A 139,009-nucleotide genomic window follows, 5' to 3' on the forward strand; every position below is an offset into this window, starting at 1 on the left:
ATGTAAGAACGAAATTAACCAAACAAAACTACTAATAAAGAAATGGAGTAGAAATTAGAAAGAAAAAAAAGGTCATACAAGTAACATCCGTGTTGGGTTCAATAGGTTGGTCAGCCTTCGTGAGCCAGAGTTTCGCGTGCTCGATGCAACGCTCCAACGCATTCTTATGAGGCAAATTCGAATCCACAGGACGAGAGACCAGTAGGCCGCTCATCATCGATATCAAATCCAAATCCCTCTCAACGAGAAGATCGGTAGCATCGTCAGTGACATAATCGTAGGTGATGCAACAACTTCTCTCGTGCGTTCTCGTAAGCATCGTCGAAGTGAAATCGCTTTGAGACTTAACATCAAACAAAGAGCCAAAATAGAGAAGGTTTAAAAGGTCCTCAACCACAGCGTGTTCGGACTGGTCTTTCACATCACTGGTATCTTCATCTCTAACCTCCGTATGCGAATCATCGGTTGAAACAGGTAGAGAGGAAACACTGGCCTGTTGACGTTGTACAGCCAAGTTGATTTCCTCAGAGACAGCCGATGCTAAAGGCTGTCGAAGCTTTTCAAGCTCATCGATGAGGGCAGTAACAGAAGGCTTAGAGCGAAGGACTTCTTCTTGCTCCTTGTTGATAGGCTTTCCTAGAGAAATAGCCTCTTCCATCTGAAGGATACGATTGTGTTTCTTGCGAAGGGCGCGGAGACGCTTGTTGATGAGGCTGAGGACTGGTCCATCAATGACATCAGAGGGAGAGGGAGCCGCCATTGTTAAGTCCAGTGAAAGAGGGGGTGGAAGAGAAATGGGATGGTCGGAGCACCACCAAGAAAGGGTGGTGAAGGAAGGGCGGGGGCAGTTGAGCGAGGGTTTTGAAAGGTTTCTTGTCAGGGGGGAAGTGGATGCGATGCGATTGGGGGAAGAGAAGGAGGCGCTTTGGAATGGAGAATCAATTTAAGAGACCCATCACATAAAAGAGGGTTATAAGGCCAATCGATGGGCTCTTTAATTCCATTTCTCAACTCAACTGGGCCTTTTCTTTTTCCTTTCTCCTTTTTCCTTTTTCTTTTTTCTTTTTTCTTTTTTTTAATAATCGAAATTCATTTGTTAAATACAAAATTAAATAAACCCACTTTTTCTTTCTCTTTTTCTTTTTCTATTGAAGGAAGATAAACCCTTCTCGGATCTTATTTCTATATATCTAATTCTAAACATTCTTACCTCAATCCAAACTCTACATTAATCAATTATTCTAATTTTCAACTTTTTCATTTAATATATCTTAATTAAACTATTACCTATTAAAGAGAAGTGTTAGTTTCGTTTAAATTTTATAAAAATCTTTCACTTATATCAATCATAACAACTCTTACAAGTAAAATTGTAAAAGAGACTAGATAATATCTAATAGGATTGTCCAATGTGCTTGACGGTTGGTCTAACAAAATGTATGCTAAGGCATGTCTACACATCCATGCTCCAACCTAAGAACATTATTTTAACAACAAGTTGGCCCAAGGGAGGTTTTCAGCTCAGCCTTCAAAAGTGGCTAATGGAGATGCTCCAACTTGAGCATAAAGCTTATCTTATCGTAGCCATGAAGCTCTAGGATGATAAGTTAATTTATAGATTTCTACAAATACATCATTATACTCAATAACAAAGAAATTTGTTCTCAAATTCTCAACCTTTTACGCTCTTTATTTTTTTTACTCCAATTTATTGTTACATCACATCAAAATTATACATTTTACCCGTTTAATTTTTCTTGATGAGAATAGTATCGAGATTTCAAATGATTGAGTGTGAATGGTATACAGTTAACAAATAATTTTTAAAAATATTAAATTACTTATATATAGAAATTGGATCTCTATAATTTCCTACGTGGAATGTATTGGCAAATACCAAAACTTTGATTGCTTCTGTACTCTCACTCATATTCAAGGAAGTGTTAAATAAATTTCTTAAAGTTTAACACCAAAAGTCATGGTTTTTTTCTACACTCCAAAATAGATATTATCCAAAAGGTCACATCTTTCAAATTCATTGACTCTTCTTTAATAATAATAATAATGTGATAAGCCAAAAACTATTACTTTTAGGCTAATTTTGAGTTAAATTTATTGCTATTTTTGAATTTGAATCTCCACAACCTCGGATAAATTAGTATATATCAAGTATTATTAAACTATAATAATATTGGCAAGTAATAAATTCAAGAGGAAACAAATGAAATCAACACATATGAACTCTACAACTAATACATTTTGACTTCACCTAATTAAGTCTTACTACACAGGGTTGCATGTGTGTCTTGTGTTGATGTGGAGACAATTTATTTGTTATATTAGAAGCACGAAAAATGTTTCACATCTCAAGAAAATGAAAGGATATTTGTAATTTATCATTGTAAATGTGACATATTATGTGATATTGTTATTGAAGTCAACGTAAAAATAACCTTGAAGATAGATGCTAGGAACGGGAAGAATATTAAAACAACAATTGGAACATAACTTAGAGGATTCCAAAGATCACATCTACACAACTTAACTCTTGGTGCACTCAACAAAAGTTAACGTGTTTAGTAAGCATAACATCAATGCCCAATTTGCTATTTTACACGCAGAGATTCATTCCTTTCTTCAATCAAATGGTACGAACAATAGTCGATGACGCAACAAAGAGACGAAAAAGGCCTGAGTCCAACTGCGAGATACTAGCCCACAAACAATAGTCAGTGAGGCCCAATATCCGGACTTCTGTGGAATGAAGCCCAATTAAAATTCTCTATTGGGCTCAAATTTATATCAAATTGGTTTACGTGCTGGGCCACACTGCGTGGGGATGATGGCGATGAAATATGGCATTGATGTCTAGTAGTTCATAACAATTCACTTGTAAAATTATATTTTAAATTTAATTTCAACCGGGATAAAAATAATAATAAAATTTAATTAGTTATAATTCTTTTAGGATCCGTTTGGTAACGTTTTTGTTATCCGTTTCTTGATTTTATTTGAAATTCATTTTTTATTTTATTCACATTTAATTCAATTAAACATCAAACAAAATTATGTCCTCCATTAAACATAAAAAACAAAATGATCAAATATGGATAAGAAAGTCTTATTGTAATCTTATGGAAAATAAGATGAAGATTGGGATATGAAGGACAAAAGCTGCGAGAGGAAGACGAAAACCCACAACAAATAGAAGGATCGAAACCCACGGCAAAGAGGAAGACAAAAACTCACGGCTAAAACAAAAATCTAGGAGAAACCCATAAATTCGGTTAAATCCACAGCAAAAACACAATCCACGCAAAAAGGAAGAGAAAAACCAAAATCCAATAAAGAGAAAGGCGTCGTGTAAAGGAAGACGATGTAAGGCGAAGAGGAAGACAACAAAAACGATGAAAGAGAGGAAGAGGATGGTTATTTGGAAAAGACGATGGAGATAAGAGGAAGAAAAAGGAAACCACGTGGAGAGTGGTTATTTGGGAAAGAAGATGAAAATAAGAGGAAGAAAAATGAATTCACGAGAGGAAAATGGAAAAAATGAAAATTGATAAGGCAACCCTAATCCTCAATTCAAAGACTCAAGCTATTAGCATAGCAAGAACATTTGAAATAAGAAACTAACACCTCTTTATACAAATTTAGATTAACCAATGGAAAGTTAGGATTAAATTACCTCTTAGATCGAAGAGTTAGAAGCAAGATTTGGAAATCTTGTTATAAATTGAGTCACTGCACAATCAAACTTGATCAAGGTTAGATTGAATGGCTCACATGCATTCTATCACAAAAATTGCAAATTAAGGAAAAACTCTCAAATTGAGATCCAAATTGCATTCATCAAAAGTCTTGTCCTTACAAATGAAAAGATAAGGCATTATATAGCCTTGTAAAAGTTCTACTATAATTGATGAAAATATCAAAAGTCAAAAGATAAACGTTAACTATGTTTTTCTAACTTCTAACAACCAACTTTCGACCACCATTTTTAATACTAACATATCAATGGTAGCTACCATACTTGTCAAATTAAAACAAATGAAAATATAATAAAAATTTGATATTAAGTGAATCACGAGGCCTTCAAATTGTTGGTTTCATGGAAACTTAATGTCTACCCTATAGTCCACATCATGATCCTTATAAAAAATGAAATAAAAAAAGAATTGAAAAAAATGAAAAAGAAAACCAATAAAAAGAATTGAGGAAAAGAAAATCAATAAAAATAATTAAGAAAAAGAAAAAAGAAACCAATAGAAATAATTGAGAAAAAGAAAAAAAGAAACCAATAGAAACAATTGAGAAAAAGAAAAAAAGAAACCAATAGAAATAATTGAGAAACGGGAACGGGAGAAATTACTTTTTTTTTGTTCTCAATAATTTCTTATAAAAGGATAAACATTTATACTTATTTTTAGAACGAAAAATAGAAAACATTATCAAACACCTCCGTTTCTTAAAAAATGAAAACAGAAACAGGAAACAGTGAACATGAACATTACCAAACGGACCCTTAATGTACAATTGAAAATATAACAATTAGATTCAAATTATTAACATACATTTTAAAAAAAATTATAAATATAATAAAATATTTTAGAATCTATATCATTGATAGAAGTCTAAAACTAATAAACTATATTACCAATATTAGATTATGATTGATTGACCATAAAGAGTCTATATATATATATAGAAGTCTATCATCCATAGGTTTTGTTATATTTCTAACACATTTTATTATTATCCCTAAAATTGACATCTATTATACTAACATTCTTTTTAAAATTATTAAATTAACAGTAAAATAAGTAATCAGTAAAAAAAATTCAAATTAAAAGTATAAACATGGTCCAATAAAAACAAAAACAAAACTTTGAGTATAGGAATGGAGAGGGTCCAAACTCCAAGTTGGATGATATGTTGATGCTGTCCTCAACTCAAGAGGCCATCTCATTTTACTTGGTATGCTATCTTTAATCATTTAAAAGAAAACACTCAACCTAGTTGGTTTGTTAAATCACTTTTTCACTTCCCCCTCACTTTATTGTACATTTCGAAAAATCTTTTTCAAACCATATAATGATTTGCATATGTGAATTTTATAAATGGTTGAAAATAAAAATATGTTTTCCACTAACTTTGTGGAATCTAATATGCAAAGTAACCATATTGTCTCTCTTTTCTTAACAATATATATATATACACACCCATATCAACTGTGTAGATAAATTAGTGAAAAATTGTGTAGGGACAATATAAGATAAAAGCAAAGTTGTGTTTAATAGTTAAGGATGAAGTGAAAGTGGTTGATATAATAGCAAATATAATCCAATTGTATACGTATGCAAATTTCAATTATTGTTTTAAAAGGTTTTCAAAATTCAATATATAAAGCAAAAGAAAAATAATTATATTATATAATACAAAACTTTCAATATAGGATAGAATTTAAGTCAAACAGATTCATACAATTTTATTGAGTTCAGTATCATAATTTTATGAGTGATTTTCTCATAAAGATAGTTATCTACCCATCTTATGATAATCTACAAGATTGAATGAACTGATCTACTTTGAAATGTAAACTGATGTTGTGAGAGAGTAAAGTGTTGAAAAAAAAAGTTAAATATATTGTTCAATTATTTGGAGGTAAGACGTATTTATAGACTAATTTTTTATTATCTAAATGCGTTTGCTCTTTTATTTTTTCAAGATAGTTCTAAAATCAAAAGACGCATTCGTTCGTGTTGGAAAACGACTAAAATAGGCCAAAACCTAGATTTGCATGTATCTCATTATTCAATTTCAAGATTTAATTAGTCATTATATTAGAATTGCGATGACGGGGATGAATGACGTATTAATCAATTAATAAATTTCAATACCACATGCATATAGTTTTTTTTAAGCTAGTCATATGCTCTCAAAGAAATATGTTAAAATAAGTTTAGTTCAACGATAATTAATTATAGGTTTCATCTCTAGAAGTTAGAGGTTCAATCTTCCATCCTCTTATACAAAAAAAGTGAAAGCAATATCAATAGGTCATATAACACAATCAATAACCAATTGACATATAATAACAATTTCAACTACAATAATGTACGATAGAAATAGTCAACTCTACTAACATTTTAGTACATTTATTTGTGAATTAACCAATCATGCTTGTTATATACTATACCCACCAAAATAGTTCTCACCACAACTACATCGACAGTATGATGCAAGCGGGTTCAGACAAATGCATTTAGCAAATATTGTTCTCAAGTGCATTGAATATTTATCTGACGATATTTTCACGTGCGTTCATTTAAGTCTACATATCAATAAAACTTATATTGTATTGCAAAAATAAATAGGACATAAAAAATAAGAAGTTATAAAACATCATTAGAATTATTGAGCAACGTCAACATTTCATCTGTATTTTTAATCAAAAGTTTGTGTGTTTTGTAAAATTAAAATCTTTCATATCTTTGTTTATTAACATCAAGATTTCAAAATATCTTAGATTAATAAAATTCCACTTTGCTACAAATTTTATAGTTTAATAAATATATCACTCTTAAAACATGTGAAACTAATAGGTTTGATCGAGTAAATTCATACATGACAACAAATTAAAGTCAAATCTTATCAATTTAATTATGAAACCTTCTAATTTTAAGTGCTTGTTGTTTTCATCTCCAATAACTTTACAAAAAAGTTGAAAATAATGTAAATAACGACATAATAGTTGAATTTCATATATTTTTTAATCAACTACAATATCATCATCATCAAGAATAGTTTATGTCATTTTCCTATTTACTTTTCACATTTTCAAAAAAATAAAGGAATTGTGTGTACACATAGAGATTGAGAAAGTAATGACACTAAAACTATAAAATTGAGACCGAGAATGAATCGATACTAACTAAATTTGAGACAAACACAACCACACATTGTACACTAAATGATATCTCCATTTATTTGATAGATATGAAATTTTATCATGTGTTTAATTGAGTAGCGAGTATATATTGAGTTATTGATTCATTACATTTTGAGATACATTGGAAAAGGCACTTCAAAGTCCTTAGCTCTACTAAATTTACGTTGAAATCTCTTGTTATCAAACGTGAAGTTTAACTTTTTAATTATTTTTAATTTAAAAGTATTTTCAAAATATTGTTCACCAAAATTAATTATAGAGAATCTTCTTACTTATATAGAAGAAAATGATAATATTTTAATTGGATTTACAACCAACTTAATTGAACAATAATATAAAGTTGTAATGTGTCATCGTCAAAAATATTATTATAATTCATTTAGAAACCTACCCCAAACGATAACATAGTTCTTATGGTCATTTGAGTTGGCATCCACTTTTTCTCCTTTTTCCCTCTATTGGAAGCAAAATTTTAAAAATGATAAATAATAAAAAAATGATGAATGTGAAACAATCAAAATTGGTAACAAATAGATATATGGTTTTTATAATCTTCAATAATTCTAAACGTTATTTCAATATACATTATTCTTGCTAAAGTAAAAAGTTTCAACTACTAATGTTAAAAAAAAAAAAAGATTTGTTATGTTAATTTTGATATTGCAAACACGTGAAACATGAAATTGGAAAGCTACAAATTAATTAAATTATTTTAATACAAATTTAAATATAAAAATTAAGAGGCTACCCACATTGAATCTGTATATTATTGAGAACAAAAAGGTTTTAAATTTAAATGTCCTGAATATAATACAATCTTTTCAATAAAAATTTCATCCCTAAATCTCTTACTTTGATATGTATTTTCGAATCAAAATATAAAAATAAAATTACTATAAAATAAAACTTTACACTATTGACTTAGAGAATATCAACTGCGATTTTTCCTCACCAAATATCAATAAATAAAAGAGAATAATAATCGTCAACTATATAATGGGAAAATGGTATGAATAAATGAAGTTTGGACCCATTACTGACTACCATACCCACCTAGAGATATTATGGAGAAGATTTCCTAATTAATTTCTTCAGTCAAGATTATTTTGATAACTTTTGTCTCCTCTTTTTCCATTGTAATATAGTCTAAAATATATGATAATGTTTATATTATTTGAGCAAATTATGCTAATGCTTTTATATCCTTATCCTATACATCCATGGGCCAATATATATGATTGATGAAATGTTGCAAATTCTACTTCATTCTCAATACATCTCAACACTTTTTTCTTTCTTGAAAAAAAAAAATAGTCTATATATCCTTCAAAATGTTTATTTTCTTTTTCAATTTGTTCTAAACTCTTGATCTTAAACTCTTTAATTTATATCATCATACGTTAAATGATTGATTTTGTAAAATTAAATGCACACATATTTTTCTATTTACTTTTAAAAAATTATTATTTTAAAAATATTTATAAATATAGCAAAATATCATGATCTATCATAACGAAATTATTCACGGGACAATATAAGAAATTAAACTAGAAACTTATGAAATTAGTTTATAAAATTTGAAGAATAGAACAAATTATATTATAATTTTTGCATTTTATGGGTTTTAAATTATCTTAACGTTGACTAAATTATATAGACTTGATTTAGACTTTAGACCATTTTTATCTTCGTATATATTACCCATGCAATTATTCTTTAGGATTATCAAACTATTAATAATATATCGAGTTATTTACAATATATTATTTCATAAATTAAAAATGAAAAGGGATTAATTATAAATCTCTTAATGATCATTATTCAAACATTAATACTAATCCTACTAAACTAAACACTTTTTTGACAAATGATACCAATGAAAAATAGAGTTTGATAAAAAAGTTTACAGTCTATACAAAATGATATATTGTCCGATTACATTATTTATGAAAAAACAATCACCATAAGAAAAGAATACCGAATTTCTGTTTCACATTTATGATGTAAAAATTAATTAAAAGGATAACAAATCAAAGATGGATTTTGCATATACTTTTTTAGAATTTGTTAGTGTTCACACTGAATTCCATGTGAAAGAAGGAAGGGCACGATATGATGTTTTTGGATGCTACTGTCTATTTCCCATCAAAATCACCATCTGCCCCGTTTTTATCCTCGACTAAAAGACTAGAAATTTGAATATTTTATTATGTTATTGTTGAACGAAACGTATTACCATATCATGTGTTTTTTATCTACATTAATTAATTCTTTCTTATTTTACTTTATACTAATTTTAAATTTGATTGAAAGCGTGTGAATTAAAGTTAGATATCTGAAATTAGTGAAATTAAAATGGAACGAAATCCAAAATAAGTGGAGGAAAGTTGTTTCTACAAAAATAATAACTATTTTTAATATTTGAATTGAAATTCAAATACTAAAGAAAAGTGAAAAGGCATTGAAAAATGGAAAGAAATTAAATGAGTATAAGGGTAATTATTATTAATGACTATTTTAGTAATAATAATTAAGGATATAACAATATTTTTAAAAAATTATAAATATAGTATAACTATCGCTGATACACTTATATTACTGATAAATATGTATGATCTATCAATGATAGACCAATATTTACAACATGGTCTATCGGTGATAGACTTCTATCATTGATAGAATTTAACAAATTTTGCTATATTTGTAATTTTTAAAAAATGTTGTTTTGCATCTAAGGGCTAAATTTACAACTATCCCTAAATTCAATATCAAATTAACTAAAAATAAAATATCAAATTAACTAAAAATAAAATATCAAATTAGTTTGAGTGTAACTTAATTGATATAGTCTATGTAGTATACCAATCAAAATCAAAGGTTGGATTACCCATCCATACTTTAATTCAATACATTTTCAAAATAAACTAAAATCAAAATCGTTATTATAGTAGATATATGAAGCACCGACAAATTTAGTATAAGTCGAAGAGTCCCTTCAAATTTATCGTATTTATATAATATGTATAAAAAAAACTAATTAATATTTAATATATGTAGGTAACTTAGTGATAATAGTGTTTGTTAGCTTCTTTTCAATTTGGGTTCAAGTCTTATCTATAACTTTTTTGGATTCGCCACTAATATGAAGTGTATATTTGATGTGAAACTAAGGATTATATTATAGAGAGTATAAGTATAAGAAATTAATTATTAAGCAAATGATGATATTCAAACATCCAACACTTTGTCCGAGCTAATAACAAGTTTCAAATCTTGCTCGTCGTCAGACACATGACCTTTGTAACGGTAATTTTTAGCACAATAAAGAAAAAAGAAAAAATTAAAAAACGCTGTTGCAGCTACTACATAATAAAAGTAATCTAGTCTCCCTTTATTGAGATCATCTATCAACCAATCGGGCTTGCCATGAGCGCCGCCACGTCCGGTGGTTCGATGCACAATCAAAACCATAGCCGTATTAATATAGCTAGATAAAGCGATAGAGCATGACGAAAAAGCATTTCCCATAGTCCTCATATGCTCTGGAAATTCCTTATTGAAAAACTCTATTTGCCCAATTATATTAAACGCTTCACAGAGCCCCATTAGGAAGAATTGTGGAGTGAGCCAAAAAACTGACATTATAGACCCGTTATTGTTGGCTTGATTCCTTCTCTGCATTTCGATTAGGCCAGCGACGACCATGGAAAGGACTGCGAAGACTATGCCGATGGCCATGCGTTGGAGCTCGGTTATGCCGTTCGGGTGTCCAGTGAATTTACGGAGAGTCGGGACGAGGAATTGATCGTAGAAAGGGATGAAGAAAGTGATGGTGAGGAAAGAGATGACGATTATGGAAGCAGGAGGGATTTGGAAATTGGACCCCATGTGACGGTTCATTTTAAGAGCTTGAGAAATTGAGAAGGTGGATTGTTGAATAATTGGAGTTAGGCTAAGGATTCCTGTTACCCAAATTGGGAAAACTCTAAACAAGCATTTTAATTCTTCTACTTGTTGTATGCTGCTTAAATTCCATTTGTTTACTCTCCTTCCGTCCGGGTTTATATCATTCTCTGTCTTGATTGCTGCTTTGTTTAGAAAACTGCAAATTATCACAGAAATCAAACACAAGTTTAACTAAATGAAAAGTAAAGAAACCAAAAATTAAAAGCAAATAACGTCTAAATTCTTACAAGAGATTTGAGAGTGAACATAGTAGAAGCGCCAAACTAACCATAAAATATATTTTTAGTTCAATATTAAAGTATACAAATTCTACTTCTAATATTCTCAAATTTTAGTAAGGTTTTCTAAAATTCAACTTTAAAAGCTCGTATAAGAAAGATGAATAATTATTTTGAAAAGATGTGTGAGAAAACAAATAAAAATTCATAATAAAAACAATAGAGTTATAAAATGAGTTATGAATAGTTGCATGTCATTTCCTTAAAGGTGGTCAATCAAGAAGAATTCCATCAACTCTCCAGGGGACATCAGTTTTTGTTTTATTTTATGAAATGTGTCAATTTGTTTTGTTTTTCATTCCCTACAAGTGTATATTGTGAATAATTAGCATATACTATTCTTTTAAAAGAAATCGATAGACTAGAGAAATTATTTCTTTCACACTACAAAGTTAGAACATAGTGTATTTTACTTTAACTTTAGTACTACAATAAATACATCTCAATTCGAAAGTTTAAATTAGTAACCATTAACATAACTTCTACGCTTACCTTCCTCCCTCCATAGCTAACTTAAAATAAACTAAGTTAAAAGAATGAGAGAGAGAGGAATGAACCTGAATTGGTTAGTGAGAGGAAGCTTTGAGAGGACAACAGAGGCAGGGTCCAACGGGGGGTCATAAAAACCCTTCCTATCATCAGGGAGTTTAAGATGACGCTTTTTGTAAGCAGCAACAGCCACTTGAGCTAAGCCAGTAAATATGCTTCCTTCAGGCTTTATGAACACATAAACATGAGTTCCCATGAAGAACAGAATTATAGAACAAAACATCAGCACCGTCGGAATTCCATATCCCAAAACCCAGCTAACTGAGTCTTGAATATACACAACAATTGTCAATGTAATCACCAAAACCACCATGAATGTTGCGTAATACCAATTATAAAAACTCGCTATCCCTTTCCGCCCTTTCTCCGTCGTCGGATCAAATTGATCCACCCCGAATGGAATACTACACGGTCGTATTCCGCCGCTTCCGATTGATACTAAACAAAGACTCATTATTAAGAATCCCAATTGAGAAGCCGTCGGCGTCAAGCATTTCACTGATCCACCACACCCCGGTGGATGTAGCTGCGGCAACCATGCCGTTAGTGTCATTGAAGCCATCCCCTGTGTTGTGGTTACATAATTGGTTCAGTAAATTAAGTAAATTTTTTTTTTTGAGAAATTTCAAAAGAATTAAATTAGAGAGAATTGATTAAAGAAAACCCAATTTTCAGGCCCAAATGATTTTTTGCTTTTTAAAATTTAAGAATTTTGACCTCACCCAAAACAATTATATTAAACTGTCCTCATTTCACTTTTAGAAAAAAAGACAATTAGGTGTAATTGGGCTACATTCAGTCGTTTATTTGTGTAGCCCTTGCTACACCCAATTTAAAGCTGCCACAAATTGCTTTTAACTCTTTTCCAACAATGGACTTAAGTGCTTTTGCTTTTGTCTCTTCTTAACGAGTAATACTGCATCACTTCTCAAAATATATTTATCTTTTATATAAAAAGCTTAGGTGCTTTCTACTACTCCTCATCTCTTCATCACATACAAATAAAATTATCAAAATAGGGTAATTTTATTTGTGTACTTAATCTTGTGTAATGAAAAGCACCTAATCATTGTCATTTTTCTCTTAATTCTTCTCTTTTTATGTGGTGTTTTTCTTCTGGACGAAACCACATAACCTGCTCTAGCAAGTTCACACAAGCAACTCCGGACGACTTGTTCTTCAGTTCTCTTCTTCACTCTCCCTCTTTTTAATTTGTGTTGCAGAACGAGAACGAGTAGAGAGAGAAAAAGGACGCAAGAACACGAGAAATCTCAATAATCTGTTTAATTTAACGGCTAAAAATCCACGTGAACCCGTTTCTAGAATTTGCTGTGTTAGTATACGAAGAAGAAGAGCCATTAAAAAAGGGGGGGAGTGATTTAGTTCAGGTACCAGAAAGGAAAAAATGGAAGCAATAGCGATAGTCCAGTAGCGGCCAATATAAGCGTCGGAGAGAAATGCGCCGAGAAGAGGCAAGAAACTGGTGACTCCCGTCCATAACCCCATTAAGCTGGTCGCCGAAACTTGATCCATATGATACATTTTTTTTAGATACACCATGAAATTTGCTAGTAATCCCATTGCAGCTAGTCTTTCAAATGTTTCATTTCCTGCATCCCCAACAATAATAGTATTAGATATACATAACATAACCTCTCAAAAACAAACAAGAATTTAGAAAGAGAAGAAGAATATCAGAAATTAAATTACCAAGAATGTAAGGCATGCTCTTCCATCCTCCAGGCTCTCTTTTAGATTTGTTGGATATTATTGAAAGCTTGGGATTATTATTAGCATCTTTGGAGTTGTTAGGACTACGAGAATTGCTCGAAGCTTTTCTTTCACTCTCACTCTCCATTATCTCTACCCCTCTCTCTCTCGTTTCTGCCTCTTTGTCATTATTGGGTGTGTTTGTATTTATAGAAAAAGTAATCACTTTAAAACACAACTCAAAATGCAATATGCATCTTTCTCATCACATACATACCAAACAAAAACAAATTAATATTCTAATCCTCAACATACACCGTATGTATGTTGATGTCATGAGCTACACTTTTGTTGACATTAAAATATTTTAAACTTTGTATTGTTATATATATATAATTGATGTGATTAAGAGAAATTGGACATAGATGAAACCATGAATAATGCAATGTCCCATAATAGTACATGTGGTATAATTAATAATGTAGGAACAATTTATAGCTAGGTAGAAGATGTTGAATAAGGGTAAGAAGGTAAAATACTATTAACTCTTATTCTAGAAAGGAATATGAACAATTAAAAAAACCGTATGAACTAGAACATTAAAACCAAACTCAAAACGTAACATTTTTAAACGTAGAAAACAAAAGAAATTTATACTAAAATCTAAAAACAAAAAAGATAATGCATATATATCTTCTAAATTTTGAATTATATTTTTATAACCGACCTTGAACATCATTCTTTTCTAATTAGAAATGGGTGGATAATAGAAAGAAAATGAGAGAGAGATTGTGGTATACGTTTGAGAGAGGAGAAGGCAACGGCGTATGGAAGAAGAAGCCTATCATCTCCTCTTCTTCTTATCACATGCAAACGCTCTATCAAATCCCGGATTCCTTTCTTTCAAACCGAAAAATCAAAATTAAATGCTTTTTTTTATACACAAAATAATATTATCAATATAATTATGATATATTTTTGGATTTGTTGCTCATCAAATTTGACCAACTAAGTAACGTATAATGCATATTTAAAAATTAGGAATTCATTTTAAAATTTAAATAGCCAACTAAATGTGTGTATGTGTATTGTTGGATAATTGTTTAGAGAGATGTATGCAATTAAATTTGGATTCATCAATAATCAAAAGACTCCATGAATGGTATAAAACTTTTATTTAATTCATATGAATTAAATCTTAACTTATTTTTCAACTCTAATTGATTGTCAAACGGCCCAAAAAGGGAATGGGATAAGCTTAGGGTTAGACTTGATGTAATTTAAGTACATATTTATTTGGAGAAGAAAATTGTACTAATGTTAAAGTAATGATTTTTTTTATAAAATATTATTGATAAATATTGTTATTATTATTGTATATGAACAATTTTGAAAGAGAAAAAAGAAACAAAAAACAATAAATATACATATTTTTATTTGTTTTTTGTTTGCTTCCGTTTGAGTGGGTATTCAATCTTTAGCCGTCGACAAGTGAGTGGTTCAAATTGAAGTCTTTATTATTTATTTATTTAATGATAAATATAATTTCAATGAAAATAATAATAATAATAATAATTCTCCTAAAACAAAACATTAAAACAATTTTCACATAATTTTATAAAGCACCAAAGCTCAAAACCTAGCTTAAAATAGTTTTAAATTTTGTTTTCTTCTTTACATCATCATCATTTTCCTTTTTCCTTTTTCTTTGTCTATAAGTTTCTTCTTTCTGTATTTCTGTATTTGTGTTTTCTTCTTTGTGAATTTTGATCTCCATGGTCTTATGTCATCAGACGTAGAGGAGAGACCAATTTGCATGGGAGAGCAATAAGAGCAAAGTGTCCAATCATGATTCATGAGGTTCCATTTTCGTACAATACAAAAACTCAATTTAAAATAATATATCTGACATATTTAATTACGATATTATATTTCTAGCTACTTCCATCACTTCAATAGCTTTTTCATAATTAAAATTCTCTTGTTTTTTCTTTTTTTTTTTAAAGAAAAAGTCATTATTGTCTATAAATTCTAATACAATTATGTGTTAAATTAGTAGAAAATGGTAGCTTTTATATATACCATCCACTCAAGTCCTTTTTTTTAAAAAAAAAGTATTCACACACACGAGTTAAAGGGTTTACAATTGTGATTACTTGAAATCAGAATCGTCTGATTCTTTTATTACACTTTGAACTCATCACTTTTTTAAAATTATTTTCGATGTACATTTCTATCCCTAGCTAGGGAATATTATTTGAATCTATTCTAAAGATTATAATAGAATCTAGGATAAAATTCTAGAATCAAAATAATAAAAAAATGTCACTATAGAATTTCTAATTTTTAGTTTCTAACTATAATTACTATTATATGTAAGTATTACTTTATTCATATACATAATAATTTTGACACTTATTAGACCTCATGAATGCATTTACTCTCCTATCTTCAAAACTCAAGTACTTAATTCCTATACAGTGAATATGTGGCTTAATTTACTTATTTATTTGAGGCAACAGATCCAAAATTACCTCAGGTTTTGGTTTTGACCAAATGTATGAAGAGTAAATATCTCACAAATGAAAGATTTTGGGTTTTTTTTTTAATGATCGATTTTATTGCTTTCTCTTAATACTTATGAACCATAATTTAGTGGCTAAAAACTTTATTGATCTTCGTATTTTTTTTTGTATTATTTCAATTTTATATACATGTATATATATTATATGAAAAGTAGTAAGAAAAAGCTTTTTCTAATACCTCCAACATTATTTCAATCGGTAGTATATGTCTCAATAAGTAAGTATAGGTGGGGTGTTGGGTCTAGTTTTATAAATTGTTTAAATATAGATCAATGCATTAGTTGGTGAATTGTGCCCATTTAGAGATGCCAATAATAAATTAGTAAATTGACAAGGATATTAGAATGGAAATTTAATGGGCCAAATTGCTCATTAAAGAGAAACAAATAATAAACATATCATCTGGGATTTGTTTAAGAAATAAAATAAAAGACCATTAAAAAGATATCTCCATTAATGTTTTTTTTTTAATTCGTTCATCAAATGTCACTTCAACCATTAATTGGAATTTTTTTACCTAATTCAGTAAAATTTTGCACCATAGCCATGAGGCACTACCTAAAGATAATCTCAAATCCATTCTCTAATTTTGTCAAAAAAAAGTTAAGCCAAAGTTCAATTAATTTATTAATCGCACACTTACCTAATGTGGTTAAGTGATGGTATCTCTTCCACATTTCCATTAACAACAATGATTCCACCAGAAGGATTGTTTATAATCCCATTATGATACATATTAAAATTGTGGTAGAATATTTTTCAAAGAAGGAAAGGTCATGAAGAATTATTTGAAGATAAAAAAGTGCTTCACTTAAAGCTTGGTTTTGAAAATTTTAAAAATCTTACTTTTTTTTTTATTCAAAATTAGTGTGTAAACATGCAATTAATAGTTCTAAATTTTAGATAACTTCATAAGAATGGTGTAGAAAATAGAATTTAAAGGTAGAGTTCGCCATAATAATCTACAAATTAGTGTCATGTTCATAGACAAAGAAGGAAACAATATTAGTTCTTATTGTACTCTCTCAATAAGCAAAAAATTATCAACAAAATACAAGCTTTTTAGTAATGAAATTTGAACTTTTTCATCGATGAGACATTGTTTTAAGTTTTTCTTCGAATCCATGATGCTATAATTCTATTGCTGATGAGAATATAGTGTATAATTCATGGAAAACCACAAATTTAGCATCTTGACTTGAAGGCCCATCCTTCGTTATGGATGTTGCTGTGTTTAGTGATTTGATAACTCACTAGTCGTTAATTTCTTGTTATTCTATGTATTACTTATTGAGACAAATTGAAAAAGAAAAAGGGTAACGTACAAAACCTTTTAAACCAAGTATAAACACCACCATAACTATAGCCTAAAGACAACCATGCTTTAGCCCTCCCTCCCTCACATCCCATTCCCAATTGTTTAACATACGTTAACAACAAAACTAGAATAAAGTGTAACACTGCCAAAAGTATATTTATTAATTTATAATGATGTAATCATGATTTAATTGCTTATCTAATTTTATCCATGAGTTTTCAAAATAATAATAATATAAATGGTTAAATTACGATAATTTAGGTGATTAGAAGTATTTTCAAATATAACATAATAAATTGATATAATCTAAATAAATATTTTAGTTTATTGTATGGTGTTAGTTTGATTGATTATAAATTTAGATTTGTTTTATAAATGTATGTGTATATGCAAATTATAATAGTTAATTTTGCTTTTGTTTAGCTTAAATTGATTGTACTAATTAAAGCTAAGCTATAAGCCATTCAGATTATTGATTATTAATTGTTAATTATTAATATTAATAAGGGGGGTTTTAGTTATGAATAAAAAAAAGTACTGTATAATGAGGATGTGATGTGACTCTAAACCCAAAAAGGTCCTAAATCCAATTTCACCTATGTCAATTTCAAAAGGGAAAATATTGTTTTAAATGATTGGGATTTTCTTTTTGTAAAAAGAAACATACCTGCACCCAACAACAATCATAAAAAGATAATTTGTAGTATTATATTGATCAAGTTTTCATACTAAATGAGTTTATTATTTGTTTCAATAGTAACTTTTGGAAAGAATATAAATATATAGTCTAAAAAATGAACCAATTATGATAACTTTTTGCGCCATTTATCTTAGTCACATTATAGAAAGAAGTAACTCTTTTATATATATATATTATAAATATCAAGTTGTTAGATAAACTTTGAGTGAGTGGTGTTCAAAAAAATTGTAGTCGGACTCACCCGATTTATCCAACGAAAACATAAAGATTAAGTTGGATTAGAAAATTAGATAAAAAAACAAGTTGAAACAACCGGTTATCGGATTGTGCAAGTAAGGGGTCTGGTTGACCCGACCCAATTTATAAGATATATATATAAACCTAAAATCTAAAAGTAAACTTTATACGTCGGTTTGTATTTTGAATGATAATTTTGTTTATTTTGCACCATGAAAAACAATGCAAAAAGTTATATAACTTACTAGAGAAGATGAAAATAAAACCTTACTCAAATTTTTTAAATTGAAATTAAGTTAACTCTTACATACTAAACCGACATATTTATCTTTTTGATACATCCATACTATTCATCAACCTAGGTGGAAGAGCAAGGTAGGATAAATGAAAGGCATGGAAAAGTCCACGTGGCAATATATTTTTAATATCGGGTCTTACCAGCCTTAAACAATCCACGTGTCTATGGGTGGTTCGCTTTCCCACACCACCGCCCCATTAATATTTGTGAAAAAGCTTCGAAAATGGTAGATGTCAGAGATTCTATTCCATGTAAATGTCAATTCCTTCCTTTTGATGTTACTTTTGTGAAAACCAGAAAGAAAATATCAGTTTCTTAGACTTCACCATTTTTTTATTTTCTTCTCAAGTGTTTAAAGGGTGAAGGTGAAAGAATGGCAGTCCCCGGCGGTGGCGGAGAGATGGAGAAGGAAGGATAATCATATAATATTTTGATTTGTTTGGTTATATATCAAAACAACCTGACAAAATCATAACACGTTTTTAAATATATATATTTCTTAAATAAAATTCGATGTTATGTCAACTTCATATATCACTAAAGACAAAATGAATAATAATAATAATAATAAATAATGCAAACATTGTTTTGAGGTAAAGTTGTATTAAAAGATTAAAAGTTTACTGTGTTTGTTAACCATTTTTTTTTTCAGTTTTTGATCTTTTAGAGAACCAAGTGTAATTTTGTTTTTCAACTGAGTATTCATCTGTTAAGATTTGAAAGTTTGTAAGGTTTTGAAAAAGAAAAGAGAAATCATGTAAGTATTAGAGAATTCAAGAAATTACAAAGCCAGAGCGTTGTAAACTCTAAGATATTGAACTATCTAATATCTGAACATGCATGTGTCAAAAATAAACTTTTTGAAAATAGGACGCAATAATAACTCTAATATTAGTATTAGTCATACATGATAAATAGTTAACAAACAAGACTTTAGTTATTCATCAATTATTCGTTTATTCAACGATGGAATAATGAGAAGCGATTAAAACAATTGCTAATAATTATAAAAGAGACATTAATTTACTTGTTCAATTAACATTTTGTAGGTTTGATTAAAAACTTAGAGTAACTGCTAAATAATTTATTTGGTTTAGATGAATATAGTTTTTATTAATGACAATAAATTTTGTTGTTACATATACGAGAGTTTATTGTTTACGTATGTTAAATAATTGGGTAATGGGATATGGAGGCTAAAGCATGGTTGTCTCCAAGCCATTGTCATGTGGGTTTTTTTGAAACGATTTAGAGTCGTGTACGTTAGTTAATTACTTGGTTTTGGGAAAACAAAAGGTGTGTATTATAATATCTACCAATTAATTGTTTTGAAATTTCCTTTATCATCATAAATGTTAAAGTGAAAATGGAGGATTAAAGATGGTTCTAATTTGCCTTTTATTATCCTTTTTTATTTACTCCAAGTTGTTTTCATTCTGCAATCATTTTTTGTTTAATGAATTTATGTTGTGTGGATGTTGAGGTTAAGTTTATGTTCATTTACCATACGTTTAGTATAATTATACTATATTTGATCTTTTAATTCTTTCTTATTAGAAGTTATATTAGTGTTGTTAAAGTTGAATATACAAAACTCTTTTTAATGAATGAGATTAGCTAGTATGGTGTCTTAGACTAACTAATTAAATTTAATTGGGTCTTACTAAGTGAACTAATATATATATATATATATATATTTTATACCATAAATGTAGAGTGAGAGATTAAACCTTCATTGTGGAGCGATTTTATTGATCTTGATCTAAACCCGTTTGAACTAAGAGTTTGTAGGTCACTGTGAAAATATCATATCAATTAATTTGAAATAAGAGGAATTGTGAGATCGGACGTATCAAATTATAGACATTAGTCTATCAAATTGAATGATGTGTAATTTAATCATGGATTGAAAAAAACAAGTTGATATAAGTACAAGAAGAGTTTATGACTGAAGCATTTGGAGAGAAGAGAACAAGAACATCACATGAAACATGGAAGCCCAATAATAATATATATACAATTGGTAATATGAGTGTCATCTTCCAATTTCACGGACGTTGGAGAAGAGAGAGGCAAATGCTTGATGATGATTTTGGCTCTTTTTATTTATGGTTTTTGGAATTTGTCCATTTTGTCGCTTCCTTTTTTAAAAATAAATAAGAAAACAACAACAAAAATAATAATAATAAAAAAGTATATAGCACTTCTAAAAGTAGAACAAATCTTCTAATACTTTTTAAAAGGAAAATCATGAATTAAATACTCTTTTATTTATGTAGCATAACAAAAAACGAGCCAATTTAATTATAAATATATTAAAATATTATTGATACTACATTTTAAAAAAATATACAATTTCCTAAATTAAAACAATTGTCATTTCAATATTTATAGTATGTACGAATCACTAATAGGTCTAAAAGTTTTATTGACGAGAAATAATATAGATTAATTAATTTCACATAGTTGTGAATTTGATAGGTATGAAATTCAACTTATTATTCGTATATAATTGACAAAAAGCAAACAAAAGGAAAGTACTATATACAGGGTGTAGGACATATATAAATTGGATTATATTCATATAGGTAGCTAGAAAGAAACTTCCTAGGAATAAATTGGAGTTTGTGGCCTAAAAGAGTGTTGTTTGATTCCTTTATTAGTTTGGTATTTGGAATATTTCAAATACATATTTATATACTTTTCAACATTTAATTATATGTCATTATCTGTGTTAGATTCGACTCTTTTTTAGACTACTGAACATCCATTTCGTCTTTTGTTTCTAATACCAAACTAAATTAGATTTGAAATTTCAATTCAAAGTCAATAAAAAGATAAAAGAAGTATCTTACGTGTCTTATAAATACTGTGACGTCTATCGTTTTCGATTATAGAATTTTTAAATAAAATAGAAAACAAGTAGCTAGAGATCCATAATTTCTTTATGAAAAAGAAAAATAAAGTTGTTATATTAATATATATATAGACAGAGAAGATGATTGAATAAAAGCTGGAAAGAAAAAGACCCTAAAGAGTGGGTGTGTGTAAAATGCAAGTTGGCTAATTTTGACTTTGCATGTGTTCAAATTTGAAAGTATCACCCACGATGCTTACAGCCATTCCTAAAAAAGTTTCGATATATACTTCATCCTCAATTTGTTGTATATCATGTCGACCATTTTTTAAAATTAAGAACTCGAAAGAAAGTAGGATATAGTTATGTAATCTTCCACAACTTCTCTTTATTTTTAACATAGTAAAGATAGAAATTCAAATTTTTAAATAGTTATAATTTCTTTTTTATGTCATGATTTTTAATTAAACAAATAGGTGCAATTTTCTTTTAATGAGTTTTGTTATATGTATTGTAAAGCCTAAGTTTTTTCTTAAAAAAAAATTAAATTGAGGCTTGACCCCTTTGATTTGTTGATCAAATTCAATTTGATATTACATGCGTTTATTTTGGTTGACCAAAAAGTTGGAATCTATTACAAGATTTTTATTTTTTAGATAATGTAAAATATCAATGTGGAAAATTTGTCACTATACCTGCCATTCAATTAAAAAATTTAATCAAACATTTTTTAAAATAACAAAATAAATTAAAATATTTATAATCTATAACAAAATTTTAGTAATAGAATTTGCTATAGGGGTAAATATTTTGTAAAACCTACTATTAAATTAAATTAAAATAAATTAAACGTTGAAGTAATCATTTATACATCCAACAGTGAGGATCATATTTATGATATTAATTAAAATTTCATCGACATGTTTGACATTTTTATCAACATTTTTATGGGTTCACTATAAATTTATAAAGTGATTTGATGTTTCAATTATATAGTAAAAAAAATCAATGAATCATCAACACAAGTTATAATATAAATAGCATATTCAATTTTTTGAGATGCCTCAAATGGTTATTAATTAATTTAAATATTTTGTTTTCTTAAATATTTAATTTATTTTATAAATGTTCATATAGATCATATTTGAAAGAGGGGTTACCTAAAATATAATATAACTTATTAGATGGAATGTCACAACAATTCAAAGAATAAACTCATTAGGTTAAAAAACAAAACATAAAGTTTGGTAATTCGTTTTGGTACAATACCACATATGTTTGAGGTAGTGTGTCATGAAAGATATATTCACTGATATAAAGTTAAGTGATTACAACTTTGTATTTATATGTAAAAAAACAACAATCACAATAACACAAGAATGAACTTAGTATATGATCACTTGGGCTCCCCTAGGTGTGATACTCCCTATCAATGTAACTTAGACTCACCCAAGGGTAAGACTCCCTCTAGAGCAATACCAAGCTCTAGAACCATACTTACAAATATCAACAATAATACGAGTTTCGTAATCACAATTATGTTTTTTGGCATAAAGGCTTATTCGAAGTAGCAACCCTAACTGAAGAGAACTAAGTACGCACACCAATAATAAGAAGAAACAAATTCAAACCTAAAGATGGTGATTAAATTGTAAAGTAGAAATACATAAAAAGAATTTCAAAGAAAGAGATTATATTCTATTAGAATTTTCATATCGGGAGACATATAAGTGATCATAACACGCTTGAAAATTTTAATAGCCAATATCAAATCTCGAACATTCTCATATAATTGGGCCTAAACTCCTAAGTCCGAGATTTACATGTAGACTTCTTAAAGCCCACTATCTAACTTTTTTGAAGGGGCCCAACCTACTGTCGTTCTAAGCCCAAAATAGAAATAGTCATGTACAATCTAGTGGCGCCAAACCGCGGACTCTAACACTCGAGTTAGTTTTCAATTAAACCCTAAACCCCATCACCTTTTTTCTCTTTCTCTTTAGCCCATCGACAACTCTCCTCCGCCAATCTCTTCGCCGGCGACTTTTCATACGATCTGCAGCTGACAATCTCGACGACCAGTCCTACCCATCAGTTTGACGTGATCTTGTGCGTTTCCTTGATTCACGAGCGACACATTCACCCATTAATCTGACTTGCTTTGTGAGCACGATTCCGACGACTTTGGTTGGGGTTTTGAGGTACCATTTCTTCTCCGCTTTAGGGTCCAACATAAACAATAAGTTCAGTGTCACGTTTTCGGCAACGTGGAGTTTGGCAGCAGCGATTTTGATTTTGGGATAAGGTTTCGACGAGTTCCGGCATTGACCCACGCTTTGGTTGGCTTCAAATTGGGTTACCCATAGCGTTTGAGGACTAATTTTGTAAGTTCCGACGATTTCAGATACCAACCGGTAAGGATTGAAGCTTTTTCGATAAGATTGGGTAAGGTTTATTTTGTTAATTCTTATAACGAATTGGTTTCAAGTGTTGGGATATTATCACGAACTCTTGGAATTTGTTTGTTGTTGGGTTTGGGTAGATTTCTAAGTGTTTGATTCATGTTCAACAAGTGTGAAAACACTTTGGTCTAGTTTGGACTCGAGTAAAGTATGTCAGGGTAATGTCTGGTTTGTGAAAGGTTGGTGGTGGAAGTTCTGGACTAATTTGGAGTGTTTTATTAAGGTATATGGTGGATTTTGGATAAGAATGTTCATCTTTTGTATTTTAAAGTTTTGAATGACAGAGCTATTTGATTTGAAATGTATGGACTAATCAAGATGAAGATTTTGAAGGTTTTTCATTTATTCATACATTCATAGGTTGGTTTTTGTTATATAAAAGTTCGCACAGTTAAAAAAGATATACTAGATGACTCTGATTGCTGAATTTGGACTTCTGTTTCTACATGATTAGTACTTATGAGCACCTTAAGAAATATCGCAAAGCACCCAACAATTGCTTTGATTGATTCCTTCATCACGCTGAAAGAGCTCAAACAAATCCACACCCAACTGGTCATTAATGGCCTTTTAAATAATCGCGAACTTTTAGGCCAATTTGTTGCGTCCATTGCCGTAAGAAACCCTACCAATTTATTGTATTCTAATCAAATTTTAGACCAATGTGCCAAACCAACCTTATTTGCCTTAAACTCCATGATCAGAGCCTATTCCAAAAGCTTGACCCCACATAAAAGCTTCCAGTTTTACAACAAAATTCTCCAATCCAATGATGTTATGTCACCAGACAATTACACTTTCAATTTTCTGGTTCGGACTTGTGCGCAATCTGCCTGTGAAGCAGGACCAGCTGTTCATGGTGCACTCATCAAACATGGTTTTGAATATGACCCACATGTTGAAAGTGGGTTAATCTTTATGTATGCTGAAATGAGTTGTTTGAGTTCATGTCATCGCGTGTTTGAGTCAGTTCAGAAACCAGATTTAGTCTGTCAAACGACCATGGTCAGTGCATGTGCAAAATGTGGTGATATTGGTTTTGCACGGAACCTGTTTGACTCAATGCCTCAGAGGGATTTTGTGTCATGGAATGCTATGATTGCTGGTTATGCTCAAAGGGGACAATCAAGGGAAGCTTTGAATCTTTTTAAGCTTATGCAAATGGATGGTGTCAAGGTTAATGAGGTGTCTATGATTTCTGTTGTAACAGCTTGCACTCACTTGGGTGCACTAGACCAAGGGAAATGGGCCCATGCTTATATAGAAAAAAACAAGATTCAGATGACTGTCAATTTGGGTACTGCACTTGTTGATATGTATTTCAAATGTGGAAATGTTGATAGGGCATTGAAGGTTTTTTGGGAAATGAATGAAAAGAATGTATATACTTGGAGTACTGCCATAGGTGGGCTTGCCATGAATGGTTATGGCCAGAAGTGCCTTGAACTGTTTTCATTTATGAAACATGAAGGAATTGCCCCTAATGAAATCACATTCATTTCTGTTCTAAAAGGTTGTAGTGTGGTCGGATTCGTTGATGAAGGTCGTTCACATTTCGACTCAATGAAGAGAGATCATGGTATTGAACCACGGCTTGAGCACTATGGTTGTATGGTGGATTTATATGGTCGAGCGGGACGATTAGAAGAGGCTCTAAACTTCATCAACACCATGCCTCTTAAGCCACATGCAGGTGCTTGGGGAGCTTTGCTTAATGCCTGTAGAATGTACAAGAATATGGAGTTGGGCGAGTTCGCCTCAAGAAAACTGATTGAGGTTGAAGGCAAGAATCACGGTGCCTATGTCTCGTTATCGAACATATACGCTGACACGGGAAACTGGGATAGAGTAAGTAATGTACGCCAATCAATGAAAGCTGAAGGCATAAGCAAACTCCCTGGTTGCAGTGTTATGGAGGTCAACGGAGAAGTTCATGAATTCTTTTCTGGTGACAAGTCTCACCCGAGTTACGATGTGATTGAAACAATGTGGGGAGAGATCTCTAAACGGTTGAAGTTAGCAGGTTATGTAGCAAGTACTAACTCTGTGCTATTTGATATAGAGGAAGAAGAAAAAGAAGATGCGTTGTGTAAACACAGTGAGAAGATGGCCATTGCATTTGGATTGTTTAGTTTGAAGGAGGGGTTGCCCATTAGAATTGTGAAGAATCTCAGAATTTGTTGGGATTGCCATGATGTATCAAAGATGATATCCAAAATTTTTGAGAGGGAGATTATTGTCAGAGATAGGAACAGGTTTCATCATTTCAAAGATGGTGAGTGTTCTTGTAAGGATTTTTGGTGAAATTAGTCACACCATGACTTTTTTTCCCTCAAATCACCAATCCTTTTGCTTTCTTTCATTTTTTTTCTTTTTAGAAAAAGAGACAAATGACTAAAGACATAACAATAATGACAAAAATAAAATCACAAACTATAAACACAAGTAAACATTAATTTGTGTTCTTGTGTTGAACTCTAAAAAAAACATTTTCAACAATCATAATTACAAACTTTATCCAAGAAATTGCATAAAGTAAAAAAAAACTCCAAACCTTTTACAGTGATTTTTCTTTTGTTTCTTCTTTGACGATTTGAATAATATACTAATAACAACTAATACTAATTTAAAGTTTCATTGAAACTATATAATTGAGAGATTATAATGATGAAAAATATAATAAAACTCAAAGTAACTTTTGTGGAACATCTCTAAGAAATTTTGATCCTATATGATACTCCTTATCATAAAACTATAATGAAAGTCTTTTTTCTGCACTCATCAACCAAAACAAGATACTATTTAAGTTCACATGATATATATTTATTGTTTGCAAAAATAAAGTTAAACTCATGTCTATATATATAAAAGTTAAAATGTCAAAATTGTAAAATGACAAAAATGACCAATTGTAATCTTTTCAATGGTGAAGAACAAATTGTTTTTTCCCTAAAAACAGAACTATTAGAATCTTAAAAAGTGCAAAAAAAAAAAAAAAGGAACTATTAAAGCATTAAAAGGTGAAAACAAACCATTATTAAAAAATAATAACAAATTTAAGATGATTATTCTAAAAAGTGTGAAATGGCTTTTATTATATCATATTTTCGAAAACTATCCATGAGTTAGAGCAAGAATGAGAGAAAACAACAAAAATGCAATAAAAACGTCAAATATGTATTTATTGTTTCTATAATTTTACAAAAATATCCAACAATGTCTACATTTTATCCATATATTGAGGGATATTTTGGTAAATTTGAAAGCTAACATTTGTATAGATGTAAACAAAAAAAAGGAGTGTCATTCGTATAAATTATCCGTTAGCCATTTTAGTCAGTACATTTCGGTCGGTTTTCTTTCCTTTCCATCTTCATATCGTATCTGAGTTCACCGGTGAAGGGGACGGCCACAATTTGTTGAACCAACCACCGTTCTTGATTCTTCTCCATTACTTCCTAACTGCCAAGTGCCATCCAACCGTCAATTCACAAGCAAATGAAGCCTCCAATTATCTCCTCTGCCCAAGCCAACACTGTCCCTTTACCGCCGGGTTATCTCATTGCTATACTTAATTAATGCGCCTTGCATTTCCCACTAGTTCTGTTCCGTTGCATTGGTAACTGTGTCTTTCTTTCTCCTTTGCTATACCCTTTTACCCTTTTCTGGGTATTTCTTTTTCTCTGAACACCAGGTGTTCGACGAAATGCCTGAACCATGCTCGTCTTCACCAACGTATTTACCACTTCTTGTTTCTTCTTCCCAACCGAGTTCAGATTTTTGAGCTCTTCCGTGTTACCTTCGGCTTCCATTGCTTTTGTTCCTAACTCGAGATGGGGATGGAGTTCGCATCATATGGTTGCCACGGAAAGGAGGTGTGCGCTTTTGTCTTCCAAAGGTATGTTCTTTGGTTGTTCTGGGTTTGTGACGAGGTGTAAAGATTTGGATAGAGAAGGGGATTTCTCATTGGAGGAGGAGATATTGGAGTTTATGAAAAGTTCAAGAGACCCAGAAGCGTTTCCGAGTAAGAAAGACTTGATTGAGGCCGGCAGGGAGGATTTGGTGGATGCTATTGTCAAGAAAGGTGGTTGGCTTTGTCTTGGATGGAATTTGGACGAAGAAGAATATGGGGGTATTGGACAATTCTGTCTCGATGAACAGAAGCCTATCTTGGCTACTGATTGGGATAGTTTTAAGTGTGACGAAAGACAGAGATATACGACGCCTCTTTCTTCTATTGCCTCTTCATCTTCATCATCTTCATTCACCGGTAGATCACTGTGAGGATTCCATTATGACATCTTAGTTTCTTTCTTCTTCATTTGAATTAATACTTACAAAATTAACTATTTGCGTCAAAATGCTATTATCTTGAAATTTATTACCATCTATCTTCAGGGTGTGTTATAGCATGCCATTGAAAGGAAACCTAAATGATTACAAGGACAAAGAATTGTGTTACGTGGCGAAAGATAATTTTTCTCCGGCTCCCCCTGCCCTATCTGCCCCTGATTTTATTAAAAGATTCATTTAACGTGGTTTCTAACGAGTTTTCAACCTTAAAAGACATTTTCTCATAAAGAAATTATAAGATGATTTCTTCTTGTTTGAGAAATTGAAACAAAATAACATAAATCTGAGTATTGAGTTTTCCTTGTTGTGTCTAGTTTTGTCTACTATTAACAATATTTGTAAGGGTGATAAGTCTTGCATGCTTTCCTTTTCACAGAGAAACTGATGCTGAGCATGAGTCTGGGATTGAGGGTATGCTGAATCGATTAGAAAAAGAAAGAAATGCGACCTTTGGAGCTGGAAAAAATGATTTGCATCCTGAATCAACAGCAATGGAGGTAAGCTTGCTGTAGTGATTCAACAGAATGATGTGCCTAATCTGAGCAAGGTTGTTCGTAGTTAAAGGTGTAACAGAGATCATCTGGTTTTTTTTTGCCATATTAAGAACTTCCCGAAAGATATATATAGAATTTGATGCAGGATATCTTCCCCATTGCTTGTCAGCATTGGCCGTGCTCGTGCCATGGCTTTATTTTTTGCTTTTTGAACTTTGAAATCAGTATTGGAAAAGGCTGAAACTTAACTTGTGATGCTTTTTGCATGGCAAAAGACAGTTGCCGACCTACGAGGAAGCACTATCAGCACGCCACTGAGCGCCAACCAAGGCAAGTGGAGCGACTTCGGGGGCTATCTTACTCATGGTTCTTCTTGTGTGAAAGTTAACGATTTCGGAGGTTCTGTTAGTCCTGAGGTGCAGAGAAGTTGGAACACAGTCAAGACAGACCTTGAAGATGAAGAGTTTGAAGGTTTTTCATTTATTCATATATATTCATCTGTTGGTTTCTGTGATATAAAAGTTCATGTCCATTGATTTTTTATATGTACAGCTTCTGAAATTGCTCTGAGCGGGGAGGTGTCGGATGTTCTGAGGTATGAAACACTAGGATACAGTGGGGATCCTACCAATTCAAACTCTGAGAAAGAAATGAATCATGATCAACTACGACGTCAACTTCAGAACATGGAGTTGGAGCTCTCGTCCGTAATTGGATCATTGAAATCTAATGCATCTTTGTCTGAGAAGGTTTATTCTGCAACTAGATTTTGTTATCAAAGGGACATTCTACATATGCTTGATTTTAATGGATGGTACTTGATTCTATCATTTCCTCTTCTGGAACTGGATAAGGATCTGAATAAAGTAAAAGATGCCTACTAGTCTAATAATATTGGTAAAACGTTAGAAAGAAATGAATCTCTTGTTGAGCAATAATGTAAATACAATAAAATATTGACCTGCCTGTTTATTACTATCATGATCATTAGGGTCAAAATAAATCTTCTGATGATTTGCTGGAGCTTTCGGACGCTTTTGAATTTCAAGAAAATGAGATTCTAACTGCCAAGGACAAGCTACGGTCTATACGAGCAAAGATAGCCGTGATAGAAGGCAAGATGGCATTGACAATTATGTACGGGAAACTTGTGTTTTACATAGTGTTTTGTTTTAACCATGGAAGTATCAATGACTTTAAGTCTTTTCAGTGATGCACAAAAGGTGATAGAGGAGAAACAGAAGAGGATCAATTGTGCTCGCAGAGCTTTGCAACTTCTTCGTACTGCTTGCGTGGTCTGGCCTAATTCTGCATCAGAGGTTCTCTTAGTAGGATCATTTGATGGTTGGTCAACCCAGGTTAAAACTCATTCCTATTTGATTATACGCTTTAATTTAACAGTTGAAATAACATAGGGAGCACATTTAAAAATTTAAACTAACATTGGTTACATTTTTTGACGTTGGTTTCCTTTAGATCAAATTGTATGAAAGATGACTGTTGTCAGATGACTATTGCTCAGGCACATGATTTTCTACGGGTGTCCTATATATATGGAAATTTCATAAACTGAAGAAAAAACTGCACAGTTTTATGTTGGTTTGATTCGTTCATCTCATATAATCTTACTCCGTTGCTCATTCTGCAGAGGAAGATGGAAAGGTCTAGCACGGGGGTTTTCTCCTTGTTCCTAAAGCTGTATCCTGGAAAATACGAGGTTGGTTATTCTTTAGAATCTCTAGTCACTTAGTTTATGCTTTTTGAACAAACATAACACAATTTTTTGCTATATGCAGATTAAATTCATTGTTGATGGCCAATGGAAGATTGATCCGTTACGCCCAATTGTTAACACCAGTGGATATGAAAACAACCTACTGATTATCACTTAACAGTTTACACCAGGCTGTTTATATTCTTTTATTCCGGGTGCTTTCCCATTTTGTAGCATATTCGTTCAAATTACATTGCTTCTCTCAACTTCTAGTTAAGTTTTCTTCTAGTTTCCATCCACGAGTTCTGATGTAAAAATATAGGTAGATAAATAGAACAATTTTGCCACAAGACTTGATTAGCTCAATAAAAATTGTTGAAGATTCATTTCAGCCTGTGATGGCTAATGCAATATTACTTTTCTTGCTTACCCCACCCCCCCAAAACCTAAATCATACAATGGAGTTTTCTCCAAAGGGCAATGCAGTTTCAATTAGGGAGATTGGATGTTGCAACGGCAACTGTAAAGCCACTGCCACAATAGACTTTGACGTCATAAGCAGTACTCTCAAGTTTGAGGTTTAGATTCACCGTTTGTGGATTGGTGTGGTCACATGTATCTCCCAAACCAAGCTGACCGTGCTCCCCCCAACCCCAAGTCTTTACACCTCCATCCTCTGCACAATCAATTAGAACAATGTAAGGACGGCAAAAAAAATGGTTTCTTATCAACCAACAACTTCGCAAACCATGCCTGTAACGATTACAGAATGCTCGGCCCCAGCTGCAATGTCCAAAACTTTTATTCCACTAAGAGCAGGGACTGCTTGGAAATTGTCTTCCCTGGAATCGCCTGCTATGCAATGAAAATCCCATATCAAGTGGTAATCAGCAAGCAACCCGAATGGTTTTGGTTTGCTTGTTACAATGGCAAATAGTGAAGTTAATTCCTTTACCAGGCAGAGACTTCATCGAATTTAGCATTTCAGAATCACTCAGCGCTCCGTGATGTTTGCCGCCAAGCATATAAAGTTCCCCTTCATCTGTTCAAGATAGGGAGGGTTGCCACTTAACATGAAGAAGATCATCATCACATGTATATAATCCTGGTAAAACTGAAAGCCACCGGTGGAATTACTATTCAATTAAATAATAAGTGAACTGAATGTTAATACCAGTTAACACTAGTGCATGATTCCATCCAAGAGCAACTTTACTGAACGATGAAGGCGAAGGTAGATGTTGAGGAGAATATACATCTGAAGTGCTCTTGAATCCCCTTCCCCAAGTGTAGAGATGCCCTTCAGCTGAAGTAATGCAGCCAACATATAACAACGGTTTGATTGAATGCCCTTAATAGATCTTAAAAACACTTTCTTAAGCACCTAGAAGATCATTCTTGATATGGGTTTTCATGTCCGATAGAAGTTGTGGCAAGGCTTGTATACAGAACGTCTCAAAATAATACCACGAGTGTGATGTCAAAGTACAAATTTACTGGAGGAATTAATATATACAAAGAAAGTTTGATGCTCACCGGATAAAGCAGCACTATGATCTCCGCCAGCAGCTATGCCAACTATTTCAGCAGCTTCCAAATTGGAAGAAAGTATGGGGAGATTAACAGTCTGAATCTTCTTGGAGATACCCAATTGACCCCGTTTCCCAGCTCCAAATCCGTAAACTTGCTCACCAGAAGAGCCTGCATCATCATCATCATCATCATCATTGTCAAAATTTGAGATGAACTACATTGAAATAGCCATAGACTTAAAAAGCTACCAATGGCAATGGAGGTTGAAGTTATTCATCAAAAGATTTGCCGTCTACAACTTGGATAACTAATTTCAGTTGATTCATTAAAAGGAGAGAAGGCAGAACATACAAAATTATTGACAACCCCAGATATAGATATAGAGAAGGTAGAACAACGGCAGTTACATTAGCAATCAATAAACTAAAGAAAACATGGATAATGATTCAAGTAATTTGATCTTCACACTGAAACATTACATTACAAGGATTATACGCATCCAAACTCTTATATACCTTTCACCAATGCAAGCGAGTGGCGCATCCCACACGCAATCTTATCAACATGTTTATCGGAGAAAAACAGGACCTCCTCAGGGAAGCAACGTAACTGGTAATCACCATGCCCTAACTGCCCAAATGAGCCATCCCCACAAGTATAAAGCTTTCCCTCATCTAAAACAATAAACCATAAGAAAGGAAAGAGGGATCTACTGAAAGACGTACTGCAAAACTTCATATGGAAGAAAAACCAATAATTAAGGTCCCTTCTAACAACCATTTCGTTCTAAAAAATTATGCCTACAAACACTTATCCCACCTCTAAATTTCATGCTTTGTTATCTATCAACATTGTCTAAAACCAAGCCAAATTGTTGTAAGAAATGAAAAGAAAATAGACTTAATTTTCAAAAAACCCAAAACAACTAAGGAGATTGTAATCAAACGAGCCTAATATACTGACCTGAAACAAAACCAGAATGGCTCCATCCAGCAGAAACATGGGTTATGAAGTAGCTCCCCAGCCTCATCACTGGCTTAGGGTGTAAGCTGCTTATCATGTCTCCTAGCCCCAACTGCCCTGAATTGCCTCTTCCCCAAGTAAGTACCCCGCCACCTTCAAAAGCATTAGTACTAAATCAAAAACTTGAACTCTTCAGTTCATACGTTACAGAATATTGATTACTTTGTTTTGTATTCTTTTACACTCCCAGGATATAGAAATCAGTATGCAGACCAAACTATTGATATTAATTAGAGAGTAAATGATGAGTAGTATGGGAATTGGAATCTGGGTGTTAAATCACTATCAAATCCATAAAACTTAAACTGAAATTTCACAACATATTTTATTAATTTGTTCTTATACTATTAGCACAAATAATGCTAAACGGAAAACAAAAGGACTCAAAGAGCAAGGCAGAGGCGTTAGATGAACCATTTTATGGTGGAGGATCGGATACCGGCAGTCAAAGCGATGACATGAGCGCCACCGCAGGAGAGGAATGAGATGGCGGGGGCGGAGGAGAGTGACGGAGTTCGAACGAGTTGAGGGAGATTGTTGTCCTCGAGCCGGCCGGTGCCGAGCTGGGCGTCGGTTCCTGCCCCCCAACTCCATAGCTCTTGCTCTACGTCGTCTTCCATTAGTTGGGGATCATTCATCGATCAATTCTGCAAGCAACGAAGAGCCAGTCTTGATTTAGAGCTGTCGTTTTCTTTATAAAAGTAATTGGCTAAGCTTGAATTTTCCGGCGGTGGACAGAGGAGAGAAGCAGTGTGAGCAGCGCCGAGATGAAGGACGAAAATTTACCACCCGAGTTTGGCACCGAGTTGTAGAGATGTTGGGCCAGGGAGGAAAAATATGGAGGATTGGATCAACCCAAAGTGATTTAGGTAATCTTTGAACACAGCTTTGGAAATGAACCTCCATCAACTCCATCTTATAGTTTATATAACAATTTTGTAATTTTAAGTAAGTACGGTTAAAATTAATTTGGTTACATTTGCAATGCAATCTTATTATGATTGATCAATCCTATAACAGCTACACCAATTCTAGACTTGAGTCTTGTTCATTTTAATTGTTTTGTTTGAAGATTTTACTGAAGATGAACTAAAACTCTCTCTATAGACTCACATTCAACTAATTCATTATAAAAGTTCTTTACTCTTCGTGCTTGCCGCTCTAAACTAACACTAATGGTACTTGAGGAATACCATTAAGTGGTGGTTGAGGAATAGTGTGAATAATTAGCATATGATTAAGTAGTATCATAATGATAAAGAGTCAACCTTCATTATTTTCCTTTTACAATTTGAAATTTTTACATTTATTCAATTTTCACTAATTCACCCAATACTTTTAAGAGAGAAATTAAAAATCTCCACAAACATTGATCGTTACAAAAATCCAATACGTTATGTTTGTCCACGCAAATCAACCATAAAGAGTTCCATTTTGTACATAAAAATTGAAATTTTATATTTTGTTACAAAATTGTCCAGAAGAAGCCAGAAACAGTTCCTGCTTAGTCCCAAGGAAGTTCAAGAACACAATTCATTAATAAAAAACTATACAGTGTATATGAAAATCATACACTTGAGCACTCCTTTGAAGTTCTTACATAATGTTAGTCAAGTTCTCATACCTACAACAACTTCTCGCAATCCGACCATAGACATGGTCTCCTTAGAGGAAGCTCTATACTCTTGAAGAAGCTCATATAGCAAGGGGCAAAGATCAAAGCATGACTAGAAGAACAGAGTAATTAAGTAAGCAACTAAGCCTTGATGAAAAGCTTAAGTTTCCTTCTACTAATGGTGGATATACATTAACACAAACTTGGATTTAGGATCATAAAGAAGTTTGAATCAAGAAAAATTAATGGGGGAATATGAGACAACTGACATAAAATACTTGTACACTTAAGAACTCGATCTATACTACACTATACCACACTAAATGAAAAGGAGAAAACAATTGAAGCAATCTGTGAACTTAGAGAATATCGTCATAAGCAACAACTTCCCTGCCCCTGAAAGGCACATCTGACCTTGAAGAACTGTTGCTTCTTCTGGGGTTGACAATGGCTGAAGCAAGCTTATTGCTTCTTCCATGTCTGCTTAGTGGCACCTCTGCCCGCAAGAGCTTTGAAGATAATTCCTTATTCTTGTTAACACCAACGTTAATCCCTTGTCGCCATTGGACTTGAGGATCATTAGCCCATAGTACCTGAACCTGTGGAATTGTACTCAATTTCATCATTCAGAATGATAAGTATCATAGCAGCATATCCAAATTCAGTCTTAAGCCCTAGATAATTATAGATATTTGCACGCAAAATCAGGACCTAAATTCAGATGGGCGTTGAGAATTTTTGCGAGATTTATAGATAACAGTAGAAATTAGACTAAATTTGGAACATATGTCTCTACTGAACAAGAATGATCACAGCAATAGCTTCAATATACTACTTCACAAGGGCAGAGAGAAGAAGGTACCTTTTTGGAATCAATAGTGAAGGCGAAGGAGGGATCAAGCGCAGCGGTCATGGCAGCATCGGCGGAGTCTTTAGTGCGATAAGTGATGTAACCAACACAATCACGGTCGATTCGGATGCGGGAAATGGATCCGTAGATCTCAAAACGGGACTTCAAGTCAAGGACCGAACAGTGTGAAGGAAGGTCAACGACGACTAGGGCAAGGGGTGGCGCAGGTTTTGACACGGGCTTTTCCAAATCATCGTTCTCCGTAGACGGCGGAGGGCGACGCCTCTTAGGGGCAGAGGTAGGAAGGTGGGAGGAAGGGTAGGGTTTATCTCTCTTCCGACCCATGGCTTGTGGGTGGAGCGGGGGCGGAGAATGGGTGGCGCTAAAAAGATAATGCTTTATGCCCCCAATGTATACAAAATTTTCACAACATGAAAAAGAAAAGGAAACATACACATTTTTAATTTTGAAATTTTTTTATGCATTCACAACTTCCTCACTAATTTCTTCTTCTTTTTTTAAGAAATATATTTTGATTTTTTGTTGACGTTGTTCATGAGAGTGATGCACAAAATAAAGACACTTTTAAATGGTTTTTTATATTTATTTTTTAGATATTTTTTTAAAAATAGTAAAATAAATTTAAATATTTACATTATTATATACCACGTGAATGACTATTCGTGATCGAATTTCTTATAAGTTGTAAATATTTTGTAAAATTTACTATTTTTAAACAAAGTTTTTTATTTTGTGTGTTTGATATATATTTTTTAGTACAACAACGTGAATATTCAACTTCTAGCTTTTGTAACACGGGTGATGTGGATCAAATTTTAGTTCTTTTTATATTTAAAAAATAGAAAAAATATATTAGATACTAAATTGTAATAATTTAGTTTATATATTACTTAGGAAATATTGTTAATTTCTCGAAGAAATTCTTGATGCAAGAATGACAAAAAAAAAAAAAAGAGAGAGAGTATAAAAATGGTAAATTTAGCAACAATTTTTAAATTTACAAATAATACCAACAAAAGTAAAATATTATTTTGTGATGTCTATAGATAAAAAGTTGCCGTACACCAATATTGATTTATCGTAAAAACAAACTCATTATTTAGATAGATCGTAATTCAGTTTAACACGATAGGATAAAGTATATGAAAGTCCATAAACATTTCAAAAACTAACCTATGTATTATATGTGTTTCTTATCTCCAAATAAGAGAGCAGACTAAAGTTTGATTATGATAAATATAATGATCGATAAGTTGGGTAAGTAATATAGAAGAGGTATAACTTTCCTTTATCGTAGTATATATAGTATTGAGCATTTTCTTCTATATACCTTGTTGTCACATTATTGCTAAAATATAATATATGATATACTATAACAACTATCCCTTTCGTTAATTAATTCTTTTTAAGATCAAATTAATTAAGGAACCTAATAATTAATTGTATTATTATGCCTAATTAATTTGAAATACTTTAAGAGTTGATTGAATTCCAAACAAAAGAAATCCCTGAAATATTAAAATGAATTCCTTTCAATTGAGCAAGAATGACTCACAATAAGTCCTAATCTTTTACATTAATATAAAGTTTCCATACAAATTTGAAAGGTAGCTAGCCATGGATGTTGCCAATCAAAGGGCTAAGGTGTTAGGGTTTTTAATTTGAGACATCACGACTAATCCATAATTAAGGCCTCTTTGCATGAAGAGATTTAATTTGGGAATGAAAATTAGAAAAATAAGTTGATGAAGATGAAAAATACATTAATTATTACTAAAGAAAAGGGTAAGACTTGGAGAATGGTTGATGATGAAACCAAATGTATGAATTCCCCATCTGCTGGGTCTTCCATTCCTGGAGGAGTGCTTATTGTTTCATTTGTTGTTCCTTTTGATCTGCATTCATTATCCAATTAATTCCATCATTTCTTAGTATAAAACACTTGCACCATTATATGCCCTTAAACTAAACTAAATTTACACGTCGAGTACTATCAAATGAACATAGATTTAATCTCAAAATCACCTATCTTATAAGTTAATAATGCATCTTATTAATTAATAAAGATGTTAGACTAACTTCTTTCTTTTTTTTTTCAACGTGAAATTGTAAGAAAGAGTAAAAACTATGATAAAATTATTAACTATTTACCTTTCTACATAGATTAGGGTTTTTATCAATTGATTAATTAAATATTGAACTTTTGAAAGTGCATCGATCAACTTACATCCTTTATATCAAACATGTAATTTTACTAACGAACAAACTCTAAAATTTTCTTACTAACCCTTAAAGCTTTTAAATCAACTTAAAGAGTCATTTTAGACGAAATTTAAGGAGATATATATTTAAGTGATCTAAAAATATTATTATGTACGAGTACGTCGTGGATAACACAAAAATGAGTAAATGTTAAGTAACACGGGGAGACATACCCGTTAGGGTCGGGGCAGAAAACAATAGTATAATCGTAAGCTTTGCAAGTGAAAGTGCTGGTGCCATCATCATAAGCATAACTGTAAGCCTTTGGACAAGCATGTTTGAAAATGGAAGAGTAGATGGATGGATGGCATGTATTAGGGTTTGAGAATTGTCCACTGCAGCAATATTGATCAAGCCCAAATGCCTCACAAGCGCTTTTGCATGCGATCACTCCTCCTTGTACTCCACCATTCTCTCCCCCCACTACTTGCAGCTCTTTTGGGCAACCTACAAACATATATATACATATATATGTTTTATTCAATTTCAACTTTAATCATATTTAAGCCCTAAATTTCTATATATATGTCTTTCTGTTCTTTAAATTTTCAGCGGGGTTTCAGAGATGACCACAAAAAGAATGATACAGTTTATCAAAGATAAATATAAATTTAATCCATCATGTTATGATCAGAATTTGTTAGAAGAGTCATTAGATAATAAACTATTTGATATAATCATATCGTTTGTTTGTAAACTATATCTTAGGAATTGCTAAAATCCTAGCCAAGTTTCTAAAATTTAAAGATGTAGTTCTTTTTTCTAAAAAGAGAAACTCTTTCTTGTCTAATTATTTTTTAATTTGACTTAGAATTCAAATATTATACTAAAGGAAGAAGAAAAATCCATGAAATTAAAGAGAGAGAAAAAAAAACAAAGGTTATGTTTTCATAACGATTTTCCTTTTATAGATTTTGAGATTTATATTTGTTTATCCTCGACTTGAAAACAATAAACTCATTACATGTATATAACGAAAAAATTAGATAAACAAATGTTAATACATTGATTTCAAAAAACAAAATATTTATTGAAAGAATCGAGCAAAACCATTTAAATACGCACCTAAATTGAGATCGTAAGAACATCCAGTGGCATTACAAGGCCCATAAACACCTCTGGGCACAACAACGAGCGGCAAATTATAGCCATCAACAATACTAACATCATAGAAATCTTTGTCATCTCCAATACCCACAGTGATCTCAAACAAGGAAGCTGGAGGAGCAGCACCATTCCCATCACATTCCAGCCTTCCCCCACAATCTCCCGTTTGACATTTCCCAATTCCCGACTCGTCGAAGTTGCATCCCGTCCTAGCCCATATTCGTCCCGACCATCCTGGAGTCGATGGGATTCTAATGCTTTGTCCCGACTCCAAACGAAACCCCGTCGTGGGAAGTGGCGGCGTGCCCGCACCGGAAAGCGTGCCGGGCCATATGGGATGAGGGCAATTGTTTGTGACGGTGAAGATGGAAGCATGAGAAGAAGAGAAGGAAGCAATTAGAATGGGGATTATAAGAAAGAAGAAATTGGCAACATTCATTTTGTTGAGTTTTTTGTGTTGAGTTTTTTTTCTCTTTTTTCTTTTGGTTTTTGGTTTTTGGTTTTTGGAGGAAGAGAAAATGGAAGCTAAGTTATATATCTATTTATATATGTGTGTGTGTGAAGGTATTATTTTTGAAATGTGTTTGTTTGAATAATTTTCAAATATTACTATACTTTAAGAGGGGATATTGTGGAATATGAATTATTATTCTCAGCCGTAAGATGAGTTGTTGAGGTTTAGTATTTTGTTTTATATTAAAGTCCTTTTGCATAAGTAATTCCTTCCTTTTGCCAATTACACAAGACACCAAAACTACAAGAAATTATAGCATTTGTGTCATTTAATTATAAGAATAAAAATTTAAAAACCCAGAAATATGAGATTTTAATAGCTTTTGTTTGAAGCAAAAAAAACGCTATTTAAAGTTTAGTGAAGAAAATCATTGCAATTTTGACCATATTGATTCAAACTTTGGCCAACTATCCCATCAATTCTAACAACAACAAAAAAAAGCTATAGATCTTCCTAAATTTGTTGTTGAATAAAATAAAGTTCTGCATAAAGATAATTTTAAGCAAGTACATGATTATTGAAAAAGGAAAATTTGTCAAATATCATTATTTTCTTAAACTTGGATTAATTTCATCTCATGCCTACAATGTATGTTTGATAGTTTATTGAATATACTAAAAAAAAAAAACTTTAATGAATTTTAAAATTTAAAGTAAATTTACGAGTTTAGAGATTAATTTCTTTTAGAAAAAGTTTTAGAGATATATTATTGAGCTCCACCTTAAAACCAAAAAATAGTTTCTCTTGTATTATTTTATTACTTACTTTTTGAATTAATGTTTGTAAAAGGTGTTTTGTAGTTTAATTTCAACCAAATCATATATTCTCTTCTCTTCCATCTAATATATCCTTTACTTTTCTCTCACTCTTTGTGTGTTCTGTCAAACTGATATTTCCTCTATTCTTTCTTTTTTCTGTCCAAAATGTGTTGTAATAATGGAAGTTTCCCATAATAATTAGTTTATTTTATTTTAACATTTGGTCATTGAAAGGGCTTCCTATTCTCAATGAGATCAGTTTCAACCTTATTATTATTCCTCCAGCCTTCTTTGGTTTTAGGAGCTGTGATTTAAGGGTAAGGATTTGCTTGATTCCATTCTCTCTCTATCATCATAAGGATTTGCTAAAATCTTTCTGTTTTAATCATTTTCATGTTCTTTGTCATTCAACTTCTCTACTTCTTTTTGCAGATTATTATGGTTTGTTTAATTTCTAATCTAAAATCAAGTAGGGTTGCAAATGGGGGAGATAAACAACAATGGTCACAATTTTAGTTTTGGATCCTAATTTTTGTTCATCTAAATAATTAAACCTTTACTTCCAAATCTTTATAAAAGTTTTTTTTTTTCTTTTTGTTTTTATGGTAATAATGTTACTTTGAAAGGAATATAATATGGTTGTTTTTAAAATATATATATTTTTCCTTTTTCTTTATTATTATAAATTTATAATTGGTGGTGTGTGTTAAACATTTTTATTTTTGATTCTTTTCGGATGTGATTGGAGGAAGTATAGAACTTCACCCAAATATTTTACTCAAAGTTTTAAACTAAATAAAAGTGGTCTTTCAAGTCAATTTGTTAGAAAGTGATCTTTAATTCTATTTTGGCCGTGATTTAAATCTCTCACATCAAAATCTAAACATTAACGATTAACGATGAAGAGTTAGTTTGTATTGTATTAAGAAAAGAATGTTTTTAAAAAAGCTTATCTTTCTACCATTAGTTTAAAATGCATTTAAAAATGTATTGTCGGTGACTTCCAAACTATTTAGTTTTTTTTCTTTTCAAGATAACTTATTTTCTAAATTAAACACTTAAAAATGTAATCCAAATACACCATAAATTTATAACTTAACAATATATTTTGATATCATAATTTCTAACTTAGAATGTAGTTTAGTTGTAAAAAAAAATTGAGTTTAAGGTTTAGGGTTTTAGAATGATTGTGACACTGTCATAAATAGTAAATATGAGAAAAGTAATATTTTGTAATTTTTAAGAAATATGAGTATTTAAATGATAGATAAAACTTTATTATAGATTTTTTATAGAAAAAATTAAACAAAGGTATCATTATAATTATAATTACGTGTTGCCATCCAATGTGGTATTTCTTAGGGATAATTTGGGACAAAAGTGTATAATTGACGAGAAATGATAAAGTAAAAAAAAAAAAACATGATACGTGCCAAAAGTAACTATGCTAGGAAAAGGGGACTAGCTTAGACCAAGCTCAAATCATAACCCAACATGAGACTCGCCCTAGCCAAATACAAAATTGAGCTCATAATTCTCTGGCTCAATTTGTTATACTAACATAAACAACTTGAAAACCAAGGAGAACACTCTACGTCAGTTTTTTCTACAAATACATCATTCTGATTATATACGAGGTAACATGAGTTTGACTCTCAAACTCTTTCTAACTTCCATCTTTTTGGTACAACTTGAAGATCATGTACGTTTATCCTTATCTAAAATTGAACATGATAATCATAGGAGTTGTCACCAAAAGTGGTTGCTAGAGTTGGACACACAATGGTATTTACTAGATTGAGTTGTTAGGTGATAGTTGCAAGGTATGTAAACTCGTTTAAAATATTAAATGAGTTTGATAAAGAATACATACTATATTTTATGTTTTCATGTGTTGAACAAATATGTTTTTGCTAATAACTTAGTTATATTTTAAAAAGTGATTTTGTATGTTGATTTTGGAAATTGAGGAGGAAGTAGGAAGTTTGTAACTTCCACAACTAAACCTAACTCACGTTCGTCAGCCCAACATTGGTGACCTGAGTATGTAGTTTGATTATCATTATTGCATCACATCTTCTTCTTCTTTGTCTCTTAATCTTATCCAAATTAAGCCAAACCAAAAACCTCGATAAATCCTTCCTCTTGTTGCTTATGCCGTTTCTTCCCACTTTCCTCTCTAACAAATTCCCAGTGACCCTCATCATACTCTTCCTACCCTAAAATCAGCAATGCCCTTTCCAGTTCATCACAATTTGCAAAGATTCAACATCTCCGCTCCAACCCCTTCGATTGACATTGGACGAATCTCCTCTAAACCCTCTTCTATTATCATCCCCTGAATCAGTTTCCAATGCCATAATCCCACTCCCCCCAAATGTCTCAGCTAAATCCCTCTGGTGCTGAAGACGATTTTTCTTGAACAATTCGACCCCCACTCGTATTCTTTAGCTTCCGGTAACCGATGACTACTTCTTTGCCATTAACTTCACCGTTGTTCTCTGCATTTTCGCCGAGAAAGACCCTTTTTTCGCTCAAGCTTAATCGGCCCTCCATCACTCGGAGTACACAGTCTCTCCACTTCTCGAGTCCATTTGTAAATGTTCCTCATTTCAACTGTTTTGATCCTGTTTCCAGGACTTCTCGGATCATTCGTACTGTCCCTCGAAGTTCTTCAAATGGGTTTCTCGAAGATGACGAGATTATCCCTTCATTTGAGGAGAAGCCGGTTAAAGTTCTGTTGTTGGTTCTGTTTTGGGCATCTTTATCCCTTGCTTGGTTTGCTGCTTCTGGGGATGCTAAAGCTGCTGTTGATTCTATCAGAGCTTCGAATTTTGGGCTAAAGATCGCCAGCGCATTGCAAAACTCAGGCTGGCCTGCTGAGGCTGTAGTGTTTGCCCTTGCTACGCTTCCTGTAATTGAGCTCCGTGGGGCCATTCCTGTTGGTTACTGGATGCAGCTTAAGCCTGTTGCTCTAACCGTTCTATCAGTACTTGGGTGAGTTCTCACGTTTTAATTTCTGAAAACTCCATTTTTTATTCTACGTGTTCTCCCAATCTGTTACTTATCTCTAGAAATTAACAAATCGTCAGTGCTATGATCAACTAGTTCCTCTTCAATCTGCCCTTTGGAGAGAAAGGCCGTTTGCTTTGGCTTGCTGGTGTGTCCACAGTATTATGGGTTTTGTGAGTGAGTGCAACTGAAGGGTGTTTAGAGGTGTGGAAGGAAACTAGGGAGTTATTGTCCCTTTTGGCTTCCATTTCAAAACCTTTTTGTAATTATTCCGTAGGAATATATTCGTATAATTGACGTCTCTTCTTGCAAAGGGAGTCCCTCTTGTTTTTGTGTGTCCGTGTATTCCTTTATTTTTTTTCAATGAAAAAAAGATATTATATTTCTCCTCAACTGCCGCTGGCTTTTGTGTTTGTGTACTTTTCATTCACATACACATCGATGTAAAGACAAGGTGAAAATTTCAGTTCAAATAAACTAGATATGGAGTAGATTGCTACAAGCTCATGCTTTATTGGTGTTACAAATGTAAGTGGATCTTTATGTTTATTGAGGAATAGATGGTATGTTCCGTCAAACAAGATGTGGAGATTTCAAACCTCAACGTGTTTTCATGGAGACACAATCTTCCTATGAATCATTGAGGGCCTAAATCTTGAAGAATTAGCCAAGTCCTTTAAACATTGATGAATGTTTGAAGTGAACTTTGAAATGGTTCATAAGTTTTTTGGAGAAGTGAGTGATGCATTTTTTTTCCATTTTCTATGTTAACTTAAATAACCAACACCTCTTCTGCACAAGTGATTTTTAAAGTCTGATTAGATGAAATAAATGAACTGCAGGAACATGGTTCCTGTACCCTTTATCATACTCTATTTGAAGAAATTTGCAACTTTTCTAGCGGGAAGGAATGCATCTGCCTCTCAATTCCTCGATATGTTATTCAAGAGGGCCAAAGAGAAAGCTGCACCTGTTGAAGAGTTTCAGTGGCTTGGTCTAATGCTATTTGTGGCCGTGCCTTTCCCCGGAACAGGAGCTTGGACTGGTGCCATAATAGCTTCCATCTTAGACATGCCATTCTGGTCAGGTGTCTCTGCAAATTTCTTTGGTGTTGTAGTGGCAGGGCTTCTAGTCAACTTGTTGGTGAATCTTGGTCTGAAGGAGGCCATTGTCACTGGAGTGATTCTTTTCATTATATCAACATTCATGTGGAGCATTCTTCGAATGATAAAGAAAAGCTTTGAGAAAATGAACTAATCCAAAAGGTTGTATTTCTATGTCTACTGACAATGAACCACTTTGGTCTGATCTTAGTCTGATATATCTTGACTTAGATTTGTTACTTGTTAGTTTAAGTTGTAAGTTTGGAACTCTGATCAATTGATTCCTTACTCTTTTCTTGGTGGCATAGATTTTTTTTTCTCATATCATATTAAGAATAGAGTAATTGACAGTGTGGAGATACTTAACAGTAGATAGAAAGCTTGTCTTGCGAACACTGTTCAGAAGAGAACATCCACAAACAACTTTCATTTGCCATACTAAGCCGAGAAATGTTGTGTAAATTCCGGTATTCCGATTGCTCTTTGCACGTGTAGAATTGTGAATCTTGTTCTTTAGATGTCAGCAGGAGCAAATATAGTTGTGCTTCGAACGTTGAAAATTCGTGCTCGAATGTTGTGGTCTGGTTTGATTTACAGGCAAGCATCCTTAGTTGGGGTGCAAAAATGGCAAGAAACTGAACCACCCAAAAACCATGGATTTGCCTTTAATTGCAATAATATATGAACCTGATGATTACTTCTTTAATGATTGACGTGGGTTCACAAATCTGAACATAATTCAACGGTTGATATGGGATCTCGAGTTGACTCTTTGGTATCTATACTATGCGGCTCTCATCTTGTTCTTAGGTTTGTCTGCCATTTTGTTGCATGTGTTTTTTTGCTGCTGCACATCCTGAGATTGATTGTACATTTGTACTACAAATGAAAGATCCTTCATGAATCTGATTTTTTTCATGGTTTGTTCCCCAAATTAAAATTTTTTAGTGTTGATCCTTTAAGCTCGGTATTGCTTTCTACAGAAATCCTCCTCTTAAATATCTTGTTGCGCTCTTCTAATGTTGCGTTCGTCACTCTTTGATGACAGGTTTATGGCCACCCTTTCAAGTTGGGTATTTTTCTATAGCCATTCTTCATCATTTTCAAGGGGATTTTCCATGACCAAGCCTCAAAAGTTTTTATGACAAAGACTTTAGATTTGCAGTGACATTCTTCAAATTCAAGTTCCAATTTATCTTAAAAGTTCTGAATTCCTCATCTCTTGAATTTAGCTTTATTCTTTATGACACCTAAAAACTTTCTCAAGAATTAATGCGAATCAATATAATTATGAAAATAGCTGTACCTTAGTTTAATGACAGTTCAAGTTGTTACATATTCTATTGTCTTCCTTCAAGTTGCTATACATTATTAAATTTAATAACACTCCCAGTCATGGAACATTTCATTTAATTAAAAAAATATCTCCCAACTCATTTCATTCTTTTAAGCATCGATCTATAATTTCGAGAAGAAAGTCTCGTGCATGTTTCAAAATTGTCTAATCATTATTTGTCACATAGTAAAATCATCTTATTCTTTAAAAAATTATTTTCATTCAATTTTGTATGTATCTTATTCTTTAAAAAATTATTTTCATTCAATTTTGTATGTATGTAATATGTCCAAGGTGCATAGAGATATGTGCATCTTTTCATAAATTAAAAACAAAACCGACACACTCATTATCAACTGATTGCGATGGACAAAACCGCCAAAACACATGTGCGAAATTCTAATGCCTCCATTCCAACAGTTCAAAGATATTGAAATCCCATTCTTGCCAGGTGTCACCAATAATCACTCGCACGTGCACAATTTCTTAATCAAATGATAACTCAATTTCTTTAAACACATAAAATTGAGAAACTTTCAGTTCATTTGTTACTGTTTCTTTAGCAGAAAAAAAAAACCACCAATCATTTTCTCTCATAAAGAAACACCCAATTGACTGGCTCAAAAAATTGATACGTCATTGAAATTACTTCTACAGAACGATTTTTAATGTAAGAGAAGGACGTGACAGAATATAAACCATAAGAGTTTGAGCTAACATAGTCCACAAAAAGAAGAGATTTTGATTTTTTTTTAACCTTTTTTGTTTTGCTTTCATGGATGGTGATGGTTCATTCAATCAGATTAAGGGACTGTTATTGGAGGTTCATTGCTGAGACAAAAAGGTTAATATCAAACTCAAAACTTATATCAATAATGGAAGGTGGGAGGTGTCAATGTCCATGAAACAAGAACAAGCAATGGAGGGATGTGGCCCAAAAGTCATTTTGGCTTGTTCAAAAGCTTTTGACATCTGGGGCCATTCACAATTTGGACTTTCTACCTGCAAATTTTGACATTTTTACACTATCAACGTGATGCATTAAGCTTATTAATTAGTGTTAACGTTTGCGTAAGGTCTTGATTGTATGATTGCCTTTTGAAATTTGTGGATTTTTCTACCTCATTTGACAAATGGCTTCAACCTGAGATGGTGCTCAGAAACAAACAATTATAGGATTTGTTAAGAACAGTAAAGCTATAGAGAGAGCCATTTATAACTGGAGAGAATAATTTAAATTATAGAGTTATAGATCTCTTTTAAGATAGATTTTATATAACACTCTTCTAAACTTCAGGTTAAAAACTTAAAGTAACGTAATACAACAAATACAAAAACAAATTCAAGTCATTCTAAACATTTCAACGAGATCTTATTTATGTTATTTATGATTTTGGTTCTATTGTTCAAAGAAGTACACTTTGTCCAACCTTTGAGTTTGTTGGAGATTTTTATTCGTTATATGATGTTTTCTATCTAATAAAAGAACCACTATATTTCTGGCGGTGGACGTAAATTTCTATATCAATTCCTTATTGTTTACATTTTTTTGTTTTTCTTTGATTGTCGAACTAATTTGTAACTTTTTGTATCGAAAATATAACTGTTCATATATTTCATTCTAATCAGAAAGTTGAGTTCTTTTTACTGTTTATCAACCTTGGGTTTTGCCAAAGTATTCACTTTTTTTCCCTTTTCATCTTATGACATGCTTTGTGTAAATGTTACTTTTTTCTTCTGTTTACTTTCAGAACATTTTCTTTGTTATTTCTTTGTCGAAATGGATCTTTTTGCTGGTTTTGAAGTAGACATAATTTAGATAATTACTCAAAATGACAGTAAATGAAGAAGTCATACTCATGATCACTTCCACTCTTTTATTTCTAATCTTCAGTAGATTCGAACATTTTACTGAGAATTATTATACTCGATATCTACTAAGACCAAAAGCAGAAAGATTGATTTTCAACTGCACTACTAAGAATGTTAAAGGAATTCATGAGCTCATTGGCAGAAAGTTCATCTTCTAGTTTCCCTAAGCAACCTAACTCATCTTCTTCATCTTGCAAGAAATTGGCTGACTTTGATTGGTTATCCCTTGTGGGGCTTTCAGAATAAAAACCATCACTTTTGCTTGAACTCAGGCTACCTTCTTCATGTCTCGATGAACCCATTTGAACTTTATACAAAATTTCACCCATTGTCTTTGCGTTTGCTTTTTCAAGTTTTGTGACTGATGAATCCATGGCTTCAACTCCGACTGGTTCAAAATGATTCTTCATCTTCTCAACAGCAGCCCATGTTGTTCTTAGTTGATCAACCTGGTAGAAAACCAGATTACACTTTGGATAAAAGTGGTTGTGAAATAGAACACATTTTCTCTAAGTTGATACGCTTAGTAGAAATCGTTTGAAAGACTTTGATAAAAGTGTAAGTTGATCCAACTAGTAGAAAATGAAACATTTTCTCTAACTTGATAACTATTAATAAAAGTTGTTTTCGAGTGAAAAACATCTTAAAGTATTCGATGTACACACTCTTGATATATCTTTAATCCTTTAAAATCAATGTTGATGGTATGAAAATCACGTTTAAAAGTACAAAATTAAACTCCAAATTGATTTTGAAATATTGAAGTCATATTTAGGAAGATGAGTGAGCATTAAAAAGTGAACAAAAAGTGGACAATAAATAAGAATGGGACTGAAACAAAACGACAATGAAGATAATATCTAAACAGATCTGAAGTTTTAAATGCCATAAACAGAGAGTCCATACCTCTGCTTTGAGTTCATGATTCATATTAAGAAGACTGTCAAAATCACTCTTAAGCTTATCATATTCAGCACTCAAACATTCATAATCACTCTCAATTCTTTTCATCTTTGATCGAGCCCTTCGATTCTGAAACCAAACCGCAACTTGACGAGGCCTCAACCCAATCTCCTCAGCAATTTGAACTTTCCTCTCATGTTCAAGCTTATTCTCATCATTAAAATTCTTCTCAAGCAACCGAACTTGATCAACTGAGAGCCTTCTTTTCTTCCCACCAAGAGTCGTTCCTTCTCCTTTCATGGAAGAGCAAGAATCAGAGACCCAGAAACAGGGGAGAGAAGAAGCTTCAGGTTTTGATAGAAAATGGGTTGTTTCAGAATCCATAATTGAGAAATGGGTTCATGTGGGATTCTCAAACGAGGGTGAAAAATCCAAGCCTTTTAGCTGTTTTTTTTTTCGGTTGAACAAGTGAGAAAAATGTAGAATTGTGTGTGGAGTGGTGTGGTAATGTTGAAAGTTTCAGAGGTGGAGAGAGATGGGATTCATGAAGTAATGCAAATTATATATAAATTGATGCAAAAACGTAAAGGACAAAGATGGAGAAAAAAGTTGAAGTTGAAGAAGAAGTTTGGTGAATTGGGTTTGCTTATAGACATAGACAGGAAGAGAGAAGATGAGAGAGAGATTTGAATTTTTGCTGTCTAAAAGAAAACAATGCCCCTCGTGTTCAAATTACACCAAAAAAAAAATGCAAAGTTCAAACTATATTTAATATCAAATCCAACTTTTATAAACGTTTTAAAACTATCACTCAACTATTTTAACTCATTATCACATTGTTTCAAGTCTCAATTTATGTTCTCAAACGTTCGTTTTAAAATATTTACAAATATTTTTAAAATAATATTGCAACTTCTTGAAGTCAGGTGTAATGAATTAGTACAACAAATATGTGAGATTTAGAAAAAGTTGAATATGTTAACTACCTTTTTATACACCAATTTTAAACCATATACCATCTCAAAATAAACTTTGGGATTAAACATAAAAATTAAATAAAGATTAAAGAGAAGTTGAAGGATCAAACATTTTCATATACCATAATCTTGACCTTTATCACTTTCTTCTAAAACATTATTTATATTTTCTATCTCAACATTATTTATATAATATCAAAATCAACAGATTTTTTGGTTGTATATATAAATAAAAAGTCCATCTAAAGGAAATATGAATTTGTAATTTTGTAATTTATTGTAGTTAGAGTAGTTTGGGGTATTTGTACCATCCCTACATTACAATCACATGATTTGGATATCTTATCATGAATGGTGTCATTGGTCCCTCACATTGAAATTAAGTGACATTTCATTAATTAATATATGAACTGTTAAACTATGGGCCCAAACTCTATCTTTTACTTCCTCCCAATACTACACTCAATTCCATTACTCAATCCCTAAGAACTTGATAAATGGAGCCAAATTAAGATCACAAGGGCCATCTTATTTTTCATTTGAAAAGAAAGATATATGTTTTTTCAATGTCTTTATAGAAAAGTGACCATACCTTTACGAGAGTCTAGAAATTTGTTGCAACATTTTCTTTACAACGTTGAAGTGATAAAATAAAATTGTGATTGGTGGTGGATAAAAAAATTTGTTGACAGAAACTTTATAGTTTAATAATGTATGTATAAAGAGCATGAAGTTAAGAGAGGTTACTCGTCTAGATCTATACCAAATCCGTCAGTGAATGTGACTTTTGGGTTATACATGCAATTCCATTTCATTGCCATTTTGATTTTAAATCACTAAAGAGTCGTGGAATATTGGCTACAAACTTTATGTAAACATCAAAAGGAAAAGATAAAAAAGAAAAAGCAAAACAACTACTTTTCATATTACTTTTGCTTTTCTACTTGACCCATTTTGAGTGCAAAACAACTATCACTTAAAATGTATAAACTTGCTTCTTCTTTTCAAGACTTGCCTTTTTCTTTTTTCTTTCAACTTTTTGTTTATGGAGTTGAATATGTTAGAGCTTATAAATTTGTTTGCTTAACATTCACTTTTCACTAATGTTTTCATAAATCAACTCAATTTTGGAAACTTAGGGTTCTATAAAAACTTTATTTTTGTTTTTATAATTTGACAAAAGAAAAGTAGAAGGAAATTTGAAATAGAAAAGGGTAAGAAAGCAAGCATTGTGTAGTAGTAGAAGTAGTAGGAGAAATTTGTATTGTCAAATCGATTGAAATAACTTTGATTTTAAAATATCAAGTTGCACATTAAATGGAGGAAGGAAGCCCACATATAAATTATGAAACGTGTCATGCTATCTTTAATTGATTTGATTTGTTTTTTTAAATGATTTGATTTGTACTCTTAATTTGATTATTTAAGAAAGAAAGAAAAAAGAAACTTAACTATAAACCTTCCATTATAATTAATGAGTGTTATTGTAACATTATTTGTACTCTTTTTCTTGTCAATGGCATATCAGAGAAAAAGTTCAAATGAAAATCAAAAGAATATTCTATCAATCCATCAAAAGAAAGGAAGATCTCATATTGTTAGGAGTTTTGATTTGTGTTTTATTTATTCCTTTGAGTTATAGTATTGGAAAAAGTATATCAAATGTATATATAATAATTACAAGAATGGTATTTAAGTCAACTTGAGATTTTCTTTATTATTAACGTGAAAGTGTGCTTTTCTAATTAATGGTTTAAATAACCATGCCAATTTTTTTTAAAATTAAAAGAATAACAAAGAATGAAATAAGGGTTACCAAATAGAACTTAATTAAGTTAATGGATGAATTTAGTTTCAATGTAAATAATTTTTTGTATTACATATATATTTTACCATTATATTAAACAACTTTAGGTTTGAAAACTTCTAAAATGAGAAAGTTATGTTTATCAAGTTTGAATTGTATTGAGATAATGCACACATAGTTTAGTTGATTAATTAGTAAAATGGCATGAGGTCTTGAATCTCAGATTATTACATTTCTTTAAGAGAAATCTTTTCCACCATTTATAAAGTAATATTATAATATTATGAAATGGAGAACATAATAGCATATTGTTATTTTATGTTATTCTATAAAAAGAAAAACATGTTTAGTGCTAAAGCAATTGAATAATCTAACAATGCATAGGCAACCTTCATTTAATCTTACAAACATTTCACCTTTCAAACTAAGAAACCCTAAACTACAACAATTAAATATACTTCAACAGCTTTAATCACTAAACAAATATGCTATATATATATATATATATATATTAACCTACAATAATTTTTATTATTATAACGATATGCATTATGTGACAATATGTCTAAATAAGAGTTATATTTTGGGGTAAACTACATTCATAAGATTGGTGTAAAAGTAATTAAAAACTACATTTTATGAGACAAATCATTTTAAAATGCTAATGTCAACTAAAATATCAATAAAATATGGATAAAAATATTTTGAAAAATTACAAAAATAAAGAAATCCATTTTAATTAATAAATAACATTTTATGTTTTTTTAAATAAATTAGTATAGGAGTGTTTCAAAAATAGAAAAATAGGAAGAATTGTGAAAATAGTAAAATGGGTCAACTATTTATCCTTCATAAAAAAACGATAAAATTGACGTAGATATTTGGTTAATTTTATTTTGTTTTTGACAATTTTATATATTGTATCTATAATTTATAGAAAATTTGTTATAAATGAAAAAAAGTTATTATTAAAAAATTGAGGGAAATTTTTGTTTGAAAAATGTATGTTTCTGTGAAAAAGGAAAACATTGGTCGGTGGGCACACTTTTGACTTCCTCGCTCGCTGCCAATAACACAGAGCACTTCTCCGCCAAATTACTTCTTTCGGTTTTGTTCTTGCTTTGATCCACACATTCTAAAATGCTTAGATGATCGAATGGTTCTGATTGTTGCATTTACAATTCTATTACTATTTTGATTTGTACCTAATTAATGACCATTTTAAGAAATATCTCAAAGCATCCAACAATTGCTTTGATCAATGCCTTCATCTTCCTCAAATAGCTCAAACAAATCCACACCCAATTAGCTCAATTATGGCCTTTTTAATGTTGGGCAACTTTTAGGCCAATTTGTTACATCCATTTCCTTAAAAAACCCCACCGATCTACCGGTATTCAAACCAAAATTTGGACCAATGTGCTTTAAACTCCATGATCAGAGAATATTCCAGAAGCTTAACTCCACACAAAAGCTTCCAATTATTCAACAAAATTCTCCAATCTAATGGTGCCCTTATCAAACATGATTTTGAATTTGACCCACGTGTTGAAAGTGGGTTAGTTTTTATGCATGCTGAAGTGGGTTGTTGAATTCATGTTATCGTATGTTTGAATCAGTTTAGGAGCTAAATATAGTCTGTCAGATGGCCATGGTGAGTGCTTGTGTCAAATGTGGTGATACTGATTTTGCATGCTCGCGACCTGCTCGACGTAATGCCCAACAGGGATTTTGTGTCATGGAATTCTATGATTGTTGATATGCACAACGGGGGCAATCAAGGGAAGCTTTAAATCTGTTTAAGCTTACGCAAATAGATGGTGTCAAGGTCAATGAGGTGCCTATGGTTTCGGTTTTAACAGCCTGCGCTCACTTGGATGCACTAGACAAAGAGAATGGGCAAATGCTTATATAGAGAGGAAGGTCGGTTTTTACTTATAATCCTTGAACTAATTGTTGTTACAAAAATTTAAAATTTATAAATTGATTTATTTAGGAATTTAGTTTATATAATTATAAGTTTTTAGTAAGGCTTTTGTAAGCGAAACACAGTTAAAGGTGTAAAATTTGTAAGCGAAACACAGTTAAAGGTGTAAAATGACACCTTGCAAAAGGCTTTTGCAAGTACAAATTGATATTTTCCCTTTTAAGAAAGAGGTATACGAGTGTTTGGGTTGGGCCTAAACAAAAGGTTCAAATAGTTTGGGCTGAACAAGCTGCATGTGCAAGTCTTGCTTTGTGCTCTTATGGAGCTCAAACTTAACCACAAAACCAATCTAACAATTCAACATTCTAAGCAAAATGTTGTCATATAAATAGATAAGCTTATATTCATTTTTCAACGATGAAAATCAATTTAGTAAATCTTTAATATGTATCTTTTTCAATTTCTATGTGTTTATATCTCGTTATAAATTTGCAAAATGTTAATTTCTTGATCGTTTTATTGAACAAAATTGTATACAACTAGAATGCTTTGTAATATAAGTTTATTAGTAAAGAAAATTAATTTGGGGAGTAAAAAGGAAAATTTTCCAAACTAATAAACATTTTATTTCTATTCTCTGTTGGTATTCTGTTTTTTGGATTTTTTTTTTCTTTTTGAAAAAATAAAATCTACAAAAACGTTGGTCTTAAAATATATATATATGTAAAAATTTAGGGCACATTCCCTCATATTACATAGGTTTGTAATATACCCACCAAATTAATTGAATAAATAATTTCTTATTAAAAATAAATCATCCTTTATTATTGTAAAATTGAATGATCTCATATTATAGAATTATGATTTCATAGAATATCTTTCCATGAACTCTCAAATTGTCCTTAATTACCAATTGATAAAGAGATTTTTAGTTCCTCAATCGCTTGATAAAGAGATTTTTAATTAAAATCAAGAAAATATGTTAAACCTTCAAATCATATTTAATTACCCATTAAAATTTTTAAAAATGAAATAACTTGTATACGATTTTAAGAGAATTTTCTAATAGCAAAACTTAAAAGGTTGTACTGTCCAAATTTTGGCTTAATTTTTATGGTGAAGTTAGAGGATTAAATTAGCAAAGGCTTAATTAATCATTCTTATCCTTACTCAAAAAGTCAATGAAAATGTATAAAAATCTTTGTTACGCTAACTTGTATATATAATCAACTTTGCACGTTTACTCAATCATCTTTTTTCAACAAAGACACTCAATTCAAATTATTCAACTGGCCAACTCTCATATCAAGAAGATATTTTCGAATCCAAAGTCTAACAACGGCATTCTTTTTCCAAATCAGCATAGATTTATACATACACACATACATGCATACATATATATATATAACTAAAATTTCTTTAAGAAAAAATATAATGTTTGTGAAAATGTTAATAAAAATAATAATATAGCTTTCGAAATGTCACACCTTACCACATGTCAATCATTCAACTATTTAAAAGGCGTCATCTACAAATATAAATTAATCTATATATATACACACACATAATATATATACATACGTGTGCGCGTTCAATTTCTATTGGTTTAGTTCTTTTTTATTTTTTATCTTCTTATTTTGTTAAGAAACTCATTAGAATCCTATATTTTAGCTTGATTTGAAATTAGCATTTAAATAAATATTGATAGTTTAATAGATGCTTGAGTGTATTAATTATATTATATTTTAAAAATAGTGATTACTTTATTATATTAAATAAAAAATATATATCGTTATTATATATATTACAAAAAGAATCGAGCAAATAATTATTTTAGAAAAGTTGAATAAATAATTACTTATTAGAGAAAATTCTACGATCAATTTACAACTATTTAAATATAAGAATTCAATTAATGAATATGTATTGATGAAATTTTTGTTTTACACGTTTATGTTTTTAGATTGGATACCAAACATTTCTTACGTATATTAAATTTTCTTACAAACGAAATATATGGTTATTGTTAAATTTGACTAAGTACTATTTATGATATAGCAATTTAATTTAAAATCAATTTTTTTATTATACATTTTTTTTTAAAAAAATCAACTTCTTTTCAATTAATATTTCTGAAGAGTATTTAAAATTCAACATATTTGAAAGATAGATTGACCATGAAAAGTTGCTTTCATAAAAGTAAAGACGAAATGGAAAAAGGAAGTATTAATAATACAAGGTGTTATTAACATATATCATTGTGGATAAGAAGGAAGCAAAATTCATCCATTAAATTATTTTTGGAATTTCTAAATGTGACGATGTTATAAACATTATTATTACTTATTAGGATACATTTTTTTCCCCAAAGAGACAAAAATAAAATAGATAATTAATACCAATAAATAGCCCCATTTTCAAGTCAATTCATCATATACTGAAAATTTAGGACAATAACAAACTTTTTTTTTTCTAATTTTTTTCAAATTTATCTACCTAATAATTTAATCCCTAAATCTAAATAAATAAAAAGTAACTATCTAATCTCTCGTGAAAAATAATATAAGAAAGTATATGTCAATTTTTTATCTTGTATAAAAAGTATAAGAACTAAATTGTTGCGTATCAAAATTTAGAGACTCAATTGTTACAAATTTTAAAGTATTAGAATTAAATGGATTTTTTTTCCAAAAATACTCTTTTATAAATGTATATGAAATCTATGACTAATTAGAGATTAAAAGTTTATACCCTCTACTTTGTATAATATTCTTTTTATATATAATAGTAGGAAGTGAGGATAAACATGTATCAATTATATGGAAGTATTTTTATTTTGTATTTAAGAAATAATTTCAAATATCTTAATAGATTTTTTTCAAAATTATAAAAATTGATAAACTATTTAATCTTCACATATATATATTTATTCTTCCCACTAAATTACAACGTTGATGATGGACACATGTAAAGAATCACATGCATGTTACCTTATAAGCATGACAACTAAAATTGGACTTTTCTCTTTGGATGCTTTCTTTCATTAATGATTTTATAGAGTATGGTTTTTTTTTAAGTTAATTATTAAAAAAAGAAAAAAAAAAACTCTCTTCTACATGAAAAATGACAAAAAAAGAAAAAAGAAACGTTTTCAATTTCTCCGAATAGTGATGTGAAATTAATATACCAAAAAATTTTAAAAGACAATTTTTTCTGGGTGTTTCATGTTTTAAATTTAACAATATAATTATAGAAACAGATAATCAAAATTTCAACTTCTAAACGAAAATTTTATGTCAATTACTTACGTTCGTATTAGTAGCTAATTAGTTGTTTTGGAAAATTAAAAAATACATACATTTATAATAATTTGTTAGTATAAGATCTAAATCAGTCGTTATATTTATCACTTTAACGAAAATTATTAAAATTATTTATGAAAATAATATTTTTTAGATAATTGTTTTTTTAAAATGATTTAAACGTTTTGTTTTTCTACCAACAACACAGACTGATTTTCATTTTTCTACTCCCAAAACAAGATGGACATTCACTAATTTAATTAGGGATATATGGTAATATCATAATAAAATATTAATAGACATTTCTATATATATATTAAGTAATTTAATTAACAAATTTCTTTTAAAAACAAGTAAATTAGCCAATAAGCAATTTCACCATTTTTAAATATTTACTATTTTACAATAGAATCTAGGGTCCTCATACCATATATCTTTTTTATAAATTATTATTATTGATAATTTGGTCTAACATTATAAAGCCCAAAGTTAAGATAATATAAGAGAAAATAAGTTTTTTTTTTATGCTTGGATAAGAAAATTTTCATATTTCTAGAGGTCAAATCTCTATAAATATACCATATATATAATACTTTATATAAAAGGGAACTCCTTCTAACTTTATTTATTTTCGTTCATATCATTGACAAGTGAAAGTTCGGATGTCAAATCTACTCTTCATGTTGATGATTACATTAGAACGGCGTACAAAAATATCAATGAGAAATAAATTAAATCATAAAAGATCAAATCAAAAATGGGTAAAGAAAGGGGGAGAATTTTGCAGGTGTGAATGAAAGGAAAAAGGATCCTTAGAAGAAGGGGAATAGTGAAAAGGAGATTTGTGGGTTCAATGTGAATTGTGAGGTCCTTTCCATGAGTTTCTTGAGGAAGATGAGGTGAAAGTGATCAAAGCCCTTTACCTTTTCCATTCACATGTGCCCCTTGCCTTCAACCTTAATTTAATTTAATTAAACTATAACCCATCAATTTTCAACTAATTAATTACACATCACATTGAAAACACTCTCTAATCTCTTTATTCTCATTGACACCTTCTTTTATTACATTTCCCATTGCCATTCACAATCAAAATTAAATAACTAAATAGTTTAATATTTCAAATTCGGATGAGAGAGTAGTTCCTGAATTCAAGTAATATCAAACTTCTCAACAACACACTTGTAAAAAACTTTTAATTGTAACAAAAGTTTTAGTGTTAGAAAATTAATTTTACTTTCCTTTAAAGTCATAATATTTTATTTTAAGATGTTCATATTAAATTTTTCACGTCACTTAATTTAAAGTTAATTATTGAATTAAATGATACATGGACGTTCATAAAAAATGGAAAGGCTCAATTTCAATTTCAATTACTATCCATTTTCTAAAACTCAAATGGATCAAAAGAACATGCATGCACTCGTTCATAATTTTCGAAAGAAAAATGTTATTTAATTGAGCTTTATTTATTTTTTAACAAAAAATTAGGTAGAATTTCAATCCAATAATGAATGGACAAATTTTAAGGCGGCTAAGGCCTTGATAAAAATGCTGAGGTGGAAGGATATATAATTCACATAAAGAATATATCATGAAGGAGAACATTACATATACATATGTTCTATATATTCTTGAAGAATGTTGACATTGTGTGTTGCCAATATCATGGATGAAGTAAGAATTAAATTGGAATAAAACTTTGTTTAATTCAAAATCTTAGCTTTTTCGTAACAACTATTCTTATGTAATTATGTCAACCAAGTTGTAGCAATATAAAAATTTTAATATCTCTCAACATATATATATATAGTTAAAACTAAACAGTAATTAATGTTGTGCATGTTAATTTAAAAGAATTTACCCCTACAACTTCCATTTAAAACAATTTTAAAATTGAAGATTTAAGACTTAGTTTCATTAAAACTTAACCCAAAAATCCAAATCTGAGTAATGGTTGTTATATATAACTTAAATTTAAAATTTAAAACCAACCCTATAATGGATAAATAAAAAAATCCAGCTTTTTTTTTTATAAGGTCAACACGTATTAATCTATAAATTCCAGATAATAGGATCCAAATCTAACTTCCAAATAATCGGCACCAACCTAACCTTTTTGAATATTATTTCATAGATTAATTAATCAAATTCTTAATTTTGTTTAGCCTTTTTCAATGCTCACTTAAATTCCTTAAACGACACCGTTTTGTCCCAATTGGTTGCCCAAGCCCAAACGTTAGTCTATTGATATTAAAAATATCTTGTTCGACAGCGATTTCAAGAGCTTTAAGACCAATTAATTTTATAAAAAGGAAATTAAACTTTCCCTATTTTATAATTCTTTATTTTCTGAAAAAGAAAAATAGAAGTCTCTTTCATAATGTTTATCTTTGGGTTATTTGGTCAAACAAATAAAAAGATCCGTCAACTCTAAGATTAAAGATATGATTCATAATAATGGGCTGTTTTTTTTATGATTAATACATGAATACCTACACTAATATATATATATATATATTTCATATTATATGTTTATATTATAATTGATTTATTTGAAATGAAGATGTATTAACTCCCCTAAAATCTTTATTTAAAAGATTTGGTTTATGAGATCATTGCTATATTTAACATTGAAAACATGTGGAGGTAGATGAGTTAAGTTGATCATTGGACAAATGATGAATATCAATAATATTATTGGTAGAGTAAATGTTAAAAAAAATGGAGATAAACAAAATTATTATCTATTGCTAAGGTAGGTCTTTTAACTTTTTTAATTTAATTTTATGTATAGGATAATTAGTAAGTTGTCATATTAATTAATTAGGACTGACTTGATAATATTTATTGATCAAATGAATGAATAAATAGATTGCATTGAAAAACAAGTAAAGAGACAAAAGTGTATAATGTAAACCAAATGTAAAAGTATGTAAAACATATATATATGGTTAAAACTTTTAAAAAGGATAAGCTAATATTTATTGAGAAAATTAATGCTATATTTTGATACAAAGTATTTAATATAAGAAGATATTATTAAGTTGAAAAAGTGGGAAACTAATAATACAGCTTTGACATTTCAATTTTAATTTCTTTATACTTTTTTTAAAAGAAAAATAATGATATTCTATAAAATTAAAGAACAATTCTTAATTTTAAAAAGCGTGACATAATAAATAATAATACATATGGGACTTTTTGACCAATTTGTTAATTTCATTAATTAGTGATTTTTTCTTTACTATTATTATTTGACTTTACTTTGCTTTAGACAAAAATAAGATGATACAAATTACAAATACATGAATCATTTTTTAACAAATGAAAATTAGGTTTTTCTTCATGGCATTCCTTTGTCATTACTTTCACATAAATAGAAATTGGATCTTCTTATTTTTATTTTTATTTTTTTAGAAAATCTAAAATTTCATTAACAAAATAATATTTAAAATTTTAAAAATAAAATTTCAAATATAACGAAATCAACCAAAACATAACATGAATAAAATTTTAGATTATTTAGATATATCATTGTTTTCTTTTATTGACTAATAGATTGGCTTATCATTGGTGCATTTTTAATCCAAAAAATGAGATTTATTTACATAGATAATGCACTTTCTAATTCCTCAATCAAATTAATTTATTTAGATGCAATCCCTAATTTCAACATTGTTCCCAAAATTTGAACTTAAATTGATTAACATTCTTTTCACTCTCTAAATTTATTAATCAATTTTAAAAATATTGGGTGATATATAGATTTGAAGGATTGAATTTTAAGATAAAATGTTAACCGATGAGATTTATACAAGAATTTAATAAACATCAAATTTGAATTAATGAGCAAATAAAAAATAATATTTTTTTCAGAGTAAACCACTTGGAAAATAAGTTTTTTTTTTTTTTTTAATTATTTGATAGATTTTTGTAATATGTATTTAAATAATTTCATTTTTTTACTATATTTAAAAATACCCCATTTAATATGATTTCAAATTTTATTTTGATAATTATGGTCACATTTCAATTATGGAATATATGATTACTAGATAACAATACATTAATAGGATACAATGTGAAAGAGTGAGATTCAATTTTGACAATTATGATTTGTTATAGTAAATATATAAGATATATTAATCTCAAGACAATGCCACACAATACAAACATCATATGCTATATGACCAAATCTCATTTTCATTAATACTTACTTTTGGCTTTTTACTTGAGACAAAATTAAAATATTAAATTTGTACAAATGCATGAATCTTAATTAATTTATTTCTAGTCATTAAGCTTTACATTAATGACAAGAGATCTTCTTAATGACCAAACTCGACGTAAAATCCTGTCTTAATTCCAATACTATTGTCTCAATCCAATCAAGTTTTGTATCAAACTTGGATATATTCTCAATTAAATTCTCCATTTCTTTCATAATCTATATCAAATCCTTTTAATCTCTTATTTCATATGATAAAAGCGTTCTTCTACTATTTTCAATATATAAACACACCAAATGATTCTTATAATATATAGGTAACACAAAAATTAAGAAGAAAGGGGAATATAAGAAATAAATGTAATTATAAAATTTACCACGTGTTCGTTGAAAAATATATCAAAATATATCAAAGTAAATTTATCTCAATGATAACTAATATTGACTTTTTTGTTCTTCATTTTTCATAGTCTTTACATTAAAAATAAAAAAGATAAATGATTTTTTAAAGATCAAAAGTTTGGTCTCCGATGTCGTGATTGGTTGTACTGAAAAAAAGAGATAAATGATTTAATCATATATACTATCAAATAAGATATAATTAGTTTTTTAATATAATAAAAGTGATGGTCATAGAGATTTGAAAGTGAAACATTGATATTGTATAGCTAGGGTTAAAAAAGTTGTGGCATAGATTTGTTCATTTATTGATTCTCACCTAGACCTAGTTGATCTCCCATGATCATCTCCATTTTTGTTTCTTTGTCAAAAAAAAAAAAGGTAAATAAGAAATAAGAAATAATAATTCTATGGTGCTATGAGATATTTAGTATTGGTTAGATTTCCTTTTGAATCAAATCATACATATTATATAGACCAAATTCTTTGAATTATATGCCTTTTCTTTCCCCTTTTAATTATATGATTGTACACCCATATATCATAGTCATGACATATATAGAAATGACTTTCTTTTATTGTCAAATAGGTTTCACTTTTATAGGCAGCTCCATAACATTTTTTCATCCAAAAATGACATTACATTATTGGCTAGGGCTAGGGTTAGGGTGCATCTCAACTTTCTTCTAATTACAAAGCTTAAACTTTAATAACTTTTATATAAAAATTAAATTTTTTACCAAAAACAACTTCTTCTTTTTTTGTTGTTGTTAGAATTAATTTCAAATATAGCTTATAGTAAACAAGAAATGTATAATATTAGCAAATACGTATTGTGTTAAACAATTAGGTTTGATACTCCATTTTGAGAAAATCCATCTATCCCTTCCTCTTATAATTTGAAACAAATTTTGGAAATTAATCTATCCTTCATTCCTCTGTTTTAAAACAACTTTACAAAGTGACGTGGGATAATAAGATTCTATCCGTGTCTATACATTAGAATAAATAGATTCATTAATATTTTTCTATATTTGAAACAATCGAATTTATAATCTACTATTAATGAATACTTTTATGTTGTTGGTCATAGATCATTAGGGTTATCCTTCCTTACATGCATTGTTCCTTTTCTTCTCTTTGGATTTGAGGTACAATCAATTTAAATTGACTCTATTAAAAGAAGTATATGATACGATTATTATAAGCCATATGCTCATGGTATGACATTCTCTCCACCCTTGTTTAATTAGTTCTTTTAGGTGGTTTGTTTATAACCTTATCATTACCCTTAAATGGTAATCCATCGTTTTAAATTTTTAAATTTTTATGGATTAAAATGAAATTTGAAAAAAGAAAAAAAAGAATAAAAAGAAAGAATTAAGGAAAAAGACAACCTTTCTAGTCCTCCATTTTCAACATTTAAAGTGCTTTTGTGCCTAAGATATATTTTTTTTGTTTTCAAATTTTTAAAAATAGGTTTGGAAGGTTAATTAATGACTAATTTATTATTTATTTTAGATATTAACATGACATTTTAAATTTAAAATAATAATTACATAAGAAAATGAAAAGAGGGGAGACATAAAAGTCGTTTATTTTAACTAGAATTATTGTAAATAGCTAAAAATATTTGCAAATTTCAAAATAATGTTTATTAGTACAATTTTATCCATGTCTATTATCATAAATATAATTTGGTTTTCTTTCCTTTAGTGATTGATGATATAAAAGTTAAATGTATGTAATACTCAAAACCAAATATAAGAAAGTAGGTATTAGTTAAGGTTAGGGTTTGGTAAAAAAAGAAAAAAGTATATTGGGAAGGACGGTGTGGTGGGTCAATAAAAGGAAATTTGACTTGCTTTTACACTCCAATTTATTGACTTGACTTGGATGAAAAAAAAGAAAGATTAATTTGGAGTTTTATTTTATTTTATTTTTTAATAAAAGAAAAGAAAAAAGAGAAAGAGAAAGAAAAAGAAAAAGAAAAAGAAAAGAAATGGAGTTTTTCCAAACCAAATCCCCTAATTTTTATAATTATATTCTTTGAGGTTCTCTTGACTCCTAATTTGGATTCCAATTTATGATCCTTCAAGTTGTGCAAATTTTATAATAATAGAACTTTCCACACACACACATATATCTTTTTCTTGCAATAATAATTAATTAATATATTTCTTTCTAATCTATTCAACACTCATTAGGCTTTCAAATTCTTCCATCTCTTTCACGTCCTATCTATCAATTTTTCATAACAAGATTTAATCACATAGGGGTTTGTGTAAAAAGAATAATCTATTGAAAGAATAAATTCCTATGTCAAACTGCTTCTATGTTCTCTATCTAAAGTGTTTCTTTTTTTCTTTTTTCTTTTGTTTGCAAGGGGACGAATTTGAATAAGAATCTTCAAAATTATATCACATAAAATTCAATCAAACATTTTTATTCGTTTTTTAGTTAAAAGTATTTGGAATACACAAAATTCCAAACTCTTTACTGATTCTTTGTACCAACTAGACTATATATTTAGGTCCTTCAACACAATTAATACCAACTAGATTATATAATTCATTCTTTACCCTCTAAAAAGTCATTTTTTGATTCAAAGGAATCAATCATTTGATAAGTATTATTGTTATTATTGCACACAAATTTGGCAAGAAAAATGATTCAAACTGCATACATTTTTTATTTGATCAATTATACATGGATGTAATAAAGAAAAGAAGCAAATGCTCAAAAGATTATATTTTTACAAGGCTCTGCTGGCCTTGGATGGGTGCTACTTTACTATTATTGTTTCTAGTCTCTCTATTTTTATGGTTTATTTTGGTCTACAATTTTCAATAACAAATATTGTCAAAGTTGATTATATATCCTAGTAATTAATTAAATTTTTCTTTACATTACTTATACACATTAGACATTAATACACTAGATGTTACATCATATATTATATAGTCATTAACCACAAGGGATTATATCAAATAAATTCAACTATACAACTAATAGACATGTGTGGTAAAAATAGTTGACAAAGCTCATATATTAGATAGTCTAATAAATTAAACCTCATCTCAAAATAGGCAACTATCATCATACCAAATAAATGAAAACCATTGATTCTTAAGAGATTGTTTTTTGAAAAAATATGTTTAAAAAGTTTGAAATTTTCTATATACAAAATGATTACATAATTAAAATACAGAGATGGGATGTGTGAAAGTATTAATTTAATAATTAGTGTGCAATGAAAACCAATAGAGTGTTACCATAAATTGTGGCACAGAAGGTATTGAGAGAAAGGTGCATAACTTTTGGGAAAATAATGCCCAAAACAAATAATTTAATGAAGCATAACCCACAAGATGGGGTGTAAGTGGCCATAATTATAAACTAACTTTAGTTTTAAAAGTATTTATATGGGAGGGTTTTGAGTAATACTTTACATGTAGTTAGATTATATACTCATGTATCTCTTAAATTAATCAATCCTTAAATCTAAGAAGAAAGTAATGTTGGAGAACTTTAATACATCTAAATTCTTGGTATTACAGTGATCTAACACCATCTTAAATCATTGATACCTAAAAGCTTATGAATTATATCATATAATATGATTTTAGAAAGACAAAGAAAAAGAGAGAAAAAAGAAAATAGGTTGCACAATAATAGGTGCAATCTTTGAAATGCATTAATTTTCGTCGATCACAATAAAAAGAAGTAAAAAAAAAAAAGATTCTTACGTGACACCTTGTAGTTAAACGATATATAGATATTTGTTTATTTGAAATGTCTATATGTGTGAATTGTAATTGTAAAAGATAAAAAGAAGAAAAAGAAAATTAAATGTATCTAAATTAAATAGTTAAAAGTAGATGATGTTTGAAATACACTCAAATAATTTTAGTGATTTTTTTGGGTTTAAGTGATGTGGGTCAAAGAAAGAAAAGGATACCCAAATTAAATTTTGTTTTTTGTTTTATTGAGTGGAGGGATTTGATGCTTCTATATCTACCTGTTTCTTTCTTCTCTTCTTTTATGCCAAACCCAAAGTAAACCCTTTTTTTAACACACAACACACAAAAGAATCCAAACTTAAGTTTCTCTCCTCCCCGTCCCTAACCCCATGTGCATCTCTCTCTCTGTCTCTCTCTATATAAGAGTGCCTTATAGAGAATTTTATTTATAAAGAAAAACATATATATTATTCTTTGTGGCAAAATGAAGTGGTTTAATTAATTAATTTTGTGAAGAATGGAAGTCATTTTCTCTTCTCTCTGATCTCTCTTTCTTATAATTTTTTTTTAATCTTTTGTCTCATATCCCTCCCTCGACCCTTTCTCCCTCTCCCTATAAACTCTTGAAATCTCCCACTCCACTTCTCCCCTCTCACTTCTCTTTACAATAACCAAAACCCATCATCACAAAAGAGCTTCTAAACCAATAATATGGTACTGTTTCTCTCCCTCAGCTCTCTCTCTCTCTCTCTCTCTCTCTCTCTCTCTCTCATATTCTATTTCTATTCAAAATTTCATTCATCATTTATTCTAAATGGGTTTTGTTTCGTTTTGTTTTCTTGGTAGGAAATTGGTGATGATCATGGTCGAACTAATAGATGGGAAGGATATGTAGATTGGAGAAAGAAACCAGCTTTGAGAGGTCGCCATGGAGGAATCATTGCAGCATCTTTTGATTTGGGTATGATTAATGTTATTATGAAGTAATTATAAATTGAAACCCTGTTGGTTTTTAGAGGTTTGATTAATTGATTATTAATTAATTATATTATGTATATATGTATGTATGTAGTTGTGGAAGTATTGGAGAATTTGGCGTTTTTAGCAAATGCAAGCAACTTGGTGATGTACTTATCCCATTACATGCACTTTTCACCATCAAAATCAGCAAACAATGTCACAGATTTCATGGGAACAGCCTTCCTTCTTGCCCTTCTTGGTGGTTTCCTTTCTGATGCCTTTTTCACTTCTTATCATATCTACCTCATTAGTGCTGCCATTCAATTACTTGTAAGTTTTTTTTTCTTTTCTTTCCTTAATATTATTTAACTAAGAAGGAAGATATTTTAATTTAATTTATATATTATATATATATATATATATATATATATATATATATATATATATATATATATATATATATATATATATATATATATATATATATATATATCTGTTTAATTAATTAAACTAAAAGAAAAGGGGAGAGTTGAATTGGAGAGGATGTGGGATGATCACGAGCTAACTGTTGAATCCCCCCCATGGTTGTAAAGGGAAAAGCAAGGGAGAAAACTTCAGGGAATTAAATTTGCTTATTAATTTCGTCGGTCCTCCCTCCCTCTACATTTTTTTTTCTTTTTTGGTTTCTACATTTAACATTTTATCTTTCAAATTTGAAATTTGATTTCATTTTTTTATTTCTGTGTTTTAAGACTTTCAATTCTACTTTTAGTTATTTGATACCATTGTCTCTATTAGTTAATTCAAAATAAATAATTACAAAGTAAAATTTTAAATTTCCCTTTAATAGTAAGTGATTATTTAATCACCTCTGTTTATTTTAAATTAATTAATAGAAATTAACCTATATTTAAAATACAAATTAAATATTTAATTAAAAATAGAAAAAATTCTAACCTTTTTAAAATATTACAAAAATTAAATTGAAACTAAACTTAAATCCTAAAAAAGATTCAAAATTAAAAGATTATTTATAAACTAAATTCAAAATTTAAGAACATGAAATATACTTTTCATTTAAAACAAGTTTAACTGTTTAACTCGCTCATATTAGTAATTACGATGAAATCTTTTTATTAGATTAGGAAGATCGAATCATGATCATGCAAAGTGTGTGCGTGCGTGTGGTACATTTCTTCATAAATAAAATATTTAATATTTAAATAAAAGAACATTTTACTTGAAAATTTTCAAATATAATAAATTTCGTCTTTTAGTAATTTAACGATAAAAAATATATTGTTTTACCTTGGTATTGTGTTTACTCTAAGTATTGTCCCTATTCGTACGCTATTGGTCCTTAACCCGAAGGGATCTTTTCCAATGAAGGAGTGCCACGGGGATGACACTTCTGTTTTCTATTAGGACACGTGGCCTTATGTCTCGTCCACATCGCTCAGAAATTTATTGACACACAATTTTCTTTTTCTGTACAGTTGTCCATTTATGGTCTTTGTCTAAGATTTGTTGCCCACTTCCAAATATCAAATGTCCTCTTATTCATCTCTTGTGGCCCTTCCTTATTTCCCTAGTTGGTATACCTTTGATTCTTCATTAATGCCATTGCCAACTATCTTTCCTTCATTCTTCTTTCCCCAGTTACTAACTCAACTGTCATTGATATGTATTTCTTTCTTTCCAAGTTTAGCGTTTAAATCTTTAGACACATTCGTTGGATGGGTATGTGCTCAAATGAAATAGAAATATACTCCTGATTAATATAAGTAGACGTACTTGATCAAGCTTTCATTTTTGTTTATGCATTTAGAGAGTAATTATGTGAGGTGTAGGGTATGATTATTTTTAATGTTTTTTTGTTTAGAAAAATAGGGATAAGTTGAAAACTTGATTATTTAAGAGATAGGGTATGACGTTGTGGATTAATTTATCATTACTGAAATATGATTAAATAATTGGGGTGAATTGACTCAACCATACTCTATGATAAGGAATCCTTTGAAGACTTTAAAAAATGTATGAATATTTTAAACTAAGTGCTTATCTTCAAATGCACATTAGGATACAAATTCAAAATTGAATTAAAAAAGCAACAACATTGGATTCATGGATGAACATCATGATGATTCTTTGTGAATCATTATATAAAGTTAAGTAACTTTCAAAAACGAATTGTTTTTGTTAATTATTATAAAGATATATATACCTAAATTAATTAATATTTAAAAAAAAATGGTAAAAATGAATTCTAAAATATCATAATGATATACAATTAGGTATTATGATATTAAATTTGAAGCAGTCCTTATCAATTGATATGAGAGTTATGGGTAAGGATTGGGGGTATGAAAAAGAAATATGATAAACATAGATGAGAGAATGGCGAGTTGAAGAGAGGGATTTGAAGGGAGTAAAGTTTTATAATAAAATGAAAATAGTTATTATATGGTATAGAAATGAAGAGAGAAAAGGAAGCATATTTTATAAAACGCGAGATTACATGGTCAAAACGACATAAAAAATTTAAAAGAAGGAAAAGGAAAAGATGTCCGTATAAACAGGTAAGCGGCAACCAATAAGGTGAGAAGGAAAATGTAACACGTGGCAACAAGAGTGTACACGTAAGTGTGAGTACATATTATTATGATGAGAGAATATGATATGTTTAGTACTGACACATGGCAGATTGCATTAACTACTTTACTTACTACTTACTGACTCACTCACTCACTATCCTATCATTTCAATTTTATTTATTCTCATATTCGATTACCTCTTTTATTGGGTCGGCTTTCTTATTATAACGTCCCTACTCGATCATCCCACAACTTACTTTATTCTAATTTTGCTGCCTACCTTTTACTACGCCTTTTCCCTTAATAATGCTCCATTTTCTGTCCTTTTCTTGCATTTTTGTGAGAATGTTGTATGATATGTTATGGTGAGGTCAGAAGTAGTTAGTATTCTAACACGATTAAAAAAGCCATATTGATCGAGTCGATGATAATAGTAATAAGATCTAACTGTGTCGTCATACAACTCTACTTTTCTTATCCTTGGCCTCAGTCACTTTTTTGCTTCTTCTGTTTTTTATAGTTTCTTGTACAATATGCAAAATCTAAAGTCAAGCATTTGAGCAGGGGTTGACAGTATTGTTGATACAAGCCAAGATGCCATCGCTGATGCCTCCTCCATGTGATCGCCAAGCAAATCATAACGCCGTGTGCGAAGAAGCGAGTGGTGGCAAAGCAGCAATGCTGTTCGCGGGACTATATCTGGTGGCATTAGGGGTTGGTGGCATAAAGGGGTCGTTGCCATCACATGGGGCGGAGCAGTTTGATGACAGTACCCCACAGGGCAGGAAAAGAAGATCCACATTTTTCAACTACTTCGTCTTTTGCCTCTCATGTGGTGGCCTAATTGCAGTGACATTGGTGGTGTGGGTTGAAGACAACAAAGGGTGGGAGTGGGGCTTTGGAATTGCAATGCTCAGCATATTTTTGTCCATCATTGTCTTCTTTGCGGGATCCCCTCTATACCGTAATAAAATACCTGATGGAAGTCCATTCACAACAATTAGCAAGGTATGTAGAAGTATAATTGACCATAGAAATGAAGTTAAAGATATTAAGAGTGGGGGAAAGTTAACTGAAACAACCTTTTTGTTTTTTAACTGAGCAGGTTTTAGTTGCTGCAACGTTTGGTTGCTGCATCGGCACGAACTCACGAAACTCAATAGCGAGTATGGCAATGAGCCCGGCTCTTGATGACAAGGAAGCTAAACAGAATGCAAAAGAAATAGATACAACAGATCACATGATGAACGAACCGTCAGAGAGTCTGAAGTTTCTAAATAATGCAGTTCTGAACAAGCCATTCCATTCAGCATTAGAATGTACAGTTAAAGAAGTTGAAGAGGTCAAGATTGTTCTGAGAATTCTACCAATATTTGCTTGTACCATCATCCTCAACTGTTGTGTAGCTCAGCTCTCCACATTTTCGGTTGAACAAGCATCAACAATGGACACCAAAATAGGTTCCTTTAAAGTTCCACCTGCATCTCTCCCCATTTTCCCTATACTCTTCATCATGTTCCTCGCCCCGATATACGATCACTTAATCATCCCATTTTCTCGAAGAATAACTAAAACCGAAACAGGAATCACTCATCTTCAGAGGATAGGAGTTGGGTTACTTTTCTCTATTGGAGCCATGGCAGTTGCAGCAGCTGTGGAGACTAAGCGTAAGAGAGTAGCCACTGAAAACGGTCTACTCGACTCCGCTCAACCGTTGCCCATCACATTCCTTTGGATTGCCATCCAGTACTTGTTTCTCGGATCAGCAGATCTTTTCTCCTTGGCTGGATCATTAGAATTTTTCTTCACAGAAGCACCTGCAAGCATGAGATCCTTGGCTACATCTCTCTCCTGGGCTTCTCTGGCTATGGGTTACTACCTTAGTTCAGTTATCGTATCAATAGTCAACAATGTCACAGATCACTCTGACCACCAACCATGGCTATCCGGAAGAAACATAAACCATTATCACCTTGAGAGATTCTACTGGTTGATGTGTGTGCTCAGTGGATTAAACTTTGTGCATTACCTATTTTGGGCCATGCAGTACAAGTACAGACCAAAATCACAACAATAGGTGAAATAACCACAGAGACACAAATATATATATGATGCAATAATACTTACACGGTTCCACACATTTATTCAAACAAATTGAAATTATCACCCCCATCCAGAGGAGAACAGAAACTGACAAGCTCTGCAAATGCTCTCATCATCTTTCAGCTGGCATGGGATTAAATGGGAGGTTAAATCCTTCCTCTTGGCAGAGCAGGTAGATGTGGTAACTTGCATGTGAAATGTCTCATATCAGTGAATTTCTGTGATGCAAAGCATCTTTTTATCAATCTCTTGTGTTTGGTTTCAAGTAAAATTCAACCTTCTTGTTGCCATGTCATTAGATGAACAACAATAACAAAATGGTAATTTTAATCATAATCCATGAGTCTGCAATAATCTTAAGCAAGAAAATTTGCAACCTAGGGAGGTGAAGAGATGGATCAACAAGTTATTGAAAAGTGACCTTTCATGCCATGTATTATCCAATGATTCAATACATGGATTTATCTGAAAGCTCACAGTCACAGTCTATACCTTCAAGACGCGTCGAATCACTTTTCGAAATCATTTGAATTAGAAAAAACTATGAACCAAAATTTTGTTAGGTTCACAAGGACTTAACTGAAATTTGATGCTTCTAAATCTACCTCCATTCACACATGGCATGCATAGGACTTGAATAACTTTGTGGCGATGTTCGTTTGTGGAGTCTTTCTGGCTTTGTAGGTTTAAGACCTTTGGTGTTTCTTTGCATTGAAATGGCGATGATTGCTATTCTTGAGAAGGTAATCATGAGTCCGTATGTTTGGGAGAAAAATGATTTGTTATGTCGTTATATTGTCTCTTTCATTTCTCTTTATCAAACTTCAGTTTCTTAGAGAACAAAACATAATAAAAATAACAATAACAACGAGAGTAATTATAATAGATAGAAAATTTAAAGATAGCAACTAATCATATGGTCATTTTTAAAAATAGTAAAATAAATTAAAATATTTACAATACATTAAAATAGTAAAATAAATTAAAATATTTACAATACATTTCCTCGTACCAATAAGTTGAATTATAAACCCAACCCAGATTTCAAACCTGATATTGATTCTAACCACATAAATAAAAAGTTTACAATAATGTTTAAGAAAAGCCCTCTGTAATTTACAATAACGTTGAAGCACTCTCCAATCCATATATTAGAAAAATGTGAAGTTTACAATAAGGTTTAAGAAAAGCCCTCTGTAAATTGTAGATGTAATTACAGAGTGAAAGAAAACTACAAATTTACCTACTCAGAAGATGTAATTACAGAGAAAATTTAGTATTAATATTCAAAACGTGGAAACGGGGCTAACCCTGTGAACAACCCACAGTCATCGACAAGCTCCTCACGGCCACCTTGACTGCACCTACAGTGCTAAGTTGCTTCGTCTTAGGATTGAGCCCATGTTCATCCTGCTTTTTATCATCTGCATCCATCTGGACACCCACAAAATATGCTAACTGCCAACAATGACTTTCATTCAGTAAGGAAAGAGTAAAAACTTCCATTTTGGATTCCGCTATAGAATGTCAAAAAGTGATAATGGTGGATAATAAGCATTACTACACTTATTGTCATACAAATTGATTTAATAATAGGGTAAAGAAACATTAATGAAAGCATGTTTTGATAACCATTCTTCAGACTAAAGTGCATAACTATTAATGGGAGCGACTTGTATAAAAATGCTGTCTTTGCTAAGCTAAAATACATAAGAGTTCTTTAAACTCTTGTGTTGACTTGAACACTTATCCTTTATCCTTGTTCCACTTGCTAAAGGGGAATTTATCCGGTTATCTCATACCAAACAAAATTTCTAATTCAATTAAAAAACACGGACGTGGTAAAACTAGAGAATCCCAATATTTCAATCAATCTAATCAACTAAAGAAGCCAACAATACCTTGCCAGAAGCATTATGAACAGGTGATACGTGGAGATCATTCCAAAATGAGCTCTTATTTTTCCTGTGATAAGAACAATTAGAAGTTTTCTTTCATTGTGCAACTACAAATTACGCATTGTATTAAATGTCGTAGATAATATCAACCTGTAATTTAAAATCCGTACAGTGCAAGCTTGTTCAGACTGAAGACTTTCCTTTATCTGGTAAAGAAAATGAGATTCATAACAATTATATCTAAGAGCTCCTCCAAATTTCAAATTAATTCGTCAAGTATTCGCATGAAAATGCTTATCAAACCAGAAAATGACTACCTTAAAAAGGGTTGAAGAATCCGTGTCGATTCCACTTAAGAATCTACAGTTGCGCCCAAGCACTTCACATCTAGTATAACCTATAGCAGGCAAGAGAAGAACAATTGCAATGTATTGTTAAATAAGAATCTTTTGGTATCAAAATCTCAAGTGCTATACAGTTGCATCAATTTTTGGCACCTGTTAATTTCAAAAACTCGTCACTCGCATAGACTATAGGCATGTCTGGTAAGTTTGGATCCGTTCTACAAAACAGCAGAGACATGGTATGAAACCAAAATTGAACAGGATAAAGTATCCGCCCATAAAGCGTAAGATTTAAGCATAGACAGAGGTAATAGTATGGAAAAATAAGTAATAACTCACAATACAAAGCTCTGTTTAATTCTATTAAGAGATGTATTCAAGGATGAACAAAGAATGCCCACCCTAGGCAAGCTGCATCTCCTTTCGCACACCAATCCGCCAGTTACCTCACTGTGATGAGTTAGGACAAATAAGATGTTACTAATAGCTATTGCAGCTCTTTGCTTCTCATCATCACATGCTTCACATGGTTCTTCAATCTCTACTCCTATGAGATATCCACTCAGTAGAAACTCAATGACCAAATATTATAACCAAAGATGAAAACAAGAACAAAATAACAATTAGAGAAAAGTGACTAAAGCTCTGAATAAACAATGGTAACGGACCATAAACTTGTACTTTTGCCTCAAAATGAATACGGAATATGTGTTAAAAAAATATATTAAAGAATTACTCAATGGCAAAAAACGAGAAAGAGAAGAACGGAAGTTGATGAGAGAAATAGATGGAAGTTCAAAGCAGTACTTTCAGAAAACATTGGCTCAAGTTAGCTCCCAAATTTCAACACAGGCAAATAGAAAATGGTTTGATGCATAGTGTAGAAAGTACAAACATACCTCTACTATTAGAATCCGGTTGTGAGTCTCTATTCAAAGTACAATCTAGTTCCGAGATAGAATCAGACATTAACTCCCGGCGACAGGACCCTAAAAAACTTTTGCAAGCTCTAAATTCATTCTCATGTGAATCACCTTGAATTCTTACGAACCCACATCTAGATTTCCTTGAATTCTTCAAAATTGGCACCTGAACACCCACGAAATGAATGATTTGTCCATCTTCCTTGCTGAAAACAGGGGTCATTTGGAAAAAGACCCAGAAGGGTGTCCCATCTTTGCGATAATTTAGTAAATTAATTTGAATCTCCTTCTCTTCACGAACTGCCTCACGAATTAGCATTACTGAACTTCGACTAGTTTCTGGGCCCTGAAACATTTTCCCATTTTTGCCAATCACCTCTTCTTTGGTATATCCAGTCATCTTCAAGAATCCAGGGCTGACGAACACTATTGGGTGACCCGCTATACAGGGATCAGTTATTGTAAAATTATCCGACAAATCATTAAGAGCTTCACGAACCCATAGGGAATAACGACTGTTAAGCGATTGTTCAATCAAACCCAGCGGCAATTCCATCCTCCTGGTTCTTCAATTTGTTGGACAGAATCTCGTTTCTTCCTCAAAATTCGGATTAGTTCCAATCCCATGTGTCACTCAAATCGCAGTCTCAGTCTCTCTAAGAAACTTAGAACTAGAATATATAAAATCAAGAAGGAAACAAACAAAAACCCTAAATTGAATCCTTATCAAGGAATCAGAAGGGGTCCTCACTGAGAGAGTATACTTGGTAACAACGAGTATTTCACCATATTACTAACATAATAACGAAAAATATCGCGTAGATTGTGATCAACAAAATTTCATCCAAATACCCATATTTCCATGCGGTGAGAGAATCGAAATGAAACTTATTCAGAAATCAAATGACCCCATCACGCCTTCGTGATTTAAAACTGAAAACGAAAGGAGAACGAAATCTGATCACAAATTCGCGGCAAGATATTTCTGGTTGATATTACCCAATACCGCCTCTTTAGCCACAAATGATTTAAAAAAAAAAAAAAAAAAGATGATTACCCAATTGTTGAAAACTTGTGATTGTGTGAATGAGAAGACAAGAATGTAAAATCATGAAGATGAGGGTGTAATTTTGTTGGTGGGTTGCAGCATATTTACCGAAAAACAGAGGAATTGTGGAGGGTCCGCCTATGGAAAGTCCTAATCAACAATCATTATGACAGAGAATGACCACGTAGATGAGGATAGATTAATTTTTCCTTTTTTTTTTTTTCTGTAATATGAAATCATTTGTTCTCACCATGAAGATGAGAACAGGAGGGAAGAAGCAGCCGAGGGAGCCGACGGTGGATGAAATTTGGTGCTTATCCAAATCCTAGTCACATTGTTGTGTGTGACGTCCACGGGATATTGATTTTGAAATAGATGTTTTTGGTTCAATTTTGGAGAAAAAACCGACGACGTTAGCCATTTGGTTGCGTTGATTACTGTCCCAATTCATAATTATATCAAAACCATTTCTTTAGTACCATAATCGAAACTAAAACTAAACCAAATCATAAGCTACTGATTTTGAAACAAAGAACATCAAACTACACCTTCCTCAAAGAAGAGAGCCAAGTTGTTAGCAATAGCTAAGTTGTTAGCAATAACAAGATAAAGAGAGCTAAGTTGTTGCTAAAATTGATACATCTTAATTAGTTTTACACTAGTGCGATAGAGGGATATCCCATGGTAAAAATAAAAATAAAAATAAATTGACATATTTCTCTAAATAAGAGAGATCTCAAGGTAACAATGATGGTATTACCAGCTCACATAGGAATGTTAGAGCTTTCAATTGTCAAATTTGAATATGAATCGTAGGTTTGACGTTACAAACAATACTAATCAAATAAGAATTTTAGTGGACGTCGTAATCATCTATGATGCAGTGCTTGCTTTTTCTAGAGAAATCTTAAAGATTTTTTTTTTGTAGAATCTCGTAGATAACATGCATAATTAACATGTGTTTTGAGATTAGAGGTTGGAATTCTCATATCTTAGGGGTAGAACTCAAACTAAATGAAAAAATTATGTGCCTCGGTGTATTCATTTCCTTTGAGAGAGGGAGAAAATGAAATGGGTGGGGAAAACGGAACTCCGAAAATGTTATAATTTATTGGGCCTAAAGAAATTCCGTACAAGTAAAGCCCAGCCCATAATAAATGGCCCATTGGTGGTGGTGAGAAATTATGTCAGGCCCGGCCACCGATTTCCTTATGTCCGGTGCTCCGCCACCATTGGATCTGTCCTCCACTTCGCTAACAGAGGTTCTCCGGCTCGATCGCCGATCAGGTAGACCAAAGAACCGCTTGTTTTCACCGAGTTATCTTTTATATTCTCAATTTCTTTGCCCTACATGCTTAACGACTGACAAATGGCATCATCGATCAGTTTCAATTTCAAACTACGAGTTTACCGTTCGCATCTTGATTTTGCAGTTACTCCGTAGATGCGACAATGAATTTTCTACTCAGATCTACTCATACTGTGCCTCAAGAGCGGCCGTCTATTCAAGAAACTCCTCCTCCAGCTGCCTATTACGCACCAAAGCCAGCGGTAACTTTGGAAGGTCTGATTTCTGAAGATCCATTTCCACAATATTCTGTTGTTGATGATGATAATGACGAGGAGGATGATGCATCCGCCGGTGAAAATGGAAGTATTGCTGGTCATAGGGAGAAAAGCGGCCGTGCTGGTGTAGTGAAGCACTCTGATGTTTCAGAGGAAGAAGGGTGGATTACCATTCCATGCAGTGCGTTCTTGTCATATCAATTAGTTAATCAATGTTTGAATTTAATTTTTGGTTAATGTGTCATCATGCACGAATCAATGCTTAACATAACAGTTCCGTTTGCATAAGATGGTGATCATAACACACCATATAGAGTGTATGCACTGTGATTTTTATTGAAAGAAGATACAAATGACATTCTATGCTAGTCGACTCGAAACTTTAGCATCCGTTTCAAGTCAAGACGTCTAGTTTATCTGTCTGCATTTACTTTCTTTATCATCACTTCTTTTTTATCACGACGAATCATTGTATTGGATATCCACATAAGTCCGATCAAATGTTTTTTAAAGCTGAGTGTGAAGTTTCAAAGTTGAAATTTTAGTTCTCTAAACTGAATGCGACACTTCATGAACTAAAATATCAACTCCCTGGCCTTTTGTTTGAATTTGAAGTTTCTCGGATAGAGCTAGCTTGGGAATTTTATTGCATAAAATCTTGCCGTTCCTATCTTAAGTCTATAGTTTAAAAAAATTTTAAACATTATTTTAGTGTTTTAAGTTTGTAAGATTGTTTACAGTCATAATACTAGCATCATTACTCAGTAAAGCTTTCGTTTGATGTGAAATTTTTACATTCGAAGATACACCTGAAATTCTTTCCTGTATGGTTAGAGGTTATGACTCCTGAGTAGTAGAATGCTTAACATGGCCATATTGTTTTATGTGATGATACATGCTCCTTTTTCACTTTGATACATGCTCCTTTTTCACTTACTGTTTCACGAAGGAAATCTAATACTTAATACTCTTTTCTAGAGGGGCTTCCTTCTGATTGGAAAAATGCATCAGATATACATTCATTATGCAGGATGGATCGATCTTTTGTTTTCCCAGGTACATATACTTTCTCCGTGTTTTGTTTTTTTTGTTTCTAATACACGGGCATCATCAGATGAGAGAAATACTTTGTTACTGGTATGGTTCTTTAACTCTGCCCTTTATACAGGTGAACAAATATGTATCTTGGCATGTTTATCTGCTTCTAAACAGGATACAGAAACCATAACTCCTTTTAAAGTCGCAGCAGTTATGAGTAAAAATGGAAAATGGCATAGTCCTAAAAAACAAAATGAAAACATAGATGATGGAACTAATTCCACCAATGGTGAAAGCCATAGTACAGATCAGAATGGTGAAAATCTATTAAACGAGAAGATTGATCCATCAAAGGATGTTTCTGCCAGTGAATCTCTTCTCAGAAAGGAAGATCACAGACGACAAACAGAAACGTTACTACAGCGATTTGAAAACTCTCACTTTTTTGTAAGAATTGCCGAGTCTAGTGATCCCCTTTGGTCAAAAAAAAAATCTGATAAACAAAGTGACTGTGAGATAGTGGGCCAAAACATTGTTAAATCTAGCATAAATGCAGTCATTGATCAGGGAGACTTTGATTCCAGTGTCTCTGGTGGTGTAGCAAGAGGTTCCTTCAAGTGCTGCTCTCTTTCTGATGGAAGCATAGTGGTATGTATCAAAAAGCTTCTGGAATTCTTGTGCATACTCGCAGAAACTTTTGCTTGAAAAATTTTAGTGTTATGACGCAATTTCTTCTTGAGCCTACACCCTGCAGTAGGCTCCTTGAAATACTGATATGATATCTTGGTTTTGCAACACACTTCCACCTGAAGAATGAATTGGTTAATTCACAAACTTAGTATACTTACCTTTTTATCCCAAAGAGTAGTGTTTTCTATATCTTTTTTATTGATGTTCAGCTTGTATTGTGTGATGCATCCTGTTCAGTAGAAATAAGTACTTGGTTGTTCCCCATTTAATTCATATTTGAAGCTGATTTCTATTATTTCATTCAACTATGCCTTCGTGTCAGAATAATGGTTTCTGGTTCATTTGATATCGTCATAATCCTTTTCAGAATGCTTTATGTTTATGCCTATATAGGTGCCCAAGTATTTATATTTGTAACGAATTCAACACTCTTTCTAACTACTGAGTCTCATTCTGTCTTCTTGGGGGAAGGATGCAGGTGCTTTTACGTGTGAATGTTGGTGTTGACACATTGAGAGATCCTGTATTGGAAATTCTTCAATTTGAGAAATACCAAGAGCGGCCAGTGTCATTTGAGAATCAGGATGTCTTAAGTTATTCAAATCCGGATCCATGTGGAGAACTGTTGAAATGGTTGCTTCCTCTGGATAACACCATTCCTCCTATTCCCCGTCCTCTGTCTCCTCCCCGTTTAACTACCAATGCAGGAATTGGTGGCACATCTCAGAAGTCAGTTTCTTCTTCCACTGGCTCTCAACTCTTCTCCTTTGGTCATTTTAGGAGCTACTCTATGTCCTCGATACCTCACAATAGTGCACCACCATCTGCACCAGTTAAAGCTGCAAGTTCAAAGCCAAACTTTGAACTTGAAAATTGGGACCAGTTCTCAACCCAAAAGCCCTCAATAAGTAAGAGAATTGGAGGCCGTGATCTTTTATCTTTTCGAGGTGTATCTTTGGAGCAAGAGAGATTTTCTGTTTGTTGCGGCCTCAAAGGAATTCATATTCCAGGAAGACGGTGGAGGAGAAAACTTGAAATTGTTCATCCTGTCAACATCCAGTCCTTTGCTGCTGATTGCAATACAGATGATCTTTTATGCGTTCAAATTAAGGTTTGATGCCAGGATTTTTTTTTTCTTTCTATTTTATCTATTTTCAATCAATGAAGTTATAACTAATACATGATAACACCATTGGAGTTACTATATCATTGTCATTATATTTCTCAAGTATTCATTTGAAATGTTCCTTGTGCAATTTCTTTACAAAGTTACATTTGTTGTTTTGTAGAACGTATCTCCAGCTCATATACCGGATATCATAATATATATTGATGCTATAACAATTGTTTTTGAAGAGGCATCAAAGGATGGACTCCCTTCATCATTACCAATAGCTTGCATAGAAGCAGGAAATGAACACAGCTTACCAAATTTAGCCCTCAGGTTATCGTCTGCTCATGCTTCATTTATTTTTCTGGTTATTGTGCTTTTGCTGTGTACCAAACAAGTGGCGGGGTTGCATATCAGTAGGGTAGCTTGAAAACAATCTTTCTATTTCCTGTGTTGTTAACTAATAAAAATTTTTGGGTTGAACTAATAAATTTTTTTGGTTAAGGTTTTGTTTTTTTAATGGTTGCTTGTTGTATTTGGTTATGGCTTTTGGTGCTATAGTCCCTAGCGAGGGGTAAATTTTGCAGTGTGTCATTTCAATATTGACTAGAATATTATTCAAGATTGAGAGTTCTTTATTTTTATTCTTTTTGAGTGACAATTGTCACCTTCAAGTATATCTGAGCATTTCTAATGAATCATTTTGGTTTGATGAGATATCTATATTGGTGCCTCTGTTTTCATTCTTATATGGTTATTGAAAAAATACATTTTCATTTGATCTTATGTGGAGCTTCTTTTTGGCAGGAGAGACGAAGAGCACTCTTTTATCCTTAAACCAGCAACTTCTATGTGGAGGAATATAAAGGCTTGTGGAGAAAAAAGTTCCCAATCATCCCGATTGCAGGCTGGAAATGCAATATCAAGTTTGTCCCTTACCCCCAAAAGTAATGATCAATATGCAATTATGGTAACTTGCCGGTGCAACTATACTGGTATATTCACTGATCTTTATTTTCTAATTTATCTTAATTAGTTTGATTGGGGTACTTCGCCATTTTCTGTGTCTGAATTTTCTGATTCTCATAGGAGATAAACACATCCCTATCATTGATACTGTGGAAAAAAATCAATTGCACAAGTACTACCCATCCTTAGGATTTAGGAACTTATAGTTATAGAAAGCAAATTCCAACTTAAGGTAACTTCGGATGGAGTATAATCACTGAAGGACATGGATGGGGAGGACCATAATGATAGACTGACGATAGAATTTTCAAGTACCTTATCTCCAGTTCTGCGCTAGTTATTAAAGTTCTTGTGGTGTCTTTGCGACCACAATTCTCTTTTGATAAGTGTTAGATGATATAATATTAAATTAACCTTCACCTATCAACTTAAGTTTTTGGGTCACGGTCAATTGGTGATTTAAGATTGAGAGCAGATGGTCCAAGACGTCTTGGGATAACCCTTGCAATATTGTTTCCTCCCTAGTGAACATTGCTTTCTACTTACTGGGTTTTCTACATATTTCACGCCTACAATTAACTAGCCACAATTCTCATTAGACTGCTTTTACCTTGTTGGACAATAATGTTTTGGCGTTTCTTCTAAAGCTATTGTTTTTAAGCATATGCTTACTCCACAATTTAAAGTTTCTAAAACCATCTGAGATTAAACAAAGAATGTTAGGGTCCTATGAATTAGGGCTAAAGGGGCACTGGTAGAAGATAAGTATGTTGATTGTTCTTACCTCAATATAATAATTCTTTCAGTTTTTACCCCTTATCAAGTAAATTTATTTCTTATATTTTCTGAATATGTACAGAGTCAAGATTGTTTTTCAAGCAACCAACTAGTTGGCGACCTCGAATTTCAAGGGATCTTATGGTGTCTGTGGCGCTATCAGGGGACCCCCCAAAACCCAATGGAATTGTCTCTCACCTTCCCGTTCAGGTTTGAAGCATCAAATCTCCAGCAACTTCCTCCCACTAAAAATAATAATAACTAATGAAATATCCACTCACATCTGCGCAAATTTCTCATGCTGTTCGATCCAAAGTCACTGAGATGGTTTAAATTTCAGGTTTTGACACTTCAGGCTTCAAATTTAACATCTGAAGATCTGACCATGACAGTTCTTGCTCCAGCTTCATCCACTTCTCCTCCATCTGTGATTTCATTGAATTCCTCACCATCATCACCCATGAGTCCATACATGGTTTTAAATGAAGTTGCAGGTAGAATAGGCACTGAGAAATATGTTACATCATTGGAAAGGCCAAGATCAATCCCTTCTGTAACTGAGAATCTAAAGCAGAGTATTGATTCTGGAGGCCGGTCAGTCTCTTTTAAAGAACAATCGTCTCCCATGTCAGATATCATCCCAAGTGCTATTGGTTGCTCGCATTTGTGGCTCCAGAGTAGAGTTCCATTAGGGTAATAAATAATTCCTTTCTCATTCAATAGATAGGTTTTCCAACACTCATTTCTTGCTTGGTCTCTGCAGATGTATTCCTTCTCAATCGACAGCTACCATCAAGCTTGAGCTACTTCCTTTGACTGATGGCATAATTACTCTTGACACATTACAAATTGATGTCAAGGAAAAAGGTAATGAGAGTCGATCTCTCTCTTCTCTAGATTCTTCAATTATGCTTAATTTATTCAACATTTTTGTGCTTGGGGTGAACCAATTTTAAAAAATTTATTAGTATAGATAACGATAATTATGACAGGGGAATTGACTATTGTTTATGTCTATGGCCGCTCACTATTCTTACATTTAAGTTATCCTGGTTTGCATACACTAAGTGTAGATGCATAAGCCCAGTCAAGGAAGCGTGTAGGTATTTGGATACCTAGCATGTACCCCAAATGACTACAGAACTTATAAGTAGTATTTTTCTCTTCATTTACTGACCATCACTATTTATTACTGATTCTGGAAAACTTATTCTAGTATTTACTGGCATTGAAGTCTCTGATGAAGCTTTTGGTTCCTGCTGAAACTTCAGCTATGATGCTTGTTCTTCTAACAAACCTGAACCCTATGTAGATGCATTTTGTTCCCATTCTTCTAACAAACCCAAATCCTATGTAGATGCATTTTCTTAATGGGCACGAGAAGATAGATTTTATTTCCTTTCTCAATGTAGTACTGTTTCTTCATCGATTAAAAGTTTTTTTTTTATTTTTTTTTATTTTTTTTTATAACAAATGTATCCTCATTAATTTGCGAGTCCCATGCTAAAATTGTATGTCTCGATTTATCTCCTCCACAAGGGTAGGGCCATTCTCTCATTTCCCTTTTCTGTAACTCTCAAGACATGTTTTTAATTTATGTTGGTTTTACACCACTTCAAATTTTATTTCTATGCCTAACATTAGGGAATAATATCTTTCATCTTTATTATGGACAAGATTGTACATTTTGTTCTCTTTCTACCAATTCTTCATGCCCGCTATTTTTCATTTAGATTCTTTCTCATTCTCATTTCCATCAACTAACCATCATTTTTCTGCATTATCATCAACTATAAACTCCCTTAATTATTTTGATTTGACAGGTGCTACGTATATCCCTGAGCACTCACTGAAAATCAATGCAACCTCCAGCATTTCTACTGGGATTCTTTAAGATGGTTCCTAGTATCTCACATTCTATCTCGAGCTCTGGAAGGGTCCTCAAAGGCCCGTCCTTTTGGCCACCCCGAATCAGAATTTTTATGGTTTCTAGGCCAATCAACGACCATTCACTCCTTTCCCTTCTCTTTGAGTGTGATCTGATAATTTGATACATCCGTATGGCCATATCAATTTATCTTGGATATATAGCTTTGCGTCGTGTGTTGTAAGTTGTGTACCTCCAGTCTTGGAAATGGAATCGATGTACATTCTGGAATGTCAAAATATATACCCTTTATACTTTTTTTCCCTCTTTTATTTGGTTGTGCTTCTAGGTTACTGCACCTAGAAAATAGTGGAGAGAAACTGTGAAATTCCAACTTTTGCTGTGCCTGATTTTGGATATATTATTAGATTGTAAGTTTCTCTTTTTTTTTTTTTACATCTATCCAATCAATGACCTTTTTCAGATTTTCTGGTCCTGAATCCTAATTTTGATGCCGTAATCATGATTTCATGCTGTTTGGCTAATAATAATATGCTGCCTCTCTTTCATCCTTTCTACAAGATGTAATGGTGCCCTATGGCCTGTCCAACAGGACGTTCAACGCAGAGCAATCATCCAAAATAGACATCAAATAATTAAGCCAACTTCAACAGACAGGTCTTGGGTTTGGAGTGAAATCATTGATAGTGTTTTTTCATATTTCTTGAACATTATTGATTGTTCTATGCAGATGGTGAAAAATAAGTCACTTTAAAATCAATTACAAAACTCTTTGAAAGTCTTTTTAAAGAATGGGATTGAAGCTTCTTTGGAGAATCCTTGGGTGTTGTTAAGGATTTGTTAAAGACATCGGTTGGGACTCTGATTGGACTTTGTTGGTTGTTTGAATGTTTTCTTTTATGAGAATATGAAACTACGAACAAGAATGAGGATGAGATTTAGATCTTATTAATGTAAGTTTAATCAAATTTGTTCTTTTCAGTTCCAAAAACATTCTATTCATATAGATTAAATAGTGATAATCTCTTTCCTTTGTAGGATAGAGAACAAAAGAGAAAAAAAATAGTGCATTTTGTTACTTGTTTGGTCCCCTTGCTATGGTGGTGAAAGTTATTTGTCATTGGGTAGCAAAGTATTGAAGGTGTTGATGATTTAATTATCCTTAGTTTTCCACACTTTTTTGACTTTTATTATATCTAATACACACATGCTATATGGGTATTGATATAAAGTACAAAAATCTGGTATTCCTATATGTAAAAAGAGAGTGTGGGAAACAACTCAGAAGTATGGCTTTGTAAGAGTAGTAAAACAAAAAAGATGGATTAGCACACCTTCCACACCTATATCCAAAAAAAGAAATCCCAAATTGAAGTGTGTGGAAATGGATTTCACTTCAAGCACGCTTCTAATACTATTATACTACCAATTTTAATTCCTTCATTTAGAAATAGTAGAGTCCACTTTACATCCAACAAGTTTACTACATTTGGATGGAGTTGGTGTGTTGTGTTTCATGCATTCATCTTTCATTTCAATTGCTTTATTCTTTCCAAAGAAAAAAATAACAATAACTTATAACCCTAAACTTAAATTGATACAACTTTAATGTTTTGTGTTTAAAGTTGATACAACTATTAGTTTGGATTCAAATTGATTTGACCTTCAAAATTCAACGACATAAATTAACATTTATATAAAAAAAGTTTTTTTTTATTACAAGTAGCACAATCGACTAATCGCACTCAACAAAAATAAATTATTCTAGATAGGTAGCTACCGTTGATTGAACCTATATACTTTTAGTATTTTATCACATTCATATTTTTTTTATTTATCACTAAAATGGTTACAATTTATCATAACTTACTAAGTGGTTCCATTTTATAACTTTATAGGTTTAGAGAGAGTTACTACATCTACTTGGCATATTCCATTCTCTGAATTCAAAGATGCAAAATTTTGATTTATCTTTATTCCTCTTTGTGACCAACTTCGATTTGATTTTTGGATTGCTTTTGACAAACAATCAACATTATTTTGGTAGTTGAACTATTTGACTACATTATCATCTTCTTGGGCTTGACTTTTCTTCTGAAAATTGGAGAGAAAATTCTCAAATTCCTCACCTGAAATAATCCATTTGATAGCTCAAAACTTCAAATATCTTTTCCATAGACAAATTTGTAGAGTAAATGAAATACCTAAACAGAAACTCATATCTATTCTTTTTCCCTTTTATTTCCATCGAATCAAATCTTATGGTATCGATTTATTAAACTAATTATTCTCTATCAGTATTAGATTATTAGTCATATACCCCTATTGAAGATAATGGTGGCTTATGTTAAAACTTGACCCCTACATAATATTGCTCTTAATAATAACAATAATAAATAAATAAAAAGACAATTATTTGCCTTTTAATTAAAGAAAATAAACTATTTTAAATGTATTATAAAAATACCAGCACATCCCTTTTTTGGGTGCATCCTTAAGTTACATAAATAAGTATGTATCATTAAGTCATTAACGTGTCATTTTCGGACGACTATTTTATAAGCTTACAAGTCATATTAAAAAGGATTATCACATCGAATTAATAATTAATATGTGATATTAAAAAATGATTTAAGTTTTAATCAATATATTTAAAACTAAGTAGCATTAAGAAAGTCAAGCTATGTGGTGCACGTTTATGCAACAAAAGTCAATCATTTTATTCTTTGAACTAATTGCTAACTAAACATTTTCTTTTTCTTTATAAATAATATGCTTTACAATTTTAATTTTATCGTTAAATTAAATAATATATAAGATGATTACAAATAGAACAATTAAATTTAAAATAGATAGTTAATACTTCTTAAATCATTTAAATAATGTAAATGTTAGTATATAGTCACTATAATTATTTTATACTTAAAAATTAAAATAGCTAAGGTTGTTAATCAAAGCAACTTATTTCTTTTATACAAAAAATCACTCAAAAAGGAAAAAGAAAACCCACTCAATCTTTTTTCATTTTTTTTATAAATAATCACAATTTTTTAGGGAGCTATTTCACTTGAAGTTTAGTTTCTTATTTTGTGTACTAATAGTTTCTCAAGCAGAACCATTCATAGACAGACAATTTATATGAAAAAAAAATATATATATTTGAAATGTGTGGAAATTTATTTTGTAAAAAAGAAAAAATCAATCTTGAAAATGTGAAGTCAACCTCTTTTCAATCAAGTATAAAAAAAACCCCACCTTATAATGAGAACACATTGATAAATGATAATTGATAAGTGATTATTGCTCTGTTCCCACTAATAAATTATGAGGAATTATGTTTAGGATTGGTTTCTATTTCTATAAACCAATTTTTTTTTAAATTCAAAACATATATTTTATTATTTCCTCTCATAATTTAATTACAGACCATATTCATTAATGATTATAAATTAAGAATCGATTAAATTCTGTTGATATTATTATTATGTGAATAATAAATAAATAGATAAACTGAGTCCAAAAATGAATAAGAGGATTTGTTTAGAACAAATTAATGTCCAAATCACAATATCCTTCGTGCCTAATTTGATTACGTTATCAACAAATATATTTACTTCAATAAAAAGCTTGAAATGATTGGGGGTTGGGGTCTCTATTATTATAATTTAGGGCAGAGACTGGGGGTAGGGGTAGAAGCGGTTTTTCACACACACACACACACACATATTTTAAATAATTGGAAGAAATAGAGAAGAGGTGCGTGCAATGCACCGAATAATTTGACGTGCGCATTCAAATCCGCCCACGAAGGCAGACACGTCAACATCCCTGTGGGGCCATGTCATCTCCTCTCTCATGCCCGATTTCCCTACTTTCTATCTGCCCCAAATGTTTGGTCCATTCTGATTTGGCACCACGGGCCACGGTCAGCTGACACGACCGGCAGTTTGGTCTCTGCCCGTTTCCCCGGGCAGCTACGCTTAACTTTTGCCCAGTCTTTGATTCCATTGGAAAATGTAAATAAATTAATAAAAAGAAAAAAAAAAAGCAAAAAAGAAAAGAAAAAGGATGAGAGAGAGAATTGATATTTTGGAAAATAATTTTCTTTTTTCATCTTTTTTTTTTTAATTATTATTTTTTAATTTCTCCGGCATAAAATTTATAACTCTACCAGCTTAAAACTAATCTGGTTCTTCTTCTTCGTGTTGGAAACCCATCTTGGGGATAATCTGTATCTTTGAGGGAAGAGATTCGTGAGTTGAGCTGGGAAGGACTGGGGATATCGTTTTTTTTTTTTTAATGGAAGAGAAGACTTCTTTGTGAGCTTATTCAAGTTGATCCATTTGTTTTTGCTTTTTGAAGGGTTTTTTTTTTTTTCTTCTTCTTTCTTTTGGAATTCATCGATTTTTTATACGATCTGGTAATCTTCTTCTCAACTGGGTCGCAACTGGGTGTGTACTTGTTTTTTGCCCTAAGTGAGAGCTGGTAAATTTCAGTGATCTTTTGGTAGGTTTTTACTTGTGCTGTTTCGAGGAGAAGTTTTAACTAGCTGGGGTTGAAGTAGCGACTTGGGGAAGGTGAGGCACTGGATGGTGTTTCGGATTCGAGGAGTTTTAAGATTATCTGTGTTCTTTTGGGTACTTAAGGCATGGAGGTAATTGCTGAAGATGGGAAAGTTGAGTCTCGGGAAGTTAGGGAATCGAAGGGGAAGAAGAAGCAGAAAAACAACAAGGAACAAGTTGAAACCGTGGAAGAGGAGACTGGTTGTTGGATTGCTCTGAGGATTTTTGGTAGCTGCATTTCTTCGAGATCCAAAGTTGATAGTTCGATAAGTGGGACTAGTATCAACTATGGTAATGACTTTATGTTTGAGGAAGATCATTTCCCTCTTGTTATAATCTTTGTAGCCTTCTTACTGGTTTAATACTTTGATTTGTTGCTTTCTGGGACTTCCTGAAATTTTTGCTTCAGTCCATGTTCTGTTAGGGTCTCATTTTGATTGTGTGATTTTTGAACATTTTCTGATGTTAGCATTCATTCTTTTAGCCAAATTACCCAAGAGCGGGCGTGGTGTGTGTATTGTTGTCACTAGTTGATTAACGACAATTTTAGTGTACTTGAAATCACTGAACAACGCAAGCTCGAAATCTTTCATTTGTGTTTTTTAAACCTCTGTTATGGATAATAGTAGATGATTATTAAGATAAGAAAAGTTGTAAGGTCAGTTCAAAGCTTAAAGTCATGTGGGGCTTTTATTGCTTCAAACCAGAAAATGGATCTTGAAGCTGAGACTTATTCAGTAAAGTTTCTGTAGTAAGCGGGAATGGTTGTCTTGAATGCAGCTTCCTACCTTCCCAACCAAGAACGATTTCCTAGATTTATGAAAACTCTTGTTGCGAAATGCAGACTATTGTCTCTTGTTAATAAATAAGTAAACAAATGCAGACGAGTATCAATACACAAGAGGTGTTGTGCATGGTAATCTTCAAAGGCTGTAGATGGTGGGTAAGTAGCAGATTGTTTAGAGGAATGGGAAATTTAGTAGCTTTTCTTGAGGAATGGAAGGTCTAGAAGTCAAATGGAAATATAGAATTAGAAAAATTCTCTTTTTATGTATGGATCCAGTACATAGTGGAGGTTTTCAGTTAATGGTTGTACTTCAAGTTTGTATTCCATTATAAACTTGAGTATGTTACATATCAATTGAGGAGTCGCACTTGTACTGCTTATTCACCGGATCATCTAGAATTTTTTTTGTCCCTGTATTTTCTTATTTCTAAATGCTAATTCATTTTCTTCCACTCATTAGACTTGTCCGTAAGTCTATGATGCATAATTCTGTTCTCTTTTCTTTTTCCTGCCAAAGGATGGGGTTTGTTACTTTCTATCAATGTTTTAAGTTTGAAACAAAATTGCATTCTACGTGGTTGCTATTTCTCTGCATTTTATAATAATATATACACATATATTTAAGTTTTTCTAATTTATGATATTTTTGTGTCAGCTGAAAGCAAGTCTACGGCTGATTCAAGTAGAGACCAACCAACACCTCGAGAGATATCTTCAACAAACACAAGTATGAGTAATGGAGAGAGTAATTCATCAACTTCCAAACTAGAAGAGGAACTTAAAATTTCTCCTCATCTACGGAAGTTTTCATTCAATGATCTTAAGTTGGCTACAAGGAACTTCAGACCCGAGAGTCTTCTCGGTGAGGGTGGTTTTGGTTGTGTTTTTAAGGGTTGGGTTGAAGAAAACGGAACTGCTCCAGTTAAACCTGGCACGGGACTCACTGTTGCTGTTAAAACCCTCAACCATGATGGTCTTCAGGGCCACAAAGAATGGATGGTTTGAAGCTTCTCTGATCTTGTCTTTTTGATATTTTGATCTTTACATTTTTCATCTTGTATGGATGTGATAAAAAAGTTGTTTGGATGGTTGAAATTTCCGCATGCTCTACTATCTAAATTGATGAGTGGGTTGTGATTTGTGGCAGGCTGAAGTTAATTTTCTCAGTGATCTCAAACATCCCAACTTGGTCAGACTTATTGGTTACTGTAATGAAGATGATCAAAGACTGCTTGTATATGAGTTCATGCCTAGAGGAAGCCTAGAGAATCATCTTTTCCGGAGTATGTTGCTTCCGTTTTCACAATTAAATTTTCCACTTCCATTCATCCTGATCCTGTAGTTTTTAAGTAGATGGTGTATTCTTTGTCTCTTCTTTAATGAATAGGAATATATCAGGAGATCCATAACTTGTGATCTTATCTTTTACCTAGTTAGCTAGCTTAGTCTTTAATCTTTAGAAACCAGTTTTGGCATATCTTATAATCAAACATGCCTTAAATAGATCCATGCATGCACAGATGTATGCTGTTTCTCACTTGTAAAAATCTATTCCATGTGCAGGATCTCTACCACTTCCGTGGTCTATTAGGATGAAAATTGCACTTGGTGCTGCTAAGGGTCTTGCTTTTCTTCATGAGGAAGCAAAAAGACCAGTGATATACCGTGATTTTAAAACATCCAACATTCTATTAGATGCCGTATGTGACAGAACCTATGGTTATAATTTGTTGTTTTTTTCATTTTTAATCGTCCTGATAATTTCACTACTTCAGGAATACAATGCCAAGCTTTCTGACTTTGGACTTGCAAAAGATGGACCCGATGGAGATAAAACCCATGTCTCTACTCGGGTGATGGGAACATATGGCTATGCAGCTCCAGAATACGTTATGACTGGTGAGTTTTAGAATATTAAACATTCTGTTTCTCTGCCATTGTATTTTAAAAGTACATTTGATGGAAATTATCCTTGAGGCTTGAACTAAGTAGAACTTATGGTTCATAATCTAAGAACGTGTGATGATCTGTATTCTTTTTGCTTGTCAGTTCTTTTGCCCATATGTTTCCATGGCATGCAACTCTAAGATGAAAATTGTAGAAATTGGAACTGTGTCATCTTGTTCAGTCTACTTGCTTTTGTTCCTTCCTAGCGATTGCTTTTCGTCTGATAAGTGCTCCCCTGACAGGACATCTTACATCAAGGAGTGATGTTTACAGTTTTGGGGTGGTTCTTCTCGAAATGTTAACTGGCAGAAGATCCATGGATAAAAACCGTCCAAATGGTGAACATAACCTTGTGGAATGGGCACGGCCATACCTAGGAGAGAAAAAGAGATTCTATCGCTTGATAGACCCGAGGCTTGAGGGTCATTTCTCAATAAAAGGTGCTCAAAAAGCAGTACAATTAGCTGCTCAATGCCTTAGCCGAGATCAAAAGGTCAGACCCTTGATGAGTGAAGTTGTTGAAGCCTTGAAGCCTCTCCCAAACCTCAAGGACATGGCAAGTTCATCTTATTATTTTCAGACAATGCAAGCTGACCGTGTACGATCCAGCCCCATGGCGAGAAATGGCTATCACACAGCGGCTGGACAAGTTCCAAAGAACGGGCAGCAACTACGCAGCTATTCAATAGCCAATGGTTCTCACGCTTCTCCATATCATCATCAGCAACCCCATCCATCTCCAAAACCCAATGTCAAGGCCTAAGAATTGGGTTGTTTGGTAATTAATTAGTAATTATCTAGTTGTGTTAACCCATCTCATTTTGTCATCAAATAGATCTCCCCCTTCTACCTCAGTATAGATAGATGTTTATTTTGCAAAACAGCATTTGCTGGTGGATCATTGAAAAATGCTACAGACGGAGATGTCTGCATTATCATCATCTTGTTAAAATGGGAAAAAAGAGTGTACGATAGCAGATGAATTTTGTTCATCGATTTTCAATGTCATATTGTTTTGGGAAAGAACAGACAAATCTCAATATTTTTTCTCTTCCCTTCCCTCCTTTTACTCTTCACTTTTGTAGGTCAAGCATTTCCATTCTAGAAAAGATAATACTAACCTGCAATATTTACCAGCTTACAAAGTCAATCCCCCACATCTCAACATAAATTTACAAAGTATTAAGCGACAGGGAGTGCACCCATCTGAACTTGATTAGATAATCAAGGGATTTGACTGCCAAATTATTGGAACGAGAATGCATTTGATGTAGGAACTATAGTGGATTTTAATGGCTTCTCACACACCCCCACTCTCTAAGTTTGGTTCAGCAATTCGTTTTTGACTTGATTTTTGGTTATATGTGTCAATAGAAATAACCCATTTGGTTTACATTGCAAGTCACTGACGCGTGTGTTCTTACTGATACTACATCCACTTTCTCAATGCAAATGTCCAAAATGTCAACTGATCAAGAAAGGAAAAAGTATGCAGCTATGGACAAAATTCTATCATGGGGAAGATTAATTATAAAATAGAAAAAGTGGGTGGCCGACGGTGAACCGAAAGGTCTGAAACTGTTCGGAAACCGCCGCGTGGACGGCGGAGAAAAGAAGCCATCATTACAGACAACTGAAAAGACCTGAACCCATTTCGTAAAATTCTGATTCAGTCACATACGGATGACTTCATGAGTGAAAATGGGTTACCTAATTCGCACAGTTGCTCCACTATGGCGCTAGAGTAATTCTTTCAATGATGAGGAGAAGGACTCGGAGTGTGTGGTCTGGTCAGTGATCTCCACTTAAACTTTGCCATTATTTTTTGTTTTTCAGTTCCAATTTGTCATTTCCTACCTCAAATTCACTCGCGCCGATGTCGGTGGAGCTAAGTATTCCACAAAAAGCTGTTGGGTTTTTGCAGTGCAGGTAAGATGTTCGTTTCACGTCCTATTTTCTTTCTTCAAGCTACAGGTTCCACACTTAAAGAATGGATCGAAATTTTCAAATGGGTGAATCTTTTCTTAACGTTTTTCCGGAAATCTTGGGTCATATAACTTTTCTGGGAAGATGATTTGATATAAACTTTCTCAGGTGGATCAAAAACGAATTGATGAGTATTGGGTTAGTTGGATTTTGGTCTTGAAATGCTCCTATCAAGTTGATGTTCATTCTTCCCAGCTTCTGCTTTTTAGAACTGTTTGGTTAGCCTTGGAACATGGAAGCGGACATCTGATTGTTGTAAGTTCAGGGAAGTGCTTCAACCTGACATTTAGAGAACCTCTTGGACACTTCTCTTCTGTGCAGCTGGATCAGGTTCATTCAGTTCACTGGCCTTGTGAGTTTCTTTTTTCATACATGAGTTTGAAAACGACGGATTTGTTAAGGGAACAGGGCACGTACCACTTCACATTAAATTTAGCTATGTTGTAGTTGTGCTAGTTGTGAGTTTTAAATCTTGTAGCAGGTTGTGCTAGTTGTGAGTTTTAAATCTTGTCTGTTACACTTATTTTTAAGAAATTACAAATTTTAAATTTATATACTTATATTACAAAAAAATTATATGAAAATTGTCAGATCTTTCTTATTTCGTTATTGCTACCAAGTTAGTGAATGTCATTGAAGCATCAGTGAAACGTTTAAATATTTTTTTAATATTTTTAGTGTGTTTATTGTATAGTATCTGATACCCTTATATAAAATTTTTGGATCCGTCGCGGTTGTTTGAAAATATTTATATTCGAAGTACTGATGCTTGATATTGTTCACTTCTGACCTTCGGCAATTCTTTACCTTTGTTTGTTGCTTCTTCAACTGTGAAGCCAGATGAGGTTTAAAAAAGCTGTGTTTTTCTTTTCATGGCAATAAATCTTCATGCACTAAATTTGAAATTGGGTTTGATATAGAATAAGATGAGCATGTGAAGAGAACAATGAAGGTAACATAAACTTGAACAATGGTGGCTGCAAATAAGAAGGGTGAAGCTGTAGGTGAAGAAGAAGAAGATGTAGGGCTGTGAGGTATTTGTTCGGGCTCAGCATCACTCAATAGCATTACGTAAATGTTTGAATTTTCCTTTTGACTGTTCTATAAAAAAAAAAACTGTTAAAATTTTATGGATACAACTATTAAGTTTCACACCAATTTTTCTTAAATGAAAGGTATAAGTTGGTACACTCCAAAAAGAATTTGAAATTTGAATTGTTACGTCTTTTAAAGTTGTATAAGTTGATATTCTCTCAAGTTTTCTTTTGAGTTATTTAATCACTCAACGAAACTCAAATTTTGTATTTGTATTAGTCCTTGGTTTTAGTGTTAGATGGTTCAAACTTCAAAGAAGAGGCTCGCTCTTTTGGGGTATGATAAAGGCTATGGGAGATTGTGCATTGTCATTTCAACAAAACCAACTTTATTATATCCAAACTCAAATATTATTTTATTGTAGTTTTATACTATGTGAATGTTCAAATGTAAGATCAAGTTGCAGTTCTTATTTAACAATAACAATATAACAATATAGGTTGAAGATATGTTATACCAAATTCAAATGGGGAAAGAGAAATTTTGGAAAAGAAAGAAAAGTGGGGGAGAAATGGGAAATGAATTGAACTAATTTTATGTTTTTCTTTTGTAGAACTCAAAGGAATGCCTTTGCGTGAAGTTAGATAAGTACAATTCTTGACCGTCCATTTCTCTAGATTTTTGCCAAATCTGCAAACCAACGAACAACCCGCCGCAATTGCCTAATTACATAAAGCCCCCTGAATAATTAATGTATCCATTTCATACCCCAAGTGATGTAAGAACCCAACCATTCACAAACTTCATTTTAGAAATTAAGCTATTTGATTTCTTATCAAATCACTTCTCTTTTTTAGGCTTAAAATAAAGTTGCATCTATGTGTTTAATCTTGTTTGTATTTTGAATTTGTTTTTCTTCCATCTATAACATTTCCATATTTAAAAAACAAAACAATATTTGAATGTTACTTTTTGTTAGTATTTTAAATTATTAGTGAAATGTAAATATAAGAAAGTAAGAAGATTATAGGCAAAAGTAATAAACAAATGTGTTATCAAACCGAACTCACACTTTTAGATTTTAAATCCGGAGTTAGCTTTCAATTTAATGCATAAATTTTAAAAAATGTTATAAATTTATCCTAAAATTTAAATTTGATTTTTAGATTTCAAGATTTATACGGTTAATTTTGACTCTTTAAATCAATTAATTGAGAGTTAAAAGTACAAATTTGAAAACCCAAATACTAAATTGAAATAAAATTCAAGGAATCGTACCATTTAAATCTAGATGGAACGAAAACCATCCCAAAAATTTAAACATAAAAATGTACTATTTTTCTTTTTTAGAAAGTCTCCATTCTCGATTAATTTCAAAAGAGAATTCACTAATTGGATATCCATATTAATATATTTATATATTTATACATACATATAACACGATAATTCATTAACCAGATGCTCAAACAAATTTATGAATGATGACCATAGAACTACACACCTGCCTAATTGAGTTGGGCAGATATTTTGTTTCTAAAACAAAAGGGTCGAAAATTACATTACAAATTTAATTAACAAATATCGTCCACTTTCCTCGTCGTTTATCCTCCAATCTCCCTCTGTTTTTCTTTTCTTTTTCCTTTCTTCTTTCTCTGTTCTTCCTTCACCTTCTTCCTTGCATCTGACCGCTGTTTAAGGAGTGGCAACATACAACAGTGTGATCATGTCGTCGATTGCCCTCGATCCTCTCCTTTACCACTGTGCTAAAGGCAAACACAGGTTTCATCATCGTCCTAGATTCAATATGCTCAGACCTTGTTCCTTTACTTACTGTCCCAATAAGCTTCTTTGTCATGGCCGAAAGAGCTTTGTCCATTACAATTCTTATAGGCCTCCTACTATTAAAGCTACCACTACTAATGCCCCCACATTCCAATCTACGGATGTCTTGTTCAATGAGACGTTTCCTCTCAAGCGGAACGAAAAGGTTTGAATTATGTCTTGTGATGTGGGAGGCTCTGTTCTTTGATTTGTGTGGTGTGATCTGTTTTCTTGCCGCTGGGAAGTGCATTCACTTTCGGAATGATAATTTTTTGTTTGCATGTACTTGCTTTACTTAAGAATTTGGGAGGGTTGGATTTAGTTAGTTTTTTGTTGTTGATTTGAGCTTGTAGTTGGAGGGAAGGATCTCTGTCAGACTAGCCCAGGGGAAGGACCACAATAATTGGGAGCTTACTGTAGGATGTAACCTTGCTGGGAAATGGATTCTTCATTGGGGGGTGTCCTTAATCGACGATAGTGGCAGGTATATCTCGTTTTAATCTATGTTCCTTTGGGTACGAGAAGAAACTTGAATTACTAAAAGAGTTACTGATGCTGAGTTTGGTTCGTTGATACTTTTCCTTAATTTAAAATAAGTTGAATGAATTAACCTTGCAGCGAATGGGATCAACCTCCTAAAGAAATGATACCACCAGGTTCAATAACCATCAAAGTACGAAACAGTCTCTTGGTTCCAATTTCTAAAATGTTCTTGCATTGCCTGCAGAAGTGTAATTCCTATTATATTTTCAGGATTATGCTATTGAGACACCCTTGAAGAAATCATCCTCATCCTCTTCGGGAGATGTTCATGAAGTGAAGATAGATCTTGCTCCCGACAAAACTATTGCAGCTATAAATTTTGTTTTGAAGGTTGTTATTTTCAGTACTTAGCAATTCAGGACCTCTGTCTCTACTATTTCCTCTTTGGTCCTTGATCATTCTCGTTTTTAATATTGCAAGTCCTTTTGGTGAATGGGACTTCTTATTTTTGGTAGTGCAGGATGAAGAAACTGGAATTTGGTATCAGCACAAAGGGAGAGATTTCAAGGTGCCTCTTTTAGACTACTGTGGTGAAGATGGCAATAAAGTTGGAACCAAAAAGGGCTTGGGTTTATGGCCTGGTAGGAGTGGTCCTTATGATATATATGTAATGTTTCTCTTAATTTGGCTAGGCATAATATTTTCTTTACTTCGTTATTTATCCGATTTATTCTTCCATACTTTTCCATCTATTGTTTGTAGACTTGTAGTGTTTGGATAGAGCTCCTAATTAATCATGCTATGTGTTACAAAAGAATAAACTTGTAGTCTTGACTTGAATCAGACTGTTAGATCTCCAATCATTTACACCTTCAAAAGGAAGAAGTCAGGGAAGGGTGTGATAGGAATTACACAGAAGACCAAGGGTGGGGAGGTTCTTGGGAGGGAACCCACCCCTGATTAGGTATATAAGGAATGTTTGGGGGATTAGCAAACTGGGTCATATTTTGGGTAAGGTTGTTGAGGCTTTGGAGGAAAGGATTCCAGCCTTCTCGAAGGAGCTGGAGAATAACCTTGGCATTTATTTCTGCCTTTTCTTTCTTATTTCACTGTGTTGTCCTTTAGCGTATTCTGTGGATATCTTGTGAACTCATCTGGAATTTATCATGAATAGAATCATAGCAGAGTACTGTTACTGTTTCTCTATTTTTGTTGGGGTTTTACTGAGTTTCATGGAAGGAGTCCTAACACAGACATTGAGCTGAACCAGACTGATAGAGATAACTGAGTTCATGTTCATCGTATATCTCCATTCAATTGAGAACCACTGATGAAGCTTTGTCTCCATTTCTCTTTAGTGTCTCTTCTGTTATGTTCAATCAGATTTGATTTAACAATAAGAGTTGTAAATTTTAGCTGTTGAACAGGAAGACATCCTAAGTGATTTCTTACAGTAAACATTCTTAGAGCACCAAACTAAAAAGTGTGCCTATGGTCTTCTTGCAGTTTGTATCGTAAGTCCTTTCCTTGCTTCCACTGTGTACTAGAAGGATTTAGTTTAGTTAGTGGGTTGTGATTTTTAAATTGCCTCAGAACCTGTTTAGTGTTTCCCTTGTGTTGATCTCATTCTTTCAGCTGTTATCTCATTCTCATGTGGTAGGATGCACTACTTAAATTTCTTCAATTGTAGGGGCTTTGGGTCAGCTATCCAACCTCCTTGTCAAAGCAGAAACGAATTCTAAAGATCAAGGAAGCAGTAGTGAATCTGGAGATACGAAGGAGGAGAAGAAGTCTTTGGAAGGATTCTATAAAGAGCTGCCTATTGTAAAAGAAATTGCTGTTGATAATTCCATCAGTGTTTCAGTTAGAAAATGTTCTGAAACAACCAAATATCTTCTGTATTTGGAAAGTGATCTACCCGGAGATGTTATTGTTCACTGGGGAGCGTGCCGAGATGATACTAAGAAATGGGAGATTCCAGCTGCTCCTCACCCTCCAGAAACAACAGTATTCAAGAACAAGGCCCTGCGTACGCTGCTGCAGGTGCATTGCAAAATTTTTCTTTCCTGAAATTGAGTTTATACTGATTGCTAAATCATCAAATGCCTCTATCTTTTGTTTTGGAAACAGGATAGTTATTATTGTTATTATTATCTAAAGGCCGCTATATAATCTTTCATTTTATGAGTATTCTTTTCTGGGATTATTGGAAGAATTAATAGAAATTTGATTGTAGCCTCTTTTAAGTTCTTGAACTATGTGGTGAAAAACGAGAGTAATTGAGTTATTGTTCATAAATTTTTTGATCTGCTGCAGACTTAGCTGTGGTTGATGTGAATCTTCTGGATAATGGAAAAAAATGAGTGCATTGTTTTATATTAAAATAAGAAATATAGCCTAACTCATTTGGTTAAGACATATAGGTTCAAGGTTTGAATCTTCCTAGTCCCTACCCTTAACTTTATGTTGGACAAAAAAAATTCTAATTTTTACAACTAGTGAAGCTCCTCATCCATTTTCCATTGGGGAAGAGAGGGTTTTCTTCTCTTCCTTTTCTTTTTGTTTTTCTTTTTTTGTGTGGAATCCAGAGTTGTGTACTTTGTGGAGTTTTGGGGAAGAGAAACAATAGGATATTTAGAAGAATTGAAAGGGATTTGGTTAATCTTTGTTCACTTTTGAATTTTAATGTTACTCTTTTGGCATCGGTGACGACTAATGAGCCCTTTTGTAATTATTTGCTAGGTTCATATTGGAGGTTTTTTCTCTAGGGTGCTTCTATTTGTAGGTTTAGATTGGAGGTCTTTTATTATTATTATTTTTTATGACATCGTATCCTTTTGCTTTTTCTTCTTTCAGAACTCATGAGTGATCCATATTTTATACATTCTTTGCTCACATGTATTTTTCAAAATTTCAATTCTTCATATCTAAATTTTGTATAAAATTCGTGTTAAGTTTTGATTTTCATTCAAGAATGTTGTACTTTTGATGCAGCCAAAAGAAGGGGGGAAGGGATGTTCTGGAGTTTTTACCATAGAAGAAGATTTTGGAGGATTTCTTTTTGTTCTCAAGCAGAAGGAGAACTCTTGGTTAAACTATAAGGGAGATGACTTCTACATTCCCTTCCCAAGTTCTGGTAACTTGTCTAATCAACAGAGAAAGAGCAAATTAAAAGACACTAGAGCATCTAAAATATCTGGAGAAGAATCTGAAGGAGTTTCTGTTACTGCTTATACTGATGGAATTATCAAGGAAATAAGAAATTTGGTTACTGACATTTCTTCACAGAAGACTAAAAAGAAAAAAACCAAAGAAGCACAAGAAAGCATTCTTCAGGAAATTGAAAAATTGGCAGCTGAAGCCTACAGTATCTTCAGAAGTTCTGCTCCAACTTTTACAGAGGAAATAATTGAGACCCCTAAACCTGTAGAACCACCTGTGAGAATATCCTCTGGCACAGGTTCGGGCTTCGAAATTTTGTGCCAAGGGTTTAATTGGGAATCTCACAAATCTGGAAGATGGTACATGGAACTTAAAGAGAAAGCTGCAGAATTATCCTCCCTTGGTTTTACCGTGTTATGGTTGCCACCTCCAACTGAATCTGTGTCACCAGAGGGGTACATGCCGAAGGACCTGTATAATTTAAATTCCAGGTATATTAATATATTTATAAAAGATTAAAATCTGCATGACTTGATAGTTTTAATATAGGTTTCTATGATAACACTTCATACGAAGAAACATATAGAACTTCATTTTTTCCAATCCGCCCCCAGTTTAAAGAAATCTGTTAAAGTGGTCTGGGGACTTCTGGTTTACTATTTCCCTTCATATTTAGTAAATTGAAAGAACAGAAGCTATCATCATTACGAGGAGGTTATCCAAATTTTATGTTTGCCGACAGTCTACTTTGTTCATTTCAGATATGGTAACATTGATGAGCTGAAGGATGTTGTGAAGACGTTCCATGATGTTGGTATAAAGGTTCTTGGTGATGCTGTCCTAAATCATCGCTGTGCACATTTTAAAAATCAAAATGGTATTTGGAATATATTTGGTGGTCGCTTAAATTGGGATGATCGTGCAGTTGTTTCAGATGATCCACATTTTCAGGTTTAATTTTTCTTGCCTTCTGTGAGATGCATGCATTTAAGGTTCTATACTCAATTTCCTAATTATAATTTTTCAAATATTGCACGATGAAATGAATATAAAAAGATATAATACTATGTAACTGCTAAAAAGAAAAATACTTTTTTGAGTAGTGCCGCTCCTTTATGAATAATTGTCAATTCTACATTTGTGATCTAAGATTAATCATTTTATATTTTGGGTAAAGAATGAGAGAAATTTCTTTCAATGTAAACCGTGTGTGGGTATCAAACTATCAAATTGAATGGATTGTCAATGATTTCTGAAAATGTTGACTGCTTTGCATGCAAGCAAATACTTCTTATCCCCATCCTTTTATGAAAACTTGAAAACACGTACAGAAAAATGATGCTAGATGTTACCCTTCGCAGGTGTGTAAATGTCTCATTAAACTTTTAAATCATTAAAACTTAGACATTGACTTCATTTAAATATTTACAGTTTTTTCAATTATTTATGGTTACTTTGACAGCAAATTGATTGTTCATTTTTCATGTCATGTGAAGGGTAGGGGCAACAAAAGTAGCGGAGATAACTTCCACGCTGCCCCCAACATTGATCATTCACAAGATTTTGTGAGAAATGATATTAAAGAATGGTTACTCTGGTTAAGGTCAATTCCCCAATCAACCCTTTTTGGCTGAACTATTAGTTTCTGTGGAACTTCTATTTATCTATCAATTTTTTGTTTTCTATGTGAAGACCTTATCGTACTAGAAAACAAACTTTAAGGAGTATTCATTAAGTAATGTGACCTAAGTTGGACAGAGTGGTGAAAAGAGGCTTTGGACTCAACCTAGAGGTAGAGTTCAATGCCCTCTCATCGCATAGGCTGTTATTTGAGATGTATACCTTGATAGGTGCGAATCTGATTAGATATCATTTCTCTCTAAGAACAGCTTTCCTAATCATTTCAGATGTCTCTTTTGCACCTTGCTTTTAAAAATTAGAGTAGCACTGTTTTTATGCATATGCTTGTGGCTGTTGACATGCAGAAAGGAAATTGGGTATGATGGATGGAGGCTTGATTTTGTCAGAGGATTCTGGGGTGGTTATGTGAAGGATTACTTGGATGCAAGTGAACCTTACTTTGCTGTTGGTGAATACTGGGATTCCCTGAGCTATACGTATGGTGAGATGGATCATAATCAAGATGCTCACAGGCAGAGGATCGTTGATTGGATAAATGCTACTAATGGAACTGCTGGAGCATTTGATGTTACTACCAAAGGGATCCTTCATTCTGTAAGCTTTCATTTAATTATCTGGTTGTCAAATCTGCGGCATATGTTCTCTGAGCTTATTCATAATTTTTCTTGCGACTATGTTTACAAGAAAGAGAAATTTTGTTCTTTTTTTTGGAGTAAAAGAAACATTGCATTGAAAAATGTAATCAGGAGAGAACTCCAAACAACAAAAGAAAGAAATTTTTTATTGCGATGTCATTATTTCTGCTTTCACTTGGGCTCTATTTTAAATATGTGTGACGGATTCAATTATAAAAATCATATTGTTGTTCGTTTGATGTAGATCTTCTACAAGAATCCCTAAAAACTTTTTATGCTTGCAACAAGTTATTGTAGAAATCATATCTTTCATTTTCTCTCAATGGAAGTTATTGTTTTCATTAAAAGGAAGGTAAAAAAGGTGAAGAAAAAAATAACGATATCTTCTCTTCTCTTTTCAGTAACTGTTTGGAAAATGTCTCTTACAGGCACTTGATAGATGTGAATATTGGCGATTATCAGATGAGAAAGGAAAGCCTCCCGGAGTTGTTGGATGGTGGCCCTCTCGTGCTGTTACCTTTATAGAGAATCATGACACTGGATCTACTCAGGTTTAAACATCTTTCCGTAGGAACTAGTTTATTGCTTTAAAGCTGAAATCCACTGGATGAACCATTCATTAGAGATACACTCTGATGTTTTAGTTTTGTGGATTGATAACCTAGTTCTACAACTTTACCCTTGGAATGGTTAATATTATACGAAATATCATTTTGATCTCTTGGTATTTTGGATCTTATTCCATTTTTTTCAGTAAATCTTCAAATTAGTTTTGTTGTTTGAAGTTAATATTATGGAAATTGGTTAAATTACAATATTAACTCCTATGCAAAATAAAAGACACCATATGGATACATTTCTAGAATATATGGAGATAAAAAGACTAAATTTTTTGAAAAGTTAACCATGCATGAATGGTATGAACCATTTTTACAATCTATTGAAAAAAAGAGGGTGAAATTTAGATGTCTGAAACAACAAGAGCTAAAATGGAATGGGACTCAAAAGTAACCAAAATGTTATTTTTAACCTATTAGTAAACTGATAATCATATTAATTCCTGTGATTTGCTGTACATTTCTTTTTGGCATTTAGAACCTACAATTTTCAGTAAACGTGAATTTACATTTCTAATTTCTTTATACCATATAGTATCAACCTTTTTTGTTATTCTATGATGCTGTTTTCTCATCTTGTAGGGTCATTGGAGATTTCCTGGAGGGAAGGAAATGCAAGGATATGCTTACCTCCTGACTCATCCTGGGACGCCATCAGTATTCTATGACCACATTTTCTCTCACTACAAATCTGAAATTGCAGCACTTATTTCTCTCAGAAAACGAAATAAAGTCAACTGCCGGAGTGTAGTAAGTATAAGTGAACTTCTCTAAAAAATTAAAAAGAAAAATTGAAGAAATTGACTACTTGAACTTTATTTTCCTAACCTTTCGCCTTCTTTGGGATGTTTTTTTTTTCTTTTTCACATTTATTGGATAAATAATAGTAATAGTAATAGTAATAGTAAAGGAAAGGACCTGAAAACAGAATATATTCTTTTTCCTTTTTCTGTATGAAGAAACTCATTACTTCATGGAAAGAAACGGAAAAAAGTGATGTAATTACAAAAGAATTTCCATTGTAAAGAACACCATGAAGCTGTATTCTGTACAAAAATACATAGAGTTGAAGGCTGAAGATTTATCCTTAAAGTTTCGAACATTCCTTTCCTTCCATATATGCCACGAAAGGGGCCATGATCGCACAGCTCCATAAAATACATTTCAGATTGGACAATCATTATATATCAATCTATGGAGTTGAAAATATAAATATACTAGTATAGACTCCCGATTCTTATGCGTCATGGTCAATTGACTGGTATATCATGAAGGCCAGTTTCTAGGCCTTTGCCATCTGATAAATGGAAGCTATAAAGTATGACGTCCATGTATAGACTGGAATTACAAGCCCATTGGTATTAACAGTGTTAGTTGCTGTTGCCAAGTGAATTTTGGAAAATGTACTGGCAGTTGCTTTGACTCTACTTCTCTCTTTTCACTTTTTAGACCATTGTAGTTCCGTAGTAAACATTCATTGGTCGCTATACCACAAAATTCCTATTGTCATATGCTATTGTAGATCGACAACAAATATAACTATGTTTTTATTACTTTGTAATGTATTTTTCAGGTTAAAATTGTGAAGGCAGAAAGGGATGTCTACGCAGCCATCATCGATGAAACAGTTGCAGTAAAGATTGGACCAGGCAATTTTGAACCGCCTAGCGGATCTAATGGATGGTCATTGGTTATTGAGGGAAAAGACTACAAGGTTTGGGAAGTGTCCAAGTAAAATTCAGGTGAATGACAAAATTTAGAAAATAGCTAACTTCTATGAGACTTAGTGCATGTTGGATGAAACTCATGTAAACTGTAACAGAAGACTGAAGATAATGCTGCTATTGGACTGTGGATAGGATATTTATACTGTTCTATATGTATCATACATATTCATTGGCTATAAGAGAAGCATTCATTGAGGATGCTGTTACTGTTATTGTAAAGTTCACCAATTGGTGGCTATGTATAAACTTATCAGCAGGTTAATAATATACAACAAGGAAATGTGCGGGTGATTGTATTATACTCACCCTTTTCCGCTTCAGCCTACTTTCTTGTTCCTTTTACTATAGTTTTTAAAAAGACCCATATTTTTCAAGCAAGGGAGGAGAGGTGTTTCCCATCCTCCTCGAGTTGGCCTCTAAACTTTTGTAATAATCACATATCTCTATGATTAAAAGTTGTTTCAGTCACCACTGAATTAATCTTACTTTAACAATTTTATCTTTTAAGTTTGTGTTAAATAGATACTTGAATTTTGATAAGTTTATAATTGATATTAAATTTAGAAGTATAATAAGTCCATAAGTTTATAATTGATATTAAATTTAGAAGTATAATAAGTCCATAAGATTTTGAATTTTGATTTTATAATTGATATTAAATTTAGAAGTATAATAAGTCCATAAGTTTATACTTGATATTAAATTTAGAAGTATAATAAGTCCATAAGATTTTGCAGTCTTTCCAATATTTAGCATTCTAAAATTTTTATGAATCAATTGAATATAATTACATAAATTTCAATTTTACGTATAACAGATTTAAGAGCATTTTTAAAAATAGTAGATTTTACAAAATATTTATTAGCATGGATAGTCAGTGATAAAGATTATAATTTTATTATAGCTTGTAGGTTTATTGATTTTTTCTAAAATATATCTTAGACACACAATAATAAAAGTTGAGGAAATTTATTAAATATTTTGAAACTTATGAGATACAAATATGACTTTAAAAAAAACCTAACACTCATAAATAGTAAAGTCACGATGGAAGTATAAATTTATTGATAAAAGAAAAAGTCATACACTTGTATGTATGTAGATGTGACATTATATCAACTCGTAGATAAAAATTATAACATTAAACTTTTGTGTATAATAAGAGAAATTACATTAAATGATAAAAGAATACTTTTAGAAAAAATAGCTTATAACACTTTTTTTTCCTATTTGCAAATTTTGTAAGTATATTATTTTTTAAAACTTTTATACTATATATATAATAAATTCTTGAAATATTAAAAGTATAAGCATTTCTAAAATAGCAAATTTGTAATCCTTACGGATTATCTAATAAGTTTATGACTTAAAAAAATGTGATATAAGTAAATATGGAAAGCTATTGAGTATATTTGACATTTAAAATATTTTAAAAGCTATTATAAAGTAAATTCGATTTGTTGAATGTCTGTTTTGTAAGCAACGGAAATAAAAAGAAAATTGCCAAAAATGAGGCATAAAAAAAAATCATTATTAGTAAATAACTGTTTTAACCGTCTAAATGACAAACGGTTCTCCCTTCTTCCCGCCATGAACAACCTTCTTCAACCTCTAATCTTCTCTGTTTTCCCTTTTAACATCTTCTTAAAACCCTCTTCTTCCCATCAAACAACAATTCATTCTCCAATCCAATCCTCAAGCGAATCCTTTGTGTTTCGCTTGAGGTTTATATTTTCCATTTAACCATTCTTTAGGCTGCCCCAATCCCACAAGAACATTTCATCAACCCATCAAAATGCATACACTTAGCCTGCTGCTAACATTGTCCTTGCTGGCTACTACTGCATTTGCTGACATTGGAGACTTCGATGACTACTGGAAAGCACGTGCTGCCGCCGCCGAAAAAGCTGCTGCTGACGCCTATGATCCTGATCCTGAGACCGTCGCCAACTCCGTCAATGCTGAAATTGCCCAGTAAGTTTGAAATTTTTAGCAACATAATTCTAGTATAAAGAATCATTATTAAACTCAGAACTGAGTTTGACGCAGCGCATCGAGTGGAAGGAACAGTACAAGGAGGAATTTGAAGAAATATGCAGGGCCATGTCTAGCCACTAATCCCATCGATCGATGCTGGAGATGTGACCCTAATTGGGCCCAGAACAGGAAGAAGCTAGCCGATTGTGTTCTGGGTTTTGGCCGCAAGACCACTGGTGGAAAGTTGGGTCCATACTATGTCGTTAACGACTCGTCAGATTCGGACCTCATGAACCCAAAACCTGGGACTCTTCGTCATGCTGTGATCCAAAAGGGACCTCTGTGGATCATCTTCTCTACCAACATGGCCATTAGGCTCTCTCAGGAGCTCATCATGACTAGCGACAAGACCATTGATGCAAGAGGTGCTAATGTTCAGATTGCTTATGGTGCTGGCATTACTCTTCAGTACATAAGAAATGTCATCATCCATGGTCTTCGTATCCATCACATTGTTGTTGGTAGCGGTGGAATGATCAGAGACGCTGTCGACCATGTGGGTTTGAGGACTATGAGCGACGGCGATGGCATTTCCATCTTCGGCTCCTCCAATGTTTGGATTGACCATGTGTCCATGTCCAATTGTCATGACGGTCTCATTGATGCTATTATGGGATCTACTGCCATCACTATATCCAATTGCCATTTCACTCACCACAATGAGGTAATAATGTTTCTTGCCTTGAAACTATTTGACTGATGGTTTTATATAATTGAAGTTAAAAGCTAAGTTACATACAGGTGATGTTGTTTGGAGCGAGTGACGGATACTCACAAGATCAGATAATGCAAATTACAGTAGCATTCAACCACTTTGGTCAAGGATTGGTGCAGCGAATGCCAAGATGTCGATGGGGCTTCTTCCATGTTGTCAACAATGATTACACTCATTGGCTTATGTATGCCATCGGTGGAAGCCAGCATCCCACCATTGTCAGCCAGGGCAATCGTTTCATTGCTCCTCCAAATGTATATGCTAAAGAGGTATTCAAATATTTAACAAACAGCTCAAGCAATTCATTTGTTATTAGTAAATTTTATCAAGAAACTAATAGTGGGTGTGCACTTAAAACATAGGTGACAAAGAGAGAGTACTCACCAGAGCAAGTTTGGAAAAGCTGGACATGGAGATCAGAGGGAGACTTGATGATGAATGGAGCATTCTTTGTTACCTCAGGTGATCAAAGCAAAAGAAGACCCTTCTCAAGGATGGATATGATCTCCTATAAACCAGGGACATACGTTAAAAGAATGACACGTTTTGCAGGCTCACTCGCCTGCTTCGTTGGTCGCCCTTGCTAAATTTCAACTACCAATTTTCTACCACACACCGCGATCGACAAAACAGATTCATGATATACTAATTCTTGGGGTCACTGCTCAACTAACGAATTTAGATTTTCCTTTTTTGGTTGTGTCAACTGCATTGGGTGAAGCCATAAACAAACACATTAACACATTCTTTATACTATTTGGCTTTCAAGAGCTCTCATATAACTGAACTTGTTTTATGATGAGCTCTTTTCTATTTCCATATTTACATCCTTCTTGTCACCATAACAATAATCATTAATAACATTTATGATTGCTGGATTTCAAAACGGTGAAGAAAGTTATACTCATGGGGGAAAATGAAATGAACTGTTTCGGAAGAACTTACCAAATGTTAAGTTAGATAAACGTAAATGTAAATAACATATAAAGCAAGAAAAGAAAGGTAACTTAGTGATTCTAAAACGCACTTAATTCGATTTGGAAATTTATCTAGAGGACTCCCCAACTTTTGTTCAAAATCATTGAGAATCTCACCAACATAACTAAGTTTACACCATAGATTATTTGAGTGGAGTAATCCAACTTCTCAAAGAATAATAACAAAGAAGAATACTGTAATTGAACATTAGTGCACATCAATCACTTCTTCCACATGCATATATACTAATTATATAGTCTTCAAATCTGAGAAGGGCTCTTGGTTGGTCTTCACTGTTGTTCTAGTTCTAGGTTTCTATCACACTTTCTAGTTCATTTTCTGGTTCTTGTACTGATCTACACTTAGTTATAATTAGTTTGCTGTTTGAAAACCTTATATTGAAAAAATCATGTGATATTTTGATATAAATTTTTAAGAATCTATAAAATAATCCATGTTAACTTGAGGACACCTCCACAAACCATGAAATTAATGAGTCATAGGACCAATTATTGAGATTCATTTTAAAATACCTGGATTAAATAAAATAAAAAAAAATTAGAGCTTTTAACTTTTGGGTCAAAATAAAATCTCTCTTGAAATTTTGTTGGTCACAAAATTGTTTAAAATAAATATATGAATTTTTGTTTTTCTTTTTCAAAATTGAAATACATCTCTGTAGAAATTTTAAAATTCTTTAGAGTACAGTATATAAACTTATATAAATATCTCACAAACAGACTTTTATTGATGTCTATCAAAGTTACTTTTACTACTCATGCAAATAGTTTTATACATTTTCTATTCACAAATATATATTTTTTTAATCGTAATTTGTATATTTGGTCAATAGTACAAGACTGAATTATTAGTTAATTTCAAAAATATAAAAATTGAAATTGAAAAACTATTTAAAATTTTTTAATTATAAAAAAATTTGATAGTGAAATGTATATTTATAGATTTATTTTTAGAAACTAAAAATGAAAAAAAAAATGTTTTGAAAAAGGTAATTATAATTGATAGCAATTTTGAAAATAATAATTAAATATATGATAATATTTTCAAAAGTGATAGATTGTTTATTGTTTATGATCAATATTTCCTAACATGTTTATTTGTAATAGATTTTGACATACTGTATTAATATGATTATTCATAATAAATTTGGATAAATTTTACTATATTTATAAATTTTTTAAAATGATTATTCATCGTACATTTGGATAAATTTTAGTGTATTTATAAATTTTTTAAAAGGTTTGTATATACTAAATTATTTTAAATATAATCGATTATTTTTTGAAATTTTGGATGGGCTTCCATAGTGTAACTATAAGCCCATATGATGGAGGGTCGAGAGGGAAGGAGGGAACTGGACGGACGTAACGCTGGAAAGAGAGATGCTGACCATTTCAACGCTGGAATACCACGTGGCAGCTGAAGGAGATGCGTTCACACACGTGGCAGGAAATGGAATAATAGCGATAATTCCTGCAGAACAGTTCAAAGAAGAGAGAGCCAACATTTTTTTTGTTAAACTTTCTCATCTTAATTCCTCAATTCATTTGATGATCCAACACGAAGAGCTTACAGAACAGCACGGAAAGCATATCTCCTGAGGTTGGTAGTTATAACCTTGTTTTCTAAACGTTTCAATCACAATATCATATTGAGTTTTTTACTCAACTTTGACAACCAACAACTGTAGCTATCTCCTATAAATTGTTTGGAGGGAGAAGAATAGGAGAATCTTTAGAGAAGCCATGGCAGGCAGGTCATTGGAAAGTTGAGATTGGGTTAGATTTTTTTTTTTTTTCTTTTTAATCAAACAAACCTCTCACCTCACGCACATGTGTAGAGCTACGCTGATTTTGGCCAGTGGGTTAGATTTAACTTGTCTTTTGTTGGTGTGCTTGTTTTTGTATGGTCTTGATATGTTTTAGATATTATTTAAAATTTTCCTTTTCCATTCACCCATCAGCTTGATGATTTAAGAGGGTATCACAGCTGTCGAAGGCAGCATGTCGTAAATGTCTTGTTCAAATCCTGCATCGTTGTTTCTTTCCCATATTGATTTCCACTCTTTTGGACCTTTCTTCCTAATTCAAAGCACACTGTGAGGAGGGTTAGAAATTATATTAAATTCGTCTTTAAAGTTTACTTTTGAAACATGAAATGATCCTAGTGACATCCTCTTGACTTAATGGATGAACCTTTTTTGGAAAGAAGGTACGACTGAATAATTCATTTTACTAGGATCTCAGTTTACACCCTATGGAGCAAGGGAAGGAGGTTAAGTATTCTGCATTGTCAAACTGCGAATCTTATTTCGAGCGCATCCAATCTACGAAGAAACTTCCGAAATACCTACAGGAGACACTGAATGATGCATTTTCTAGAATCCCAGTTTCATCATTTCCTGGAGTCCCAGGAGGCAGAGGTAATAATGAGTATCAACAACTTCAATTTTAGAACTTCATTCATATGAATATGCGTAAAAAATTATTGGAAGGGTTGAAGAAATAAAAAACAACACTTTTCTGCAGTTATTGAGATTCCAGCAGACACAACTATTGCTAATGCTGTAAAGATTCTATCTGAGTGCAACATTTTATCAGCTCCTGTAGTAAATCCAAATGCAAAAGCAAATATGAATTGGAGAGAAAGATACATTGGAATTGTAGATTATTCGGCCATTATCTTGTGGGTGTTGGAGAGTGCAGAACTTGCTGCAGCTGCTTTATCTGCTGGTTCAGCTACTGCTGTTGGAGTTGGTGCAGGAGCAGTTGGTGCTCTTGGAGCATTGGCATTAGGGGCGACAGGTCCAATTGCAGTTGCAGGGATAGCTGCAGCAGCGGTTGGAGCTGCTGTGGCTGGTGGAGTTGCTGTTGACAAAGGAATCGGTAAAGATGCTCCAACAGCTGCTGATAATTTAGGAGAAGATTTTTACAAAGTCCTACTGCAAGAAGAACCATTCAAATCAACAACAGTAGGCTCTTAAACTATGCCAGTAGGGTAAATTTTATTGCTCAAATTATGTAGTCATTTAGTTGGTATCATGTACTTATGTGTAGTCATTGTTCTCTATGGTGCAATCATGTTTCAAGACAAAAATGTTAAAGAGTCCTTGAGAATAGGGTATTTGCAACAATTTTGAAAAGTCTAAACACTTAAACACTTTGATGTTTCAGGTTGAGATGATATTGAAATCCTACCGCTGGGCTCCGTTTCTTCCAGTGACCCTAGATAATTCCATGCTATGTGTCTTACTACTACTTTCAAAATATAGATTGAGGAATGTACCTGTCATTGAATCAGGGAAACCTGAGATCAAGAATTACATAACTCAATCTGCAGTAGTTCAGGGTCTTGAAAGGTGTAAAGGAAGGGACTGGTTTGACTGTATAGCTGCAAGACCTATTTCTGATTTGGGACTTCCCTTTGTGTCTTGTAAGGAGGCAGGTATTTATAATTGCTGATTTTCGTTTGTAACATTTTCCAACTTTAATGGCTATTTCTCCTTTTGGTCAGGTCATTAGCATCCAAAGCAACGAGTTGATATTGGAAGCTTTCAAACAAATGAGAGAGAATCATATTGGTGGCCTTCCAGTTGTTGAGGGGCCAAAGAAAAGGATTGTGGGAAATATAAGTATAAGAGACATAAGATATTTATTGCTTAAACCTGAGCTTTTCTCCAATTTCAGGTAGGATATAAGGGAGGACTTTGAATTTCCTTTAATTCACAAACTTGAGACCTTCTACTATAGAATGCTCTATTAATCTGCGAACTGCGAATACCAATAAATGTGGATAGAAGAAACATATCTGAACAGGATATCATTAGTAATTACGTTTGAAACTAATGTCACAGAGAGGTAATGAACTGGCTATATGGCTCATATGGGCTAATTTCTTCTTCCTTCTCTGTATTAATAAATGTGTTCAAGCTCTAAGAGCCTATTTTTGATAATTAATCCTCAATGTTTTTTTGATTTCAGGAAGCTTACCGTTATGGATTTCATCAAAACAGTTGTCACGTTGACTCAAGATGTTGGGAAACTTGCCCCACCAATTACCTGCAGACTTGATTCAACTCTTGGCTTTGTTATCCATAGTCTTGCTTCCAAGTCAGTCCACAGGATCTATGTCGTAGCTGGTGATGAAGAAGTTGTCGGGGTCATCACTCTAAGGGATGTGATCTCGTGCTTCATTTTTGAACCACCCAACTACATAATCAACCACTTTGGATTTTCTGCCGAAGAAATGTTGAACCAGTGACGTTTACAAGTTTTTTTTAACAATTGACATATATGGAAGATAAGATGTAAAACTAGTTGCGAATTCTGGTTTGGCATCAAAAGTATACTAAATAACTTTGCTTATGTACCATACTGATCTTAAACTAATGTCAGATCATAGCTTTCTCAATACTTAACATCGTTTCTCTTACCTTTCATCATCTTCCCACCTTCCGAGCTATGCAAATTTATTGGATAATATAACAAATGGAAGTGGGCACTTCTGGTTTAATTCTGAAGTTTTTAAAAGCCTTTTCTTAAACCAAGCTACGAGCAGTAAACAAGTGTTTATAGTATTCACTATCCGAATTCAGTTTGCTTCTCTTTCTCTCTGCATTCAATACACCCCATAAAAATTTGAAGTATTTGTACGTTCAAGATTTCATATCTAAATTCTTCTTCCAACAACTCTAACATGTTTATTTCATAATTCAATACAGCATTCTAAACACATCTATAAACTTAATTCAGCATACTAAAAAACACATCTATAAAAACTTGCTCCACCCATGTCTATATCATATAGCAACCCTTCTAATAACGCTCTACACATAATGTCTATCAAGTCGTTATAATTATGGTCAAGATTTGGCTGCAGGTTGTATTTTCTAGGACATCATCTTGGAAACCTGCCAACCTTTGTCAGCCCAACCACAATGATCTGCAAGTTCAACCATCCTTAGTTCTTCTCCAAGCAAATCATTCTATGAGGGCATTTTGTGGAAGTTTCAAATACACATCCGTGAGGCCGTTGCTCCCCAGTTCACTGGGAATCCCTTTTCCTTTTTTTTCTCAACCAAGCGGGAAAGCAGCATTTGATCTTTTGAAACTGAGTTGAACTATTAGAATGAAGGGAGGCTAAGCGCTAGAAGGAAGGGAATGTTTCGGTGTTAAATCCATTTGCCGCCATGCATCCAAAGATGATCTAATATCGTCAAGGTTACACATAATTCCACTTGATTGTCAGAGAATAATTATAATTATTTGACGACTACAAAGAAAAATAAAGAAGTTAATCTCCAAATGAATATTCTAATAGTATGTGTTTCATTTAATTAAAAAATACCAATATTGGTTAGGCATTAGAGTGTGGTGAATGCACATCATGCCAATTTGAGAAACTTTTTAATATGGGTGGACATAATAAATAAGATGAAGACCAAAAGAAGTAGGATAGAAACCAAGCCTACCAAACCTATAAAAGAATCCGAGCAAGATTCACCCGCCATCACAAGAGCACATCAATTTAATTGAGTGGTCCTATGGTTGATTTATTCCCACATCTAGATAGGGATTTATGTAAATGAGATCTAAATATGAAAATGTTCACATAACTTATCAAGGAATAGATTTTAGATAAGTTTGAATGAAAAGGAATATTCTAGAAAAGCGACAATTGCGTCAAAAGTACGGTGACCAATCAATTATTTTCTTTCTTTCCTTTTTTCCTAAAATTAGAACCACATATGACAAAATATAAATAATGGAGGAGGGTTATATTATTGCAAATCACAATATCTTTGAAAATATGTATCCACATTCTATCTGTAAAATATACCTTTTGTTATATCTAAAAATATCTCAATAAATAATGATTTTTTAATAAAAATTATTTTGACAAACTATTTACATATTTCATTCTATTTTTAACCATTTTATAATATTTATTACACCAAAAGATAATATTTAATAATAAATTTGGTCAAATATTTTATTTTTGACAATTTTTTAATAAAAAGAATGTATTTTTTGCTAAACAAAAAATAGTTAAGAATCCATTTTAGTCTCCGAGTTTTTATAAAAACAACAATTTAGTTTTTAACTTTGGGTACAAAGTTTGTATCAATTTAATTATGAAATTTTAAAAATTGATAAGGTATTTGCAAAATTATTAAAAGACAATATTTCATTGCATTTGATTTTTATATGAGGTGTAAATATTTTGTTAAATGTTCTATATTTTATAAATTTTTTTAATATATTGTATTTTTAATTAAGTAATAATTTAGTCCTTTAAACTTTTATATATAACCATTTAGATTTTATACTTTTACAAAAGGTAACAATTTAATCTTTCAATAAAAATATTGTGTTTGATTTCAACTAAATATTTTTACATAAATAAATCAACAAACAATACTACTACTCCATATTTGTTTACCTCACAAAAAAAATTAACATCTAATTTTGATAGCTTTTTAATATTAAAAATTAAATTATTACAAATTTGAAAAGGTAAAAAACAAAATGATTACAAAAAAAACTTTTACAAAAGAGTAGTGTATAACAAATTAGCAATAAGGAATCCTACGAATAATGGCAAGAGGGAAGGGCCCGCCCGGTTAATTAAGGCGCAAAAGAGCCGGCCGAATAGCAAATAAGAACCCGCTACAAAATTACCCGCACCTTACTGATTGCCACGTGTAAATTCATTTATTTCCTTTATTATTTTTATTTTTGAGTGGGACGGACAAATGCAATAATATAAGCAGACTTTGGATTTTCTCTTCGCTCTTTCTGCCCCTGATCGTGTTTTGTTCACCGGGGAAGTCTCTCATCGACGATTCCTTCTCCTTAAACTGGTGGAGAATTGAAATTGAGGTTTCTCTTTGATTTAGTTTCTAAATCCATAAATCAGTGAAGGCTCTCGCCGTGCTAGGTTACAGGTAAGGGATTTCCCATCATTTTAATTGTTAATTTTGGCTACGATTCGTGGATTATTATTGTGGCCTTTACTAGTTTTTGTTCTTCAGGTTGCGACGTAATTGATGTTGTTGTTGAGTTTATGTGTATGTAGTCATACTGTTGTGAACACTTGTTCGCCCTAATTTTGTTAGGTGATATCGTCTGCTTGTCTGACTAGGAGTTTTAGATAGAGATCTAGGGGTTTTGATTACGGGGAGGGTATGGTTAACAGATTTATTGAGGTGGAATGACTTAGCTTTTTAGTTTCGTTAAGGCGTGGATGTGCAATAGCCAGTTGTTAGTTTTCCGAATTGAAATCCTTGTCTCAAGGACATTTCTTTGTGTCTTGCTTGTTCTGTTAACGAAATTAAACAGTTCCATCACTTTCTCCATCCTTTTGATTATTGAACTTGTTTTTTTGTTCTTCATCGAACTTGCGATTGGTGTAAATTTTAATATTCTGTATCCTTGAATGGTGGGTTTTCATGTTTGATGCATGCTCATTTTTCTGCGTTGGCCATGAGTGTTGGAGAAAGTGAAGTTAAAATTATTGTCCTTGGTTTATTTTCAGCCGGTGAGGATGTCTACTCCTGCAAGGAAGAGACTGATGAGAGATTTCAAGAGGTTGCAGCAAGATCCACCTGCTGGCATCAGTGGTGCTCCCCAAGACAATAATATCATGCTATGGAATGCTGTTATATTTGGGTACGACCTTTTTCTTTCTTTCTTTTTAGTCAGAATTTGTTTACATATCCACTGTTGCTTCCGTCACTTACTGATGCCATCGTCTTTTACATATTATTTCGTTGGCTTTTGCAGGCCAGATGATACACCCTGGGATGGAGGTATTTTCAAGTTCTGGTTCTTAATGTCTTATTAAGTATACAACTGCATTGTGATTAGAACCATGTCTTCTAATGGTGTACTTGTTTCTTGTTTGACGATTCCACTCTGTTCTGCAATCCAAAATTCAAAATTACAATTAATAAATAATACTAAAATATATATAATAGTATCTTAACTTTTCTCAATTATCCAGATTTATTTTGGCTACATAGCTATTAGCTTTACACTGTTAAATTAATTTGTTGATTTAAAATTCATCTGGCACTTATTTGAACGATAGTTTGTATCTTTATGTCTCTTGTTCTTCTTGTCAAGCTCTATCCACTGTTTTGATGTATGGAGTGAGTTGTATTTTCTGATGGAAAATGGGGAATACTTAGAATTTGCTAAAATGTTTGTTATTTTTTTTCGTGGGGCTCATCATGTCAAGTTGCTTTCATCTGTCCTGATGTGTGTTGTGGGTATGTGCTCTGAAGGATCAATTAGTCAACTGTGCTTTTCCAAACATTAGATTATATTGAAATGGAAGGGATATTAGCAATTAGCATTTTGTTTGATTTCCTGAAACTTCTAGTTAATTTTTTATTTGATTTTGGTAGTTTTCTGAAGTATATTTATTAGTGAACTTCTTGTGTACTGTATGACATATAACCATATTTTGAGTTGATCAGGTACGTTTAAACTTACGCTTCAGTTCACAGAGGATTATCCAAATAAGCCACCAACAGTTCGCTTTGTGTCTAGAATGTTTCACCCTAACAGTAAGTTCACAGCCTCCAAGAATGTGGCCTTTACAAATTACAAATACTTTATGCTTTCTTTCATTCTTGATCAATTTTAGGGCTTTTTGTAATTTTCATTGGCACAATGTCTTCATGTCCTTTGTTTTTTTCCCTCCCTCATTTGGCTTTTGGTATCACCTTCAGTTTATGCCGATGGAAGCATTTGCCTGGACATTCTGCAAAATCAGTGGAGTCCAATCTATGATGTAGCAGCTATACTCACTTCTATTCAGGTAGCACCTAATCAATTTGGCCTTAATGTATGCCAAGACTGATTTTTTTTTCTTGCTATATGGTTAACAGCCTCCTTTTATCATTTCATAGGTGTAAATAATGTAATCATAGTTATTCAAAGAAGCCTGTCATTGCTACTCTGTGCCCTAACTTTTGTAGACGAATGCATTAGTTTCATGTGTCTTTCAAATGCTTATTTTCATATATTTATGAAACTAGCTATGTGAGCAGGCAATTAGTTGTAAACCTGTACTCCCCGCTGACCCATGCCATAGGAGCCCCATTCTTGTAGTTCTTGTCCTTGATTTCTTAATTAGTGACGCATGACTGGTTCGATTCTTTCCCTTTTGGGGAAAAGAGATAGAGAAGAAAAAAAACATGAAGTTTACGAAATATCATTGAATGGTAGGGTAGACTTCAATTCTGTTAATGTCATTTTATAAAGTTTCATTTTCTACCGTTAATCCTTTAAAGTGTTTGGAAACAACCCTTCTGTAAACTTTTTGTTAAAATGAACAGAAAAGTATGAGGATAGTCGTGAGTTGTACAAGTACAGGTACACAGTATAGGCAGTAGATTTTCTTGAATTATGCCCTTGGACTTTAGAATAAGTTTCAGTTACGTTCTTATTGTTTCAAAGTCATAGTTAAACCCTTAAGCATTGAAATTATTTTGAAAACCCATCCCATCCCATCTTAAAAATGAAAGAAAAATGGGAAAAAAGCAACAATGCTTTTGACTTCCTAATTAAAATGAAAACAAAAGTACTTCAGTGTGAGGGAGACATAAAAGTTGAAGGGTTTTAGTTATATTAGATTCAAAGTGGTGTTGATTAGGGAGGGAAATTGATTTGAAGGTCAGAATTTTAGCTGCAACGTTACTATTACATGGGAAGTGACTTAGTAGGAGAGAAGAATAGTATATTGGTAAAAATGAGCCGCCGCTCACTGGAAAAAGTTAAAAGAGAATAGTGTCTGAGAAAGCTTCATGAGAGGACAGGAATATGTTTGTGAGAGGAAAATGGTGGGAGAGTGAGGGGAGTGGAAAATATGGGCGTGAAATTAGAAGAAAAACGAAAATGATTAACTAATGGATGAGCACAACTTCATCCTCCAAGATAAGAAATTTATTGAGCAATAGTGAGCCCTGGGTTCGGTTGTTTTCGGATTCTTTGTTTGTAAGTTCCCCTCTTCATGTATACCCACTTAACTTTCATCCATTAGTCGTGAAATAATACACTTTGGTATGAAGGTATTCTTTTGAAAATTTTATTTTTCCACATACCTTTTGATGGTGAGAAGATAAACATTATTTTATCTTACCTCCAAAAAAATTTGTTTTCCCTTCAACGTTTCCTTTAATGGTAATTTTTAATTACTTCTTTTGATATCGTTAATGTTCTCCTTTGCAGTCGCTTCTGTGCGATCCCAATCCAAACTCTCCTGCAAATTCTGAAGCAGCTAGGATGTTTAGCGAGAATAAGCGGGAGTACAACCGGAGAGTACGTGAAATTGTGGAACAGAGTTGGACTGCTGATTAGCCAGAAAATGCTTGTAGAGGCAAACAGAAAAGATAGTCGAGTGGTTTGTTTGCATGATATTGTATCTGGGAAGAAAACTGATTTGTTGTGTAATTTGCGTATTATGTGATATGCTTGCTTGGTTTATTCAGATGAACTACTTTCAGTCTATTTCAATTTGACTATCTGGTCTGGTCTTTCCCATTTTTCTCACCCACACTTTTCATCTATCCTTTAGAAATGGCATTCAGTTGATGCGTATATAGAAACTGTCTGATCTTAATCAGCATGAGACTGTTGTACCGTTTCTCCATAGATGCCACCGCCACCGACGGTAGGTCTAATTCCCAAGCTCTGCAGCCATTTCTAGATTCTTCCTCCTTCTCTAATTTGTATTTGATGGTCTGCAAAATCAAAACAGAGTTCAAACTTTGTAGTCAAATGGAACAAATTTGGATATGTATGCATTCATTAACTACAAAGTCAGTGCTGGTGATAAATAATGGTTCGGTATTCAAGAATGGACCAAAGGCCAATGCCTTAGATTGGTTGCTCTTCCATGTGATGCCCTAAGTGAGGTAGTTGTTGCTTTAGTTTAAAGAATTTGATTAAGACCAATTAACCAAAGCTCGTCAACCACCTTTCATATAAATTCAAGAATTGAACGATAAACATTGCGGGGAGTTGCATTTTCCTTGAGATTCTCACAGAGTCAAAGTTTGAAATGTGATTAGAGTTGTTGGGAAAAAAATAATGGATTGGCCCAAGAAACTTGTTAGAAAAAATATATAATAGCTGAAGCTTGTTGACTTATATAATTCATAATCGATCTGATTTTTCTTTTGACAATAAACTATGAAAATTAACTGGTTTATCTTCAACACTAGTTGTTATACTAAAAAAAAAAATATTTATTTGAGTCCAAATTAATTGTTTATACATCTCTCAAACTCATATGTATTTCCAATTAACGAGGTTGTAGAAATGAAAAATATGGAACGTCTAATATGAAAATTACAACAAGATTTAGAGCTGAAGAAACTAAAGTATGTTGTTAGTTGTTAATTTCCTTGTTTAGCCATTCCATTTCGATATTCTAAAACAGCTTTGATAATCAGAGTGTATAAGGAAATTCACTTTGAATTTCTATAATTTCAAAAGACATTTACCATCCAATCATCCAAATGAATAAATCACTTTTACTTTTTTCCTCAAAAGAAAGAAATGTCCCGTTCAAATTTTAAAGTGAAAAAGGAAAAATATAAATCAAACAACTCATCATGAGATAAGGTGTTAGAAAAGCCGACAGAAGAATAATATATTATACAAAAGCGACAATTGCGTAAAAAGTACGATGACCAATCAAATGAGAAATAAATCATATCATTAATTTGACATCAATAATAAAGAAAACACTTGAAAAAAGAAAAAAAAACAAAAAATATCAATTTATACCACCGAACCTTGAAAGTCGTATCAATTAAAACTTAATAAATGTATCAATTTAAACTTCAACATTGAAAATTATATAAAACGTAAATCCTTAACTTTCAATGATATCTCAATTTTGATGTAATTATTAGTTTATGCTAGGATGTTCATAAAATATTTGAAAACGAATCGATTTGACAAATCTAAACCGATTACATGCAGTTTATGATGTAACTGCATTTTATGTAGTTCAGTTTGGTTTAATGTTTTAAATTGATTATAAAACTGAACTGAATCGCTTCATTTTTTAAAAAAAATCATAAATCTTCTGTTTCAAAAAGTCAGTTAAATATGTTGATATGAGATTCACTTAGGTATAAAATAGAAAAGAAAATTTTAGACAATTCGGTGCTTTGATGGCCTAACATTGTTCGAAATTTAAAACAAAAAGGCAAATTTTATCGAACTCGGTGTTCAATGACCTAAAATTCTCTATGATTTAAATCGAACCAGATAAAGTTCAATTTTGATTCGGATTGACACAAAAGTACTATTCAGTTCGATTTTGTATGAGATTTTTCGTACATTTTGTGGTTTTAGTTTGTAATCGAACTTGAGCCCCCTAGACCCCGAAGCATCTTAAGATCGAACTTGAACCCCCTAGTTTACGCTATATAATTGGTATTTTATTAAAAAAAGAAAAAAAGAGAAAAACTTAAGAGTAGATAGTGATATATTAATGATGGGAGCAGCTAAGCCATTAGCCAAGGCGGCGTCCCGTTAATATACTACAAAATTAATAAGGACAAGAAAAACTACAAAGTTACAAAATTACGTAAGCACTGCAGATTGGCACGTGCTAACTCATTTTCCTTTCTTTCTTTATTATTTTGTAAGAAAAGTTTATTTGAATGTAAAATATAAACAAGATTTGGGATATCTTCTTCGAACTTTCTTCTCTCCTCTTATCGTGTTTTTGGACACCGGTGGAGATCTCTTCTCGACCACCACTTCTCATTCAACCTGCAACCAAAGGAATCCGGATTCTTTTCATTTCTCAATCCATCGAGATCAGCTTCACTTCTCAGCTCGCCGTGCTAGGTTACGGGTAAGGGGATCTCAATCAGTCATTCAATTCTTACAGTTCTTGTCTTATTTGCTAGTTTTTTTTATATGATATATATATATATATATATAGTTTTGGTTCCGATTCTTCGATCACTGTGTCCTGGTGTATTTTTTTTCGATGTAATTGACGTGGATGTACATGTGCTGGTACCGAGGTCTTAGAAGCTTCTTCGCCCTAATTTGTTTAGGAATTCTGCTCTGCGTGTCTGAGCTGCAGTTTAGAGCAGAGATCTAGGGTTTTGTTTACGGTTAAGGTACAGGAAATGATTTATTGACGTGCGACGAATTGGCGTTTTAGTTTTGTTAAGGCATGGGTTTGTGGTTGCGAGTTGTTTATTTTTTGGATTGAATTATGTTTGCAAGGAGGTGACTCTGTGTTCTTGTTAATCCTGTAAATGGAATTAGATGTTATCTCTTTCTTCTCCATACTTGAGGTGAGGTTCATGTGGACCTATGCTCTGGATTTTCATTTCAAAGCTGCTATGTATATATTTTTTTATTTACTTAAAAATCGCCCTTGAAATGCTGTCGTTCTTTTTCGTTATGGTGATATCATGGAAGATAAAGCCGCTTCCTTCTCATTTGGTTGAGTTGTTTCGTGCTGTTTATCGGACTTCCGTTTGGTTGAATTTTGATCTTTTGTATCCTTATTCAACGGCACTTCGTCGTGCTCCAATTGAACACGTTATTTTTTTCTGCATCGGCCATAATGCTTTTCTTTGACAAATGACGTTTAGATTATTGTTTTTTCAGCCGGTGAGGATGTCTACTCCTGCAAGGAAGAGACTGATGAGGGACTTCAAGAGGTTGCAACAAGATCCACCTGCTGGCATCAGTGGTGCTCCCCAAGACAATAATATCATGCTATGGAATGCTGTTATATTTGGGTAAGCTGGGAAAATAAATCATGAACTCAATCTTTCTTCTTATCAGAATTTGTATTTGGCCATTGCTTTTGTGGCTACTGATGCTGTGGTCTTTGACATTTTTTTTGTTGGCTTTTGCAGCCCAGATGATACACCTTGGGATGGAGGTATTCTCAATTTCTGTGTTTCTTGGCCTAAGTGACTTGTTAAGAAGACATCGTTGTATTTGGGATAAGATTTTCTAATGATTTACTCATTTCTTGTTTGATGATTTCGTTTTGTTTTCTTATAAACTAAAATATAACTGATGATGATACTTTTTTACCGCTAGTATAAAACATATATATTTTTTCACGTATCTCAGTTATGTAGATGTATATATCTTGGTTGCATAGGCATTTTCTCTATACAGTTAGATTGATTTGTCAATCTTAAAATTATCTGGTTCTGATTTGCATGATATTTTGTATTACACGTTCATGGTTTTATTTATAAATGATTTTGTTATTTGGATATGGATGAGCGTTGTACTTTCTGGTGAAGAAGTCAAGAAGAATTGTAGCTTTCTAAAATTTTGCTTATGGTTTTCTGGGACTTTGAATTCCAAATGTCAAGTTGCTTTCGCTTGGTGCAAGATATGGGATGTTATTCCGGTGAATCTGTGTAGTCTGATGTTCTTTTCTAAACCGTGAAATGGGTATTTGCATCTTGTTTAATTTCTGAAAATCACTAAATTTTGCATCCAATTGTGCTAATTTTTCGTAACTATTTTTTATTTATAAATTTCCCCTGTAGCTTATGAGTTGCATTTTGGCTAATCTTTTTCTGAGTTGACCAGGTACGTTTAAGCTGACTCTTCAGTTCACCGAGGACTATCCAAATAAGCCACCAACAGTCCGCTTTGTGTCTAGAATGTTCCACCCTAATAGTAAGTCCACAATCTCAAGAATTTTTTTGACTTATGTGGTTCATTCCGGGTCAAATCTAAGGGATTTTTGTGATCTCCATTGGCACTGGGTTCAAGAAGATGCCTAGTTTTCCTGTAGGTTATTTGTCCAGCTACTTTCTGGCATCTGCCAACCGTGTCTGCTTCATTAAACCTTTATATGAACCTGGCATGCTATGTTTGATATGCTTGGTATTTTTGGCTTGGGCCTGGGTGATTTTAACGAGTGAAGGGCAAGAGAGAGAGTATATCTATCTTATTAAAAGTGACAAAGTCAACATTCGTAGGTTACAATGTAATTTGCTACAATTTTATTATTTTCATTGTATTGTACATGTTCCTAAATTTTTTTCCCCTCATTTGCCTTTTCCTATCACGTTCAGTTTATGCTGATGGAAGCATTTGCTTGGACATTCTGCAAAATCAGTGGAGCCCAATCTATGATGTAGCAGCTATACTTACCTCTATTCAGGTACCATCTAACCTTTGGCCTTAATATATGTGAAGACTGAAATTTTTATTGCTGTATGATTAATAGCTCCATGCAGCATTATGGATACAAATGAAAAGCATGTAATCGTGTTGTCATTAAAAGAAAAATGCCAGTAAATTTAAAAAGAAAAAAAGAGAAATGCGATGGCTCCTGTACTATGCCCTAAGTAGATCACATATGGTTCTCGTATCCTCAGAACGCCTATCCTCATATATTTATGGAACTGGCTGCATCTACTTGGTTGTACACTTGTCCTCACCACCAACCCATGCCAGGAAAGCCCTTGTTCTAGTTCTTGAATTTTGACCTCTGAATTCATCGCACATGACAGTCTTGATTTTTTTCTCTCATTATTTTATTTATTTATTTATTTATCTATTGATAAGACCAGTTATAAAGAACTGGAACTATCTTGCCTGATTATCAGATTGGAATTTGGCCTTACTCAAGAAATTGTAGCCAGTGTCGTTGATCTATATTTTCTTTATGATAATCATACGTACTAATAGAATTCAACACGGCAAGTCCTGGAAGAGGGAAAAACGAAGTTAGGTTTGGAGATAATGAATTATCTGCCGATTAGTTTGTTATATTACGGAGAATGGCTTGCTCATACTTTTGGAATTCAAAGTGTTAAATGGGCTACTCGTGCACTTATTTGTTTTCCTACCGTAATCCTTTTAATGTTTTTCCCTTGTAGTCGTTGCTGTGCGACCCCAATCCAAACTCCCCTGCTAATTCTGAAGCTGCTAGGATGTTTAGTGAGAACAAGCGTGAATACAACAGGAGAGTACGCGAGATCGTGGAACAGAGTTGGACTGCTGATTAGCCACAAAATGATCGTAGGTGAACAAAAAAGATAGTCGAGTGGCTTGTTTTGCATGATATTGTACCTGGGAAGAAAACCAATTTATTTTGTAATTTGCGTATTATGTGATATGCTTGCTTGGTTTATAAAAATGAACGACTTTGGTCTATTTCAATTCGACTATCTGCTTGTATTTTTGGCATATCTTTCTCAAGTAAATTTTCTCCTCTCCATTAATTCTGGCCTTTGATCGATGTAAATCCATTTTTATCAATTGAATTGTGAAACTTCTATGACGAGTGCTTATTAGCCAAACCATGATGAAATTATGGACGCTTAAGGAGCGGTAATGTTGAAGTGATGGTTGTGATTTTCATTTGAAGCTTTACTGCCACAACATGTACAAGGGCTTTTGAAATTTGTAAAATGTTCAGGCAGGTTAGAGCTGTATATTTGTGAACTTTTGTTACATTTATTCCCAACCATTATGGACTAATTTTCATCTATATGAAAGTTCCGAGGTTTCCACTACTTGTCCATCCTTCTTGAACTTGCATTGAATATTGCAAATTCCAGAGTACATCTTCAATTGAAGGTCGCTTGTTTGGATCTTTGCTGAGACAATTGATGGCTATTTGAATTGTGGTTTTCAGTGAATCAAATGCAAAAGAGCCCTGAATCGAAGCATCGATAACGCCCCGTAATTTCAATACCTCTGCCAAGCCACTTTCGAACTGCCATAGCAAATAGTATATATAGAAGCCATTAGACTGTGAATGAATCTTTGCTTTGTGTTGTACGCTCTACAAAATTGCATACTAATTAATGTTAATCTATGAGATGATACCTCACTCTTCAGATCATACAGTTCACTCGTCTCTGTAATCGGTCTACCATTGATGACTTGCAGCAAAATAGCACCAAATTGAAAGATATCTTCCTTCTCTGGATTCTCGCTTCTGTATTTAATATCGAATTAGATTAATGGACTGTTGTATAAAAGATAATTTTAAATAAAGATGGTACCTTTTTGTCACATTCAACCCGGTCTCTGCATTCTGTAAAATTTGAAAACGACATTCTCTTAGAAATTGATTGATAAAAGTAGCAGTTGATCAAAGTATAAATAAAATCTTGATCGACCTCTAGCGGCATGAGAATGTTGTAATTGCTTATTTTTGCAGACAGCGTCTCATCCAACAAAATGCTATCGATCTTGATATCGTTTCCAAAGATGCCGGATGCCATTCCAGTATGTAAATGCTGTATTCCCCTAGCAATCCCGATGGTTATTCCCATTCTCTGTGGCCATTTCAGAGCATCCCTTCTTTTCCAATCTGTATATGCGATATAACATAGTATTACAACAAGATGAGGCTTTTTGAGTTTAAACTTTGAAGCCAAATTAATGGAGATGGGTTTGTTTCATTACCTGTAAGACAATCCTTTAATGAGCCGTTGGATATGTATTCATTAACAACGAAGACAGTGGTAGCTGGGTTTAATTGATCTTGATGAGTGAAAGTGCAGTGTCCAAGAACACTGACCAAATGGCGATGTCTCATATTTGGCAGTTCTTCCATGTGTCGAGCTAAGGCTTGAGGTATAAGTTTTTGCTTTAGTTTAAAGCACTTGATCAGAACCACTGAACCATCTGGCAGCCACCCTTTATACGTCTGCAAGAATTGAACATAAGACTTTTATTGAAATTACTTCTTCTCGAGATCTTCATAATGTCGAAGTTTGAACCAATTCCTCACCTTTGCTTGGGGTTCTTTGGCGGCCACGTTTGACGGGTCGAAGTTTTTTGTGATGTCTTCGATCTCTTCCAATGTGAAGACCCGATATGGCGGCAACCCAAGTGCTGGTAGCCTTGTTTGGGGTACATGTCCTGTGTAGAATCGAGTTAACATGAAGAAGATCATAATTTGACTATGGATGAAACAGAACTAAAATGGGAAGAATATTGGCTTACTGTTAGGAAGTGGAGAGCCACGAACAGAGAGTTTATCAGCTGTAGATTTCTCATATTTGGTCTCTCCAAATCTTCTTCTTCTTCTGTTTCGAATGATTGCATAAACTAATAACAGAACAACACCTGAAATTCCGACAGCGCCTCCAATGACAGCGAGCATGAAACCCAGTTTGCTGCTAATTTTCTGTTTCTGTACGTCACCGGGAGGCTTCACGGCCATTGCCTCCTTATGGCAGTAGGAATAAGTATGCTGATCCTTCGAGCTTCCACTTGACAAGCAGTTCCAAGAAATATTTACAGTGCGATTTGACGAATTTGGTCTGATGCAAGATGGTAATTTTCCTATCAAAAGGTTATGTGAAATGTCTACAAACTTAAGGTTTCTATTGCAAGTTGTATTAATAGAGAGCGCTCCACTTAATTGGTTATAAGCTAGGTTGAGATACTGAACTGCAGGTAGAGAGAAGAGAGAGGCATGGACTGGCCCAAGAAACTTATTGTAGGAGATATCGAATAACTGAAGCTTATTGAGTTGCAAGATTCTTGAGGGAATTTCAGATCTGAACAAGTTTTTCCTCAGTATAACAATCATAAGATTTTCTCCCAGAGAAGGAACCTTTTGTCCTAGTTGATTCTGTCCTAAATTCAGCTCTTCAAGAACTGCAAGGCCTCTAAGATCTGGAACACTTCCATTGAGCAAATTGTCAGCTAAAACAAGGCTCTTGAGACTTTGAAGTTTTGAGATTGTTGTAGGGATGCCTCCATAGATAAAATTTGAGCTTATGTTAAGCACTTCCAAAGACGAGAACCTGTTAACTTTGGAAGGGAAAGGACCCCACAATCCCAAAGACACTAATGACAAGAGTCTCAGGTTTGAAAGCTTGGTGAGAACAGTGAAGAAGGAATCAATGGAAAAACTATTTGAAAGAGTCTGCGGGGAAGGAATGGAACTCACTGAAACTGATTTTGGAGCTTTGGAAGGAGAGCTTTTGTTTCCAATGACAGTTAATTCTGTTATGTGATTACCAGAACAGACAATTTTGAGTGACGGAGAAGGAGGTAAATAGCAGAAGTTGGTCCAGTTTGACCATCCCTGAAAAGCAACAGGATACTCCAGAAGTTTTTGAATCTCAAACAGAATCCTGGTTTCGCTTGGAGGAAGTTGCCCTGTTGAAACTGGAAAGATAACAGCAAAAATGAAAGCAGGAAACCAAAAAGAGAAAGAAACCCCGAAAGTCTTCATGTTCTTGAAACTGAAACTCAAAACTGTGCTGCAAACCTCATAACAAAAGCATGCAAAAGATATAGCTTTTCGTTTCTAATCAAACAGAAACTGATGAAGTGGATCGAAGATACGAAAAAGAAAAAGCAAAGAACAAAATTTCATGTGCTTTCTGTTATTACTTTTGCATGAAGGAGAAAACACTTTGAGCTTTGTTGACAAAGAAAAGGAAAAGGCAGTGATTGTTCGGAACAGAATCAGAGATCTGAAAAGAAATAAAGAAGGAACTCCAGAGTGAGTGAAGCAATCTCAAGGCATTTCCAACAGTCAAAACAAAACTCAAAAGAAGAGATTAAAGAAATCTTAATCATGTGCTACCCAACCCACAATATAAAATTGAACTCCAGTTGCCCTGCCGCACTTCACTCTGACTTTCCCTCATCACACTGTGCAGAAAAAGTCAACCAAACTCTCTCCCCAGCGACCAGCCCCTGGTGTTTGACCAAACTCACTACGATGGATCCGCAACTTTGTCTCTTAATCTCGCTGGCCTTACAAATGATTGCTATTTTTAAAATTATGGCACAGTGAAATCTCAAGAAATTTGAACAGAATTTAGAACAGAATAGCTAATTTGTCAATGTCAAACAAACTCGGAGGGACCAAAGAAGGTGTAGAATAAATTACCATAATGGTATTGAAAGAACTGCAAGATTTGGAGTTTTTCTTTGTCGGTTGAGGTTGACTGAAAGTGAGAGAGATGAGAACTTTACCTTGGAAGCCAGGTGACTCCTTCAACTTGTGGTTTATAACTTTATTGCGATTTGTTACACCTAATCCATCTTTTTGTCTTCATAAGCATTATTATATATTACATTGCAAGAGGAAGCAGCCATTTCCAGCTCAATTATTTGTACTTTTGCTAATTGTAAACGCATTTCTTGGTACCAAAATCAAAGATTAAGAAGATAATATTTGTATTGTTTTGGTGGGGGGAAATGGATTGAAAAAAACATAATTGTTTGCGCTAAATCATGATACTATACACAGAAAGGAAAGAGGAAAGTACCAGCAGTTCATTCCAAGCAGAACGGAACGTCGACAAAGCAATTTTGTATCGAAGCCTTAAATAAAAAACATCCATTACTCACAGCAAGTCCTCCGAGCGCAGTAATTCGTAGGGTCGAATTCTCTCCATTTTTCATGTCCATAGTGTATATCAGACCATTCGACGCCGGCAAAAAGGACGCCGTTGGCCACCGACACAGGCGCATTGCCTGTTTCACTGGCGACCAGAGCATTAGGCCGGTAATGGCGTCCGGCGCCGCCCTCCGTCGTTGTGTGGTTAGCCGGCGCTTAATGAACTATCATAACCTATCATTAATTACAATTTTATCTTTCATTTTTTAAAATTTTTATATTTTCAATGACTTCTTAAATTTAATTTTTCAAAATTAATTAGAAAATAGTATTTTCTTTTTTCAGCAAAGAAAATATAATATAAAAATAATAAAACATATAAAAAATAAATCCTAAACTATATAACAAAATTTTATTTTCTATCCTTCCCCATCTACTTCATTTATCATAAACATATTATCCTGCTTGAAAATTTTCTATTCTTAATAATGATATAATTTTGGTTAGTAATGATTTAAACTTTAAAATTAAATGCTATCAAATATATTTGATTTTCGTAAAAATATTGTTTTATTTATGCTTTACACTCAAAGTATACCTTAGAGATGTTTTATTGTTAGAATACGTTAATTTTTAACGCATAAAAATTTGAATAGTTATCATATAAATAGTTTAGTATTTGGTACATAATTATCGTTATTAGGGTTGCAAAAGGACAGTTTTGAGAACACCACACTAAGCTCTTTCTACAGCCGGAGAGTGTGAAGATGTAGACTTTGGATCCTTTTAATTGAGTTTGGGTTTAATTAACTTCTTTTTTTTCTTTCTAAAACAAAGAGTACACATGCAATGTTTTGATCATATGAAAAGAAAAATGAATAATAGAAGAAGCTGATGAGTTGCAAAATATGTCATATGTCACCCAGAGTTCCCCCAAACACTTCAGTAGAACTTAACAAAAGTTTGAAACTATAGAAATTTCTTAATGAAGTGCTCAAGGGAACTCTAGTGGGCACCTGACTTTCTCTATGATGAACAAACAATTTCATATATAGTAACAAACTCATAGAAGGGCCTACATTTTTATATATACATATATATTATAATTCAATGTTCTTTTTGAACTTGTTATTTTCATATGAAAACTATTTGGAGCATAAGGATAATACATTATGGAGACGAACTTGGTCTGAATGATGTACCAAATTAATGGTTTGAAATGGACAACACACAAACCTCTATCTTTATCTTTTTGTTTTTCTTCATCAACTTTGAATATTTTCTCTATGAATTCTGTTCTTACGACTCCATCATAAAAAAAAGAAGAAAAAAAACCCACTTGAAATCGAATTTATACCAAGATTTTGTACAAAATAACTATATTTTTATCCACTTAAATTGTTTAGTTAAAATCAACTAAATCTGTGGATTCTGATCTTTAATTGATGTTTTGGGTTCTAGTTGGATTGGTCAATTTAATTTAATTGGATTATTGTTTGCTTATTATAGACATAAGTAAGAAAATAACTTGGAGACTAAGACTTCATTTGGTAACGTTTCTGTTTTCTGTTTTTTGTTTTATGTTCTTGATTTTTTGTTTCTTCTTTTTTTAGATTAAGAAACATAAATGAGTTTAATAACGGTTTCTTGTTTCTTAACTTTTTTTAGATTTATTTTTTATTTAATTCAATTAAACATCAAACAAAAATATATGTCCTCCATTAAACAATAAAAAAAAAATTATCAAACTTAGATTGAAAGGTTTTCTTGTAACTTATGGAGAACGAGATGAAGATTGAGATCTGAAGGACAAAGCTAGCAAGAGGAAGACAAAAACTCACAACAAAGAGAAAGACCGAAACCCAAGGTAAATAGGAAGACAAAAATTTACGACTAAAACACAAATCTGGCAAAAATCCACAACGAAAACACAACTACGCAAAGAGGAAGAGGAAAACTCATATTCAGCGAAGAGGAAGGTGTCGTGTAGAGGAAGATGAAGAGAGACCAAGAGGAAGACAATGAAGACGATGAAAGGAAGAGGAAGAGGATGGTTATTTGGGAAAGATGATGGAGATAAGAGAAGAAAAAGAAAACCACGTGGAGAGTGATTATTTGAAAAAGAAGATGAAAATAAGAGGAAGAAAAATAAAATCACAAGAACAAAATGTAAAAGGAAAATAAAATAGAAAAAAGAATTGAAAAAAAAAAAAGGAAACCAATAAAAAGAATTTGAGAAAAAGGAAAAGAAAACCAATACAAATAATTGAGAAAAAGCAAAAAGAACCCAATATAAATAATTAAAAAACGGGAACGGAAGAAACTACTTTTTTTTTTCTCAATAATTTCTTATAAAATGATCAACGTTTCTACTTTTTTTTAGAACGGAAAACATAAAACGTTATCAAACACCTCTGTTTTTTTAAAAAAGAAAACATAAATAGAAAAACAGAAAACGAAAACGCTACTAAACGAGCTCTAAAAGAAAATAACAAAACTATTAAACGAAAATTCTACATGTGAAATAACAATCAAGATCTACCATCCTAATTTTAAAACGAGTCTTTCCAAACTAAAATTTTATATCTATTCTTACCTTTTCCTTTACTCTCAAATTAGAAATACCAAAAAAAAAAAAAATTAATCAGTTAAAAAGAAAAAATATTTTTCAATAAACTCGTTTTTGTTCAAAGTCTTTTGACTAAAATACATTGACTAAATATATAACATTCATCATAACAATATTAATAAAAACTTTATCGAACCATAGGAAACTAAACGTTAATTTAAAATTATAGAAAATAAATTTGAGAACCAAATTTACAATAATTTAACAACTTTTGTTTTGTGTGTATATGATTAAAGTGATGAGATTCATTCAAGTATTGTCACATAAATAAGTGGCTGTTGGCTTGTGAATATGTTATATCAAATTGGCATTTTCATATCTTCTCTTTAGCTTCTTATGCATCTAAGGGATCTCTCTTTAGACAGCCTATAAGATATGGCATATGGCATATATATTACCACAATATCAATGAGTGTCCAAGTCCATATACAATATTATTCCCTTTGTGCTACCTCTAATTCAACCCAACAATTCGTCTAGGTTCCTATCAATTTACTTTTTTGTGGCTTTAGCTCCCTTTGATTCTTCACCAATATTTATCGATCAATGAATTGAATTATATATGAAAGCATATCCAAAAATGGAGCTTATCCATTCTCCTATAAATACCACATGCATAAGGATGTATGCAATAGAGTATTTGGTGTGGAAGAGAGAAATTAAGTGGAGATTTGTTTAATTTACAATACAAAGATCTTTTGCCTCCTAGAGTTTCCCTGAATAACTTCATCTAGGTAAGAGTTTTAATAACGCTTCCTTAGATTGAAGTGTTTGGGGGAACTCTTGGTGTCAACTAGATCAAATTAACGTTTCGGAGCTATGTTTCTTGAGATAGATTTTTTTTGTGCTATGTTGTTTTCTAATCTTGTAGGAGCAAAAACTAGAGAGATTTCAACCAAAAAAAAAGTTCACACTACGACATAAAATTCAGGTCGTTAGTTATGAGACCCCCACTTTCCCTTTTTTTTTTAATTAATTTAATTTCGTTGAGATTTGGTTATTAAGATGGTTTGGATGTTTGTTATAATATCCCACTATTTTCGACACGTTTAGAGTACTACTCATTTATTTTTGTGTTTAGATTATTATATATATGGTTGCGTGGTGATTGACAGAATATAGAGTTTCGGTGTGATTCTACATTATTGGAAAATATATTATGACGAGTGGTAAATGTTAAGAATGCACTTTCGAGAACTAATGTATGACGATACAACATTTTGAACATATAAAAGATCGATCAACTATTCAAGGATGCTTGAAGCTAGGATTGCAAGTGGTCATTAATTAAAAGGGAGTGATCTTATAAATGTTATGATAATTGTTATTAATTGTTATTGTATCATCAATCATAACATTGTAAAGGTCAATTACTACACAAACAAATATAATCTCTTATCATGGGTCTAAGACCCTCAAGATGTAGATGTTGTGTCATCGAACTGAATTACCAAAGTTTGATGTGTTTTCTCGGTACTTTTATGTGCTTCTGTAGTTGTTTTTTCAGTTATTAACTCTTGGTACAACAATATACACAAATAAAGTCTTTCATTGGTTGAGGAAGTGTTTTGTAGTGCATAATGTATTTCTATATATCAACTACCACATGTGTAACATACTCAGAATATAATAACTCAATGAAAATGTTGTTGATTTCAAACCATTATACACACTAAAGTCTTTCATTGGTTAAGTAAGGAAGTGGTAGTGGGTATAAAAACATTGGATATATTATCTTTACTGGTATGAGATTTTATGGATAGTACCAAAAGAAAAAGCATAAAAGTTACGTTCAAACTAAACAATACCATACCCATTGTGAAAATCGATAGAGTCTTTTATGATAAGGTGGCAACATATGAGAAAATATATATAAAAGAAAGATTAAAGTCAAGGAAGTTTTTGAATTGAAAATAAGCTAATTAAGGTAAGTAAGACATTTATATAATAATTTTAGATATAGAAAATTAAATAGCCAAAGATTTTTAACACTAATTTGATACAAGTAAAACACAGATTTACTACCTCATTCAAATGTTTAAATTTATGAAATGAATAAGTTAAGATGTAACGACATATAGTATATTACATAACTAAAAAAGGTATTGAAAAGTTCACTTCATGAAAAGGATGTTATTCCTCCTAAAGTAGAATAATGGCAACATAAATACTAAATAGCTTAGAATTTGTTTAGGGCTTTCGATCAAGAATAAATTCTTAGACATATGTAGAATATTTTATAATAAAAAAACAAACCTTAAAAAATACCATTTTAATTACTTAAACTCCAAATATATCATATGTTTCTCATTTGTAAAAAAGAAAAAGAAATTAATTAATTAAGAGAAATAAATTCTATTTATATTTTCTAATAAAAGTTTCTTTATGATAAGTTATTCTTCTTTCTTAACAGAAATTTTTAGTACTAAACCTGAGTTTAACTTGACAAATATTATTCCATTTAAATTTCTAGATTGAGTAATCAAAAATCTATTTAATATCGTTTCTATTTTAAATAGGACGAAAACCTTGGTTGTGGGGTTATTCATGGGTAAGCAGATCGCACCACTACTAAAACAAACCATACCACTGTCATAATATTACCATTTTCGTAAATATACAAACAAAACCCAAATAGGGTTTTTATGGTATAGTTATTTAATTATAGGGTTGTTATTCAATTTATTATCTTGTTTATTCTACTTGCTTCCACGTATAATCCTCTCATGGCCTATAATATCGTTTTATTATCAATGAATAAAAATTAGGTTTTCAAATTTAATCCATTTTTTAAAATCTAAAAATAAAAAATGAAAACAACTATCAAATACGGTCATTTAGAGAAACAAAATATAAAACATCAAACATAACAAAACCAATCATCAACTTTCTATTACACTGTCACGTTTGTCATAAAATAAATGTATACTAATTGCATAGGTTAGAGACCCATGACAACTGAACTCAAGACCGCCAATGCTCTAGGAATTGAACTTTGCTTAGAGACTCCAATTCTCTTCCCAATTGGGATAACATTTAACTCTAGAATTGTGTAGAGGCTTTTCATATGGGACAGAGATGATAAATCAATTATATAAAATAACTTTGTATTTTATTCTCTTCTAAAAGTATTATATATACATATGCATATATTCGTAAATATTTACTTAAGAGAGTTTGGATCCAGTGTTCTTTTATCATGTAAACTCTTCGAAAACTCTTATTCATGAGATTCCAATACAAAAAATCTGCTTTACCCTTACTTGTTTATAGATTGTACTTGGTTTCATACAAGACGTTCAACAATAGGTTATTAGTCTCTTTCTACTTAAGATGTCGGCAAATAAAATTTGTTGAGATATAAAGATAGATCATAGTTCACGTATTCTTGACCTAATATAAAGTGATATTATTAAACTTTTTGTGACCATGCCAAAAATGACATTATATTTGCTTTATTGACTTTCTTCGATATCATAAATACACAATACATAGATCATGCAATTTTTGACAATGATAGCTTTATTGTCAGTAAGAAAAAAGTTAAATATATATGCTACACTCTCTTTTTTTTTCTTTTTTTGGGCTCCATTGAGCTATTCTCCCTCTCCAGTATAGTTAATTGAATTATGCTTAATTTTGTTATTAAAATTTAAAACAAAAATGAAACATTGGATGGGTGTAAAAGAAGGAAAAAAATGGTTAAAAAATTTTAGTTCTTGTATTTTTAAATATTCAATTGTAGTCGTTGTATTTACAAGAAATCTTAAATTTAGTTTTTTAAATTAATTTTTATTGAAATTGGTTAAATAATCACAAATAAATACAATAGGTAAATATATTTTTAAAAAGTATAATCTAAATGCTAATAAAAATAAAGAGTGATGAAAAATGTACGCTAAATTAATGGTATAAGCTAAATTTAATATTTATTAGAGGTTTAGATACTAATATTAAGCACCAAAATTAAACAAATTCGAATCAAAATAATATTTAAGAAAACAAATAAACATTAGTTATTGACCTCAAGCCCAAAACCGGGTGAAACGCACCGTTTCGACCTTTTGGATGTGAACGACATGTCGTTAACTTAAAATAAAAGCGTCATATCGTAAAAGACACGTCGTAGTAGTGTTCTTCCGTAATGTGTTAAGCCCATTACGCGCCATTAGAATTTAGAAGTCCACGCAGCTTAACGGCGCCAAGACGATCTTTTGCCGTTGTCTTTTACTTCGGCCTTCCGTTCCGTTTAAAAAAAATTGCGTCGTTTCAGCCAATCAGAGACGGGATATTGAGTCATCTCTCCAATAAAAATAATCCACGTGTAATACCTTACAATATCAGTCGTTTGCGACCTTCTACATCGTTCGTAAAAGGGCTCTCTGGCAGTTAATTTCTTCTCCAATTCGGTTTCTTTTCCACCCTAAATTCATTTTTTCGCTCTCATTTTTCTGCAATTTCGGTTTCTTATTGCTGGATCTATTTGTCTCCGGCGACATCAAGGGCTGAGAATGGAAGCTCATGGCAGCGGATTCCGCCGCGTGCTCGTGCTCGCCTTTTGCGTCGCCGGGATTTGGTCCGCTTATATTTACCAAGGCGTTCTTCAGGAGACTCTGTAAGCTATTTTCGTTTGTTATGATTTATTTTTATTATTATTAGTTTCTATTGAGCAAATGTCTGTTGTTGTTGATATTTTCCTGACGACTCTGATACAGCATAAACTTTGTTTTCAGATTTTTCATATTAGGCTTTCTCCTTTGTAATTTTTGTTATCAAATATCTTGCTTCTGTTTAATATACTTGCCAACGCTGAATGCCTTTCATCTAGGGAAATCTGGATAACTTTTCCGTGGAATCAGATGTTGTCATTTATTCTTCATGTTGTTTCTGCCAAATTCCTTTGCCATTATATTCTTACCTTTAAGATTTCTGCATTTTTTGGAGGATTAACAGTAGTGTGGGTAGCCTATCATTTTGCACCGGTCTCGTATGTTTAAGAAAATTTTGGGAGTGAGCATCTATAACGTTGGGTTTTTATTGTTATTAATATTATGATAATAATATGATTTGAGGATTAGTAATCGTTCTGGCAACTGTTTTCTCATTGAACTTGATCCTGAGGAACCTTTTTTTTACATTTGGAAAAGTCAATCTCCGGAGGAGCGCAAATCCTTGTTGTTATTGCTTTGCTCACTAACGGATTCAATTCCATTTTGATGATTTAAGTCATCTTTTGATTCATTTTAGGTCCACGAAGCGCTTTGGTTCAGACGGGAAGAGATTTGAACACCTTTCCTTCCTTAACCTAGCACAAAATGTCATCTGTTTAATATGGTCATACATAAGTGAGTTTCTCTTAGCTCAACCTTTTACCAAATCTATCTGTTGTGTACCGTCCATTGTCATACCGTGTAAAAAAAAAAACTTTGAGCTGTGGTTAAAAAAATTAAGCTGGTTGTGCATCATAAACAGTGATAAAGCTCTGGTCCAGTCGTAGCACTGGTGGTGCACCTTGGTGGGCATACTGGAGTGCTGGTATTACGAACACAATTGGACCAGCTATGGGAATTGAAGCTTTGAAATATATAAGTTATCCTGCTCAGGCATGTTTCAATTTATCCCCTTATTTTTTTTTTTACCCTTTTTGTTTATGTTGTGGTTCTATAATTTCTAAAATATAATCAATTGTGATTTCCATGATTGACTCTGAATCGCTACGAGAAAGTATTTGTAGACTATACTCAGGGCTAAGAATGAGTATGACTACTAAATTAACAAAGAGTGCCGACTGAAATGTCTAGATGATTATTGTCTGTTGAAGAATTAAAAAAACAGAATTAACGAGTGAATATTTGATACTAGCTAACGAACCATGTTGTCTTTCTGCAGGTCCTGGCAAAGTCATCAAAAATGATTCCAGGTCAGTCAATAGACGAGATCCTCTTAATAATTATGTTTTACTCCACTGGAATATGAGAATGGTATATAATATTCCATGGTACATAAAAATTCAAGGAAAGAGATTACAAAGTATACAAAACTTGGAATGAATGATCTACGTACATATTCCAGAATCTGAATCTTTGTATTTTGTTTATGCAGTGATGCTGATGGGTACACTAGTTTATGGTATTAAATACACATTTCCAGAATATCTGTGTACTTTTCTGGTTGCTGGAGGAGTATCTACATTTGCACTCTTAAAGGTTTTTCCTTTACAAATCTTCTAGTTTTTTTATCTTTATGTGTTGGAGAATAGTGATGCTAATCAATACATCTCCAATTTCTACTTTAGAATATTTATTTATTTATGTTTGTGTTTAATTCCAGACTAGCTCAAAGACTATCAGCAAGTTGGCGCATCCAAATGCACCCCTTGGATATGGACTTTGCTTCCTGAACCTCGCATTTGATGGATTCACGAATGCCACTCAAGATTCCATTTCAGCAAGGTAAGAAGAATCATATTTTTATAATTTTCTTTTGTTAGAATTTTTCTTTCTTGTATATTATTATTATTTTTTTTATAATATTTTGGGTGGGGAAATCGAACCTCCTAACCCTATCAATGATTTCAATAGTACAAGATTTATACCAGTTAAGCTATATTCATTTTGCTCTGGTACATTTTTAGTTTATACAAATTTTTTGTGTTAAAGATGTACATTTTATAACATGATATTTATCTTGTGATAGTATTTGATGTTTTGATGATGCTCCCTTCTCGAAATTGAGGATAAATGCAATTTAGTCAACAACTCAGAAGCTTTATGCTGTTGAATAATTTAAATTCAATTATGATGATTACTGTAATGGTGAATTTATTCATGATCAACTCTTGCAGGTATCCAAAAACGAGTGCATGGGACATAATGTTGGGAATGAATCTCTGGGGTACTATATATAATATGATTTATATGTTTGGATGGCCGCATGGTACTGGATATCATGCCATAGAATTCTGCAGGCAGCATCCTGAAGCAGCATGGGACATTCTCCTGTATTGTCTCTGCGGAGCAGTAGGCCAAAACTTTATCTTCTTAACAATTAGCCGATTCGGTTCCCTTGCCAATACCACCATTACAACAACACGCAAATTTGTCAGCATTGTGGTGTCCTCTGTACTCAGTGGAAATCCTCTATCATCCAAGCAGTGGGGCTGCGTTGTAATGGTCTTCTCAGGCTTATCGTATCAAATCTACCTCAAATGGAGGAAGCTCCAAAAGTTGCAAAGAAAGAGAAAGACCACCTAACTAGGAAATACCACCACATTGTAACCGAAGGTTCGATGGTGTCCTTAAATTAGAGGAGGGTAATCTGAAATATTCATGGATCATGTAGATTTTTATAGAGTGGTTTAGAAGATATATGTTCAAAGTTTTGACTATGCCTTTTGTTTTTATTTTATTGTAATCAAGGCTTTTCGGGGTTGAGGACCAGTGAAGTTCTCTCCTTGAACCTTTTTTTTTCTTTTCTTTTTTTTGGAACTTAAAAGAAAACAGCTAGCTGGTGAGGATATGAATGTATACACTAATGATAATATCTAGAGTTAGTGACCTTGGGAGCATTTACACCTCAATCTACAAAGTCAATGTAGAAAGAAACAAAAAGAATATGTTTTTATTTATCTAGATATGCTACGTTACTTTTTTATGTGCTTAATAAGACTTCTGAAAAGAAAAATGTTTGTAGGAACAGTTGTGTGTATTAGTGTTCAGTTCTGACTTCCAAATATGATGGCCATGTCCAGGAATTTGTTTGTTATTGAATGCCGCCAAATCTTGTTGATTTGCTTTGACATAATACACCCTTTTTTCTTCTTGGTTTAATTTTAACATTAAATTATTTTAATTTGTTGCTTTTTTAATATAGTATAATATAATAAATATGATTAGTTTTGAAGTATGTTTAATCATTGAAAATAGTTCTACACTCAAATAAAACAATTAGCCCAACGGAATACTGTTAAAAATTAGTTTTTTTTTCTTCTTTTAAAATGTAGCAAAATAAATTAAATTATTTATAAATATAACAAATTATCATCTATCACACTAATACTAATAGATATTTATAAGTGATGACTTAGTTTTGTATTTATTTAAATAAAAACAAAAAAAAATCTTAAATCTCTAGAAGATTAGATGTTCATGTAAGATTTGGATAAACTCCGAGTCTTCCAAAAAAAAAAAAGAAATGAACATTTAAGTCAATTTTGTGGCAATTTTTGAGTGGTTAAGTTGGGAGGTTGATGATCGTTCCACTTTGCTGGAAACAGAATTCAAAATTAGCCTTGTTCCTCGAGAAAGTTGATAGCAATAAGTGTCCCTTTATTTTGTAGTGAGTTCCCTCCTCTTTAACCTTCCACTTTTTGACTTTAGTCATAATTATATTTATACTTTGTCCACCACTGACTGAATTTAACACACACATCCTTCTTCTTCTTCCCTGACTTCCCTTCAATTTTCAGTCTCATGCCAGGGCCCTCTCTACATCAGGTAAGCTTACAAAATTCTCTCCAATTATCTTCTCTTTGTCTTATCCCAACTCCCCACCCAATATATTTCAACTCTCATTTCATGTATCAAGTTTTTCCAGAAGTTTAAAGCTCTTACAATTTCAGTGTTTTCTTCCTGCACTTTCTTCTGTTTAACTGAGAAAAATAATCAGAGAGTCAGATTTCTGTATTCTCATACTTAAGTGGTTGCTGTTCTGTTCCAAATCCAGGAGCATTAGAGAAAGAGAAACCAAGGTAGACAAGGATGAGTGCACACCAACAACAAAACACATTCCATTCAAATCATATTTATGTTTGTTACATCATAAATCAGGTAAGGAACAAAAAGAAAAAAAAAATGCTGATTCTATACCTCTGCACACCAAAAATACAAAAAGTATATAGGAAACCATTCCACTGGTTATCCTCTACCTGTTTTCATCAGTTTTTTTATCAGTTTTTTGTTTTTTTGCTTCCCTCAATCACTTTTTGTTGGAGGGGAGTAAGTAATGCGGCCAAAGCATGCTTACTCTTTGAATAGAATGTCTACAAATTGTATCTAGACGTTATATACATGTGGGAAATCAAGCTACAAAAACTGGGACACCAAAATCACATATTGCAAGAAACTGGAAAGGTGAAAAAAAATGACACACCAAAGCACACTGGTTCGGATGTTACTATTAGAGAAAACCCCACC

At 32.3% G+C, this 139,009-nt stretch overlaps 21 protein-coding genes and 1 long non-coding RNA gene across 30 annotated transcripts in view; 13 read left to right on the plus strand and 9 right to left on the minus strand.

Moving 5' to 3' along the window:
* Positions 1 to 949, minus strand: part of LOC101205164 — a 5,951-nt gene extending 5,002 nt beyond the window's left edge. For all 4 annotated transcript variants that reach the window (XM_011657359.2, XM_031885212.1, XM_004135155.3 and 1 more), the window contains exon 1: positions 79 to 949. In XM_011657359.2, coding sequence (XP_011655661.1) covers positions 79 to 760 — 682 coding nt within the window. In that variant the 5' untranslated portion in view covers positions 761 to 949. The remainder of the gene's footprint in view (positions 1 to 78) is intronic.
* Positions 950 to 10,134: 9,185 nt separating this feature from the next.
* LOC101204917 (protein NRT1/ PTR FAMILY 2.13) lies at positions 10,135 to 13,659 on the minus strand. The gene is made up of 4 exons (XM_004135154.3): positions 13,456 to 13,659; positions 13,138 to 13,355; positions 11,754 to 12,310; positions 10,135 to 11,054 (listed from the first exon to the last, which is right to left on the minus strand). The coding sequence occupies exons 1-4, from the start codon at positions 13,601 to 13,603 to the stop codon at positions 10,181 to 10,183; spliced, it is 1,797 nt and encodes a 598-aa protein (XP_004135202.1). The 5' UTR covers positions 13,604 to 13,659; the 3' UTR covers positions 10,135 to 10,180.
* Positions 13,660 to 23,378: 9,719 nt separating this feature from the next.
* On the plus strand, positions 23,379 to 26,618 carry LOC101207219 (putative pentatricopeptide repeat-containing protein At5g40405). The gene has a single exon (XM_004135417.3). It carries the CDS (start codon positions 24,372 to 24,374, stop codon positions 26,214 to 26,216), a length of 1,845 nt encoding a protein of 614 aa, XP_004135465.1. The 5' UTR covers positions 23,379 to 24,371; the 3' UTR covers positions 26,217 to 26,618.
* Positions 26,619 to 26,993: 375 nt separating this feature from the next.
* On the plus strand, positions 26,994 to 30,864 carry LOC101204677 (protein PTST homolog 2, chloroplastic). Its single transcript, XM_004135153.3, has 8 exons — positions 26,994 to 28,192; positions 28,642 to 28,762; positions 29,035 to 29,230; positions 29,312 to 29,508; positions 29,751 to 29,896; positions 29,970 to 30,117; positions 30,408 to 30,476; positions 30,556 to 30,864. Exons 1-8 carry the CDS (start codon positions 27,630 to 27,632, stop codon positions 30,649 to 30,651), a joined length of 1,536 nt encoding a protein of 511 aa, XP_004135201.1. The 5' UTR covers positions 26,994 to 27,629; the 3' UTR covers positions 30,652 to 30,864.
* Positions 30,805 to 33,928, minus strand: LOC101206976 (ultraviolet-B receptor UVR8). Of its 3 annotated transcripts, none has more exons than XM_031886328.1 (8): positions 33,469 to 33,927; positions 32,970 to 33,122; positions 32,522 to 32,680; positions 32,010 to 32,174; positions 31,648 to 31,779; positions 31,429 to 31,515; positions 31,227 to 31,328; positions 30,805 to 31,149 (listed from the first exon to the last, which is right to left on the minus strand). In XM_031886328.1, the coding sequence occupies exons 1-8, from the start codon at positions 33,665 to 33,667 to the stop codon at positions 30,962 to 30,964; spliced, it is 1,185 nt and encodes a 394-aa protein (XP_031742188.1). In that variant the 5' UTR covers positions 33,668 to 33,927; the 3' UTR covers positions 30,805 to 30,961. The 3 variants fall into 3 exon arrangements, with proteins under 3 accessions (XP_031742188.1, XP_031742189.1, XP_011655663.1); XM_011657361.2 differs by having other exon boundaries at positions 30,880 to 31,149; positions 31,227 to 31,325; positions 33,469 to 33,926; XM_031886329.1 differs by lacking the exon at positions 32,522 to 32,680 and having other exon boundaries at positions 33,469 to 33,928.
* Positions 33,929 to 34,546: 618 nt separating this feature from the next.
* On the minus strand, positions 34,547 to 35,961 carry LOC105435567 (uncharacterized protein At1g27050). The gene is made up of 2 exons (XM_011657360.2): positions 35,507 to 35,961; positions 34,547 to 35,243 (listed from the first exon to the last, which is right to left on the minus strand). Exons 1-2 carry the CDS (start codon positions 35,837 to 35,839, stop codon positions 35,004 to 35,006), a joined length of 573 nt encoding a protein of 190 aa, XP_011655662.1. The 5' UTR covers positions 35,840 to 35,961; the 3' UTR covers positions 34,547 to 35,003.
* Positions 35,962 to 37,024: 1,063 nt separating this feature from the next.
* Positions 37,025 to 39,371, minus strand: LOC101206741 (pathogenesis-related thaumatin-like protein 3.5). The gene is made up of 3 exons (XM_011657363.2): positions 38,843 to 39,371; positions 37,951 to 38,224; positions 37,025 to 37,410 (listed from the first exon to the last, which is right to left on the minus strand). The coding sequence occupies exons 1-3, from the start codon at positions 39,321 to 39,323 to the stop codon at positions 37,245 to 37,247; spliced, it is 921 nt and encodes a 306-aa protein (XP_011655665.1). The 5' UTR covers positions 39,324 to 39,371; the 3' UTR covers positions 37,025 to 37,244.
* Positions 39,372 to 42,158: 2,787 nt separating this feature from the next.
* On the plus strand, positions 42,159 to 45,614 carry LOC101204187. Of its 2 annotated transcripts, XM_011657364.2 has the most exons (3): positions 42,159 to 43,153; positions 44,011 to 44,433; positions 45,320 to 45,614. In XM_011657364.2, exons 1-2 carry the CDS (start codon positions 42,621 to 42,623, stop codon positions 44,423 to 44,425), a joined length of 948 nt encoding a protein of 315 aa, XP_011655666.1. In that variant the 5' UTR covers positions 42,159 to 42,620; the 3' UTR covers positions 44,426 to 44,433; positions 45,320 to 45,614. The 2 variants fall into 2 exon arrangements, with proteins under 2 accessions (XP_011655666.1, XP_004135199.1); XM_004135151.3 differs by lacking the exon at positions 45,320 to 45,614 and having other exon boundaries at positions 42,160 to 43,153; positions 44,011 to 44,578.
* Positions 45,615 to 47,440: 1,826 nt separating this feature from the next.
* On the minus strand, positions 47,441 to 49,096 carry LOC101204430 (homeobox-leucine zipper protein HAT5). The gene is made up of 2 exons (XM_004135152.3): positions 48,386 to 49,096; positions 47,441 to 47,928 (listed from the first exon to the last, which is right to left on the minus strand). The coding sequence occupies exons 1-2, from the start codon at positions 48,764 to 48,766 to the stop codon at positions 47,545 to 47,547; spliced, it is 765 nt and encodes a 254-aa protein (XP_004135200.1). The 5' UTR covers positions 48,767 to 49,096; the 3' UTR covers positions 47,441 to 47,544.
* Positions 49,097 to 65,111: 16,015 nt separating this feature from the next.
* Positions 65,112 to 70,761, plus strand: LOC101203940 (protein NRT1/ PTR FAMILY 4.6). The gene is made up of 5 exons (XM_011657366.2): positions 65,112 to 65,482; positions 65,615 to 65,729; positions 65,841 to 66,058; positions 68,887 to 69,330; positions 69,428 to 70,761. Exons 1-5 carry the CDS (start codon positions 65,480 to 65,482, stop codon positions 70,397 to 70,399), a joined length of 1,752 nt encoding a protein of 583 aa, XP_011655668.1. The 5' UTR covers positions 65,112 to 65,479; the 3' UTR covers positions 70,400 to 70,761.
* Positions 70,762 to 71,449: 688 nt separating this feature from the next.
* On the minus strand, positions 71,450 to 74,897 carry LOC101203697 (protein TWIN LOV 1). Its single transcript, XM_011657367.2, has 7 exons — positions 73,567 to 74,897; positions 73,007 to 73,214; positions 72,821 to 72,885; positions 72,641 to 72,720; positions 72,474 to 72,529; positions 72,327 to 72,390; positions 71,450 to 71,883 (listed from the first exon to the last, which is right to left on the minus strand). Exons 1-7 carry the CDS (start codon positions 74,144 to 74,146, stop codon positions 71,731 to 71,733), a joined length of 1,206 nt encoding a protein of 401 aa, XP_011655669.1. The 5' UTR covers positions 74,147 to 74,897; the 3' UTR covers positions 71,450 to 71,730.
* Positions 74,898 to 75,687: 790 nt separating this feature from the next.
* LOC101203447 lies at positions 75,688 to 83,141 on the plus strand. Its single transcript, XM_004135148.3, has 11 exons — positions 75,688 to 75,925; positions 76,072 to 76,385; positions 77,183 to 77,260; positions 77,373 to 77,890; positions 78,411 to 79,043; positions 79,222 to 79,376; positions 79,851 to 80,038; positions 80,872 to 80,999; positions 81,130 to 81,482; positions 81,553 to 81,656; positions 82,613 to 83,141. Exons 1-11 carry the CDS (start codon positions 75,705 to 75,707, stop codon positions 82,681 to 82,683), a joined length of 2,763 nt encoding a protein of 920 aa, XP_004135196.2. The 5' UTR covers positions 75,688 to 75,704; the 3' UTR covers positions 82,684 to 83,141.
* Positions 83,142 to 86,850: 3,709 nt separating this feature from the next.
* On the plus strand, positions 86,851 to 91,026 carry LOC101203209 (probable serine/threonine-protein kinase PIX7). The gene is made up of 6 exons (XM_004135147.3): positions 86,851 to 87,530; positions 88,682 to 89,025; positions 89,174 to 89,309; positions 89,590 to 89,726; positions 89,802 to 89,925; positions 90,216 to 91,026. Exons 1-6 carry the CDS (start codon positions 87,326 to 87,328, stop codon positions 90,734 to 90,736), a joined length of 1,467 nt encoding a protein of 488 aa, XP_004135195.1. The 5' UTR covers positions 86,851 to 87,325; the 3' UTR covers positions 90,737 to 91,026.
* A 3,449-nt stretch (positions 91,027 to 94,475) lies between these two features.
* On the plus strand, positions 94,476 to 103,405 carry LOC101202976 (alpha-amylase 3, chloroplastic). The gene is made up of 13 exons (XM_004135146.3): positions 94,476 to 94,981; positions 95,169 to 95,299; positions 95,434 to 95,488; positions 95,569 to 95,688; positions 95,819 to 95,939; positions 96,989 to 97,341; positions 98,293 to 98,951; positions 99,222 to 99,411; positions 99,957 to 100,063; positions 100,446 to 100,695; positions 101,165 to 101,287; positions 101,936 to 102,103; positions 102,927 to 103,405. The coding sequence occupies exons 1-13, from the start codon at positions 94,718 to 94,720 to the stop codon at positions 103,086 to 103,088; spliced, it is 2,703 nt and encodes a 900-aa protein (XP_004135194.1). The 5' UTR covers positions 94,476 to 94,717; the 3' UTR covers positions 103,089 to 103,405.
* A 1,251-nt stretch (positions 103,406 to 104,656) lies between these two features.
* On the plus strand, positions 104,657 to 106,728 carry LOC101206497 (probable pectate lyase P59). The gene is made up of 4 exons (XM_004135414.3): positions 104,657 to 105,054; positions 105,130 to 105,781; positions 105,859 to 106,101; positions 106,195 to 106,728. Exons 1-4 carry the CDS (start codon positions 104,876 to 104,878, stop codon positions 106,417 to 106,419), a joined length of 1,299 nt encoding a protein of 432 aa, XP_004135462.1. The 5' UTR covers positions 104,657 to 104,875; the 3' UTR covers positions 106,420 to 106,728.
* A 1,554-nt stretch (positions 106,729 to 108,282) lies between these two features.
* Positions 108,283 to 111,262, plus strand: LOC101202737 (SNF1-related protein kinase regulatory subunit gamma-1-like). 2 transcript variants are annotated; one of them, XM_031886456.1, is made up of 7 exons: positions 108,325 to 108,433; positions 108,522 to 108,609; positions 109,070 to 109,253; positions 109,360 to 109,802; positions 110,005 to 110,271; positions 110,345 to 110,517; positions 110,812 to 111,262. In XM_031886456.1, exons 3-7 carry the CDS (start codon positions 109,088 to 109,090, stop codon positions 111,089 to 111,091), a joined length of 1,329 nt encoding a protein of 442 aa, XP_031742316.1. In that variant the 5' UTR covers positions 108,325 to 108,433; positions 108,522 to 108,609; positions 109,070 to 109,087; the 3' UTR covers positions 111,092 to 111,262. The 2 variants fall into 2 exon arrangements, with proteins under 2 accessions (XP_004135193.1, XP_031742316.1); XM_004135145.3 differs by lacking the exon at positions 108,522 to 108,609 and having other exon boundaries at positions 108,283 to 108,433.
* A 2,294-nt stretch (positions 111,263 to 113,556) lies between these two features.
* Positions 113,557 to 117,390, plus strand: LOC101223010 (ubiquitin-conjugating enzyme E2 2). Its single transcript, XM_004135144.3, has 6 exons — positions 113,557 to 113,777; positions 114,368 to 114,501; positions 114,616 to 114,641; positions 115,314 to 115,403; positions 115,569 to 115,657; positions 117,070 to 117,390. Exons 2-6 carry the CDS (start codon positions 114,377 to 114,379, stop codon positions 117,196 to 117,198), a joined length of 459 nt encoding a protein of 152 aa, XP_004135192.1. The 5' UTR covers positions 113,557 to 113,777; positions 114,368 to 114,376; the 3' UTR covers positions 117,199 to 117,390.
* A 2,109-nt stretch (positions 117,391 to 119,499) lies between these two features.
* LOC101222773 (ubiquitin-conjugating enzyme E2 2) lies at positions 119,500 to 123,086 on the plus strand. The gene is made up of 6 exons (XM_004135143.3): positions 119,500 to 119,716; positions 120,490 to 120,623; positions 120,744 to 120,769; positions 121,441 to 121,530; positions 121,932 to 122,020; positions 122,742 to 123,086. Exons 2-6 carry the CDS (start codon positions 120,499 to 120,501, stop codon positions 122,868 to 122,870), a joined length of 459 nt encoding a protein of 152 aa, XP_004135191.1. The 5' UTR covers positions 119,500 to 119,716; positions 120,490 to 120,498; the 3' UTR covers positions 122,871 to 123,086.
* A 115-nt stretch (positions 123,087 to 123,201) lies between these two features.
* Positions 123,202 to 126,980, minus strand: LOC101222534 (probable LRR receptor-like serine/threonine-protein kinase At1g14390). The gene is made up of 7 exons (XM_004135142.3): positions 124,825 to 126,980; positions 124,610 to 124,740; positions 124,282 to 124,525; positions 123,993 to 124,186; positions 123,876 to 123,907; positions 123,697 to 123,808; positions 123,202 to 123,583 (listed from the first exon to the last, which is right to left on the minus strand). The coding sequence occupies exons 1-7, from the start codon at positions 126,065 to 126,067 to the stop codon at positions 123,353 to 123,355; spliced, it is 2,187 nt and encodes a 728-aa protein (XP_004135190.1). The 5' UTR covers positions 126,068 to 126,980; the 3' UTR covers positions 123,202 to 123,352.
* A 7,017-nt stretch (positions 126,981 to 133,997) lies between these two features.
* On the plus strand, positions 133,998 to 137,510 carry LOC101222296 (UDP-galactose/UDP-glucose transporter 3). Its single transcript, XM_004135141.2, has 7 exons — positions 133,998 to 134,430; positions 135,063 to 135,160; positions 135,288 to 135,418; positions 135,705 to 135,735; positions 135,918 to 136,021; positions 136,146 to 136,267; positions 136,660 to 137,510. The coding sequence occupies exons 1-7, from the start codon at positions 134,327 to 134,329 to the stop codon at positions 137,066 to 137,068; spliced, it is 999 nt and encodes a 332-aa protein (XP_004135189.1). The 5' UTR covers positions 133,998 to 134,326; the 3' UTR covers positions 137,069 to 137,510.
* A 460-nt stretch (positions 137,511 to 137,970) lies between these two features.
* LOC105435569 overlaps positions 137,971 to 139,009 on the plus strand; it is a 4,970-nt gene continuing 3,931 nt past the window's right edge. The window contains exons 1-2 of the long non-coding RNA XR_969610.2: positions 137,971 to 138,310; positions 138,540 to 138,643. This is a non-coding gene — a long non-coding RNA (uncharacterized LOC105435569). The remainder of the gene's footprint in view (positions 138,311 to 138,539; positions 138,644 to 139,009) is intronic.
* Positions 138,580 to 139,009, minus strand: part of LOC101222056 (transcription factor MYB124) — a 5,726-nt gene continuing 5,296 nt past the window's right edge. For both annotated transcript variants that reach the window (XM_031886020.1, XM_011657370.2), the window contains exon 12: positions 138,580 to 139,009. This exon is cut by the window's right edge and continues 350 nt beyond it. The gene's annotated coding sequence lies outside the window, so the exon portion shown is untranslated.

The sequence above is a fragment of the Cucumis sativus genome, chromosome 5 (genome assembly GCF_000004075.3).
Source record: "Cucumis sativus cultivar 9930 chromosome 5, Cucumber_9930_V3, whole genome shotgun sequence".
In the NCBI taxonomy this organism is placed as follows: domain Eukaryota; kingdom Viridiplantae; phylum Streptophyta; class Magnoliopsida; order Cucurbitales; family Cucurbitaceae; genus Cucumis; species Cucumis sativus.

Bases quoted from the DNA above. Each gene is read 5' to 3' on its own strand.
- LOC101204917 (XM_004135154.3), bottom strand. From the start codon at position 13,603: ATGGAGAGTGAGAGTGAAAGAAAAGCTTCGAGCAATTCTCGTAGTCCT. The intron at 12,311-13,137 runs GTACCTGAACTA...ACCACAACACAG, and splicing joins CTTCCATTTTTTCCTTTCTG to GGGATGGCTTCAATGACACT. The intron at 11,055-11,753 runs GTTCATTCCTCT...GATAATTTGCAG, and splicing joins CCTCTCACTAACCAATTCAG to TTTTCTAAACAAAGCAGCAA.
- LOC101207219 (XM_004135417.3), top strand. From the start codon at position 24,372: ATGAGCACCTTAAGAAATATCGCAAAGCACCCAACAATTGCTTTGATT.
- LOC101204677 (XM_004135153.3), top strand. From the start codon at position 27,630: ATGCTCGTCTTCACCAACGTATTTACCACTTCTTGTTTCTTCTTCCCA. The intron at 29,509-29,750 runs GTTTATTCTGCA...CATGATCATTAG, and splicing joins ATGCATCTTTGTCTGAGAAG to GGTCAAAATAAATCTTCTGA. The intron at 29,897-29,969 runs GTACGGGAAACT...AAGTCTTTTCAG, and splicing joins AAGATGGCATTGACAATTAT to TGATGCACAAAAGGTGATAG.
- LOC101206976 (XM_031886328.1), bottom strand. From the start codon at position 33,667: ATGAATGATCCCCAACTAATGGAAGACGACGTAGAGCAAGAGCTATGG. The intron at 31,780-32,009 runs GTGAGCATCAAA...GCATTACTTCAG, and splicing joins TCATAGTGCTGCTTTATCCG to CTGAAGGGCATCTCTACACT. The intron at 31,329-31,428 runs GTAAAGGAATTA...TTCATTGCATAG, and splicing joins TTCGATGAAGTCTCTGCCTG to CAGGCGATTCCAGGGAAGAC.
- LOC105435567 (XM_011657360.2), bottom strand. From the start codon at position 35,839: ATGGGTCGGAAGAGAGATAAACCCTACCCTTCCTCCCACCTTCCTACC. The intron at 35,244-35,506 runs GTACCTTCTTCT...ACAATTCCACAG, and splicing joins TCACTATTGATTCCAAAAAG to GTTCAGGTACTATGGGCTAA.
- LOC101206741 (XM_011657363.2), bottom strand. From the start codon at position 39,323: ATGAATGTTGCCAATTTCTTCTTTCTTATAATCCCCATTCTAATTGCT. The intron at 38,225-38,842 runs GTGCGTATTTAA...ATATGTTTGTAG, and splicing joins TTCTTACGATCTCAATTTAG to GTTGCCCAAAAGAGCTGCAA. The intron at 37,411-37,950 runs GTATGTCTCCCC...TAATGAATGCAG, and splicing joins TTCTGCCCCGACCCTAACGG to ATCAAAAGGAACAACAAATG.
- LOC101204187 (XM_011657364.2), top strand. From the start codon at position 42,621: ATGACTACTTCTTTGCCATTAACTTCACCGTTGTTCTCTGCATTTTCG. The intron at 43,154-44,010 runs GTGAGTTCTCAC...AATGAACTGCAG, and splicing joins ACCGTTCTATCAGTACTTGG to GAACATGGTTCCTGTACCCT.
- LOC101204430 (XM_004135152.3), bottom strand. From the start codon at position 48,766: ATGGATTCTGAAACAACCCATTTTCTATCAAAACCTGAAGCTTCTTCT. The intron at 47,929-48,385 runs GTATGGACTCTC...GTTTTCTACCAG, and splicing joins ATCATGAACTCAAAGCAGAG to GTTGATCAACTAAGAACAAC.
- LOC101203940 (XM_011657366.2), top strand. The intron at 66,059-68,886 runs GTAAGTTTTTTT...GCATTTGAGCAG, and splicing joins GTGCTGCCATTCAATTACTT to GGGTTGACAGTATTGTTGAT. The intron at 69,331-69,427 runs GTATGTAGAAGT...TTAACTGAGCAG, and splicing joins CATTCACAACAATTAGCAAG to GTTTTAGTTGCTGCAACGTT.
- LOC101203697 (XM_011657367.2), bottom strand. From the start codon at position 74,146: ATGGAATTGCCGCTGGGTTTGATTGAACAATCGCTTAACAGTCGTTAT. The intron at 72,530-72,640 runs GTAGTCATTTTC...TTTCTTTACCAG, and splicing joins ATTCTTCAACCCTTTTTAAG to ATAAAGGAAAGTCTTCAGTC. The intron at 72,391-72,473 runs GTTGATATTATC...TTCTTATCACAG, and splicing joins GTACGGATTTTAAATTACAG to GAAAAATAAGAGCTCATTTT.
- LOC101203447 (XM_004135148.3), top strand. From the start codon at position 75,705: ATGAAATGGGTGGGGAAAACGGAACTCCGAAAATGTTATAATTTATTG. The intron at 76,386-77,182 runs GTGCGTTCTTGT...ACTCTTTTCTAG, and splicing joins GTGGATTACCATTCCATGCA to AGGGGCTTCCTTCTGATTGG. The intron at 81,483-81,552 runs GTAATAAATAAT...TGGTCTCTGCAG, and splicing joins CAGAGTAGAGTTCCATTAGG to ATGTATTCCTTCTCAATCGA.
- LOC101203209 (XM_004135147.3), top strand. From the start codon at position 87,326: ATGGAGGTAATTGCTGAAGATGGGAAAGTTGAGTCTCGGGAAGTTAGG. The intron at 89,727-89,801 runs GTATGTGACAGA...TCACTACTTCAG, and splicing joins CCAACATTCTATTAGATGCC to GAATACAATGCCAAGCTTTC. The intron at 89,926-90,215 runs GTGAGTTTTAGA...CTCCCCTGACAG, and splicing joins TCCAGAATACGTTATGACTG to GACATCTTACATCAAGGAGT.
- LOC101202976 (XM_004135146.3), top strand. From the start codon at position 94,718: ATGTCGTCGATTGCCCTCGATCCTCTCCTTTACCACTGTGCTAAAGGC. The intron at 94,982-95,168 runs GTTTGAATTATG...TTGAGCTTGTAG, and splicing joins CTCTCAAGCGGAACGAAAAG to TTGGAGGGAAGGATCTCTGT. The intron at 95,689-95,818 runs GTTGTTATTTTC...TTGGTAGTGCAG, and splicing joins CTATAAATTTTGTTTTGAAG to GATGAAGAAACTGGAATTTG.
- LOC101206497 (XM_004135414.3), top strand. From the start codon at position 104,876: ATGCATACACTTAGCCTGCTGCTAACATTGTCCTTGCTGGCTACTACT. The intron at 105,055-105,129 runs GTAAGTTTGAAA...AGTTTGACGCAG, and splicing joins GTCAATGCTGAAATTGCCCA to CGCATCGAGTGGAAGGAACA. The intron at 106,102-106,194 runs GTATTCAAATAT...CTTAAAACATAG, and splicing joins CAAATGTATATGCTAAAGAG to GTGACAAAGAGAGAGTACTC.
- LOC101202737 (XM_004135145.3), top strand. From the start codon at position 109,088: ATGGAGCAAGGGAAGGAGGTTAAGTATTCTGCATTGTCAAACTGCGAA. The intron at 109,803-110,004 runs GTAGGCTCTTAA...TTGATGTTTCAG, and splicing joins AACCATTCAAATCAACAACA to GTTGAGATGATATTGAAATC. The intron at 110,518-110,811 runs GTAGGATATAAG...TTTTGATTTCAG, and splicing joins GAGCTTTTCTCCAATTTCAG to GAAGCTTACCGTTATGGATT.
- LOC101223010 (XM_004135144.3), top strand. From the start codon at position 114,377: ATGTCTACTCCTGCAAGGAAGAGACTGATGAGAGATTTCAAGAGGTTG. The intron at 115,404-115,568 runs GTAAGTTCACAG...TATCACCTTCAG, and splicing joins TAGAATGTTTCACCCTAACA to TTTATGCCGATGGAAGCATT. The intron at 115,658-117,069 runs GTAGCACCTAAT...TCTCCTTTGCAG, and splicing joins CTATACTCACTTCTATTCAG to TCGCTTCTGTGCGATCCCAA.
- LOC101222773 (XM_004135143.3), top strand. From the start codon at position 120,499: ATGTCTACTCCTGCAAGGAAGAGACTGATGAGGGACTTCAAGAGGTTG. The intron at 120,624-120,743 runs GTAAGCTGGGAA...TGGCTTTTGCAG, and splicing joins TGGAATGCTGTTATATTTGG to CCCAGATGATACACCTTGGG. The intron at 120,770-121,440 runs GTATTCTCAATT...TGAGTTGACCAG, and splicing joins TGATACACCTTGGGATGGAG to GTACGTTTAAGCTGACTCTT.
- LOC101222534 (XM_004135142.3), bottom strand. From the start codon at position 126,067: ATGAAGACTTTCGGGGTTTCTTTCTCTTTTTGGTTTCCTGCTTTCATT. The intron at 123,908-123,992 runs GTCGATCAAGAT...CAAATTTTACAG, and splicing joins ACATTCTCATGCCGCTAGAG to AATGCAGAGACCGGGTTGAA. The intron at 123,584-123,696 runs GTATCATCTCAT...TTGCTATGGCAG, and splicing joins TGTATGATCTGAAGAGTGAG to TTCGAAAGTGGCTTGGCAGA.
- LOC101222296 (XM_004135141.2), top strand. From the start codon at position 134,327: ATGGAAGCTCATGGCAGCGGATTCCGCCGCGTGCTCGTGCTCGCCTTT. The intron at 135,736-135,917 runs GTCAGTCAATAG...TTGTTTATGCAG, and splicing joins GTCATCAAAAATGATTCCAG to TGATGCTGATGGGTACACTA. The intron at 136,268-136,659 runs GTAAGAAGAATC...CAACTCTTGCAG, and splicing joins CAAGATTCCATTTCAGCAAG to GTATCCAAAAACGAGTGCAT.